Here is a 144,179-nt window from a genome sequence, read left to right on the forward strand (position 1 = left end):
AGTAAAAAGCAAACAATCCTTAATTTAGGGTGGAATGGGCTATTACTTACTCTTGTCATTATTCTTTCATACATGAAGATAAAAATTTTAAGTGACAAGCGTGTGTGCTCATAAAAGACTTGTGAGTAACACTGAGGATTTGCTCAAGAGTTATAAGTGTAAGCAGAGCTCGGAGTAGAATTGAGGATCGACATGGGAGTTATTCCTCTCCATATATAGTTAAATGTCAGTCCAAATGAGCAGTGGGTAATGGTCCACCTTTTGGACAAGCGGTTTACTTGCAAAACTTGTGGTCCGGTGTGTATTATAATATATATGGATACTCATGATGGTGGATGCGATAGGTTTTTATCCCCCTTTTCTGTTTTTATGGCCGAGGTATATTTCCCAAAATAGAATTGAGTCTCTCGTGACAATTTCTTATCATACAATAATTTGATTGTGTGAATAAAATATAAATTTCAATGAAAATAAACTAGAGTATCAAATTGCTTGCAATGAAATAGTATCATAATTAAATTCTTAATGATCAAATTGCTTAGTGTAGTATCACCAACGGGATGTAATATGGATGATAATGTAAATGATAGTTGTTATTGTATATATATATATATTTATTAGATTTAAGCTATCATGAGTTATTGTTATTTGATATTATGTATGATAATGTAAATGATAGTTGTTGATAGGCCAATAGTTATCCCATTGATCACAGCGGTGTTCTCTTTTGACTCCCAATAAATTGTATCCTGAGAAGGAATGATTATCAAATATTGATCTTATATTAATCCAAACTAAAAAATATAATTAAACTTTGTTGTAGCCTTTTCCACGATTGCTAGAAAAGGACACTACATTAGCAATGAATTGTTTAATAAAAAAATTACCCACAATCACTTCATCTGACAATGTAAATGAAGTTAAAATGACCATTGACCACTCTATTGGAAATTTTATTGCGTGCCCATTTTGTACATCTACATCTAAAAAAACATGAAAGCTGGCAAAACGGAGTGAGATTTGTGTTTATTTACTTCCTTTCACAGCTGCTTACACCTGATCAGATAAAATGTCATGGCATTTAAGCTGCTCTTCTCAAAATAATTCTTCAAACTAACAGGATTACTATGTTAATTTTGGTTTTTTTATTTCTAGGTACACACAGGTCATATTTTAGACAAGTCTAGACATGCATAATGACTGGAGCCATTTTTTATTTTTTTTGGCCTGCGAGTTTGTCTTCATTTGGTCTTTTTTTAATTATTTATAACTCTTGAAACATTTTATACATTCTTAGAATTCATTAATTCAATGCAATTCTCACTGATTTTGATATGATATAAATATTATGATATTGTTGTTAATGTTTTGGTGGATGAGATATATATTATTTGACATTGGAGAAGGATTTTCTTACCATGGTCATTGTTTATATTAATTATTTTCTATCCAAGTTGGTTTCAATTTCTGTCATGGGATTTTGAAAAAAAATAAATATTGTCATGTCAATAATATCTCATGACATTGATAAAAATCTTATTAATAGAGAATAATAATACTTGAAAAATTCAAAGTCAAGAAACTATTTATATGATATATAATATAAAATCATGGTTTACCATCTTTTTTGTCATTACAATAATAAAAAAAAAAAAAAAATAATAATACATAAGTTTTGAAACAAACTGGGAACTTTTTTGATGATGTATATTATTATTTACTTTTTATTATATTTATTATTTTATTATAAATCGTTAATCAAATGTTAATCAAAATGCTAACTTTTTTATCTTTAACGGCTGAGAACTCAGAGTTGGAGATACATAATTTCATTTATGAGCTTGTCTACTGTAAACAATACCACATAGTATGTAGATAAAAGTATAATGAGTTTCAGAACAAACTTCTCTGACACTCATCTCATGCTCTAAACATTCGGAAAAAAATTATGGCACGAGCCAACCGATATGTCAAGATCCTCAGCAACTTCTCTGATAGTCATTCGATTATTTTCAAAAAAAAATTATTCATTACTTTCACGTTTTCAACGTCCATGGGCGTCAAGAGTGAGCCTCGTCATTGACATTTTCCCGGCCATCTTGGAAGAGTTTGAACCACTTATAAACTTTTTTTTTACTCAGAACAATTTTGTCACTGTACAAAATTCCAGTGTTATGGAGCACTTAATTTGATTTTGTAAACAAAATTTCGTGCAAATTCTTTGATTCATGTTTTTAGAATAGCAAAAAATCGCCCATCACACAAAGTACTTCTCACCATTATACCACCCACAAACAAAATAAACCTATTATATAGCTTTAAACAACAAATATATGTTCTTTTTCGAATGTACTAACATAAAAAATCTAACATAACAAATATTTGTTGCCTGCGAAATTTGAAAAGTCACCTTACTCTTTGAACACACATATCATACGCTCAGGCTTAAATTTTTTTTAGTAATGTTTCCTATATTGTCTCATGATAAAACATACTGTTCTGAAATGTCTGGCAAGAGACTGATGGATAAAATTTTACTAAATAAGTGGTAAAATCCCAATTTGTTCCGCGCAGCTGTGGAGTTCTGATGGAAAAAATTGAATATCTTGCTGCTGCAAAGATCATTATTTCTCGAATATAGTATGGCTCAATAAGTTTTTCCTCTGTTAATTTTTGTGCCACAAAAGCTTTGACGCTACTGATGGCAACCTTCAATGACTTTTCTTCTTCATGACGATTGATTTGACTAGCTGTGAGTAGCTATTGGAGGAAGGGAATTAACACTAACACAACTCTGTATCTAGCAAGAAAATAGTAACAATTATTCGGATTTCAACCTTCAATTCTACTCTGAGTCTTACAAGGACTTACATAAATATCTCCTGAATGAATCGCCATTGCAAAAACTGTTATTTTTGTCTACAATTTGCCCATCACTTCATAAATCCCCAATCAATATCCAGTATTAATCTCCATTATCCATAAGGTCACGCACACATTTTCTACCTATATGTTGTTCGTTCGAAGATTGAAAGATTAATGCAACTTTAGAAAATAAAAAACAATGTTCAGGTTTCAACTACTAAAAGTATCGCGCTCGTTTAAGCTCATACTTTTTTACAATATAGCTGTTATTATTGGAATGGCAAATTCTCTTTCTCAACTGAGAGCCTCGTTTTTTGAATCGAAATGCACCCCTTTTTTTGGGAACATTCAGCAATCTCAAATATTTTAAATACTTCAAAATTAAAAATAACTTCTCAATACTAAATATGTACAAAATAATTGAAAACTAGTGATATAATGTTACTAAGGGAGTTCGGGAACAGTTACAAACAGGGCTGTGGATTCGCTTAAATTTCAGGTCGAGTCTGAGTCTGACTAGAACTTTAAGACTTTAAAATATATCAGATGCCCATTATTTTTGTATATATATTTGAAAATTTATGTTCGACCTATTTTTCATTCAAAACTACTTTTAGTTTATTTATTTTTAAGTAATCGGAGTACCGTAATCGTCAGAGGGTAAAAATACAATTTGTTTTATCGAATTTCTTCCTAAATTGGCTCCTCTGTGACGTCATCAAAATTACCAGTAAGCAAAAGCAAAGGAATCTCTTATCGACACACCTAATATATAATCATCTTGGATGGGATAATATAGTTTCAGTGGCCTACACAGCTAATTAATTTGAAAATAAAAAAATTAATGGTTAAAAGTACACCCATGCAACTAGCTATTAGTTTCCAAATATAAATAAATAGTAAATAAAAACAGAATATTCTGCGCCAGACTGAAAGAATTGTTATTAAACTTTTATCCATTTATCATTAAATATTTTTAATTAATAATAGAAGAAAAAAGGGAACAACTCCGAACTCGCACTAATTTTAAACGAGTTCGAGTCCTAAGAAAACAAAGCAAATCTGAGAGTACATGTGTCCGAGTACAACAGCCTAGTTGAGAGGAAGGAACTACGCAAACATAGCAAGAACATAAAGATTGGAACTACTCCGATGTCGATCCATCCTCAATTCTACTATAAGTCCAATAAGGAATTATACTTATAAATATTGTTGTAAATCGTGTGTATTCTTTAGATAGTTTTTTTTTTTTTTTGGAGTTGGTAATCTGAAGAATAAATTTTCTTTTCTTTAGCTATTGTCATTTTAATTTAACTCCAGCACGGTGTTGCCTCGCTTAAACAAAAATACCCTATTTATTTTGTTTTCAGCAGTTGATTCAAAGTAATAAGTTATTATGTACTTATGCTCCGTTTCCAAAAGAACAGGAATACAGTTTCTTGCTGATCCCTCGTCGTGTATATAATATATATACTGGCCATTTTATTATTGATATGAATAAATTTTTTTTATTTCTTGATAGAAATAGTATAATAACTTACATACCTACTCTTTTAATAAAATATTACTAAGCAATATTATAATACAATATCGAATAAAATACTATGTAGAGTTTAATAATATGGTAATTAATTTTAAATATTATAAATAAATCATAAGACAATGATAGTCTATGAGGACTTTAGAAATAAATAGCAGTTTGTATGATTGACTTATTTGGCTTACTACCATATGATTTCGGACCTTTTTTTCTCTGTTTCTTTTTGGAGTAAAGGTTGCGCGATACAATTATGGTAATTATGTGCCAGAGTTGTGAACTTTTCATTTTTACTACATTCAATTATATTCCAAACCTGATAAACATTTTTGTGCAGAGTTGAGCAAGTTAATGCAACTTAACTTAGATAAGTTAACAAGTTCAGTTAATTAATTATTAACTTAAATAGCTTATTATGTAAACAGCGCTATTTTAAATTCAACTTAACTAGTTAATTTTTAGTTTATCAAAATTAACTTTTAACTTAACTTGTTAATTTTTTAAACTGCATTATCTTAATTTTAACTTAATTAAGTTAATTAGTTAAAGTTAAACTTTTTTTGGTATTCTAAGTTGAAATATTAAAAACTGTCTTAAGTTACCCCTTTAGTTCTCCGATGATTGAGTTAAAGACTGCGTCGACAATATCTGTTTTATTAAACTTTTCAACTGGGTCATTCCACATCAAATCGATAAAAAAGGATATTTTCTGAGTATCGCAAAAGATTTTGTTTGTACATTATCTTCAATATTTATATAATTTTACATATATTTGAAATTAGATATAAAACTCTCCAATAATTTTTATAATAAAACCTTCATAAATCTCTCAATGGACTAACTTAAATAGTTAGTTTTTTTATAACGAAATTAATTTTAACTAACCCGAGGTTGGGTGAGTTAATTTAACTTGAATTACTCTAAAGTTAATTAACTGAAACTTAACTTGTCATGAAAAAAAATAACTTTAACTTAACTAGTTAAAAAAATAAGATAGTTTGCCTATTTCTGTTCCTGTGTGCTCATAAAAGACGTAGAGTAATCTTGAAGATAACTTGTTGGACAGATATAATTATAAGTCCTGGTTGGACTCAGTGTAGAATGGAGGATCAACATAAGAGTAATTCTTGCCAATGTCCCCGTTTATTTCATCGCCCCCCTCCTCCTCCCTTGGGTTCCAGGGTTACCATATTGATTTTCGCTATCTTCTTTTTAACATGCACAAATTACAAAGGATTTTCATCACTTAGGATGAGTATTCACATTGAAAGCTGACCAAAAAATACTTGTTGATGTTTTAGTTCTATACATATTTCAATATGGAAATATTTCATTTTTTTTTGAAAATATTCAAACTTATAGGGTATCCGTGACAAGTCATAATTTATAATTATGACTCGACCTAGGCAGTAATATACTGACCTTATAATAAATAAACAAAATAGTGTAATAAACACTCATAAACATTAAGGTACATATTTCTTATCGCTTAATGATCTCAGTCTCTATGTATAATAAACATTAAAATAGTCTTGTTTAAAAGTAAATATTTATATTGTCTAGGGTAGCCCTTCAAAACTAATGTTTTACATTGACTTGTATCTATTGTTGTGTCAGAACTTATTTAGAACAGAAGACCTCTGTCCCGACCAGTTCCAATTACATGTTCTCAAAGAATGTAAAATTGATCCTTCGTGACTTCATCGTGGGTGTTTTTCCTTTTTAAATTATTCTGTTATATGGTAGAACTAAGGGTATTAATCGGAATTGCTCGGAGTAATTATGCGTTGGCTAAAATTCATATTTTTCTCTAATAATATAGAAGATAACTACTCAAGTAATCCTCAGTGTTAGTCTCCATTTTTCATGAGCACACTCACACGTAACTACTCAATACAATAAAACTTATATGAATTCATAATATGTGGTCTCTCCTCAAGAATGAAAAAATAGTTAGAACAGTTTGAAATAATTTTTTTAAGGATAACTCATGAGTATTTAAGTCTTAAGAGCGCTCGCTAATAAAAACATACTAAATTCATTTTAACATACCAGCATTGAAGGTTAATAGAAATACAAGGTTATATCATAACGCGTGTACAACTGATGTCTGACTTCCACCACGCTTTTAATTTTGACGTCATAGGATATGAGAGGTTGCGTGTTTTGTGACAATCTGTTTTCGTTGCCCAGCAGTGGGTACGATACATTAAATTGAAATTTCTACCAATAGTGACGTCATAGACTATGTGTTGTAACGTTTTATATCAAAATCAGCCTGTCTTGCCTAGTAGTAGGTACAATACATCAGATTGAAAATTTCTAAAAAGCTAATTACATGATGGTCTAACCTTTAATTTCTATAAACCTTCACCAGCATTTATATATAATTCGAATCTTAAATACTTTATTGAAATGATTTATGGTATACATAAGAGACTAAATATAAAAACAATTATAAACAGTGCTTTTTTATATCAAAATTATTTATATTATGAGTACTTATAGAGTTTTACAAAAATGATGTTTTATTATGAAGGTTTACACAAGTAGTGTTGTATCGATCCTTATTTATTCAGTCCAGTCCAGTTTTAGGACCGGTCATTATAGAGTGCCTTTATTGAAAAATTAGACTAAAATAAATACCATAGCTCCAATAAAGTTGATTACAATACCAAATTTGTATTTAAGCATAAATAGATTTGATGCCCATACCTTTGCTGCTTTAGATGTTTTCGTAGTTTGAATATTAATCCTTTTTAACATCTATTAGGGTATTTGATATGTATTGAAGGTAGAACCATGTACTTTATCTATAAAATGAATCATTATTTGGTGCACTTTGCCCTTCTTGGTAATGGTCAAATATACTTTTATTCGGATACATGTACGGAGCGGGTCGTCAGAAAGTCTTGGAACATAATGAACATTGAATAATTAATTACATCTAGCAGTTTTAAATAAAATTCTAGATATTTTTTTTAATTGGAACTTGTGTAACACTCATTACATAACATTATTTATGAATTTGAGCGCCTACAGCCTCAATCACAGACTCCACACGATCCCGGAGCGCTTTGCACACATTGACAACGTAGTGCTTCGACATTGATCACCACTCTTTCTCAATCGATTGCTTAAGGGACTCAATACTGCTGTGACGTTGTCTGCAGGCCTTGCTTTCAATTTGCCACCAGATGCATTAATCAAGGGAACACATGTCGGGGGTCTACAGTGGCCAAAAGTCATTTTTACTAATCCTGCACGATTTTTGCCGTATGTGCAGGAGTCCCACTCTATTGAAACCCCTAATCGGCTATCTTTGATTGCTTTGTGATCTTGCGAACCTAGGGAAATACAATTGTCTGAAAAATCATCTAGTAATCCTTGTTAATCAATCTGTATCCAACGGGGAACCAAATTGGTTTCATTTTGTAACATTCATATAAAACGGTACCGAGCATCCTTACTCAGGCTGGATGTTTGGTGGTGGACACTTCACAGAGGTTGCTGTTGACTTCTCCAAAACATACAATCAGATCATTTTGCCTATTCCACTGTAAATACTTTCTCGTCTGATAAGAACAAATTCGGTTTCTGTTAAACCTCAGGTTATTGTAAAGCTTTTGGCAGCGATCCAATTGTAGTTGCTGTTGTTATTGAGTGAGCAAAGGTCACTCAATATGCATGCAAGACTTGCCACCAGCTTTTTTTTTTACATCATTGGAGACCGTGGAACGGATCACCGACCGCTTCTTCGCCAAGTCCGTCATCGTCATCTTTGGGTTTATTAAAACAAACATTTTGCCGTTCCAGGCTTTAATTGGATCGGCTTTCCACTTCTATGACAATCACTGATGTCTTCACCATTATTGGCCTTAACCCTGAACCTCCAAATGGCAGTTTTACAGACATTAAGGGTATTTACAATATTATAATTGCTAAATCCGGCGCAGAATAGAAGAGCCACTTGGTGCCTTTTGGGCTCCATTTTGGTTTATATTTATCCTAAAGACTTGGAATAAGGCATTCCAATGGTAAAGAATCAGTTGCTATTTTTTGTTTACGCATAAATTTCTGCATAAAATTAACCAAAATCTCTCCAAAAGCAATTAAAGTCATGTACAAAAACTTTTGGACGCCCCGGTAGTTTGGGAGCCAGGCACGGAAGATTTTACCCAAAGTTTTAATTCCCTCAAATTACTTATGTCACCTATAATCGTTTTTTTTTGTCAGTCTCACCCTCCGCGTTGCTATGCCTGGACTTCAGATCCCCCTGAAAATTGCCTCCGGACGACTGACAAAAAAAATTTGTATAGTACCAACCCAGGGCATCATAAAACGAGTGGTACTTTTTTGGGGGGTCTGAAAAAATTTTCCCGGGCGAAATTTTTTTTAAGATGCCCTGATATTCTATTATTTGATTTGTTTTGTGATTTGTTAGATCCAAATATATTTACATATACTATGTTTCATTTATATTAATATAAAAACGTACGCAAATGTTGAGAAATTTACAAATTTCATGAAAAGTTAAATAGTTAAAGGCGGTCACCTCTGAATGTTGCTCAAATGTACAACTTTTGGCAGGAATATATTTTCTCACTTAGAAGCGATTATGAGGGATAGAGAATGAAAATAGAATCATTGATTTTTTAAGCTCACACTAAGTTAGAGCCACCTTATTATACACTCTATTTATCTTACCTAATACAATGGACAACATCCCATTCCCCTCATCATCGAATGCTTGAGCAGAACTTACGAAAAGAAAAATAAAGCAAGTTAGAAGATAAATCACATTACAGTTTTAAAATGCTTGAAATAACTTATTTTTTGTTTGTAAATTACGTACAGTTATTTTTGTTTTTATCTTTCCCTCAATTCCATTTCTTTCTTTCTTCATAAATACGAGAAATAAATAAAATTATATATTTTCAACAACATAGGCAATTATTCAATGTAGGCGGTGTTGGGTAGTAATGCGTAAGTTAGTAATATTAAATATATTACTCTATGTAGTAATATTAATTTTACAGTAACTAATAGAATAAAGGTAGATTATACACGGGGCTCTGGACTCATTGAAATTTCAGAACGAGTCCAAGTCCGAATTGAACTTCAAGACAGAGTCCAAGACCCGAGTCTGACTTGAAATTCAAAATCAATTACCAAATTTCAACTCCGAGTCTTGAATCTGACAAGTCACAAACTTGGATGGATATACGAGACTGGTCTGAAAAGTATCCGACTTTAACGTGAAGATGGCAGTACACGTTCATAAAAGTTAGTCACATCCATTTAACATCTGTTGATAGTTACTCACCAAAGTTTCAGCCATTTTGTACGCGCAGTTGTTATGTAACAGTCGTTTGAGGGAGTCGATGTGAGTGTTATTGTGAAAATACACAAAATCGAGTATCGAGCTGTCATTAAATATGTGTTGTCCAAAATGGCTGAAACAGTTAGCCACATCTATTTAGCATCTGTTGACAGTTATTCACCAAACCTTAATCCATTTTAGGCAACAAATATTTTAAATCTAACTAGAGGATGGGTTACTCACCCTACGATTGATTAATTATTTATTTTTAAAAATCAATTGAACTTAACTAGTGAGTAATGCATGTAGGGGCTCATAAGCTCCCTAAAGGATTAATTCTTTACAATGTAAAGATAATAAATAGCAAAAGTAGCTAAATAATCGATTTCGTTCATTTTTACAATTCAGTTTCAACACATGTAACCACATATATTATACATACCACGTAAACGTGTACACGTATACTTGTATAGACAATTTATTTCTAAAAACTTTGCATATTATAAACTTCAAACCACAATCCCTCTTTCATTCAAAATTAAGAGGTTTAAATGGGTCTTGTTTGAAAGAATAATCATGATCAATTAAATTTAGGACACGTCGTTACCTCTATTGTATCACACAACCTTTCCTATGGAAATTAACAGTAAAAAGGTCCAAAATGAACTGTAAGTTACACAATTCAATCCAATTATGGAATTATTATGTAATAAATGTTGTTCACAGCTTAACAATAACTCATTCTAATTCAAGCAATCAACCAACAGAACACTGATTAGAGAAAAAGAAGAAGAAAGATCGACAGTTGACTGTATATTTTTGTACTGGTGAACTAACCCTGTGGGGAAGCACAAAATAACTAACGTGGCAATGAATGAAGGAATTTAATGAAATTACTTTTTAATCGGTTAGCATATAATTACTTATTATTATTACTTCACTGAATCTGTCATTACTCATAGATTACTTAACATCTGGATAGATCCAAGTCACGCAACCACGTTATTAGAACTTTTAAAATAAATAATTATTCTGTTAAATAGTAGATATTAACTAAGTCTACTGTATTAATGACATATTTTATTAAAAGCGTAGTTATACATTTGTAATTCTGTTCTACCCTAGCTATTTCAGAAACAGACACCAAAACTTTACAATAAGAATCTGGCCACCCTAAATCTCACACCTGCTAAGACATAAAATAACAATTATAGAAGAGATAATTAATTATTTTTAAAAAGTTATTAATCATAAATGTAGAAATAGGTACTTATCGAATCATCCATTGAAAAATCCTAATTTGCGATATAAGATATTAATGATGGATTTGTGGATCGTCTGGTGAAAGATTTTGTTGGAAAATTTCATTTTTTGTTGGTAAAACTCGAAAAAGTCCTCCAAAAGCAATGATCATGTTAAATAATCCATGCATTACTTAAGTTATTAATAAAAAAAATTCCGACCAGAAGAAGAGGAACTAAAAAGTAAAAGAAACTCGTCATTTGATTGTAAGTATGCAAGCTATATTTTCAGAAAAGAAACCATTTTTAGTTTTTTTAACCATTATTTTCACCTTAAAGTTGAAAAATTAAAGATATATTTTATTGTATGTACAAACGCTAAATTATAAAGGGTCTGTGAACCAGAGAATAAATAGTTTTGGAAATAATAGTGAAGAATAAGTTAAGATTGTAAATGGGGTATGAGCATTATTTACTTATATTAGTTTGTAAACGATACAACAGAGAGTGACACCGTCTTGCAGTAAATTAATACAATTCCCTGAATAATGATATTATCTGTATATACATATATTACGGGCAATTTTGCAAAATGTCCGTAAGACCGGGCGATATGGGAAAAGTCCGAGCAATCTATAAAATGTCCAAAAGGGTGGTCAATGGTCATTTTAACTTCATTTACATTGTCAGGTACAATGGTTTTGAATAATTTGATTTTTTTTTTTTTTTTAAAACTTTATTTTACTTAACACTGAAATTGTTGCAAAAGTAGATAATAATTGTTACTAATGACTACATAGAGCCTGGTAGAGTGAAGTTTAAATACATAATACAAGTTATCAATGAAAAATTGTAACGTAACTTCTTTATTTTTTTGGGGTGTGTAAAATATAATTCTCACTCCAGTACTGATGTACTCACTGCATTAATAATGATTAATGATGCATTTTATTTTTTTTCTATTTTCTTAATTTCTCCCCTACATTGTATTTTCTGTTCTACCCTTCTTTTATGACTAATGACCCAACTTTTCTACCAGTGGTTCACTTGCACAAACCAAGGCCTGAGGTTGTGATCCACCTGCATAACCCATTGACCGAATTTTGCAAATTAAAATGGATTCCCTATTGACAATTTCTTATCTTAATAGAGTTTATAGAATTAAGATTTCAATAAAAATGTACTAGATCAGGGATGTTTACCTGTTTAATATAATGGGCTGCATTGCCACTTGAAATATTTTAATGGGCCGCAGAACCTATTAAGTTAAATTTCTTGAAAAATCGCAATGTAAAACAAAACCATTAAATTTAAATTTATTTCAATTTTAGACCAAATATAAATATAGACCAATAAAATTTGTCAATGCCAAACTTCTTAGAAAAGATAAACTGGCAACCCTGTTAGAGTCTCAGAAAATAAGAGATACCGTCAAATATTTTTCAAAGTTTGTATTTATTATGCGCATTCTATGCGTTTTGATGATATTGCGACAAAATACTACATTCAATGGCCAGTGGACCAGACGTAAACATTCGGCGGGCTGCAATGTTGCCCGTGATGCACAGGTTGAACATCCCTGCACCAGATTATCAAATTGTTTACCATTGAAAATGTCCGATTTGTCACATTGCCCGTAACATAAATATAATACAGTTTGTGTGTGTGGGTCTGTTATGGGTGCCCAAACCGTTAGACTGAGGAGGCTGAAACTTTGCATGGGTGTTTCTTTTGAACTTGGTTAAGCTAAAACCGTGGTTCCGATTTTCAGGTGGGTCATATGGGGGCCTTATTTTATACCCAAAACACGAAAATTGTTTTTTTAGATCAAGAAGACTAGATAAGGGGATGAATTATATATCAATAGTAACCATCGTCTCAATAAATATCACAAATAACGACATTTTCTAAATTGAATAAGAATCATAAAAGTTAGGGGGCAAAAAAAAAAAAAAAAGAAATCGGTGATAATTGCTGTTTCGTTTTTTTTCTTCTTTTTTTTTTCATGTGTAAAACAAATACAATTTCAGGAACATTTTATAAGATAATTTTGTATTATTTTCAAAAATGAACCAGTTGTCGAAAATTATTTTTTTGAGGACATAGTACGAAAAATATCTTGGTAGGTTTGTGGGTACCTCTTAACACTGCCAATAACTACTACTAACTAATTTTTTGTATAAATAATGCAAACTTGTTTTTTGCAATTTTCTTCGCAATTTTCGACTTGGTAAAAATAAAAGATAAACTTCTCATCTATAATTTTTTTTATTTATGTAAATATTGATAATACATTTCATATAATATACAGGGGATATATTATAATGCTCACCCGCACAAAAGGGGTCTAAACATTAAGAAGAAATATTAAATCGTTACACAATCTTACTTCCATATTGTGGATTAACTATTACGATGGAAAGAATGATATATTTTTTTCTAATCATCTTATTTTTCTCGTTCAAATAACAAACAAAAATTCTACAAATCTACCAATTTTGAGGGATTTTTAGTACATATTACTTTAATTCAAATATCTGTGTTTTTCACTTGCATTTATAATGTAGATGTGAAGTCTTTTTTCTTTAATTCTGATATCCATTTGATGAAGTTTCATCAAGATTTATTTGGAATTTGTCCATTTTATGCAATAAAAATACCAACTTTGAGTCCTCAAGATGACGTCTCCTTCTATTTATGTACAACTTATTATGTCAGGGAAAATGCTTATTATTAATTTACAGCTAATAATTAAATAATCTTGGTTATAGTACATTAAACCGGTTTGTTTTCCAACTTTCTTTCGAATTAGGATCACGGTTAGTTCAGAAAAGTTGGGATTGGGTAAGGAAATAATCAATGCGAAATTTCATTTTTCTACCATGTCATCTTTAAGTAGGAAATCTAGTTCAAAGTTTGAACGGAGACAAAAGTTCTTTACTTCCTCAATAAAAATTAAAATACAGCATTAATCCTTATTATAAAATTAATTATTGATGATAGACATTATTCTAAGGGAGATTTTGAGTAATATAAAGTAAAGTATAATTATTACTCTGCATTCTCAGTAATATAACTCAATTACTTTTACACGGAGTAATATGTAATAAGTAATGTACCACACTGAATATTTGTAACAACTTTGTCATTTTTCAAATAATTCTATTTATGGAGTTGAGATTCATGGGGATAAGGTAGTTGACCGTAACTAGAAGAAATGAATGACACAGTTAATATAGGTAATTGTAATATCCATGAACAATACATTTTTCACCAGGGCATTTGAGAAAATGTTGTCATGAAGCAATGTAAGGCTATTAATAATTTGGGACTAAACGTTTCATTAAACATATTTATGCACCAAATACTATATATTCATGAAATAGGTCAAATTTAGACTCAATAGTTATCAAACACCTGATTTGAATGAATGAATATACTTGCATAGATTTTCAAAGACATTCATTTTCCCATGAAGGTGATATGTTGACATAGGATTTTTCACCAATCCTCAAAAATTGATCCCTTTGACAATTTCCTTGGACTGCTCATTTACCCCTTCTTTGTTCAAAAATGGCACATTTTACCCTATTTTGTATAAAAATGGCTCATTTTTCTAAGCTAGTATGAAAGAATTACAGATAATTTAGATTCTAGTTCGATTACACAACAGGTTTGGATGATTATTTGATCATATATTTCGATGAAAAATATACCTGCTAAAACTCACCTTCATTAGGTTCTCTTTTTGGAAGTAAAAATATGTATATGATGCAATCAGGGTTATGATTACATGATGGGATATGTGAGGGACCCAGATTTCAACAACAACCAATTAGAGGACGGATATATTTAGTGCAAAATTGAGTATTGAATAATTTCCCTGATAACAAATACGGATCTTCCATTTAAGCAAAAGGTTGGATGTAATATCAGCAGTCGTGATGATGAGATGTCTCCATCTAATAAGACTCCTGAAAGTCTTACCATACTTAAATTTCCTTGAACTACTAATGTCTACGTCTTTTAATATATTTAAACTACCGATACTGATCGAAGTCAACCTTATGGAACAGTGTTTTTTTTTTAAATACAAATTGCTCAATTTTGATATTTTGGATGCTCATTTTTCAAAAATTTAGTGCTCCTTTTTTGCTTATTTTTTCCAAAAAAAAATTGCTCAAAAGTCCTAAGACTCGTGATGTGTCTCTGTATTAGAAATGTGGTACGTCAACATTAAACCATTTGGAACAAAAATCAATAAAAAGTAAATACATTTTTTTACTTCATAATAAATACATACAACGCAATATTTACTATAGACATGTTTGAGTCCATTGTAAAAACTGTAATCAAATTTATGGGATTAGCACTTGTTCAACAGTGTTCTTAAGTCCTAAAATGTGGTACATATATTCATGAAACATGAGTACAGCAGATGTGTCCGCAAGGGGTAAAAAAAAATAATAAAGGAATTTAAGCTTTTAACTCGAAAATTTAATATTTGAAATTTGTTTCAGAAAATTTAATTTAATTTTCAAATTTGTTTCCAAAAAATTTAATTTATTTTTCAAATTTGTTTCCAAAAAATTTAATTTTCTGAGAAAAGCTACGGATTTTTGAAATATTTTTTTCTAAAAATTAAATTTATGTGAACAGCTGGAGATTTTTGCATTTTTTTTTCCAAAAAATTTAATTTTTGTGAATAGCTATGGATTATTGAAATTCTTTATATATAGCTATGGATTTTTGAAATTTTTTGTTAATAACTATGGATTTTTGATTTTTTTTTTTTAAAGTAATGTTTGAAACAATACTACTTATGAATACTTAAATACTCAAGCATTTTGATAGAAAGAGATTTTACTTATTTATTTTACAAATGTTTTAAAAACAGTAAATATTTCCATCAATTGTAATATATATACTTGTAAGCAGTGGTTCCGAAAATAGGAGTAGCAAGATGATTTCCAGAAAAGAAGAATAGAATTTAGATTGATATTAACTGAAATGGCATCAAAACATAAATAAAGATGAATGTACAAATTTTTTTTAAGTGTCGTCAGGGGCATTTTAAAAGGTATTTCCGAGATGATAGTACTCCATAAAGAATTAACTGGATCCGTTCATTTTACTGCCACAGATATTCATCTGTTGTTTGATATGGAAGATGCAATTATCGAACTTTCATTTGACCAAACTCTAAAAACAAATTCTAAAAAACAATACAAATTCTGGATAACTTTGATGAATGAGTACCAACTGCTACCTAAAGTAGCTTTAGGTTTACTTATACCATTTGGATCATCTTATTTATGTGACAATTTTATACAACACTAGCACTAAGCGGGAAAATATTGAGCAAATTGACTGGTATTAATATGGAAAATTTCGATTACAATTAGAGACTTTCTTCAGGCCCAACAAAAAGAAATTTCATATTTGAGAGTCTTATTAATTCGGTCATAGAATTAGTAATAGCAGCGAAATTAGGAAAGAGATCCCTATTAAAATCAGGCAGCCAAGAAATCTTCTTCAGTTTCAGGATCAATAGGCAACTTAAATTCATGGATCTCAAATACTTTTTTATCGACTTGACGAATACCATTAGCGGTGAAAGACACACCTAAAAATTCGATAGATGGGACCAAAAATTCACATTTCTTTGGAATAATTCGAAGTTTTAATTCATATAGAATTTATATTACTTTGGATAAATGTTCTTTGTGTTTTGTTTTTTTTAATCACAGAAAATCAATATATCATCCAAATAAATGAAAACGAAGCTTAGATGACTTAATATTTTGTTCATAAAATGTTGAAATGATGCACCAACATTACGAAGACCAAATGGCATAAAATTATACTCAAAAAGGTCAAATGGGCTTATAATTACAGTTTTAAACTGATGCTCTTCTTTTACTGCGATATTATAATAAGCACTTCATAAGTCAATTTTACTAAAAATAACTACACCATAAAGCTGGACAGATAAATCGTGCTTATGTGATGAGGGATATTTATCAGGGATCGTCTTAAAATTCAATGCTCAATTGATTTTCGCGCTTAGATAATACGCTTGAACCCGATCTAAGCTTTAACATTTCGTATAATTGATCAGTCAATTTACCCAGAACTTCCAAAGAGTCTTGACTACGAGATGCTAGTGCGGGTACGATTTCAGAAGGACAGGCACTGATCAACTTATGACGAATGATGTCTTCAGAAACTTCGATTCGTTGTGATGTATCTCTAAGATCCTTTAAGTATAAAGATGGACGACCAACAAGTCTTTTAGAAGCGATAAGTTCATCGAAAAGTTGCGATTTTGATTTTTCAAACGCGGAAATCACAGCTTCTTTTAATTTATTATACGCATAGGAATCTCTTATTGACTTACTAACTTCAGAAATCGCACTGAAGGTAATCTTGTTAGAGTGTAGTAAAAATTAGTAGTATATGACACTACTTTTACTAAATGGAATTATCATTCCAAAATTTTGAAGAATATACACGGATCATTTGAATTAAATTCGGGAGCTTTGACTGCAACTATCATATTAATTTCTTGTGATGGGAGAGTATATGAAGTTTCTTGATTGTCCATAATAGAAGGGATCTCTATTTTGTTACTTTGTAATTTTTATTAATTTGCACACTACGACTCCCGTGCATAGTATTCCTGATATTCATTCTACTGTCAAGATGATAGTAGATATAAGAGAAAGTCGTAGTAATGCCTAAGATATTTAGATATGATCTCCTCCAGCCTCCTCTCTCAGTCAACGAATGGACTCCGAGAGAACTTACCCCCACCCCACTCAGAGTACTTACATATTCGACAAAATATTTTTTGTCTTCTGGTAGGTAGCTCTAAATTTCATGGCTTCCATTAATTTCAATCCAGGCGTTGTGAGACATTTTTTTCGGCATTTCACTAATTTTATTGTACAAACTCAAAGGTACTCAGCATACAATAGATTCTTTAAGGAGATGTTAACACAACAATAATTCGAGAAAGAATGAATAAATAAGAAAAAAAGGGAAATTCTACAAACTGTTTTCTTTTTCTAATCTCAAAACAGTCATTTATTTGACCAAACAGCCCAGCTTTAGTGATACCATATGCCTCACTACTCGCCTTCTCCTCGCGCTTTATTTTCCTTACAAAACTGTTAACAATAGAAATAACCATGTAGCACAAAAAAGAAGAAGAAGAGAAGAACGATGGGATGATAAAATTGGATTATAAAAATAAATATTCTTCTTCAGCAAAAGTTCTAGAGAAGGAATTAGCTATTTTTGCTCAGAGCTACAAAAAATAAAATGGTTGCAAGTTAGTTTCATTTTTGCAGTAAGGAATAAACAAGTTGATAAAAGCCATGAAGATCTTTTCACTAAAATACTTCTACTTTAACTATTTTTTTTTAAATTTCGAGTAAATACTAGTACCGTATTTACTGCTGAGCAGGACCGACAGATATGACGTCATAGAGTATAACAGCAATACTTTAACAGCTGTTAGTCAAGGAAGGCGATATATAGCTACTCTTGGTAAGAGTTATACTCTTTGACGTCACTATTAAAAACGTGGGGAAAGTCAAACATTTGTAGGAAAAGCGTTATGGTATAACCTTGTATTTATATTAATCTTGTCCTGTTTGAAAAATCATTTATTTTTGTTCTTGATGAATACAGTCAAATAACTTATATTCATAGCCTCTGTGTTGAACTTTATAGGGTTGATATGGCCTTTAAGCCGTTTATTTACATAAAATGTACTTCAAATTTAAATTCACTTCTAAATTAGAGGTATAGGGGTCACACATTGTCTAGCCACATATCTTAAGAGTCGAACTCAAAAAAGTTTAGGAACCACTGTTGCACCGTACTTGATCTAAGAGAATAAACGACCAAAGTCCTAAATATTAATATTGTTGAATTAGGTTATTATTATTATTATTATTTGTACATCTATTAAAAATGTTTCTATTTTTTTTTTGTTCAGACATGAAAAAACAATTTACAGAATAGTAATATTTTTTTTAATAAATTAATTCACGGGTATATTATATGTATAAGAATATACATACAATACCATTTTTATAAAGAAGAATGGCCGTCCCTCTGTACAAGGGGTTGATATGTCAGTAAGGTCCAAAAAAAATTGAGGTGCTCCTTCTCAGACATAGATGAAAATGTTTTAGTTATGGCTGCTGAACGTTCCGTTAGAAGTAGACTTCTAAAAAAGATTTGCCCTTCATAATGCAGCAGTTTATTGCATTTCTAACAAGATCAACAAAAATGAGATGTTTTGTACTTTAATGTATTAAATAGATTAAACTTATTTTTTTGTTTATTTGTATAAACAAATATTTACATTTAAATTACTTTAATAAATATGAAAATCAATGCACTAAAAATCATATGAAATCCGTCGAAGCTAATATATATTTGACAAATAAGTTATATAAGCCATACCATTTATTACTGGAATGGTACAAATCAATAAATATAGTTGTGGCCCCTTTTTTGGAAAAATAAAGCACTGTCTGACGTAGGGAATGACATTTGTTTTTTATACGATATCATTTAAATTTTTTGGTCAGGTTGTTTTTTTAACTGATTAAGTCTTTTGTAGAGATTTAGGTAACTTTTTTTAAAAGAAAAATAAGTAATTAAGATATGCTTATTTAATTTTAAGGGAGGGATATTTCCCTATTGCCTTAATTTTCAAGTGGGTATGTGTATATACGCAATGTAAATTATGATATAACACACTTTAACTCTTTACATTTCATTACTCCTTCTTCTTCCTCTTTGTCCTTGTAATTCCAAGTTAGAATTGTATTTTTTCACCTTCAAACGAAAGCTCAAAACTCTTTTAATTAAGGAGAGAAAACAAATCTTTATTTGTCTCTCTCAAATAGCATATAATATGCACAGAATGATCTGTTACAAAACAAGAATCAAGGACTATCATATGTTATATAAATATATAATATTTGTTAATATTTATACAATGTTCCAAACATAAAAAAAGACAAATATAACTTTACACAGAAGGAAATTCTTTTTTCATCATCTTGACACTTGTAAACATATAACTATAAGAAGGCTAATGAGTCAAGTGTTTCTGTACATGCTTTGACATGTATTTATTAGTGCTGAGACTTGCTCAAGGACTCGGTTCGATCTTAAATTAGTTCTTTATATACCGTGATTTAAGACCGTTGAACGAAATTTAATCGTTTTCAAATCGTAACCGGTTGCGACACTGAAATATGACACTAGGTTATTAGCAAATTGAGTGGCTCGCGTGAGTTTTTCAGTGACGGACATACATAAAGTTAGGGATATTGAAATTTTTATATCACTGTAGAGAAACGTCATTTGTTTATCATTTTTTAAATTATGAAGAAAATGGAGTCTGAACGTGACTCTCGCGTGAAGATCCATGCGTTTCTTAATGTAGGGAATAAAATTTTGAAGCTCACTTCCTCTTGTGGGTTCAGGCATACTTTCTGGATGATAATGTATTCCTACAAAAAGACGGCACTCCTGCATAGACTGTTCAAAGATGGTTGAGCAATAACATCAAAATAAATCTAGCCCTTGTATTTACCCTACGCTTTTTGTTAGCGTGTAGAATCTAGACCATTTACCATTAGGCACGAAATCATCATGGGTATGAAGGCAACTGTAAACGAATATCATGCCGATATGTCCAAAGAATACATAAGAAATACATACTACCAAACCTTCTAGAGGGTTCTTAAGACTATCGTGGATGCAGAAGAGAGCTATATTGAAGATTAGAGGAGACAATATAGCTTGGGAGCCCGTCTCCAAATATTTTTTCTACATGTCTAGTGCCTACAAAAATGTATCTAGTTAATGTTAAAAGTATTGATTTTTAAGATTTTCAATGTCGCACGCAGTATCACCTCGTTACTTGTATTGTATCAACAAACCTTTATACAAAAAGAAACCAAAAAAAAGTCCCAAAATATATGGATAATTTTGGATTAATACATCCCCGCTACAAAATTATTATTCATAAATTGTTGAGCATTGTTCACAAATTAACAAGAACTAACTATATTTCAGTTGATCAACATTCAGAATATTGATTAGTAAAATAGAAGCATAAATATCGATAGCTGACAACAAAATGAAGTGTAATTTTTTGAGTTGGTGAGGTAACGAGTAACGTCGTGATATAGACCCATTTTCTATCCATTCCCTGATTTATGAGTTGTACAAATATGATTTATGCAACACATTTAACTTCATATGACATTATTGTAGGTCACAATTTGAAGCACAAATGACGTCACCAACAATTCATCTATATATAATAAGACCGGTCTAGAATTTTCAGACCGAACCACATCACTATATATTTGTACATATATTCTGTCCTATTTTGTATATGATTTTTTGTTGTTAATTTAAAGATGTAAATGATCCAAGCTTTCAGATCTTTTGTTCTAAATATTATATAGGATATACAGGGTGGTTCAGATAAATTGGGAAAATCTTTAAAAGCTTATATTGAACGAACCAGATGTGGTAGAACTATAAATTTTTTATTAATTGAAAGCTGCATTTAATGACATTCAATTTGTTATATTATAATCAGCTTTTTTTATGACCTCCTTGCCACGGCACCGGAAGCTTTGGCAGGCCCGGACGACCTCGTGTGAATCCAGCATTGCCATTGTACAGGCTTTAGTTTTGTAGTTTTAATTTGCATTCCCTGGATCGATGGAGTAGCCCAAGGAAGAAATTAATCCTTCCAACAAGACAGTGTACAGGCACAAAAGGTACAAAAAAAACTTAAACCATGCGATTTTTATCTGTGGGGGAGGGTGGAAAATAAGGCCTGTGTCAAGTATCGTTCGTCTGTGGAGGACTTGAAGAAGTTCATTACCTGTTTAATGGCAAAATTGGATCTGTACGAGTCGCCCAGGACTGACAAAGCTTCCAACGCCGTGTGAATAAAAGAAAGACGGATTTCATTATATTATTGAATGTGATTAAATGTAACATTCAAATTATTTAAAAAATATCGTTCTACTTCTTCTAGTTCGATCATTATAAGCTTTTAAAGATTTTCCCAATTTAATCGAAGACGCTGTACAAACGTTGAAAGTATATTATTCTCCAATAAAATATCATAATCAAACCAATACCTTCCAAGGATAAATAAATTTGATCATTTTTACTTAATAACCTTCGAAAGAAAAATAATTACTTACAAAAAAATGTCAAACAGTTTTATGAAAGATATTGAACATAATTTTAAGCTGATCTTTTTTGCTCAGAATTGATATTGATTAGACTTTTTCATTTTACAATATATTCCCTGTTTTGTGAAGTTGTTCACAAATGCTCCCTGCTAATGCTGAAAGATAGCAGCGCCCCTGACTGCTCCTAATATTTAGAGTTGAGAAGTTTGTAATGAAAAATTAGCGTGAGGAGAAGGCGAGACCAATACATATGGTACTCCTGAATTAAGACCTAGGTTAATATCCGATGTATATAATTTTGGAGGGAGAGCTCTGTAAGTAAAGTTACGTCACCAGGCTATCCGCTTTGACAATAGCTGACTTCCTCATGTGTTTGAGTCACGGCCAAAAACATACAAAATGTAATACTATAATTTAGGTGAAGAACACTACAAAGGCGATATATTTTGTTAAAATACTCAAAGTATGCTCTCTTGTAGTGATGTGGGTTGTAGGAATCTCTCTGAAGCTGAGCGTATGACACTTTTTTTCATTTCCAAGGGACTAATTCCTTGGAAGGCAATGGGTCTTAAAAATGAAAAGAAATCTTTGGAAACCTTCAGATAATTCTCGATTGTGCTCACACATTTTGAAGAAAATCAATTCATAGGGAATTCCAAGGGAAATAAATTTTTTTTAAACATCTTAAACCTAAAGTTCCAAGCCTCTCCAAAAACTCTAACTAACCCATTTTTATTCTGGAGAACAATGGTTATGTAAAGTAAATTTAATCATTAAGGAAATCTCAAGCAACTTTTTTTGATCAAATTTCTCGTAAAAAAAAAGATCTCCAAAATTTTAGAATCATACATACTTTACTACTTATTTGGAACCTCTTACTTTCGCAAATGGAGAAATAGACTAAGTGGACATGAATCTAATTTCATCAACAATAGAACATGAAACTTCTTATAATGATAATTTTGTTTATGTATTAGTTAATTTATCTTTAAAAAATAATCATTGCTTTATATGTATTAAAAAATTTTCTACTAAGGTAAAACATACAAAGGATATTAATACCAACAACAAATCCAACTTGGAGTATATGAAACAGAAATAAAAGAATTAAAGAAGAAGTTGAAGGACAAATATGTCGAAATTCGGGCTGCAGAATTATATGGTCATCTTCGGTATTTAATTCAAGCCATATAAAATTTTTAAGATGCAAGTCTTCACATTCCAAAATCCGCTTTTGGTCTAATAAATCTATCAAAAATTCACTTTATTTAAGATTTACTAGTTGTACTTGTGACTATCAAATGCTTCTAAATCAAGGAAATCCTCTTCCTAGTAACCAAACACTACAAAGAAATCTTAAGCTTTCAACATTTAAAATAGCATTTGTTCAAGAAAAATATTGTATTACATTTAATTCATATTTAGTTATTTTATACTGTATTTTTAAAACAATTAATCTCAAGGAGTACGGTAAAAGTTAAAAATCAATTGGGATCAAACTTGGTACGAAGATGATATTCCATCATAGTAAGTGGGCATTACATTTTGAGAGGTCAAGGTCAAAGGTAACACAAAACGTCAAAAAATTGCACAATCGACCATAACTTTGCAGGAAATTGAGATATATCACTCATTTTGATTTCAGGCGAAGGTTTTGTGCTCTACAGAGTACGCATTATAGTTAATAAAATGTCTTAATCTGGTCGGAAGACGAGCAGCTAAAAAAAGTCAAAGCAATTCATCTTCTGATAGTAGGTATGCAGGTATCATAGAGAACATAGGTATATGTAGTATAAATTAGATTTTGAAGAGAAACCTTATGTACATTCCCAATCAATATAGCCGCATTTTGCCTTAATAGCCAGTTCCACCCTGGTGTGGAACTCTGCACACCAGTTCTTAATAAAGCTCTGTTCTAGGTTGGCTCAAGCAGTGGTTATGGCGGCTTTTAGTTGATCCTTTGTTTTTATGAGACTTCCAAAAACTTCCCCTTGAGTTGCCCCAAAAATACCAAAGTCTGGAGGGGGGAATTTGGTCTATGTAGAGGCCAAAAACCTTTGTCAAAAAAAAAAAAAAAAGGAGTCTCAGCACGGAGGAAATCCTAGGTCTGCTTAGAATTGTGACAGCTGACGCCATCCTTCTGCCATCAATAAGAATTTCCTTAAGAATGAAAAATCGTTTGAAAAAACTCCAACCCATTTCTTTACAATCAAATTGAATTAGAGAAAAGTAAGGAGACGGATTTGTGATCTTTTTCCTCCTGTTATGGGGGCTTGCAGCTGATCTAATAAAAATTCATGCCAGCTAAGTTGCTCTCCTCTCAAACATTTTTCAAATTGACAGGATTACCACGTACATTTTTGGATTATTTTAATTTTACATACTGGCAGGACATATTATACACCACTAGTTATTATTAGAAAGAATTCCTGGAGATATACAATTGCAAATTGTTATTATTCTAAAGTTACATAAATAAATAATGAGGTAATTTTTAAGAAATATTTTTCTATAAAATTTCAAGCATTTAAAATGTTTACTTTATTTAGGAATTTTTTTAGAAAATAGTCCTTTGACCCACATAGATATTTTTCTAAACCCTACATAATAGTGAGTAATAACCCATTCATTGTCAATTAAAACTCAAGTATAAGTACACTTATTTCTTTTTCTACTATTGGGAATAAAAGCTTAATTGTTCATACATACCATAATATCTATTGTTGTAAAAAATATCACATTGAACGAGCGCGTGACTTTTTATAGTTGCAATGTGAAGAGTGATTGTTTATTTTTACCTCTGCCAACAAAGTTGAAAGGAGGTTACTTTTTTGTGAATGTTTGTCTGTCTGTTGGTCACCAGGATTACGGTTAAAGTTATAGATCGATTTTGATATAACTTGCTGCGAAAATTATACTGGACCAACCATTATTATTTACTCATTTCTATTATAAAAATTTTGAGAGATTAAGAGTCACTTTTTTTTTAAACTTTCCTATAAGCAATGTTGTAGAAAAGATAATTAGCTGTCGATTGCTAAGAAAAACATTGTCCTAGTTGCCACCATGATCACACAGTACGAGAAGAAGATTGAGATAGCAGCGCTCCTCTGAGCAGGATTGTCACATAAAGCCATCGGGGAGCAGACTGGGGCTTCAAAAAAGATGATTTACAATGTCTCCCATGCCACTGTGTACTCATAGTGGTAACTAGTGCAATTTTTCTTAGCAATCTAGACAAAGTTTTATCCCCGGTCTAAATTCTCGTAGTGGTAATTCAAAAAGAATAAAATAATAATGATAACAACTTTGGAATATATAAACATCTATTCAGGTAGAAACTACAAAAAACCGTTCCATTTTCTATTATCATATTATTTTCATCCATGCATATAAAGCAATTACAAGAGTTGAATAGTTTTTAATGAAAAAACTACTTTTAAAAATTAGAAAAGAAAAAACGATTGTTCCTGTGCTATTTTTTTTAATAGGTCATCGTAGTGCTAATTTATTCCTCTGAAGTAAGCATGATTTCCTATATTATTGCCTCATATTGTTTTTAAAATGCATAATAAAATAAATATAATTGAACTAGAATTATAAAGAAGCTTCTCCTCTTTATATCAGTAATTCATCCCCCCCTCCCTTCCTTATTTATCAGATTATGTGACAGTAAAAGACAAACAGGCAATGGTGGATAAAATATTTCCATACAAAAATCTAATGTACCCAAAAAAAGGTTTTGTAGAACAAAGTTTTGATCGACCCAAGGAATATTTCGTTGAGACGAGTTTATCTAACTTTATCGGCAAGATTTTGGGTTCTATTTTTTCAGTATTTGGGAAAAAAAATAAATGAATTTCTTCAAATGCTTGTTCCGAATGGAACAAAAAAATCCTAAGAGGGAATGAAGTACCTCTTATCTCATGCAAATCCTTCTATAATAACTCTTCAATAATCAGAAAATGCTGTTATTTAATCATTTCTAAAGAGAATGTTAATTAACATGTATTTATCGAGGGGTCCATTAAAATCTGAACACTTTGAATTTTAAACTTCAAATAGATGTAATTTATTAATTCACAATAGAATTAGAACAAAATAAATAGTATAAATAGATGTGTGTCTAAGCCATCTTAGTCATTAGTGTAGCCGCTCTTAACGGAAAAGATGCCTTCCAGGCAGAAGATCTGGCGCCCATTGGGGATGTACTCCTCTGTAATGGCGTCCCAGCACTGGCTGACAGTGGCTTTGAGAGCCTCTGCATTTGAATGACGGGCACTGCAGTTTTTCCCCTCGACGTGCGCCCCAAAGGTGTAGTTGAGGGGGTTGGCATCAGGGCAATACCAACCAAATTGAGGAGGCCACAGGTAATGGACAAGCTAGCAGAAAATGAGATGCTACCTGAGCTTGACAAGCTAGCAGAGAAGGAGAGATCAGTAGAGCTTGAGATGCAGGCGCAGCAGGAGAAGTCAGTCGAGGTAAAGAGCAGACAAGCATCCCCGTCTTAAAATACGTCTATATTCGGCAGAAGTGGAGACCTCCGTGGCAATATCCATCACCAGTCTGACCACCAAGGATCCAAAATATTGAGAACAATTTATCCCGTATGCATTTACACTTTTCATGATCAAAGAATGACAACATCCCCAATGCACTGTAGTACTGGCACATGAGAGCCTCAAGCTGGCAAAAATGCCCCGACACTTGAAAACCAAACATCCATCACTGACTGATAAGCCATCAGATTTTTTCTGCAGAAAGGAGCGAGAAGTAAGACGTCAAAAGCAATTCCTTACCGACCAAACAAGAGTCCCAGCCAAACCTCAAAGGGCATCATATGAGGTGGCATATTTAATTGCGCAGGCTAAAAAGCCACACAAACTTGGCGAAATCTTAATCAAACCCTCTGCTATAGCTATGAGTCGGGTCATGCATGTCAAACGGGACTATTGTCTTGCGTATCACACACTTGGCCCACGACATAATGTGCCAGCTGGTGGACAGATTAAACGGAAGAAAAAATACGCTTTTCAACTAGATGAATCGACAGAAATATCCAACTCTGCCCAGCTACTTGTTTTTGTCAGATACAGTTTTGGCGGACAACTAAATTAGGACATGCTGTTTTGCTCCCTGCTGGAAGGACGTACACAGGTGAGGCTTTTTTTTTTTGAAAAGCTTGACAGCAAACTAAGAGAAGAGAAAAATTTATTTGGAAAATCGCATCGGTGTGTGTACGAACGAAGCTTGAGTGATAGGGGAAAAAAAAGGACTGAAAGCAAGAGTATTACAACTGGCACCGCACATCAATTTCACACACACTGCGTGGTTTACAGGGAATCGCTTATCAGCAAACCGCTCGCGCCATACCTTAAACAGGTTCACGACACTGCAATTAAAATTGTAAACTATATTTAAAAAAAAAGTCACCTTAATATTTGACTGATTGCCTCTCTGTGTAATGAACTGGGATCAAAGCATACCAAAGTCATCAAATTTCCTAAGGAAATATGGTCTGCCACCATTATAAACTCTGGGACAAGGTGCAGAACTAAATGATCTCTGATCTCACTGTGTGTATCGGTCGAGTGAGCAGGCCCCTTGTCCTGTGTGCGCTGTTTGGGAGAACAGACAACCATGCTCGCACGCATAGTGCAGGTGCGTGGCGTGCACAGCATTATAAGCCACGATCTCTGATCTGTGGCACCGTTATTTTGGGGGTCACAGGCTGAAAAGTTTGGAAACCCCTGCTATAAATGACGACGATTTATTAAAGGTTATTTAAAGATTATCGAACATTATAGTCTTTCCACTTCAAAAACATGATTATTCAGAAAAAAACATGATTAAAATAGCAGATTTAGTTACTAATCTATTGCTAAAATCATAGTAAAAGAAACAAAAATTTCTTTATTGGCATAATTTTTTTCAACAATAACAACAATCCAACAAATTTAAAGATTCTTACATACTATTAAAATACTTATTCACTAGAAAAGACCTCACCTTTAGTCAAATATCTATAATGGTGAGGATAACTATCACAATATAAACCCTTAGAGGAAAACCTCTGAAAATTATTACATTTATCAAAATCGTCCATTGAAAATGTTTTTCTGAGCTGTTTTTTGAGCAAATTTGTTCTTTCAGAATCATAATTATGATTCTGAAAGAATTTACTCGGACCTTTTGATTTAAAACAATGATAAGGAAAATGCTCTTTTTTAGAAGCGTTTTGCTTTTGACAACAATTTGCGATCGAAGGATCCATGGGATGAGCTTCCGTATTAAAAATTGTTCCTCCCACATCGATGATACATTCATGGTCTGTACCTTTGTGGACGATTTGAGCTTTTGTCAAAGTACCATGAACAGGATTTGTAGGATCAAATAATAGATACAGATATTTGGTCGTTTCAGCTAGGAAAAATGATTCCATACGATCCTCTATGAGATGATCTCGAACATCTTTCACAGTCGCATATCCGCAGGTAGTCTTTGCCGAATGCTATATATAACGTATAAAACAGAAAATGACTTATGACACAAAAAACAAAAGATCTTACTTTGATTGTACTTAAAACCATCTCTCCCATTTCGAGTAAGTACGGGTCCTTTGTAGTTTGATATAAATATACTAAAGACTCAATAAGCTCAGGCCTTAATGGATAGCCTTCTTTGTTTTTAACTGGTTTACCTGCATAAACATCATAAAATTCAGGTAAAAATCCATATTGTTTTAAAATAGTCCTATAGTTATGAATAGATTTTAAACCAATTTCATCTTCTCCAATCATAGAAAGAACACCTGGCCAGAACGCTTCTAGTGATTGAAACACAGGAAGAGTCACATTGCCATTAAACATTGATACCCAAAAGTACCAGTCACTATTCATCATTTTCTTTTTAATTGCCTCATGATATGTTCTAAACATAAACAACAGGTTTTCATCATTATTTAGTACGGAACCTTTCACGAGATATTCAAAGTAGGAATCAACTCCAGCACCTATACCAGCATCTACGGCCGTCCATTTCCCAGTTTGAACATTAACATGATTCCCTACTAGATCTAATTTAGATCGATGTTTCCAAAGGCCATTCAATGCTCCTTTAGCTTTTTCTTCATATATTGGATCCCCTGTTAATTGCGATAAAACTGAAAATTCGACGATGAATGTCCCTACACCAGCAACGCAAGACACTGGAGTTTCTTCAAATGGCACACCATGTCTTAAGTTAACCTATTTATTATTGGAAAAGGGTATCTTATTTGAATTAATATATGTATGATCTGAGAAGCATACAGTTCCATAAGGCATTCCCGTGTCAGTATCAAAGGCTGGTAGAAGTCTAGTCGCAACTTTAGCAGCTAAGTGCAGAAGAGGTCCATCACAAGGCCAACTGTCTGCAACATCAATACCAGCACTTTAACAAAATCAATTTAACAAACATAAAGTCAGTATTTATATGGTATACCTCTTTGCATACAAATGGGCACTTAATAAACCTCCAACTATTCTGATATTTGTTTCAAATACAGACACATTAGCATTTATATCCATATCCTTGACCTTTGATACGAAACTATATATTCGTCTGAACTCAGTAAAGTTACCCATGATGGCCAATGTATCAAGAGAATCGATCAAGGTAAGGGAGTATCCACCTAATGTATCACTACCCGAACAGCTTATCGGCATTAATTCGTCATACGGATAAGCATGGTTCAAGTAATGATCGTAGGAGGTTTGAAACATTTCCTTAACTGAAGACCTGTAAGTAAAAAATTAAATTGTCAATTAAATATAAAATTCTCATTATAATCATTTACCTGAGTTGACGGATTTTTTCATCTGAGTAGTACTCCGAGCATTGGCCTAGGCGGAGTAGCCATCCAACCATCAAGATAAAAGTCCTCATTTTCATTTGATGATTGTCTTGGAATAGTTAAAAATATTAATTCAATAAAGTCATCAGATATTCTCTCATAGAGTTATTTGTATCAAGTAACTAATAATACTTTAGGAAAGGTCCTCATGATAACAATACGTTCCACTGCAACACTCAAAAAAGAAATCTCACTCAGAAATGTCGTTACCCACTATCAATTAAGAAAATCGTAAATTAAAATCATATCAGGAACATTTACAAAAGTGAATTTGCCTTTCCAATGAGTCTTCATACTACCTGGAGGAGCACAATCACAATCACCCAACCTACTGGGGTGAAAACTCTCATTTTTTATGAGAAATTCCATAAATAATAAGTTCAATAATTTTTTGAACATTTACGTTTTAATACAACCATATATCATACATCTTATTTGATTTCGAGATTTAAGTATGACACAAATTTATTACTTTTTACTTAATAACCATTTTGGGGATTTTAAATATTAACCTTAAATGGAAGAATTGCTTAAAATACTCCGTGAAGTTGATATAAAAATTACATTTATGACAAACATTATAGTCTAATTATTGTAAAATGTTCATATGAGTTACCAACCGGAGTTTATCATCAAAAATTATATTTTTCACAAACCCAGTTTGCGTGATTGAAGCTTGTGCTCCTCCAGATAGTGCTTGAACTGATTGACACATCTCTGGGAAGTAAAACGTCATTTAATTTATGGAGTGAATAAAATATTCACAAAACTTTACATATTCTGATCTTCAAACCTCAACTATTATTCTCGCTTTCAAAATGAAGAGGTTTTGTGAACACAAAGATTCATTGTTTGTGCTAAAGAAATTCAAGAATGTTTAGGTTATTTACTCTCCCTCCCAAACAAAAAATATTTACATCGCAGAAGCTCTAATATGGATTAATTGGAAAACTTTTTTCTAATCTACGGATTTATACTTCACATGCAACTGAAATAAATGATGTAGGAGGGATGAAAGTTGTCAAAACAATGATTTGGCGATTTTCAAACATTATTATGAGATATAGTAAGGATTCGATAATAAACAAAATTATCTTCTTTGCTGAATAACTTTGTATTGATCTAATACTTAAAACTCTTATGAAACATAAAATACATAAGAATTTTAAATTTGCCATATTTAACGGCATATATGGCCTTAAATATGTAAAGCTGAAGAATTGATGTTTACAATTCCTTGATTTCTTTAGCCATTGAGAAAATTATATTTTTTCTAAACATTTATGATAACTAGTTAAATAGAATAAATACTTCATATAAACTAATTTTCAGGACTATTTTATTAAAGTTTAATTTATTTTAAAGACTTATTGGCAAATGCAATAATTAATCTGTTTTAAAAACATTTTTTTAAATAATAAATTTATGATGAAGTTATATTATATGCGCCCTCTACCATTCCCCAATGAATTGTGGAGCTCTAAAAAATAAGTAAATCTTGAGATGAAAATGCGAATCCCTTTTGAAAAAAATCAAATAACTCTGGTGATATCGGAGAAATATTGGAGATATTGGTGTCGCTGAAAGTCAAGGGTAAATCTACATCTAATTAAGCTGATTATCGCCTACAATTCTAAAAAAATTAAGGACTTCTCACATACCTATTGGCTATTAATTAGCTAATTATTCCCAACTGTGGAATCATTATTCAATAATTATTGCAGATTAAAAATAGCTAATTTGAATTCAACCAATGAATGTTCAGAACATTGATTAGGAGAAAGGAAAAAGAAATAACAGCAGTACAGTAGAGAACAAAATACAAGGCAGGGCATGTTTTTAGTTGTGTCATATACTCAAGATATTTGTATAATAATATTATGGATTTTAACAAAATTCGACCGGGTCATCACTAATAAATTCTTTTTCCACCAACTAGCTTCCACGTTGCTATTATATATTCGACGAGAATTAGTATATTGAATACTTGCTGGGACGGAGGAGCTTAGGACAAACCCCAATAGAAAATCAAATAGGTAATTGTTTTATATTCATATTATTTTAGCATTAGATCAAATTTGCCTGTATTACGTTGAATCAGCGGGTTTAATAAAAGTCTATACCGCAATATGGTGGTGTAAGATTCTGTAATAGAAGCGTCTATCGTTTATGAAATCGTCAACGATTTCGAAGGAGATACATGCAATAAATGCAATATTACGCTCAAACGATGCAAGATTAAATTTTGGGGGATATAGGCATAAGAACTTAATCCTCCCATCCTCTGCGGACCTGCAAATAGATCGGTTAACCTAATTGAAATAGCAATTACTGCAGTGGACATGACCAAGGTTTTCTATCCCCACGCCATTGATTTGTACATCCATAAATCAGTTACTGCACGATCTTTTTTTTTTCTTTTCTAGGTTAATCATTACTTCACTTTCACATCCACTCATCACAATGCATTGTAATCGCGGCGGTACCTTTGGTAATAATTGAATAATAATTTTCATGTGTGTATTATCAAATTAGTACATAAATATTTGATAAATTTTTATTGAAATATTTGTTTTATTGTAGCTGTAAATCTAATGAAATATATTCCATATTAACAGTTCAGTTATTAGATCATTTAGTTATGTTTAAGGATATAAAAAAATAGATTTGAAGGAGAAGAACTTAACTTGATTTAGCTTTTCCTTCTGATTTCAGTGACAATAAAAAATACTGTCATATTTGGAAATTACCATCTAAAAAATTCGTTAAAATCCAAATGAAAACTAGGCTAACAGTTATATCTATGTAATGGCATCACGTACGATCCTCTATTTTATCCCTATGAATGCTTTATGGAAGTGTGAAACTGCGATATTGGGAATAATCATTATACATTTAATACGTTTTAAGCGTATATAAATTGAAATTTTAATATAATATGTGTGATTACAAGAATTCTAGGTCAGATCCATTTAACCAACTATACAGCAGAAAAATAACTATGACTTCAAAACCTTCATACAAATCTCGAATTACTCTACTCAACTACTCCCAAATCCTCATCAAAATAATACTGCCTGGGCTGGTTTAGAAACGGCATGGGCAACAAATTATGAACAGGGTTAATCTTGAATTGAAAATCGTTGCATCGTTAAAGACGATGCAACGATTTTCAATTCAAGATTAACCCTGTTCCATAATAGAACGAGAATTAAGGGAGCAACATCCCACCTCGAAGGAGCCACAACTCTCTTTCATAGAATAGGAAAAATAATATTTCTCAATTACTACAGTTATTCAGCTATCTTCGATGAAAATAACTTCCATCGATATTACTATTATATTATATATTTTTAGTGGCCCATTTTCTTACATTCACGGCCAAATGATGTGCCTCGGCTCCATGATTAAAAATTATTGAGCTGGTGAAGTTCATATGTTCGGGTTAAGGTAGAGTACTAGAAACATTCTGTCAAATTTCTATCATAAATTCATTTTAAGAGGATCTATCAAATACAAGAAGGTTTTGAATCGGTAAGGGATAATTGGATATTTAATACAATCATGTGCATCAAAACAACACCCATTTGATCACTAAAAAAATTATATATGCTATCTATCTTTGACAAAGCAAAATTAGGGACTTGTGACAATTCCATGGGTTATCTGTGATGAGATTTTTCCACTAGATGTCTTGAACCCCCAAAAAAATATCAACTAAACTAAACTCCAGAGTTTGAATTTTTCCCATGAAATGATTTTATTTATGTATGTACCCTAATGTAAATCCTCTTAAGAAACTTTTTTGATTTTGTCCTCATGAATTTATATTTGATGTATATCATTTAAAAATTACGCATTTTTTAAAGATGCATAAGCAGAAAATAACGATCGAAATCATAAATATTATAATATATATTTTATTCATAAAACGACATTTTAAGGGCATTTGAAAAATGATTATTGTATTTAAGATCACCTGAAATGGACTAATACCCAGGTTTCACTTTTAAATAATTGTGGTAAAAAGGTTGCAGACAAAAACGTAAGGGTAATATCGTTTGTGTACATTATAATTGTGAGACAAAAACGTTGTGGGCAATATGATTGTGAGTCATTTCATTGCAAGATAATAATATCGTATGTAATACAGTAGCCAAAGCTTTCACCATTCATAGCCAAAGTAAAGAAGCAAGAGCCAAGGAAAGCGCAGTATGTAGATATAATCAACAATTGGTTAGATGTAGTAAATAGCAGGCAAATTTATGACAAGGTCAAGCTCAGATGTGCACTGGGTATCCATTTTGAAGATTATTTTATTGTCTTGGATAAAATGGAATTGTTTTTGGATACATTTAAGGTCATTGGAAGGGGAAATAAGAGTGAATTGCCATGGCAGAGAGGTATGGGAGTTTCAATCAAATCATTTCGAGCCTTGTACCATGATTTGATTTCTAATGGTCCTGTTTCTTTCAATTTGATGTCAAGAACTAATCAAGATTGCCTTGAATTTTTTTTTAACCGTTTGAGAAGTGCTGGTGGTGATGATGATCACCCTGAAGCCATTGGAGCAATGAAAAGGATGATAATTCTGGAAATTGGAAAAAATTGTGAAACTTTGGTGAGCAATCCGGCTGTTCAGATTGAAAAAGAATATGACATTTATAGAATTGAGGATGAAGAGGAATAAGAATCCGTAACAAAGCAAATCACTGGAGACTTATTAGATATCACAATTGGTGAAGAAACCTGTTCAGAATTTGAATTTACGTTTGATATCCCTCATGAAGTTCATAGGGATTTTGCAATAAATCATTCACTTGATCAGTTCAAAAAATGGGATCTCAACTTTCAGGGCTCAGTTATGTATCGGGTTTTATTATCCACAAGATGAAACTTCTATATCCGTATTTGGAGAAGAAGACAATAGACATATATTTAAATGATCATGGACTGACACCATGGATATATCATTTGTCTAGAGGAGGACTGATGGTGCCATCTGATTATTTTTTAAAAGATTGTGAAGTTTTTGACCAGAAGTTCAAGGAATTCCATTTACCTCTATTAAATAGTCATCCAAAAGTAATGGAACGTTTTTGTCAAGTTTTGGAAGACTCCTTTGGAGGCAAATATGACAAGGCTGTTCTGAATCTCTTCGCCAAGACAAGGACAATGATACGAATAAGATACCTCAATGCACAATTAGAATTTAATACTGGAGGGAGTGAAAAAATAAGAAGATAAAATCAAATCGGCCAATTTCAAGTTTAATTATATGTAATTTTACCAAATATTCAATATATAATATTAATTATCACCAAATATATTATTTTATTCAAGTATAGTATATAACTTATCTACGGCAAAAACCAATTCTCATTATTTTCTATGTTCTGCATTATAAATTTATCCTTCAATAAAAAGTGAAGCAAATCTGCTGTTCATTATGTAATCCTTAGTATAACACGAAAGCCTCTAAATTTCATATTAGTGATATACTGATATATTGTTTATAGTTGATGGCACTGGGGAGCCGAGGGGGCCCAGGCCCTCCCAAGAATTTTATAGTAATATTTATACCCCCTTGTAACTATTAAGAAGCCAATAAAGGTGACACAGGAAATTTGAAATCCTTAAAATGGCTAGCAACCCCTCCCCAAGGAAAATCTTTCCACCTTCTTCAGATTTGTTACTTCGTCTCCCTAATATTTTTTAACTTATTGCACCTTTGTCATAATAGGATCTTGTTTGAAAAGTAGAAAAATGTTGAAGAAATAGAACAATAATTTATATACTTTGTACGTTTAAACAATAATTTAATTATCCCTTCCGTCACGTCACCATTTATTTATTTATTTTTGTTTGCATAGAAATACCTTGACCTTATATATAGTCACCTTGGTATAGCTACGCTTCTAATACAATATGGCATTAATACAGTAGACCTAGTTAAGTCAAGGTTAATAGAAATACTTAAGTATTTCTATTAACCTTGGTTAATGTCTACTATTTTATGTCATCGTGTAGCTATACATTTGTAATCCTACAAAGTTGTTTTACTCCAAACCAATTGTAATGAAGGAACACAAATTAAAATAAAATTATTATATACTTAACTAAATATCCATTTGCGATACTTTGTAAGCTTCGAATTTTAATACCGTCTAGTAACTAATAAAATAATATTTTATCAATTATAAATTAACTATTTTCTTATAGGAATATTATAAAACCGATGAAAAGCTCGTGGAAGTCAAACATCAGTCGTACATGCGTAATGGTATAACCTTGTATTTGTATTCACCTTGCATTTCATGTCTCTTCATTTATGACTAACTCAATCCTTGGTAGTTCCATTTTTGGGAGGCTACAATCACACTTGCTTAGGGTATTAAGTTTTACATTGTGACTTAACAAAGACATATTATACTTCAGAACTTGAATGGGTCATACAACCTATTGAAAGTGCGCTGATTTCTTCAGTTACATTCATTTTCAATACATAGAAGTAAAGTGAAGAAAATATTATTTAGTTTACTTGGTCATCAATTAATTATAATTATAACTCATAAATCAGAGTTCGAGACTCGGGCATGGGTTGTAGTTAGCTCTTATTAAATTAGGACTTCGTACTCCAGGACGACTCGATTTGGACTAGCAAATCGAATTTCATGGCATTTTGTGACTTATATAGACCTTGCTATATACATCTTGATATGTAAAATACGACTCCCTTACATCTTGAAATATTTATCAGTGTCGATGATGTCAATATTGGGCAGCGCTTGATTCACTATTTTTACAAATTCATAAGAATCTTTTTAAATACAATACTACATTATCAGAGATTAGAAAATGGTCAAATGATATTATAACAATAAAAAAATAATTACTAAATAAACAAAGTCTTTATCAAGAACATCGAATACCTAAACTCCAAAAATGAAGAAATAAATTTGTCCTAGATGAAGATATTAGTCGTTGGAGAAAATAATTAATATATGGTATTATAATATTTTAGTAATAGATTTATTATGTGCAACTCTGGATAGATACAATAAATATTATTAAGTAATAATCATAAATATACTAATTTATTAATGAGTTTCGATGTAACTTATACTACAAGTATTATACTTGGTGCTTAATTTCTTGGAATTGCTCTTTTCTATTCATTAATCATTATTTGTCCACGAGAACGAGAATCCATAAAAACATAATTATCATATTAATGTAATATCGTTTGCTTAATTCTAAGCAATAGTATCAGCATATTTTTTACATAGTAACTAATAATTTTACAACAATAAAATTAATATTCAATAAATCCGAGCAAAATTGTGGTGTATGGACCGTGAGTAGATAATGACGATAATTAAGGAAAAAAATAGGTATACATTAAGCATTAAGTAATATAGATATAAATTGTATTAGTAACTACTAATAACTTATTATTCGTAATAAGAAAAGGCTTTTGTTTTTAGCGTTCATGTCCTATTGTAAAGGGTGTCTTTGGTTACTTAAGAACTAATGCTAATGAGATATTGTCTTGTTACACCGTAATACTTAACATTGGATTTCCACTACCATTAAAATCACAGATTTATCAAAAACAAGCACATTTTCCTTTACAGGGAGCTATTAGAATTTCGTGAACTATGTACAGTCTGTTTGCTGCAATAGAAGAAGTTTATTTATCGTACTTCTTGTTTAGTTATTTTCCGTTGAGAAAATGGCTCTGAAAGTTATAGTACGGAACTATACTACAAACCTAGGAATGAATAAAAATTCAGTTTCGTATTCTGCACTCAAAAATAGTACTATCCTTGTCTTGATTAAATGTTAAAAATTTGGTACCCTGACATTGTTCCCAGGAACGATTTTGAATATTTATTCCATTCATTTTATATGTTTGGTCAGATGTAGTGGCACCCATTAAGTAAAAGTATATAGTATAGTATTACTCTATCGGACCTACGAATTGTGTCTGAAGGGAAAATAAAATCCTGAATATTTCCTTTCCTAGGATCGACCGAGTATCGAACTTACGCAAATTAAATGCAAGTGAATAATTTCTAGCTACATTGCACTGTTCATTTTTAACTTTAGTATGAGATCAGTTAAATAAATAAAAAAGATATAACCTTTTTCATTTCCCCAAAAATAATAGTGGGCTTTCTTAATCAATAATTACACTCATTTTGTTTATTACATTTTTCGACAAAGGTAAAACTTTTTTGGTCCCTTTTCCGAAACTGTTTCAATATTTAGTTTAATGACGTTAATTTGTAAATAATTTAAAAAAATGGCTGATATCCCTTATTTCTAACTCAAATACTCTATGGAGATGTCAACCCCACCCATAGTAAATTTACCTACCATAAATTTAGCTAATATATATTTAACATTCCTATGAGGCTCATTGTGTCATAGTAATTGATGAATGGACATTTGGCCAAATGACCACTTACCCAATGGACACTTTCCTGAAAAAATATTTTTTTCTGATGATTCACTCTGCATTTTTATGTAATTATGATTTTCAGTCATGTTACTACAATTTGAAAATATAAATTTTTTAATTATTTGCCACAAATAGCAATCAATAAGTGTTAATTAATTAACCATTAATTGAGTCATTTTATCATAAAGATGTTTCAACAGTTGTCTCAAACCCCTATTAGAGCCGCTGAAAAAACTTTGATGACAATTGCCTAATAAATCATGACGTTACTATACTAACTCATAAAAATAGAATGCATTTTGCTGACTGTTGTCAATGTTTGGATATCTTGGGTGAATATTTTTTCTATTTCTTCGCAGGTAATTGTGCTCCTTATCTAGTATAACTTTCTCGTCCAATCATATAACTGCTTTGAAAACTATAGAGTCAGAGACGATTATTTATTAATAAACACATAATCATGCAATTCGTGGTAAATTATTAAACATTTTATCTTTTCAAATTGGAATAACATGAATGGAAATCATAATTATATCGTATCATAAAATATATATATTATTTTTTTCCGGCAAAGTGTTCTAAAACCGATTTCACTGACGTAATAAATTGCATTTATTTACATCAAATTTTTACTATGTATAAAATGAACAAATTTTCAATAAATAAATCCATATGAAACTTCATCAAATGTATTTAATAATAATAAAAGACTTAACATCTCCATGTAATACTACTAGATGTTAATGATAAATACTGATATTGGAATTAGATCAAAGCAATATGCACTGTAAATATCCAAAAAGAGCTGGATGTGCCTACTACCTTTTTTTTATTATTATTAAGGACGGGAAAAGTAGGTTAATTAGATAATTCTTTCCATTGTAATAATTAATATTAGTTAGAAGGGAAAGTAACTTCGTATTTCCTGCCCCCTTTTTAACTAAGTAAATCTCTTTCATTATTGGTCACATATGTCATAAAATATGCGTTTTAAAGGTGTGAGTGTATACTGCAAAGGCTTGTGGTACAGTATTGCGATTTACCAGTTCATTCGTGAATTATCATGCGTCTATTAAGGAGGTCTTAAAGGAAGAAATTCCCCATATTTTAAATTTTTACTATCTTAAAGGGAAAAACGTGTCGAAAAAGACCAAGAACTTTGGAATGTATACGCGGTCGAACTTTTTTTTCTTTTGTGTTGCACTAAAGGGGTTCGAGCGATTTTTACTCCTGCTCAATTTTGCTCTCAACTCAAACATTTGAAGCTACTAATTTAACAGAAGCAGTTAGCATTGGTGAATAGGAGACAACAAGACATAATCAAGACAACGCTAGGCCGCAAAAATTATTGATGACGCGCCATTAGCTTCGGGAGCGCGAATAACAGTATTTATGCCTCCAACGTACAGCCCAGACTATTCCTGTTTATGGCCAACGTGCTTGGGCTTACAAATTTGCCTCCAATAGAAGCCTGTCAAAATTTTGATGTTCAAGTTTTTCCGATAGGGATAAGGGCTTTGACGAGAAGGACATTATTACGGTGGATTCTTGTTGACAATAAGTCTTAAAATTTTTTTTTTTTTTACATCAACGACTTTTTTTAAAGAAAAATTCGAATTTTTCTTCTTAATGACCTTTTTTTTAAACAAATCCTTAAATTGATTTTGGGGCTATTTTTTTTTTCATATAAGTAATTATTTTAAATTTCTCCATTTCTTTTTTTTTTTTTTTTTTGGGGGGGCTACAGCCCCTCCAAACTCCCTGAGGATGTCCCTGGTACTTGGCGGCTTAAATCAGATGATTATAACACTTCTTAGAAACCATTGAAATAACTCAAAAATACGAATCTACTTTTCCCTAACCTATTATATTACAACTAGGCATTAGAGGCAAAGATTTTTGAGAAACTGCATGGTTTATATCTTTTTATTTGTTGGTCCCATTTTGACATTCAATTATTCAAAATGGTCGTTAATATTAATGAAAAAAAAAAGGGTTTTTATAGCCATAAAATTTTGTTTTTTAGCGCTTCAAAAGGTCGACATCAACAATGCTGATTTTTACATGAAAAAGCTCTATAATTGAAAAGCAGAGGTTATTGGTTACCAAACTAAATATTTATAGAATATCTGTTGGAGGAGAGCAGCTTAAGCGTCATGACTAGTACTGTGTTGGTCCTTATTTATGGTGTCTAGTACAATCTTAGTACCAGTCCTGTCGAATTTTCATAAGAATGTCGATAGTTTATTAAGCCAAATAAGATATATGAGTACTTAATAAGATCATTGCACATATCTTGCAAAAAATATTCCTATTTTCATTTTCATACAATAATAATATCGCTAACATATTATAGGTATGTTACAAAAAATTTGAAATTTGAAATTTTTCTTTTAAATGTGTTTTGTCTAATAAATAATGGTAAAAAAAAGACTTTTTGATAATAAAATCATGTCTTTAGCTTCAATATTAAGGAAGTTATGAACAATTTATCATCGGAAATTGATCCCTTTATTCCCACTGTTTATGTTATAATCCAGGGATTTTCAAACTTTTTTCAGTGATGTACCAATTGTAAAATATTTTTTCAACCAAGTACCCCCTAAACACCACAAAGTATATTTATTAAAAAATCGTATAACACTGTGTCAATACTGTCTGTTTTTTTCAAACTTTCTGAATATAAATGGAATTTTTTAGTGAGAAACTTGTGATTTTGCTTCACTAAGGATCTTGTTCAGTCTTGGTGGTAGGGAGGTAACTGTTGTAATCAGGAACTACTCCAAAATCAGTCTGTTTTTCTGCGTTGTCTTTATCACAGTCATTAAAGAAAAGGAGGCCTCACATAAATATCTGGAGGCAAAGGGTAGTTAGTAGCTGATCTAAAGCTTTCTGCCCAAAGTCAGAGTACTCCTACTTTACATTCGCCCAAAACTGTGTGAGTGTGGATTTGGAAAACTTCAACTAGAGACCACGATCAGATGACACTTCCAAGTGTTCTTCCTGATCAGTGACAGGTGGCCTGCTTCTGTTTGCCTCAGACAAGAGGAATAGGTCTCCGACCCATTCTAGCTGTACATATTTCTTCTCCAAGTCAGGAAGGTAAGAATGAAAATCTTGAATTAAATGCCTCCCTATGATTGACTAGACTGGAGTTCTGTTCAAATCTGCACTAGAGAGAAAATTATCCACATGAGAAAAGCAGGTTACATTTCCTCTGCACAAAAACCCCTCTTTACAGCTCTGCTTTCCCCTTGTCAAACATGTTTCAAATGCTGGTGTCCTTACCCTGTAGAGAGGTATTCAGTTAGTTCAGTTTTTAAATACATCTTTCAGGTAGTACAGCATTGCCAGTCACCCTATGTCCTGGAATAAGGTGCCATGGGAGGATTTGTGCTCGGTCAAAAAGTGGTTAATTTGGGTCGTAATTCCAACAACCGAGTAAATATTTTTGTTCGAGTGAGTCAGTACACTTCTGTAGCAGCTGTGTGTATTCAGTTCCCATATTTTCAAAAAGGTGTGCATTAACTGGCTTCAACTTTTTTCAAGTTTATTACTTGGATGGCGTCTTTTAAGAGGCTCAGGGGTCATTTTCTTAGACGTGCCAATGCCTCCATGTGTATCACACAGTGAGTCCCCTTCACATCTGGATTTTCCTCTATAATGCACGCTATAAGTAATCTCGTGCAGCCCATCATTGACGCTTCTACGTCCCTACAAATGCTGCAGCTGGATTTCCGGCTGAGATCGTTTCCCCAGAAAAAGTTATTATAAACATTGAAAATATTTTATGGTATTGTTTCCCCATCGAGAGTTTTGTAGAAAATTATGTGCTCATAAATGTCATCAGTATCGATGTATCTGACAAAAAGCAACAAGTTGTGCGTTTCTATTGACATCTGTGGAGTCATCCATCTGGTGGTGAAAAGAGTTGTTTAGTTTTGCTACATCTTGATTGACAATATCTGTTCCCATCTTTTCTACTCAGCCACAAACGGACTGATTTGACAGAGGGACAGTCTGGAATTTTCCCCCTGCGGGTTTGTCCAGCATTGTCTCAGCCAGTACAACAGCAGCTGTAATTAGCAGGTCTTCCCCGATAGTAAACTGTTTTTTCGCTTTAGCAATTAGTAAAGACATGGCATAAGAAGCATCCAGGACTCTGTCTGATATTGTGGAGTCTTTTGGCATTGTGTCTTGAGATCACCTAAATTTTGACAGTTTTCTTTTGAAAAACTTAGGTTCCCTATCAACATGAGATTGATGTTTTATCGTGAGATAACGTTGGATTTGCTCAACTGTTAGCACACTTCTAAAAACAAAAAAACTAAAACACAACACCATGGTCCTCCCATGGACGTGAATACCATTAGGATATATATTCTTGCGAATACTGAATATTAGGTTTGTTAACTAATTTTTGAGAAAGTCTTCACTATAATTTGGTAGCAATGAAACTTATTTTCTTTTGTTGACAAGATTTTTACCCATATCTCTATTTCTGTACATCTTTGCTTCCTTGTCTCTCTCTATACATCATCATCATTCTCTCATAATAAAGCAATGTTTCCTTCAGCCTTGCAACGGGTTCACCCTCCACTAGTAATAAATATAATTAAACTACAAAAAAGTACTGAATGATTTTTTTAGTGGCGCTCTCTGATTTGCTTACATACAATTTTATTTAAATATTTATTAATGGAATTTTATAGTGACTTTTGAATTGATGTGTATATATCTATATATTTTTTAAATATCAAGTACCCCCTGGAGTGCATCCAAGTACCTCAAGAGGTACACGTACCCCCATTTCAGAACCACTGTTATAACCTACACCAAAATCTGTTATCTAATATGATACTTCAATAAAACAATACAACTTTCTTAAACATCAAGAGAATTGAATGAAATTTTCAGGAATTATAGAATATAATATTTTAAAAATGATGTTACTCTTAAATAACTGCAAGTGAAAAAAAAAAAATTAAGTACTTTCAAATTGCGCAATAATAAAGACTGAAGGTGCTAATGTCGGGTCAAAATTTATGTACTATGCATAAACAAATTAGTCAAAAAATTTACAAAACACTAGATTCATGAATGTTTAAATGTCCATTATACCTTTTATGTGATCCATTACACTTTGTGATTTTGAAAGCTATCTTGAGATAATTTTTTTTCCAACAAAAGCGGCGATTAAACGAAGCAACCTATTAAAACTTTTTTTAGACTGAGTGAAAGATTAAGAATTTATCTACATTAAATATAAAAAACGTCAAATTGATAAGTAATAAAAATCCAGCATTTCTATGGAAATTCCCAATACACTTATACACTTCAGCACTAGCCTCTTGCAAGTTTTTTTCGCATCGTAAATCGGCATTTTGTAAAATACTTACATATTATATTATTACTTAGTTATATAATATAATTTATTATATAAGAAATAATTTAAAAAGGAAAAAATAGCCACAATTATGTAACCAGATATCGATTGACGTTCTTCAAGGATCCACAAGTGGGTCTGGACTAGACCTCGGTCCTAATTAAGTATCGAGCAAATACTAGTCAACGCGTCACTACAAGCAGCCATAAATAAACAGAAATCCCACTTCTTATATAAGCTGTAATTCACCGGTCCCGAAATGTATTGCAAGTGGAGGGAATTATTTAATCGTAATATTATCAGGGGAGCCTGCATGATTTTTTTTGGGGAAGAAGCTTTTTTTGACCTTCTCCACTAGATGTTTTTTTTTTTTACAAATGACAAATTTAATTTCTATTCGAAAACCCAATTTTTTTTAGAGTTTTTTTGGAAGGAGACCAAATTTGAATGATTTTTTATGGTAAATGATAATTTTGTTTTCCTCCAAATTTATGACACTTATGTCCGTCTACTATAATAACTCCAATGTCGATCTTCAATTATACTCAAAGTCCAACAAGGACTTACATTTATGTTACTTCTCCGTCTTTTATAAACACAGTCACTCGTGATTACTTTATACGAAGCAACTAAAAAAAGTATTGCACTCGTTTTATGTCATAATTTATATAACTCAGCTGATACCATTAAAATCTTCTTTTCTATGAATGTATTACTAGGTAATTATTTTATAAGTCTATTTTTCTCAAAATCCTCATGATATCAATTATGCAGAGGGAGAGAAGGACGCCGACTCCTCTATATGACGTTAGATATTTATTAGTTGTGGCATTGGAGAAAGGGAAAATGACAAAGGAGGGAATTTTTACTTTGCACAGTTCTGTAAAACACTGTATCCTGTATGTACAAGGTACAAGATATCATGGAAAAGCTGGAAGAAACTCAAAATGATGAGGGTCTACAAGAGGAGTCATTGCCAGTTGCTCCAGAAGACGAATTTTTTGATAAATTCAATGTAGATTTTAATGCTTTAAACGGAAAAAGTTTTAATCAACCCATTCAGTATGGTCTCACGTTAATTGTAAGTGAATGGTTTTTTTTTCTACTTTCCTAAATTATATGTGTTTTAATTATATGTAACTTAATTAATTAATACGGATATAAAATATTTTTGAGGTGCGTCAATATAAAACATTCTGGAACAAAAATCATAAAATTCCAATTGACTCTCTTTAAAATTCATATACGGTCGAATATTTTTATACGTTTTATATTCAAATTTGTGGGATGAGCAAAGATACATAAGAATGTTAACTATAATTTAAAACCTTTATTTGATTAAAGATACTTATAGTAGCCCCAATATAGTCTTTCTAATCAAATCTGTCAATTTATCATTATTTTATTGTGACGATCTATTTTTTGGACTTTAATTGCTTTTGAGGCGTAGCCAATGGGGCATACGAATAATTTATTCATGGAAGTTGACGATAAAAATGTAGCAAATTGATAAAAATCATTCTAGCTTATTTCTGTGTTGACGGCCCAAGTATCAATTTAAGTAGATAATTTTTCTTGAACGTGTTGTCCATTGAGTTACGTCTCTCCATCCAGTTCTAGAGACTAATTCGTGACCCTTCAAAATCTTGATCTCCTTTTCAAAAACCAAGACGGAAGCAATGATGATATCAAACGGGAAGAACAATTAGTTTCATTTTGTTTTCTGTCAACAGTTCTCAATGCTCATGATTTTGAATCTGTACAGATTATTCAACATCTGCTATTGACTTGAATAATCAATACTTTAGTCAGGTATGGAGGTGTTCCATAAACAAAACATATATATATATATATAAGGCATCATAGGTAAATAGTTCCATCTATTAAAAAATCCTACCGATATCCTTAAGTTATGGTATTGGCTGATATTTAATTAAATATATTTTACGCCAAAAATGTTGGCTTAGCCATAACTATTTATTTAGTGTTCACCCTAACAATTAAGATAATGTTTTGAAGAGAGCAGCTACGTTTCATTAGATTAGCTGTGAGCAGCTGAGAGATGAATAAAATAAACACAAGCCACACTCCATATCTAGAAATGATACAGGCAGGAACTACAAAGATGTGGATCCTCAATTCTACTCCGAGTTCAACAGTGAGTTACACTTATAACTCTGCAATAAATCCTCAGAATTTCTCATCGTTTTTCACGCAACTAGTGACTATTTTATACTACATACTCTTCATGAATAAAATAATAATGATGACACCAATAAAAACACAAGGTAACAGCTAAAAAAAAAACCACTCCCTATTCCACTAGCATTATTTTTTCATCAACATACAGGGTGGTGTACACGATAAATTGGAACTATCTGAAAATTCAAACTGCTTGATAAAAATGGAATTTGGAGTGTATTTGTTAATATGAAAAAGTTAGACATGATATTAAACAATAAATCTATTCAACATGTCCTCCCTCAGCAGCCACCATCTTCTCCATCCTGTCCCTAAAGGATTTGCATGCCCTGATGACTTCCGCGGAATCGACAGCATTCCACTCCCTCGTAATGGAGCCCTTCAGGGCCACGATGCTCTTGTGGCTGACCTTGCACACCTCCCTCTCCAACTTCCCTACCAGTAGTAATCACACGGATTGAGGTCAGGTGAGTTGGAGGACCAGGTGTTGCGATCCCAGAAAGTGATGTCGTGGGAGTTGAAGAGGTTAGTGGTCCTCAAGGCGATGTGTGCGGGCGCTGAGTCTTGTTGGAATATGACCTCCCTCCCAGCAGACATATCCTTCATCCAGGGGATTACAAACTCCTCCATGACTTCGCAGTACCTTATCGCGTTAACCCTTTCCTTGGAATTGAAGAAGAAAGGAGGCATCACCTCACCGGTACTGCAGATGACACTCATGGTAATCACAGAGGCCGGGAACTTTGTGGTGAAGACGGCAGGGACCTCTTCTCTCTCCTTGGAAAGCTACCTGTCATTCTGGACGTTGTAGCTTCTATCGACAGTCCAGTTCTTCTCGTTGGAGAAGAAGATAATTCTTCCTCCATGGCTCTTCAAGTCATTAAATTAGGAAAGACATTTCAATTATTTTCCAGTTATTCCATAAATTCCTAATTTTCCGACCTACATAAAATTTCTTTCGACTAAAAACAGTCCATTGGGGTATCACTCCTTTCCCCTGTGGTGTCGCCCCAGCATGTCGGTTAACTCATTCATTATAACATTTGGCTTCCCAAACTACAAAGCAGGGACGTCCAAATGATGATATTTTTGTGAGGCTTGTTTTTTTGATTTTTTTGAAAAAAATTTCAAAAATTAAAATTTTGACTCTGTTGCATAGTTTGATCGAATTATATTTGTTTTCAAGAAAAAATTTCTTTATTGGGGGGGGCTACAGCCTCTCCAGCTCATTCCCTGCGGACGCCCCTGCAAAGAGTTTTCTCATATTCACAACTTAATTATCAAATTTTTTGTTTATTTTGATCTGTATTCCCAAAGTAAGGCCACACTAGACCTATTTTCCCTCAAAATTTTCTCATGTGAAGACACTGACAGGGGAAAACACAAATGTATTTCTGTAAAAGTGCACCGTTTTTACAGAAATACTGCCTAGCCAGTAATCCCGTGTTTCAAATTCTTGATCTCGGGCAAGGCGGTATTTATCACAAAGCATATACATTTGTAGTTACTTCAAAATTCAAATCATGACAATAGTAAGTCATTATTAATATTAATATTTCATATAACCAATTCCAAAAAACTGTCCACCTAAAAAAATACACACGATTTACATTACTGGTTATTTTTTAGATCAAGTTGTCCTCCAGCTATAAGATATTAAGGACACACTCAAAAAGGATTCTTGCGTAGATTTTTATGTATTTATTTATAGATATTGATTTTGAATACAACTTGATACAAATTTCTATATAAAGCCTATAACTGACTCAAATATGTCTATGAAATATTGACATGTATGCATATAGCTTGTCCTGGGGAATTGTAAATGAAACTTTGATAAGATTTCATTGACTTATTAAATAATTTACCAATTTTTAACTTAATATCAACTAATATAAAAATAAAAAAAACAATTTTTGTGAAACAAATTTCTTAATCAGACCAAGGACAATTGAGATGGAGGCTAAAAAAATGTCTGTCAGCGCTTCTTGAGGGGGGAAATGAGCTATGAAAGGATCTACCTCATCTTTTCTTGCACCTAAGGTATCAGTGCCAATATTAAAAAGCTGAAGGTATGAGCTTTGAGAGGAATCCTAGAAGACACAAGGCCAAAAAACTCAAAAGGTGTGTTAAGATAACTTGGGCCTGGTCAATGTGGCGTCCGTCCTTGCCAGACTGTAACCCTCTTATCTATGGGTTCTGAGATTCCATCGAGCAGAAGGTCTGATGCCCTCAAACCTGTCTTAGAGAAGGAGTATGTTGATACATCGGAGGAATACGTGAAGAAGACATGCAAAGCCTTCAAGCTTAGGATTGAAGTAGTGTTGTGACTTGTGTCAGCTCTTATTTAGGACCAAGGATCGCAGTCCAGTGCTTTTTTTTTTAATCATATATCTTATTCGGTTTAATAAACCATTGACATTTTTATGAAAAATTCCAAGGACCGAAAGTTAAGGAGTGGTCCCAAGGACTGCCAGTCCTAAGGAATTATAGAACCTGTCCTAAGACGGGACTTGAGAGAATAAACAAGTAGCGACACAACACTAGATGGAAGGTATGTTGAAGATCAAGGGTGGCCACTTCGAGAGTTAGTTGTTTATATAAAGTAAAATAAATATGGAAAACATCATTGTCTTCCTACTTATACTTTTTGAGAATTTTCATAAACTGTGACTCGGGAAAACTCGTTCACGATTCGCATGGACACACTGTACTAGGTGTTCCATTAAAATCTGAGCCTCTACTAATTCAATGATTAATGAAGATTGATAAATTGAAATTAATTCATACTTTGATATATTAAAACATAAAGAGTTAGTTAGAAACAAAATGAGCATGAGTTCTTTAGCTTACGTACAAGTCGAGGAAAATACACTTGCACATGATCGACGAATTTTCATTTGGATATTCCAAGCAGTTGGGCGTCTTGAGGACCACCGTCTACGGTTTCAGCAAGTCCGAAATTTTGAAGAGGAAGAAGGGCTCTGTCAAAAAGGCCAAACTGGACCCAGAGTAGTTAAAAAACACACACACACATCCCAGGAAATCCCCTCAAGTCGATGAAGGCCCTTGAATGAGATCTCGGAATTTCACACTAAACTGTCCACAGAGCTATAAAAAAGTGAGTGAAAAGACCTTTATGAGAGTACACAGGCCACTTGGCACCAACAATGAAATATACCCATCTCCTCCGTTGCAAGACTACCTTGAACTCTTTTGTGACACTTTTGGCCCCCTTCAGCCCTGATGCCAACCCCTTCGACCGCACCTTTTGGTTGGATGTCGAAGGAAGTCCTACATTGTCATTCATCCAAACACTGAGGCCCTCAATGCCACTATCAGCCAACACTGGGATGCCATGACAGAGGAATACATCTTCAGAGGGTGTCAGGCCGTCTGCCCCCGCCTGGAAGCCATTATTGTCGCTAAGGCAGGCTACATTAATGATTAAGAGAGCTCAGTCACAAATCTATTTATAGTATTCATTTTGTTGAAATTCTATTGTAAATTAATAAATCATATCTTGTTGAAGTTTAAAATTCAAAGTGTTTAAATTTTAATGGACCACTCGAAATATGAATTGAAAAAAACTAAATTAGGAATTTCTCATTGTTCTTCAAGATTTTGATATGTTTGTTCCTCGTATATATGGTTAATTGGGAGCTCATAGTCAACGTATACTTAATACAGTCATACATACGTTTACTTCATATCATGTGTTTATGTATAATTAAAAAGACACATGTTTAATTATGTATTTGCTAAACGTTATTAATTCAGAATAGCATGACAATTTACCTCAATGCTCAACAAGGAAAATAAATATCGTTGTTAACCGTAATATTTTCAAGAGAGAAACCAGTTCTGTATCTATTTTAAGAATGAAAGAGAAGGTTATAAGAGAAAGATAAAAACCCTGTTTCTGCCATAGAAGTTAAAAATAATTATTTTGCACTTACTTTATAAATATTAGATAAGTATGTGTCCTTTTAGTAACGTTACCGAGTATACTAACTTGACATTCGAAAGGATCTTGAAACAAAACCTTGTACGAAGTATAATAAATCTTTAGCATTCTAATAACGTACCAGTTTTGTTGTTGTTGTTATTGACAATATGGGGAGTGATTTTACTTTCAAAAGCTTGTATCGTTATTCTTTCATTCTTAAAGGAAGAATATCTAAGTATACAGTCATTTTCGAAAGTTTAAGAACACCTATTATATTATACAGGGTGCCCAAGAAAAACATCCACAAGATTTATCACCCAGATGAAGTCAACTGTTTCAAGATTTACCACTAGTTCCTTAAAAAAATAGTGCTGATACTTACTTTGTGCCCTTTTCAAATCAAACTGAAGTTTTCTGCAGGAACTCTTGGGAGATTTTGAAACCGTCAACTTCATCATGGCGTTTTTTCTCATGGACGTTTTCCTTGGGCACTCTGTTCTTGAAAAATTGCTGATGTCAGTGGAAACAGCTGTCTTGCATCACTGGTTATAAACAGTCATCAGAATCCTGAGTATAATAGACATTTATAAAAAAAAGCGAAAATCAATATGGTAACCCTGCCCATTTGAGGAATGTGTTGGAGGAAATCAGCCTCAACCATCTGTGACAAGGAGGCGAGAAGGAAATAAACAAGATCATCGACAAGAATGATTCTGATATTGATCCCAATTCTAGTCTGAGTCCAACAGGAACTACGCAAAAAAATCCTCAGGTTACGTTCTGTCTTTTATGAGCACACACGAATGTTTAATCATGTTTTGAAGATAATTGAATATATTTAAAAATGATTTTCACAACTCAGGAATGAAACATGTAGAATGACAACTGCTAAGGAAAAGAAAATTCATTCTTCAGATAACCAATTCCAAAAAAATATTCACAGGATTTACATCACTAGTTTTAAGTACGAGGGTATTTTAAAAAGTATGTGCAAAGTCTGAGAGATGGCACTACTGGTGCGTATCTAGGTTATTTTTAGTTAGTAGCATCTCTTGGTAGAACACACACCAACTTTCAGCCAGATCGGTCTATTTTTTTCTGTTTGGTATTCATCTCAGACTGTGCACGGACTTTTCAAACGATCCTCGTATAACTCCATGTTGGACTCAGAGTAGAATTAAGATTCGAAAACTAAGATTAAGATTTCTACCTATGTGATTGACACAGATTGTGACTTTATAAATTTCCTTCATTTTACAGCTTCTAGCAGTTAATTTAATGAACAATATGGCAGCCAAGCTGTTTTTCTCTCAAAGATTCTACAAAATAGTTTAAATTTTTTTTTTTTTTTTTTGTTTGTTTTCATAGCGAAAATGCTTACAATTTACAATCTTATGTATGACACATATTTTCAGATGGTACTTATATTTCTACTTCAAAACATTCATATATAGATACCAAACCATTAATGAATCAATCTTTTTTTTGAAAGGACTAATTAAGGATACCTTCATGCATGGAATACATTTAATCAACAGAAAAACAGATGTCTATGTCCATTGTACTAATTATATCTATGTATAAAAATGGATTTAATGTGTTTTAGAAAGCGGGAGGGATTTTTTCTAGATTGTTGATCCGAATTATTATTTTCCAAAGCTGTTTTTTTTAAAGACAAAATATCTCAGTAACAATTAGTGGGTGTCTTCTTGAAAGATGTTTGCTTTGTAGTTCTAAGTCTTTGTTGGACTCGGAGTAAAATCAAGTATCGATATCGGAGTAATTCCGGGCTATATGACCTTACTATATATATAGTTGAATTTGTGTTCACTTCCTCCTAATATGGCTACTTGCAGCTGATGTAATAATACGACAAGACAGGACAATTAAAAAATTGTGTTGGTTATCATGTTAATTTTCAGATTCTTCAATTTTTACATTCCTGCCTTCTCATTGTACTTTTTTCCTTAAAAATTTTTAACTCTGGATATAAGAAATAACTAAACTTGAGTAGTTTGTAATGAAAAAACTACCTTTAAAATTAGAAAAGAAAAAAAACCAATTCTGGCGTGTGCTCTTTTTTCATTATTTAATTATCTTGGTGTTGAAGTCGCCCTCTGAAGTAAGCTTTATAGCTTATCTTTAGCATAAATTAATTTTGAAATGCATAATAAAATAAATATATATGAATTTATATTATTATTTAAATATTTTCCCTGCACAAATAATATTTTAAATGTGAAAGGTTCTTCTCTCTAATGAAGTAATTCCTTTTCTCCCCACAAATGTTATAACAACAAGCTTCCTTTCCTAAATAGAAACTATAAAATTTAAAAACCTGATTTAACATTCGCATATGCTCATAAAGGACGGAGCCTAACTCTGACGAATTATTGTGGAGTTATAATTGTTAAGTCTTACTTGGACTCAAAGTAGAATTGGGATCGATATAGGAAAATTCTTACCAATGTCCTTCTCTCCCTCCTCCATTGCCACAGCTGATTGTAGCTGATCTCCTCCAAAACATTTCTGAATTTTGTAGGGTTACAATGTAGATTTTTAGTTAGTTTTTGTTAACATGCCCATTTTACACACGATTTTCATCACAACTTAAATGTATCTTAAGGTAAAAAAAATTGAGAATATATTTCCCTGTTTTTGCTATTTCAGGATATTTTTTATTAATTAATAACCAAACCAGACAGGGGGGAGGGGAGAGATAATACCGTGTTAAGTCATGTGTTATAATATCTAGAAAGACATGTACCATAAATTATTAACTAAAAGGCTTAGATAGTTGTTAATTTCCTTTATACAAAATAAGGGTGAAAGGCAATTCAAATAAACAAACACTCATTCTGTGGTTTTCCCTACTTTTAAAAAAGTCAATGGCTTAGTAAAGCTTAATATAAATAAATGATATATATATACAGTCTGCCTATGTCCCCGTGTTTGTCCACTCTCTCTCTCTCTCTTGGACAAACACGGGTACATAGGAAGGTTTTTTTATTTGTTAGATATAATTTTTAAACTTGCACCAGTTGGGAAAAAATCAATTAACGAATTCAGGATGGAATTTGAGGTCTCTAAATAACTCGGCTCCCTACCACATCTAAATAAAAAAAGTATCGAATAGCTCCACGACAATTTTTGACGACTTCATCTCCCCGGACTTTTGGCCTCCAAACTCGGCAGATCTGAATCCGATGGATTTTATTTTATGTGGGGCGTAATCGAACTAAAAACCAACCAAACCCCCTGAAACATCAAAGACGAACTTATCTTGAATGATTATTTCATTAGTTTGCTAAGTTCACTGATAGTGACGTCACGATCATAGCGACGAAACACTCGGCCAGCATGATGATACTCGGCATCGTAGCTTTTTCCCTCATTTGATTGCTCAAGGTTTATGGTGTTCTGCGAATAGTAACATCGTTCATCTAGCCATCAGTCTCATCCCTTGGGCCGAGAACTCCTTTTTCGAGCGTACAGTTGTTTTCTTGTATGATGGTGCTCCTGCCGATACGGCAACTGCCACATATAAGTTGTTCTGTGAAAGCAGCAACCAACTGGACTTCATGTCCCTCTCCAGCCCTCTCGTGAACCCGCTTGACTTCATATTATTGATGGACGTGGAGACAAAGGCCTGTACCATCCGCCATTCGAATATCTCCACGTTGAACCACTGGGAGTGCATGAGCAAGGAGACTAACTGGAACAGGGGTTAGACGCTGTTTGAAGGGCATCTTTTCCACCTAGGGCGACTGCATTGAGAGGTAATTGTTTTCAAGGAGTATGTGAATAAAATTGTCGACAATAGAGCTGTAGCGAGGCTCTACCGAAATGTCGTATTATTAAAGTTATAATTGAAAAGTGTCCTTATTTCCTTGCATATAAAATATATCGCATATAAAATGTATATTGGTCACAATGTTTCATTGTAATTATTGCAATGGATGTGTATTATTGTTTTGTGGTAGTAATGGAGCTTTAGCTACATAAAGTATGTTTAAATTTCATACTGAATAAATGATAAATTGTTATTGTAATGCTCAAACATAATAATGAGTAGACAATGTTACAAAAAAAGTATTAAATGTATATTTGTACTTGACAGAGTACTCGGCGTTGCTTGCAATTACATATTTGTTGAACTATAATACATAGGTTTTCAACGTCTTTGTTACCGCCATTCATCGATGGTTTCAAAATGAAAAATGTAACTTTTTTATATAATTATTTCCCTTTAGGTATTGTCAGATACGACTACCTTTCTTATCTTCTCTCAACCTAGACTGTCAAAAGGGAAATTTTGAAGAAAAAAAACATATGGTAGAAAGGGCATCCGCAGGGGGTGGGCTGGAGAGGCTGGATCCCCCCCGCCCCACCCACACACAAATTAGGAAATTTTTGCTTTTTAATTGATTTTTTTTCTTCATTCAGGGCAATTATGCAGCAGAGCGAAAAATGTTAAATTTGAATTTTTTTCGACAAGATATAATTTTTTTTGAGGAGCTGTGGATTTTTGAAACTTTTTCGAAAAATTTAATATTGGAAATTTTTTTCCCAATTAATTTTCTGTGAGTAGCTAGGATTTTTTGAAATTTTTTTCAAGGTAGCCAAAAAAATTGTGCTGTTTATTGACCCAATGCAGTATAGAATGCAACAGCAAAGCGGTATTTCCAACGATTCCATTCTGGTAATATGGACGTCAAAAAAGTCAATAAAATAATGAAAATCTTCGGGTGGAACCGGTATGTGAGCACTTATTCTAGAGCAAAGGAACTGAAACAAGCCGGAAACCCGTTTGAAAGCATCTAAATCGGATAATCGTAACAATGTTAGCTTTATTGTCAAAATGAAGGGAAAAAACACAAAGAACTTTTTAGTTCATCTATTATATTGAATTGATCATCTTATCAATGACAGTATGAAATAATAAGATCCTTTATTTATATATAAATTAATGTAAAAAACAAAATCTAAACAACAACATTTTTGAGGTCATTGTACGTAAAGTCAGCTGCTTTAAATAATACGAGAGTGAATTAATTCAATTAATTAATTAATTGATAGAATTAAATACTGACAAAGGAATTTACATTAATAAAATTGCTTTGTAAATTAATGAAGTTGTAGCCAGATTGTCGTTCTCAATTAGATTGAATAAATATATTGATTTTTAAGATTCATATTATTTGATAAATAAAACTTAAGACAATTATGAACCACTAAGTTACATATTCAATGGTGTAAGAGCGTTGTAAATAAAGAGAGTGTGTCTTGTGACAAAATAAAACAACTCCCTATATATTAATATTATTTAATAAGAAAATAAGATGTACGTATACTTCTCATATAGAAGATGCTGTCAAAATTCTTTGGAGATTGCGTCATTTTTTAAACAAAAAGCTACAGACTGTCACAACACCTTGCGGATTAGGTATATTTTTTTAGTTTGCTCATGTTCTATTATTAAGTTTCCATATAATTATACATAATTGTAAATTTTCTAACAAAATAGTTCGGTGAATATTAGCGTTCAAATGAGCTACAATTGATTAAATCGGTTCATTAATTGTCGTGATGGAGGACGAAAGCATAGGTATAGCCGATTTGATTTGCACCCAGTATATCAATAAGGCAAGAAAAACTGTACCGTGTACTAGTCGATAAACTCAAGGAATAACCATTACCTCCCCTACGTGGCGCATGAGGTTCCGCTGTTCAAACAGACTAAGTTCCCACCCTCAGTAATGATACTGGGAATTGTGACACAAGACAGGAAGAGGATACCCCCGTATTGGTTCCCGAAACGCCTGAAAATCTGATTTTTCGTGCTTAACGTTCGCTGTTCAAGAAAAAGAAAAAAAATCTTTCCGTTCAGTGTTCCGTTCTTTTCCATGAAACACCATTCAATTTTGCGTTCAGTTAACAAGTCTAGTTTTTTATAGCGATTTGGACCAATATTTCGATCTAGACCCTCGATTTCAGACCGTATACTGAAGTTTAATCGTTATCAAAATATGAAACCGTTTTTCTGGTCTCAATCGATTAACCGATTCTCTTCTCTATCCCGATTTATGAGTTTGAATTATGCAACACCTTTCAAATTTATATAATATTATCGTAAGCTAATATTCACAATTTTAAAACACAACTGACCACATTAGCAATTAATATATATCAGGGATTTTTCATCTTTTTTCAGCAATGTAATATTTTTTTTGCTAAGTTTTTCTAATCAGAGAAAAACATTCTTAGTTAAAAAAGACGTAAAACACTGTGTCTGTTTAATTCAACATTGGAAACGTATATATGAGTCATACTTATTCTTCTGCTTTCTTTTAACTCTCTTTTCCCCCAATAGATGGCAGGGTAGTCAGATCCTAGATATGTGGCCAGAAGACATTTTGAGTTGATGCAATTTTATAAATATATATATTTTCAAAATGTCAAGAACCTGCTAGAGTGCCTTCAATTACTTTAAGATGTACGCGTACCTCCATTTGAGAACTATTGATATACAGAGAGGACTCAAAAATTATAAAAGCCGTTTTCACTTCTACATATGTTTCTTTTTTGGCATTTTTATGGCAAACTATAGAAGAAAACGTTGGTAATTCAACAATTTTCTACGCTTTATATTCAAGATAGAAGGGGGTTCATGTCGGGTGAGGACGAAGGCAAGAAGTCTACCGGCCAGAAGGTACATATTTGTCCTGATGAACGTACTCTTTACCTTTTAAGACATGCTACCCGAGGGCCTTGCAGTAGACGTCCGTGTTGACGTTGACCTTGAAGAGGTAGGGAGGCATCTTGCTCTGTCGGACGCTACGTCGCCTAGGACCATTACCTCAGCAAAATGTTCGGTACTGAAGGTTCCCTTGACCTGAGCTCTTGATTCAGCCAAGAAGCGATCATTTCTCCTCTTCAGAGCAGCGTCAACTGTGAAGATCTTCTTGTCGGAGATTGACTGTTGCACGGAGGAGGTCGCACACCCTCTACCGTTTTGCTTGTTGCTCGGACGTTTAAAAAAAAAATCAAAAACAGAGCAAACATTAAATTGTAGCTTTTTGTCAGTTCTTTCGAATGGCATCAATGAATTTTTTTTTCTCAAAGGCAAGGTCTTTATTTATAAATATTTAGATCTACGAAAATAAAAAAAATATACACATAAAAGTAAATTTGCGTTTGTATAAAAAACATAAATTTAACTTTTTAGTTAAAATTAATTTCCTTCTAAATTTGATGGAAAATATCTAGTTAATTCGGCGACAGAATTCCACGATGAGTTTTGCAATTGAGAAATCCTCAGAGATAAAGTGATCTATCTAGCTGCAGCCGATATTAGGATAGTCCTTAGATTTTTTCGGTCAATCACCCTATCTTCTGTGAGCTGTTGAGAAATAAAAGCATTGCAATAACTGACAGTCACACTAATTGATTTTTCCTCATCTGAACTATGCTTCATGTTAGAAGGAATACCAAATAGCACAAATGCTTCCCAATATCTTGCCTGAAAAATATAAAATATACTTGGAGTTAAGTAATATAAAATCCTATATAATTTTCAAGAGTGACTCAGGAAACAAAAGCGAGTTTGATATTTTTTATATATTCTTTCACAGACTTTACAATATAAAGAAAAACAAATCAATCTATTCCATATCTGAAATTGTGATGTGAATTTTCAACCGTCAATGATACCTTTCAGAAAATGCATAATCCTCCTCTCCAATGTTTGAAGAAGATCTAAGCTCTTTATATATTCTTTAGTTAAAAGACACGCAACAGGAAATTTCAAAAACTTCAGAATTAAATTTCAAACTAAATGTCATTTTGCCAATCTCTGCAGAGGCTAGTAGAATCTTCCAGTGTTCAGGATCGATTTGTGATCCATATCATGAAATGTAAGATCGTCCTCGTTAATGGCAATTGTTTCTAGCTCTCTCGGTTGTTTTTGGAGGTTCTTAAAGCAAGGCTTCTTGTTTGCATTTTGGTGGATCATATCAATTGTACTATTGGAATGCAATACAGGTGATTTACAATATAATTTTATAGCAGCTGCCCATCCCATGGAATGCAATACAATGCTGTACCCAGCATCAATAACTTATAGACGAATGACCATGTGATTAATCCCCTCCATTCCAACTGAAGTTTGGACGTGATGTCTGTCAAAAATCTTCATATAAATTTTTGAAAATATTTGAGAGTAGTACTAGTCCTCCTCGTCGATGATATCAAGTACTCGTATTTTATCAAATAATATGTTAACCCCCCTTCTTCTTGCTTTAAGAGCCTCTAGCGTACCGATGCTAGAGCTGTGGCCACATCAATCATTTGCGCAATTAATTTGTAGTTGTATAGGTCTACTCTCTTTTGCAACTTAGATCCTCTCCAGGCCCGACACCATTTGTGGGCTTGAGAGTTTAGCTTCACAAAGTTAGATAAACAATGCCCATTTGTCTCCCATTCTATTCCCAAAATCTTTACGCTTTCAACTACTTTACATCCTGTAATCATGCGCACCATCTATCAATAGGAAGTATTTTCTTCATTGATTTTCATCCCCGAAAATGGGGAAAATTTATCAAAATAGGAGAGTAAAATCTCAATTCTTTTCATTACTTTTCTATCCGAATTTCCCTCTGCCATCATTGTAAGTTTATCTGCATAAAGATCAATGAAATTATTTTTACTTCTTATACAAACACCAAAACCTCCATATTTCCGCATAAGTTTATAACTTAATTGTTCCATTATAGCCACAAACAGTAACAGAGATACGGGAAAACCTTGTCTACAGCTTTTTCCTGAGACTATATGGTTACTCTGTAATCCATTAATCACTATAGTTGCAGTTGAAGTTCCATTGAATAGGAGAGAACGGATTCGATTAAAAACCTTCTTGGAGGGTATTTCTTTAAAGCACGTAGGATAAAATTATGCCTTATAGAGTCAAAAGCTTTGCTGAAGTCAATCGCTATAATTGCTTCAAATTTTTTTGTCATAGTTGTCTCAATATTTCGTGAAATAGCGGCAATATAAAGTTTTTTTAGAAAACTTTTTTGTTCTGAACCAACTTTGTGTTAAGTATAGGCTCGATTTCTTTTGCTAAAACAGCTGCTAAAATTATATATGATTAATTAAGTAGCCTTCAATGACTCATTGATGTCTCAAAACCTTTTTTTTTGGGGGGGATGAGGGAAATTTTACCTCAAGTTAGAGCTGAGGGGAGCATACTCCTCTTTTTCATCTCAAATCCAAATCTAAGTAAATAATGAACAATATATACTCATTACTTATATTTTTCACTGGGAGGCCTTATTTATAAACGGGGAAAAATACTTATTTGAAATTAAATTTTTTAGAGTAAATTGTTTTTGGCCGAGCCACAAGGCGTGGTAAAGATAAAAGTTCGTCGAGGGGGGTTGCTAAAGTTAGTTCTCCACATCCTTTGACCCATTTAGCCAGTTTACACTAACAATCCATTGTAAAAATTTCCTATCAACAATTCCCTGGGGTGTATGACCCTATCACTAGTCTACAGGATCGTTCAGGTAAATCCAAATCATGGTTATTTCGATTTTAAAGTGAGAGGCTGAGACTTAGCTTTAAGTTAGTTGGGCAACTTTTAAATAACAAAAATAAAAAAATACGATGAAAGAGACCTGGAGGAACAATATCATCGAATTTGTTTGCGTGGTACACAGCCCAACGTATATCATGGATATGCTCAGATATCCAAAAAGAAAAGTCCACGACGTCTATAACTACTAAGGAGAAGGGCGCATACAAGAGAAATGCCCACAAGTCCCAGAGTGATAAAAACGCACTCCCATATTCCTCGTAGGCCTGAAACGTTCCTTGAAGTCATCTCCTAGGACTCAAATTAACGCACTTGCCAAAAAGTACCAAGTAAGCCGTGAAACAGTCTCTAGGGACATAAACACTGACCTGAGGATGAAATCATACCACTTCTACAAAAAACATATCCTAACAGACAAAATGAAGGCCTCTCAGGCTGCCCACGCCAAGAAAAATTTGAACGATTTCAAGTCCCATGATTACCAAATCATGTTTTTTTGGATTATACTTCGATCACAACAAAATGAAGGCCTCTCAGACGCCAAGAAAAATTTGAACGATTTCAAGTCCCATGATTACCGAATCATGTTTTTTTTGGATGAGAAACAATATACTGTCGACAGATCCTACAACATCTAGAATGACAGATGGTTGCCAAAGAGAGAGCTAATATCCTGCATGTCTTTTTTTTTTTATCAACATAACTTTATTTATAAATATCACTTTACATGTATTTGAATTAAAACTAAATTTTCTAAAAAAAAAATATTAATATTATATACGTAAGTACAGAAAAATATGTTTGACATTCTTCTTCTTTTTTTCCATAACAATCAATCTTCACAAATTTTTAGGGATGACATAAAACTCATATATAAATAATTTAAAAGAACGAGCTATGATTCATAGTTGATTATGACTAATGAGTGACTCGTAATAATGTAATATGCCTATTTCTCTCCCCTTTCCTCTCCCCCCCCTCCCAAAGCAATCAGTAACATTAAAAATAAAAACATAACAATAATAAACCCATAAAATCCAGGTCCTTGTTCCTACTCGCTAAATACAACTAAGAATACAAGCGTGCGCGTACGTACATATGTAGTAGTTAACTATTGTATTGAATATCCTGCATGTCTTTAAAATCAAGCTTCTGGCCATCATCATGATCCTTGGTGTCATTGGGACAACGGCAGTGTCATGCCCCTCCCCCCTCCCATCTTCTTTAAGCAAAAGGAGAGTGTGTGTGCTGACAAGTATTGTAAACTCCTGTCTGAGCAAGAGCTACCTAGGATGAAAGGTGTTGAGTTTCTTTTTCAACAAGACTCGGCCACCGCTCACATGGCCCCCAAGACCAACAACTTGTTGAAAGAAAAGAAGGTGTGATTGTGACACCCCCACACCTGGCCCGGTAACTCCCCCTATATGAATCCCATGGATTGCTTCTTTCAAATGGGAGTTAGAGGGGAAGGTCTCTTCCAAGTATCCCCGCGGACGTGATCAAGGACTGCAAATTGTATCAAGCGAATGATTGGGGAAAATGCCAAACCCATTTATAGATTTTTTTTTCTTTTTTATTATTAGAACTTGTGAATAAAATATCAAACCTTTACTTGGATTTTACATATCATCTTGGTTTTTTGGGTTTTAGTTTGGAAAATGGATATCATCTTGGGGTTGTCTTGCATAAAGAACAAATACTATGTTATTTTATTTACTTATTTGATTCAAGCTTATATCCTAGTGGATATAGTATGTTACTTTATATTTAGTGATGGGATTTGTGTAGGAGCGCGAGGAGAAGGTGGGGGCGAGACATATGGTATTACTGAATTAAGACCCATGTTAATATCAGCTGCCTGTTTACTGATTTTGGAGGGATAAAATGAATTAATCCTCTAAAGAAGAGAACCTACCTACTTCATTTAAAATTACACTAAATAAAGGCGAGAATTCTTTTTTTAGAATTTAAAGGGAGAAGGTAACACACCCACGAATTATTAAATAATGAACAAAAAAGAAAAAAGAAGAAAAAGCACACGCATCAACCGTTTCTCCATTTTTATTTATCAGAAAGCCCCTCTTTATTTATATTACATACACGTTTGAACCTGTTTTTAAAATGTATGTTTAACCCATTACGGTGCAAGCGGAATTTTCAAAACTTTAAGGGATTGTAGAACCAAACCTCTTTCACAATTTCTGCAATATGTGCCCCAAAAGGTAAACAAGGTTAATATTAAAAGCTATAATGGTGAAAGCTCATTGAAGAAATAAAATATACCTTTTTGTATAAAAATGAATTTTAAGAAATCGATAAAAATATTAAGATAACGTTTCTTGAATGTTAAAATATAATTGCAGGCTTGGTTTTTTTTCTTTTAAAAAAAAATATATCTAAATCTTGACACAGTCTGGGGAAAAGGATCCAAAGAAGGTTTGATCTTTTTCAAGAAATGACCACTAAAAAAATTCGTTTCTATATAGAAAAGTACAAAAAGTTTTAAAAAAGAACAAAATTATTTATTTCTGAAAAGTATTTAACTATTATTTTTAGGAAAAATGAAAAGCCATATATCTTTTTTGACCTCATATTCGAGTAGGAAAATTTAGAAAAAAAATGAGTAACTCCCGAAAGAAAAATCCTACCAATACTCAAAAATGTTTCTATAAATGGAAAAAATAACATGTAAACAATCGCAAATCCAAGAATACGGTTTATAACCCCTAGCCCAGGGAAAGTAATAATTAACGTTTCACGTAATTGACAAATGAATTTTTTATCAGCCTTTCTATGGTGTTAATGATCTCATAATTAATTAATTCTGAATTATTTATTGATTATATTCGACCATTAATATATTTGGCATTCACAGATAGTAAATTATTTGTATTGTATAACTAGGTCCAATTAGAGATACTCTAAGACAAAGCTGTTGAAAACACAAAACATATACAGGGCGATAAGACCAAATCGGTGCTTGCGTGCACCAGTCATTTTTTTAATAATTATTATGATTTGAATGCATCGTTTTCTAGCATTTCTTCTTAATGATTGAAAATTCATGTTCGATGAAAAAAAAAAAACATTGAAAAACTATTGAGAAAATGACGTATATTTCAGTTAAACATGAATTTTTATGTGTCATATTTATGTGCAATGAATTTCCAAACAAATTTCTAGAAACTTTATTTAATCTCGAATCCAATATTAAACTGCAATTTTTTCCGATTTCTTTTTTGCCAATAACTTTTTTGATTTTGAATAGATTTAGAAAACGTTTTCATTCGTAGAGTTGGTTTTTGAGACGCAAGTCACTTTTTGATTGATAACTCAACCCTTTTCTAATCTCTTTGAGCTCTAAAAAACATTTTTTGCGAAAAGAATAAGGTCCTTTATATGACCCCCTCCCCCAAAAAAAAAATCGGCACCCCTTTCTTACCCTCACCAGGTACAAAAGAGGCACACTTATAAAGTTTTAACCCCTTAGGCCCAACGGTGTAGCCCATCCATAAAAGGAAACACATACAAACTGTATTTCATATACGAATATATACAGATGAGAAGAGTTGCTCTCATGGAAACTTCCTTTAAGCAAATAACAAGAGTTAATATATATATTTATTTACGGCGGAGTATCGTTAACCTTTTTTAAGGTGGGCTTAAGCCCCGTCTCCCTCTTCCCCAAAAAAATGTTTATCATCTTCATAAATATATATAAAACAAACCCATTTATATAAGTATGACGGTGTTCATAATTTTTGGGGATAATTCCCAGAAATGATGAAAGCTAGCAACGCCTCTGTATACAATTATACATGACCACACACTATATATTTGTAAAATTTGTTGAGTTTTAACATCTGATTCTAAATATACCCTTAGATTTTCTTTATTAACGGCAAATTATTTGGAAAAAATATTTAAAATTATTTGTGGATGTAGTTTGATTATTTTTATTTATAAGGGTCTATTATTTTGTAAAATACGATTTTATTGGAGAAGTTTAACTTTGGGACTTATAGAAAATAATTTATTATCCGATAAATTGGTAGTTTATGAAAATTGTTAGTTTTTTAATTTAAAAAAAAAAAAGAGAAATCTTTCAATCTGAAAAGCTTAAGTTAATAAAAACTATTCTAATTATATGATATATTTTACTATTTGGAGATTCAAAGCTTTTTCTGGGCTTAAAGTTGAATACAAAGCAAAATGGCATGAACATATTTCAAAGCCTAATGTATTTTAATATTTAATATACAGGGGTGGTGGTTTTTTTAATGATCCCATAGTAATTTTAGAATTAGCTGACTGAGCCAATTGACAAAATCTTCGATTTGTAAATAATGCAAAAATTATTCAAATGGCCTCCCTTGAACAAACACTTCATTATCGCACATGGTCAAAAGTAAAAAAAAAAAATATTGTATTTCTCAATAATTGAATGGTTAATTCAGAGCTAGATAGATGAATCAGTTCCACAAATGCTTAAGCATGTAAAAATAACATTTAAAATATTAGATTAATAAAAGTTCTGAGCGTTTTCCTTTAGATGTATTTCGTGAGCTATATCTCACGATTAATACATTGTATCAAAAAAAAGCTTAAAGTATAGGGTGAGGACTCAAAAATTAGAAAACTTTAAAAGCCTTTTTCACTTCTATATATTTTTATTTTTTTGAAATTTAGGGAACAAAAGTTGGTAATTCAACAATTTTCTACACTTTTTATTCTATATGTCACCCTCCATTCTAAATGATGGCTTCAATACGGGGACGAACAGAATCACAGCTGGTCATGATGGAGTCTGAGGACAAGTAGATCAACTCCTCTGTGATAAAACCTTCAGGGTATCGACATTTGGGTGACAACTCTTGTTCGTCTTGCCCTCCAAGGCGAACCAAACAGCAAAGTCCAGGAGTTCACGCCGGGTGAAGATGAGGGCAAGGAGCCTGCTTGCATGGCGACAGCCATGTTCTCTCAACAGAAATACTGCACCTTCTTGGACGTTTGTTCCAGGGCACCATCTTGGGTAAACAAGCAGGTAACCCTGGGGAACGAGCTCTTCAACCAAGGTAAGACATGGTATCTGAGGACCTTGTAGTAGACGTCCGGATTGACTTTCTCGTTGGCCTTGAAGAAGTAGGGAAACATCTTGTAGCCGTCAGACCCCACATCGAGGACCATGACCTGAGATGGATGTTTGGTCCTGAAGGTTCCATAGACCTTCATTCTTGTTTGAGCCAAGAATAGATCATTTCTCCTGTTCTTCACAGCGTCCACTTGGAAGATCTTCTTGTCGGAGATCGACTTTTGGACGGAGGAGATCGCACACCCTATACCGTTTTGCTTGTTGCTCGGACATTTTTGATCGTACCAAAACAAAACAAACATCAAATTGTAGCTTTTTGTCAGTTCTTTTGAAGGGCGCCAATTACAAAATTGTGAAACATTTGAAACTGAGGCTAGGCGGCCTCAAAAAGGATACTAATTTTTAAGTCCTCACCCTTTATGCTTAAAGGTTAAGTGCACACTTTAAAAAAGAAGCCAGTTGTGTGTTACGACATTCCAAAACGGAAGTAAAAAATGAGAAAAAAATGATACATTCTTCAAAATCACTACAACCAAGGTAAAAAAAAACAAAGCAGTCGGCCCAAAAAAGTTGTGCTATTTATGGACCCAATACTTTATCAAATCGGTGTTTCCAACGATTCCGTTCTTTTAATATGGACGTCGAAAATGTCAAAAAAATAATGGAAATCATTGAGCTGGACCGGCATGTAAGCACTTATTCCATTGCTCAAGATCTGAACATTAGCCAGAAAACCGGTTGGAACCATCTAAATGGGATAATCCTACCTATTTGGATATTATTATCAAAATAAAGTAAAAATAATACAACCTCTCAGAACTTTTTATTTAATGGTAGTACCCTTAAGAGAAATATAAGGCACATGAAATACTTGAAGACTTGAAACTTTCCTATAGAGTTATTTCTAACCACTTGTATCAGAATTAACCAAATTAGATTATTATATGAAGTGTCGAATAATTTTTTTAAAGCCGTTTCTGTAGTCATTAAATATGTATTTACCTAAATCTAAATACATTTTTAATGACTACAGAAACTGTTCTAAAAAAATTAATTAATTTATTCAATAAATAAATTTATTTATTTATTTAGTAAATTAATTAATTCATGGAATTAAACATTTACAAAGGAATTTATATAAATAATTCTTTTGTAAATTAATGAAATTGTAGCTAGATTGTCGTTCCTTGCAAAATTATCGGGGACCTAAAAAGACACTTGGAAATTCATTACAAGAGCCTATACAATTATCATTTATAAATATAATTAATATAAAAAGTTTTTTGTTTTTTTTCTACAAATGAACACTAATTAATTTACATATATAACATATAGCCTATGAATAATACTTATTTTTCACACTATCATTATAAACTGAATTACAATATACAATTGCAAATATCAATTTATTAAACATTCATTTTTGGCCAATATCCCAAATTGTCCTTAGACGGAATATACCTCCAGAAAATTTTCTTCCTGCAAATATGATTTGAAGTTATAGTTTTAAAAAAATATGAAAATGGAAGTTCACGCACTTTTTGTAATTGCAACCTGAATATATGTTGTTTTTTTTTTTCCAATACCTCTATCATTTTTCTCGTAGAGCAAACACATACGTATCAAATAATAACTAGTGATGTTAAAATAATGCATAAAATGCCGCTAAATATGCAAATAAAAAACTCATAAATGCAAATAAATCTGGTGAAAAACAAATATATCATTCAAATTTCTCAATCCAGCAGGTCCTTGTTCCATTGAATTATCATCTTGTTAGAGTACTTCTCCAATAAGGTCTTTCAACTCCCGGATTCTAGATCTTGGCGTGGGTGATATTAGCAGAGACCAAGGTATTCACTAGGTCAGTATTGAAGAAGATGGGATGACGTTGATCACCTTCTTCGTCGCTCTGTCCCTTTGTTATCTAAATTCTTATTTTGTCTGGCGCACTGTACATGCTACTCTAGGGCACACTTCCTGTTGGCTTTAGTCCTTAAGTTGCAAAACTACTTCATTCATGCTCAATTTAAAAAGATGGTCTTTCACTTCAAACGAATGCAAATATATTGAAAAAAATTCAAATGGATCCCTCTTAATATTTATAGAAAAAAAAAGATTGTAAAAAATCTAAATAGCTTTGGTGGCTAGATGGATATAATATATGTAGCGAGGCAATCCTACCAGATAGACTCAGCGTGTTTATATAATGTATATATGATCTAAATTTAATAAACAGTCTTTTAAACTTTGATAGAGAACACCTCAGCTTCATTGGTGACCCCGACGTAATTCAATGACAAAACACGTAATAGTTCCGCAACAGTTTCAAACTCAGTGGTAATTAATTATCGCCCTTCGCCATTTATAATGTCCAATCCTGAATGCTGGTTTCGTCGACTAGAAATCAAATTTGAGCACAGAGATAATACGTCTAGGAGGACAAAGTTTGCACTTTTGGCCACAGCAATTCCTCTTGAAGCATTTGATATTATTGCAGATCCTGAGAGCAAGAACGATTACGCTGGAGCAAAAAGTTTACTCCTCAAAAAGTTCAGATGGTCGAAAAAAGAAAGAATTCAAAGGCTCGGAGATTCGTTTTCAGGAGAAGCTCCCAGCCTCTCTGCCATACATGTAGCGTCATTGGCGTGTTCATTTTTGGATAATAAAGTCATCAAGAATTCAATTGGATAGATAATTCGTGAAATTACGGTCTATATTATTCATCCTTCTAAAAGAGCTCTAGCTAGGGCGAGTCATACTCAAGATAATATTGAGTTTGCAAATTTTTGTCACAACCTCTCTTCATCTTCCTTAAATCTTTCTATCACATCAGTGGAGGACACTTTCAAAGACCCAGAAGTCAATGGAATGGCCAAAACATCTAATGATCACCATCCTAAAAAGAAAAAAAACTTTTATTTCTAAAAATAATCTGACGTGTATGGATCAAGGGCGAAAAATTGTATCTCCACCTGCACTTTCTTTAGCACGATGCCAAAAAACTCATAATTCCTCAGCTTTTTACAGCTGAGGTAAATTTATTAGAAAACAAACTGCTTTATGTGAAAGACTATTTGAGTGGCATTAATTTCTTGGTTGATTCAGGAGCTCAAGTGTCAGCGCTACCTATAAGCCAAATTAAGACTCCCAATTATAGTGAATTACCCCAAGCTCCTTCATTGATAGGTTTTGGAGGAAACAAAGTGAAAAACTATGGGAAAATAAATCAGACAATTGATATATTTGGTAACAATAAAACTGTTTGATCATTTTATGTAGCAAACACACAAAAAGCCATTCTTGGCTCTGATTTTTTGGCGCATTTTGGATATTCCATCAACATGAAGAAGAAAAATCTAATGGTCAACCATCTAAACCTTTCGGGAAACGACAGAACCCATGTTTCATTTTTCAAAAGAAATTCCCAAGTGTTTTCATCGAAAAAAATGACTTTAAGTCATTGGGTGAGGTAAAACATAAAGTCTTACACTCTACTGTTACCACAGGAATGACATGCTTAGGAAGAACAAGACGAGTTAATTGCAAAAAGTCAATATTTTTAAAGGATGAAGTGATGAAACTTCAAAGTTTCGGAAGAATTCGGCCCCCAAACTCAACATTTTCCTCACCCATCCACATAGTTCAAAAATCCAATGGAGGGTTTAAGCTATGTGGAGACCCTTGTGCTCTGAACAACATGTCAAAACTGTATCGTTGTCATCTTCCTAACTTGAGTGATTTTTCCTCCGATTTGTCTCCTGCCAAAATTTTCTCTAAGCTAGGTATTTCTAGAGCATATCACCAAATCACCATGGTGCACGATTCCATTTACAAAACTGCAATAATTACACCAGTATACGAATACGTACGAATCCCTTTTGGTCTTAAAAACTCCGCCCAGATATTTCAACGATTCATTGACAGTGTACTAGGCAATATTGCAGGAGCATTTGTCTTTTTAGATTATATCCTTGTAACTATAAAGGTATTGAAACACATCACCAACGTTTGGATATCCAATTCCGTAAATTATAAGACAATAACCTGGTCCTCTCCACGGAGAAGTGTGAGTTTTTTATTAAGGAAATTGAAGTTTTAGGCCATGTTATTTCAGAAAAAGGCCTTCTACCTAACCCGGATCGTATTAAGACACTTCAAAATAGTTTGGTCCCTACAACTGTAAGTCTTTATAAAAGTTCTTAGGATTAGTACAATATTACTCTAGATTCAGTAGAAATCTTGCAACGTATATTCGGCTGTATGAATTACTAAAAAAGACATCGATTTCAAATGGACTGAAATTCATACAGAAGCTTTCAATAAGGTAAAATCATCACTCTCCGAAAAATCACTCCTATTTTTAGAGATCCCAAATGAAATCTTGCTCTCACTATGGACGGTTCTAATATTGGCATGGGGGCCGTATTGGAGCAGTTCAAACCAGAAAAAGGCTAGGACCCCATAGCATTTTGGTCAAAAGCTTTTTCATAGACTCAATGTAAATACTCTACATTTGATAAAGAGCTCACTGCAGTTCAAAAAGCAATTAAACATTTTCAGTGGGTGGTTGAAGGATATCCTTTCACAGTTTATACTAACCATAAACCGCTAACAACAGCCCTATTTGTCAAGATTCCATGATGGACTCCAGGACGAGCACGAGCATTTTCATTTATCTCTAAATTTACCTCTGACATGCGACACAATGAAGGGAAATGTAACGTCTCTGAAGACTTCCTATCCAGAAAAGTATTTAGCATTTACGTAGAATATCATCTCTGCAAAAGAATAGTAGAGCATCAATCTATACGTCATTTCCTTTCCCATTTTACAAATCAGTCAAGTCAAATCTTTTGGGAAATATGAAATTTTAGACTTTGTCCGTTGGAATAGATTTAAAATTGCATTAGGGAATGATTTTGCTCTCAAAAAAGAAATTTTTGTCAAACCTTCAAACCCCCACAATCATCCTTAAGACCAGACGCTGAATTTTCCCTTCCGATGGTCGCTTCACCAATGTTCTTGTCGATATTGTTGCCCCATTTCAAGGTGTGAATGACTATTTACACATCCTCACAGTCATGGAGATATATACCAGATGGTCAGAGGCATACCCCATAAAAGGTACCACGGAGAATGAGATCTCGAAGGTTTTCAGGGTAGGCTGGATCACTCGAAACGGCGTTCCCACAACGATAGTCTCAGATCAAGGCACCCAGTTTACGGGGAATGTCAGAGATAAAAACATTAGAGGTATTAGGAACCAAATATAAATTAACAACTTCCTATAATTCCCAATGAAACGGTTTCATCTAAAGTTTCTGTGGATCTCTTAAGACTACCCTTTGTGCCAGATTGCTCAACGATTCAGACAATTGGGTATAGGCTCTTCCTCTAATCATGCTGGATCTACGGAACACCACCTTCGAAGGATCACATTTCTCCCCAGCAATGTCCGTCTTTGGTCAAGCCACTCGACTCCCTGAAAGAATTTTCGAAGAAACTCAAAAGGAATACACTGAATCCTTCTTCAGAGCAATGGACACCATCTCCCAGCGTATGCCTCATAAATAAATAGAAGAGAATTGGATCCGACTGGATTGTCTGAAGCGGAATATGTCTATTTGAAAGACAAACCAATAAGAGCACCTTCATCCACCTACTTACCTGTGGCCCGATAGGCTGATGAAACGCTTCACGACTACTTCTTAGATTTTTGATCCAACATAGATAACGTGTCAAAAGATCGTTTGAAGCCAGCATTTCAATGGGAGAGTTTTCTTCCGAGAGGAACGAGGTCTATTAACTATACATCGTAGTTCCTTCTTCCAAAATTATAATTATAAACTGCTTGTTGTTTGTTTCTAACGATGCCGCTCTGTTTTGTTATATGTTTCTTCTAGGAGTAAAATTAGAAACGAGAGATGGGCGTTAGTTGCTGATTTTTTGTAATGACGCCTCTCTGTTTTATTTTGTTTCTAGTTAGAGGATGTTCCGATCAAATATTAATCTGATTACTACCTTAAACATTTGTGGTCTGGTACAATGATGAAATATGATTGTTATAACTTATGATAAAATGTTATGTAGATTTTTTGTTTGAATTACGGTAAGCATCCTCTTGGGAGGGAGAGGGGCTATGTAGCGAGTCAATCCTACAAGATAGACTCAATAGGTTTATATAACGTATATATGATGGGATTAGAATAAACAAAATTTTAGTATAAACTGAGATAGAGAACATCTGGCCTTCATATTCATCCTTTCCTCTTCTTCTTCTCTTGCTCCTCCAGTACTCGCCCTTAATCATTCCTTTTTTTTAATAAATGAATGGGAGGAGAAATACAAATTAAGGTCAAAAATGCAAATAAAGGTCGAAAATGCAAATAAATCTTATTTTCATAATTTAGACATAAGTTGTAATATCTAACGCGTGAAAGACGGAAAGGAACGATGGATTTGTTGCAGAGTTATAAGTGTAGGTCCTTGTGGGACTCGGAGTAGAATTGAGGATCGACATTTGAGTAATCCTTGCTTATATCATTTTTAGCAGATCGTTACTTTTATTGTTCCACGTAACCTTTCATATAAAAATAGATAAAAAAGAGGCCCAAAATCAGTTGGTAGTTAGCCAATTCTTCTCAAATATGAAACTATTATTCAAGGATTGTTAATAAATGTTCCTTAACAAAAGCTAAATCAGTCCATCAACGTTCAGAGCACTGATTAGAAGAAAAGAAGAAGAAATATCAAAACTTGCCAACCAAATACAATGGATATTTTTGTGAAAGGAAGGTCATAGATACAATCAAGGGACATCAATCACTATAGCCACCTTTTGCAAGATTGTGCCCGTTTCAGGTTAAGTAGTTATATCGGTCCTGGTTCTTTCATTTCAACAGTTTCGGTCTCAGTCTCCGCTCAGATTTATCGGTCTCAGTTCCGCTCTTAAGTCTCGGTTCCTTTGAATAAAGGCTCAGTTTGGTAACAAGCACTTAAAACAAGGGATGTCGCTAGAAAATTCGGGACCTGGGAATGATGGTTGATACTTTATATGCATAGTTCGCAGTGCCCCAGAGGTGCCCAAAATTAGAGGTTGCGTAAGACAATGGTTTTCAAAGTGAGGCTAGTGTGGGGATGGGGGGAAATTGAAGATTACTTTCAATATATACATACATAGTACAAATGTTTTGTATAAGGGGACCTCAGCTAAAAATTTATTAGTGTATGTGTGTGGGTGGGGGGCTTGGTATAGTAAAGTTTGGGAAACCCTGGCTTAAGAAATATTATACGTATAGAGGCCCGACAAGCATAGTAGCAGATCTGGATCCATAATTTACCCCACCCCTTCCATCTTTTATTTACAGCGTCTGGTGCCTACAACCACTTTTACAGATCCATAAGAAGCCCTTAGCTATTTGGAACTCAAATACAACTGTATCATCCTGGCAGCGTAAAAAAATTATTAAAAAACGCTGCAATTACACAAAAGAAAACACAGAAAATAGACTGAATGATTTAAGCTAATTTATTCGATCCAAAGGCTTCCAACCCCGAGGAGGAGTTTTCTTTTTGGTATTTAGGTTTAAAACTTGTTTCACAAAGTGGCACATAGTGGTATGACTACTGTCAAATTAACGAGCCAGGTCATTGACGGTCACCTTGACTTTTCTGCCTTGAATGGTGTATTTAACTGCTTCAAACAATTCTTTTGGGCTTGATCTGGACCTTGTAGAAGCTTTTGGTGTGCCTCTTGAAGTCACCCGGTACAGAGTAAAGCGGTTATAGCCCAGTACTTTCGATATCACTGATGTTAATTTTCCACGTGCGGATATCTCCAGAATTGCAGCTTTACTTTGCTTCATGTTTTGGTTATGTCGCTCTTATTTACCGGTTGACATTGGTTATTTTTTGTTTGTTTTTAATTTTTTAACATGTGATTAAAATAAAATTAGGATTCAACATCGAAATATAACAAACAGGACAAAAGCTAAACATTTAAAATGTTGCATTTTAGACGGAGGTGTCTGTACCATATCTACAAAACTATGATATACCATCAAACCATAGAACTTCAGATTAAGTATCTAGCATTGCATATATTACTCAATCATATAAAACTGTACTCTGTTTTCAATTCTGACATAATAATGAACTTATTTTAATTTAATTTCTGAATTTATGCATCATTTGATTTAGAACAAACAACTCGAGAATACTGAAAAAGATCCAGATATATTTTTCGAGGATGGGAATCGACAGATAGATCTTATGATCGCCTTTGAGGACAACGTAGAAATGAATAATGCACGCCTAAGTTTTGAAAGGAACGTTAGAAAAATTGGACTTCAGATGGAAATTGTGCATAAAACTGTAAGTGACCATCGTATTTATATATAAATATATACATTGATATAAGATATAATTATGGATAGGTAAAATATAGAGAACAATAACATTTTTGAGACCAGAAAAGTGAAAACGGTTGGTGTTATTCTCCTTTTTTTGTTCATTCTTTTAAAGATTGTTGTAGGGTAAACCTCTTTCTCTCTCTTTCTGAATGATGAATTCCCCTACTTATGATGTGTTTTTTTTAAATGCAATAAATTTGTAATATATAGAGTATTTTCACTCATGAAAATTGAAGGAGACAAATTATGGAATATTGGTAATAAAATGTCTTTGAATTTTATTTATGTTGTAGATAAAAAAATAAAATCTCTGAATTAAATTTAGTGATGATATTTTTACCACACAAAATGTACAAATTTTCAATAAACCTTCCTAAAAGTCCATCAAATGGCTTATGAATACAAAAAGACTCAACACTTGCATTGAATACTACCTGATGCTCGTAATAAACAGTGATATTTTAAATAAAAAGAATTTTTAAGAAAATCTTTTTGTTGATCAATTAAGGACAGGAAAAGTAGGATAATTAGAAAAAAAAAATATTTTTTCGATTGTAATAGTAAATTTATTGTGTACACAATGGAAATGAGATTGTGTAACGATATAATAACAAATTTTAATACATATTAGGCTCTGATATATAATAAAACTAGGCATTAAAGGCATAGATTTTTGTTAGAAGGTAATGTTTAAGTCTTTTTATTTGTTGGTCCCATTTTGTCATCCAATACCTCCCTTAATATTAATGAAAATAGGTTCGTCATTGTTATAAAGCTTACTTATTTAGGCCCCCAAAATAGACGACTTCAAAATTTGGACATCCCGTGAAAATGCCCTATATGCTTAAATACAATCTTAAAATATTTTTCCTGCAATAATAATACTCTAAATGTTGAAAGTTCCTCTCTCATTAGGAGTAATAAATTTTCTTTACTCTTATATATACAATATACAAGGTCTTATCAAAAAGTAACCGTTATTTTCTCATTCCTAATTCAATTCGTATTCGATTCTCAAATTTATTTTTTATTATGCTGTTACAATGCCAAGTGATGTGTCGATGATTATTTAGGACAGAAGACTCCCGTCCCTCGCTAGTTCAGTCACTGTCTGGTCCAGTTCAGTCCTGCATATCAGTCCTAAAATTTACCAAGTTCGGTCATTGATGACGTCACCCAACTATATTCTTTATTTTTTTAATCAGTTCTAGAGCTGACAGTCTGAAGGACTGGCAGTTTGAATGACCAGCAATCTTAAGGGCCGGTCCTTAGACTAGAGTGGACCGATTAAATAATGACTGACATAATGTATATCCGTTATTTTGAATTGTTAGTTTGTTTTAGCAAATAAAAAGGTTAAGACGCCTTTTGTTGTATTCTACGATTTTTTTAATAAGGTCTTTATTTATATTGCTCAATATGTGCATAAAGAATTAAAACAATATAAAGGGTAAAGAAGGATTAAGTTACTAAAAAATGTAAATAAGTATTGTGGCTTAAAATTAGACTACCAAACCAATACCTAAGAGCAATAAAAGTATTGTTTAACTAATTAATAATAATAAAGATAAAAAAATGTCAAACTGGTGAAAATATTATCAATTTAAAATGTTGACCTCTTCATAAAATGTTCTTACAGACCGACGATCTTCTTTAACGTCGAATAGTATCAGAGGGAATCAGAAATACGATACCAAATCAACTCAAGTACGTAGACCCAGGAACTACCATCCGTGTTTAGGATTTTGAGATAACAAGCAGAGTATCTGGCAGAGGCAGATATAATTATTGCCTTTGAATCTTGCCTACAAACATTTTCAAACTTGGTTAGCTTTAATGCAATGAGAACCTTAGCACTTAACAAAGCAAAATGCATGGCTTGACATTCGTGTTACGATTTTCTGGAAAAAAGACCGAATAAAGTTAAAGCTTTAATTTCCCATATTATGTGGTTTGTCATTTCTATGTTCAATGATAAAAACTCTTTAATTAATTCCCACAATAGGACTATCAACAAAAAATGCTGAATACTATGAAAGAGCTTCCCACAGTCCTTTCAGGGACTATTGAAAAAGATGCAATTTGTGGATATCTAGAATTGTGAAAAAAAAAAAATTCCTTCAACAAACTCCACACAGGGATTCCCTAATTCTTATCAGCCAAGTGTCTGGTACTTTTAAAGATTTTCTACTATTGAAAAAAATGTGGAAAAATCAATTTAGGCGATAATTCTTTTAAAACTTTTGAAGAATTGTTTATTTTTTATAATTTGGCATTTTGTAAAAATAATAGTTATAGAATAATATTGTCTTCCAAAAGATTTAAATAATTTTGTCCTAATTTTTTCCTCTAGAAATGACACAGCACATCAAAATATGTCTAAGCTTTTTATCGGTCAAAAATAAACTAACAAGTTAAAATAGCGTTCATTTTAAACATACGCTGTGGACAGGTGTAGTGGTGTGTCGGTGCTTGTTTATTTGGCTCGGTCCAGTCTTAGGACCGGTTGTATCAGTCATCGGTTCTTATCCTTAAGACTGTCGGTCCTTCAAATTGTCAGTAATAGAACTAATTAAAAAAGAAAAAAATTAAGTTGAGTGACGTCATCAAGGACTGAACTATATGGGTTTTAGGATTGAACTTAACGGGACTGCAGTATTCAGTCCTAAATAAGGACTAACACAACACTAAACATGTGTACCAAGATAATAAAATAGTTAATTTGATAATCGAATTAGGGGTTCCGCAGGGGGAGGTCTGAGGGGCTGTATCCCCCCCTCAACCAAATTAATACATTTTTGCTTCTTACGTTAAAATTTTAATATTTGAAATTTTTTTCCAAAAACTTAATTTTATGTAAAGAGCCGTAGATTTTTGATATTTTTTTTAAATAGAAATAAAAAAAATTTAAAAAAAAATTATTTTAATAGCATTGAATTTTTCGAATTTTTTTCCCAAAGATTTTATTTTTGAAATATAATTTTTGAAAAAAATTATTGGTTTGTGAATAGCTGTGGATTTTTTTTTTTTTTTTAATTCAATATTTTAAATTTAATTTGTTGTCAATAACTGTGGATTTTTGAAATGTTTTTAAAAAAAATTAAATATTTGAAATCAAAAAAAATAAATAATATAAAAAGCATGTCTCCCTCCCCAGTATAAAAATATATATTTAATCCTACGGATGCCCTACAAATACAGGATTAGAAAATAACGGTTTCTTTTTTATCAAAGTATTTATACATATTTATTTACTCATAATCTAACTCTTAGGACTCTCTGGATGAAAAGACTCATTTCCTCAAAATTCATGCTCCAAATCATGTATTGGAGCGGAATGCCGAGTTTCTACGCATTAAACCTCCTATTAATAGCTATGTTTTAAATTATTATGCTATGGGTGATACCTCGAAAAGCATTGTAAGTAATATTATAGTTTATTGTTCCGAAACACCTCATTTATAACTCTAAAAATTAATGAGAGTTAATAATGCATGTATTTGTGAATGAGTTAAGGTGCAAAATAATCGGATGGGATGAAGTAATTACAGGGGCGTCCGCACGGGCTAGGGTGAAGGGCTAAAATCCCGCCCCCCAAAAAAAAAAAAAAAAAAAAATATTAAGGATTTTTTGCTTTCTACTACAAAATGTATTAATTGAAATTTAATTTCATTTTTTATAATGTTTTTTTATTTTATTTTTTATGAAGAGCTTTGGATTTTTGAAATTTTTCTCCGAAAATGTAATATTTGAATTTTTTTTTCAAAAAATTTTATATTTGAAATTTCATGTTTGAAGTTTTTTTCCAAAAAGAATTGGGTTTCTGTGAATAACTGTGAATTTTTGAAATTTTTTCCTGAAAAATTTAGTTTTTGTGAATAGCTTCGGATTTTGTATGTTTTTCCAGAAAATTTAATATATGAAATTTAATTTATGAATTTTTTTTTCAAAAATTTAATTTTTTACTGAACAGCTATGAATTTTTGAAATTTTTTCCACAAAATTCAATATTTGAAATTTAATTTTTCTAATTTTTTTGCAAAAAAAAATTGTTTTGCCATTTCAAAAAAAAAAAAATACAAGAACCTAGCCATCCCAAAATATAATACTGCGGATGTCCACTGAATTATCAGATTCCTTGCTAAGATTTTTCTTTGGCAGTAGTACAGGGTCTGATAATTTTCTTCATTTATGTACAATGTACACTTTACTTGTTATATCATTTTCTAATCAAAGAGCCTTAATTCATTCTAGATGGAAACAGGATCAGAAATGCATAGTTTCTCAGGATCTCTTCGTGATAGTAAATACATACAACCCGAGCCAAGAATCTTCAAACCAGGTTTTACACCAAACATTATCGATAAGTATGAGTTAATGTACCATGATATGCAGGTATTTAAGCTTGCAATCTACTTTTAAGTTACTAATGCACATACCCAGGGCCGCTGTCTGTCGCAATCAATTCATAAGTGGGGAGTTTACTTATATAAAAATGTACTCACGTAGTGAACACTAAACTTTTATAAAATATGACATTCCGCATGTAAAATAAAAGAAAATTAAAATTAAAATGGTAACCCTGACAATTTGAAGTATGTTTCCGAGTAGGGCAGCTTTGTTTTATTATGTTGCATTGAGTAGTTATAAGAGAAACGAAATAAACGCAAATCCTACTCTGTATGGAGCAAGTACACATAGGCTTGAATTACTCCGATGTCAATTTTTAATCAAGCTATTAGTCTAACAATGACTTTCACTAATAAATCTCAGAACAATCATCAGTATGACTCTCCGTCTGTCATGAGCACACTCACTAGTGATTACTTTATATTTTGATTTTCTCTCTTCAAGGATCAAAGAATAAGGATAACAGCTTTGGAAAATAAAATCAACATTCTTTAGATTGCCAACTACGAAAAATCTGGGACGCATTAAAACACATGCGTTATATTTTATGCAACTCTAGTGATGATATAAGAAATGGCGTACTCAATTTATCTCATTCATCAGTTCTTTCAGGAAAATAATTTCATAAAACTCCAATAATTATGCAATTCAAGATATGTGACAAATTAAGATCTCAATTTGTCTTGTTTTTCGTTGATTATTTAATGTGTTTTACATAGCATACACTTACGATTCTTTAAATATTACTGGTTTCTGATGTATCCTTGGAGTTTTTTTAAAGATAAATATCCTACTTAATATCTACATAATGATGTATATTCGTAATTATAAAAAAAAATATTGAAAAATACTTATAAATTTCTTAGATACAGCTTTCAAAGTTACAAAGTACCTATTTAATTATGATACGAGTATTTGCATGTGCAGGTTACAGTCGCTTTAGTAACCTCAGTTTTGTGAAAGGCTTTCACCAGCTCCTCTCCACTCATCTGACAACCTAGATTTATGTTTTATCCATTGTTACATAACGACGCAAGAAATCATTTTTATTTCGCTTAAACAGCAAGAAATAACGCTGTTAATCATCCATGTGGTGTTGCTTCTTCACTGTTGTGAGCAAGCATGCCACCGAAAACAATTTTGTAAATTAATTTACTTGTTTCATGAACTAATATGTATGTGAGAAATTATACTTTTCACTTAGAATATTTATGTATCGATTCTTCGACATTGAAAATTTCCAGTTTAATACTGTTTTTACTCGAAAATTCCTATTAATTCCCCAAAGTTCCCCTGTTTCCATCTTTGAAAATTCCCTAAATTTTCCAACCCTAAGTAATTATGACGTAATTCACCTCCGAACATTATGTTTCTTTACTTGTAAATTATTGTCTATGACAATAATGATACTAATTTTTGGATTAATCATTTAATTAGTTCAGATGTGTTGTGTCTTGACGAGGTTGAGGAAACACAAACTATTTAAAGGTGGAGAGATCCAGGACGACCGAGAGACAAATGAGGAGAAGGAAAGGCGTGGAGGAATAAGACAATACTTATTTATAAGAACATCTGTATTCTTATTAACACAAAAACCTACTCTAATACATACATAAAATACAAGACTATTTATACTTAAAACGAGGTAAAAAACTGTACTTTAAACACATATGTATATACATACAAGAAAATAAGAGAAGAGCACAAGGGGGAAGAAACCACTAATAAATTACAAGATGCATGCTTGTTGGCACTATATATTGAGATGTCTTATTAGACTTATATACATGTAATTAGCAGGGCTATGGAGTTGGCATATCAAATGTCCAAATACGACTCCAGTATTTTGAACGGCTACACTCTTCGTAACAAATTAATTTAGACTTTAGATATGTTGGAGAATTGTGATTGTATAGACTTTAGAGTAAGTATAGAACACGTTTGAAATTTGTGAAGTAAACTTATAATTTTTTTTTCAACTTTCATAAATTAATAGTACTTAATACCAATAATCTATAAACATTTAGAAAAAAAAAACAACTCTACGAACACTCACTGTAAACTTCAAATTATAAATAAGTTTTATTTACATAAATTATAATAATTTTCATAGTCGGAGTTGGTATAAATTTTCCAACTCTACCAAAAAAGGGCTCTGACTCCAACTCCGCAGCCAGTAATTGGATTGAAATTGAAGTATTTATTGTTTTTTTATCACACCATATGGATGTGGACCTACTGTCATTGATAGAAAATATAGAGTACAAAGTTATAAGTTGCCTGCTGTTCTCATCCCTAGCTATTCCAGATTAACGAAATCCCTTATACTAATTCTCCAAATGTATATAGTTTTAATATATCTTAAACTATGAAGACATAATAGATTCACTAACTTTTATATGTGTATTTCCTTCAATTAACCAATGCGTGGCTACAACAGTAATGTTAACATACAGTAGGATCAATAAAAATCAAAGCCAATTTTGAGTTAAGATCACTTACAACAATTTCCTTCCAAATTCTTAGACGAATATTTTGTAATAAGTGAAATAGTACAGATTTATACAGTAACATTGCTTAAAACGTTGCTTTAGTATCAGTTCACTTGAAACTACATTTACCACGTTTTGGTTCTGATCACACGATATATTATATCCCCAGTGTCTTGGAGAAAAATGTATAATAAAAATTTGAATTCTCTCCGAGCTGTTATTATGACGGCGTGGTATACCATGGACACAGCTTTCATCGTCAAGAGTTATTTTTGAGAGTAACCAATCCTCTCATGCATGTATATTTAAAGAAATATCAAACTTTATTTGATTTTTCATGTTTAACTTTGTATTATATTAACTTCAAAAATTCATATTAAACGCTTTTAAAATCATAATTGATCAATTAATACTTTATTATTTTCATAGATTCGTTGTTAAAGAGAGAGCAAAAGACTTTACAGCATTACAACGAACACAGATAGTTTATCAAATTCTCTCTAGAATAAAATATTTAGATAATGGTGTTGAAAAGGTGGGCAGAGTTATTTATTTTTAAATAAAGTAAATCCAATTAAACTAAATTTTGATATTGCTGAAAAACATAGTGTGGTATCCAAAGACTTGTTACGAAAGGCTACTACAATGCCGTATTTCCATTACACTCTGGAGACTACAATTACAAAGACAAAGAACTTAATAAAAAATATATGAATGAAAGACGAGTAAGTAAATATTACCCATTTGTAAATTGATACATACTCATTAAGCCTAGATATTATTATAGCTCCTTTTTATGGAATGGGCAAAGCTTAAAAATTTTTACAAACATCAGCCTCTCTGGCTAATTAAGCAATATTTTGGAGTCAAAGTAGGACTTTACTTTGCCTGGCTAGGTCTTTATACTGAGATTCTCCTTATCCCTGCGATTGTGGGAGTTGCTTGTTTCCTCTACGGAGCTGCCACAGTGAATAGTCCTCTGAACATTGCCAGGTTTGTCACGCCATATAAAAATCATTCATTAACTAAAAACAATAATAATGAATAATTCATGTTTAGCAAAGAAATATGTGATCCAAAGATTATGGGTAACGTGACTATGTGCAAACAATGTGAGGAAAATTGTCATCCTTGGCGTTTGAAAGACGCATGTCTTTTATCCAAATTTACTTATCTCTTTGATAATGCTGCTACGATATTTTTTTCAATTTTCATGTCATTTTGGGGTAAGACAAATTTTTAGATTCTTGGAATGTTAGAATATTATCATTTAATTATTAGCAAAGTTTAAACAATAAAAGCTCATTCTTTAGAGCCAAATCAATATTTAATTATTTACAAAAGCCAACTACTACATGAATTGTGCTTACATAAGACATACAAATATATATTTACTGACTGAAACTATAATTATATTTCAGCTACGACTTTTTTGGAAATGTGGAAAAGAAAGCAGGAAATTCTGAAATGGGAATGGGATTTACATGATGAAGATGACTCAGAAATGGAAATTAGACCAGAGTTTGTGAATTCTGTAAAAAAAACAAGGTAGAATTACTTCTTTTAAAAGGATTAATTGTTCCTTATATATGTTATTTTAAGAATTGATCCATTATCGCAGAAAGATGAAGTTTACTTACCCAACTCCGATAAGATTCTTCGAATTTTTTTAACCTCAAGTATAGTGTTGGTTTTAGTAAGTATTCCTTTGTTTTGCTTGAGTACAACGCTTTCATCATTGAAATTTTAGTTAGTAGCTATTTTAGGAGTTGTATTTTCGATCTTGGTATTTAGAATGTTTTTAATCGTGGTTATGTATAAAAAAACATATTCAAAGTTTTCGAAGATCTTATCAACCGTCATTGCTGCCAGTTTGAATGCCATAGCAATAGAGTCCGGGGGAATTATGTTTCAATACATAGCACGAAAGTTAACAAATTTGGAGCATCCAAGGACTCAAAGCCAATATGAAAGCTCCTACACCGTCAAAATGTTTTTGTTTCAATTCATTAATTATTACTCAAGTCTGATTTATACTGCATTTTTCAAAGTGAGAGCTGTTTTTTGTCTCTAATGTATGTAATTGAGTACTTTTACCCTTGTTCCTAATAGGGAAGATTTTTCACTTATCCCGGAGACACCAAGACACGAACAAATGTTTTATCCAAATTAAGTGGAGAGCAATGTGATCCACCAGGCTGCGTCTATGAGGTCTGCATACTTCTTTCCGTATATATGATCTTTAGACAAGTCTTTATGAACGTGGTTGAGCTATATTTACCGTGAGATTATTGGCTTCCCTCATATCCATGTCAGTAATAATTATTATTTTATTAGTCAAATTAAAAATTGGTGGAGAAAGTACATCTACAAATATACGACGAAAGAAATTAAGAATTCTACTCGAAAACTCAAAAGATGGGAGGCGGATTATCAATTGGAAGAAATGGACCGATTACATTTATTTGACGAATATGTTGAAATGAGTACTTACAATATTCTATGTCATTCTTTAATATGATTTTGCTAATAACCTTCCCAAATAAATATATAGTTATTCAATACGGATTCGTAACACTTTTTGTTGCTGTCCTTCCCTTGGCACCTTTATTAGCACTGGTGAATAATATTTTTGAAATACGATTGGATGCCTACAAATACACAACTTTAATGCGAAGACCTTTAGAAAATAGAGTTCACAGTATTGGAATTTGGTATGGGATCCTTGAGGGAATTACTTATATGTCTGTTGTGTTTAATGTTAGAAGATCTAATTAAGCCTCAATATATATTTATTAGTTGTTTTTTTTTCAGGCTCTTGTTATATCCATGACAACGGATTTCATTCCTAGAATGGTATTCTTATTTGGTTACTCTACAAATGGATCCATGGATGGTTATACCAACTTTACACTGTCACGTATTATTTTTATGATTTTATTCCTAGTTTAACAGAAATAGATTTATATAAAATAAACAATTTAATCAACCTTAAATTACGTAACCATAAACTAAGTTCCCTTTTATAATTTCAGAATTTAGAGATGACAACGAAAAAGAGCTTAGCTCATCAAATCAGACGTGTTACTATAGAGCATTCCGAAATCCACCCGACTTTGATACACCGTATGAAACATCAAGAACATGGCTCCACATATTTACAGCAAGACTTGCGTTCATAATCATATTCGAGGTTTTAATTATAATTATCCCATCTTCTTTACATAATAAAACATTTTCCCCGTAGCACTTGGTCTATATTTCGACCAGTTTCCTATCTTACATCATATCAGATGTTCCTTACAATTTACGGACTCAAATCAATAGAGAAAAACATATTCTTAGGGAGGCTCAATACGAATTCGAAAATTATCGTCAAAGGAGAACGTCTTCAGTTTCTACATTAGGAGTTTATAGAAGACCATCAACAGTAGCTCAAACGTTGATAAAAATGGATTTGGAGGGGTTTCAAATAGAGGAGATGTGTCATGAATGAGAGAATCACTAATTATACCCATGGAAGATGAATAAATTTTTAGATTTGTATTATAATTTCGTGAATGCTGTGATAATATTAAAAAAAGAAAATTTATTCAAGCCTTTTATACATGAAAAAAACGAAAAAAAAAAAAATAATAATCACAGAATCCGAGGATCTTTTTCTTACTAATCTAAATTTAATAATGATAAATTTGTATATATTTGCAAATAGTGCTTCAAATTACCATTCATTCTGAAGAAAAAATAGTGTGACGCTGAATTAAGCAAGGATGGATATTTGAAGTCATTTATATTTCAATCCTGAAATTATTCAGCAGATGTTAGCGCAAGCACAGAGAAATTGATGTTTCCAGGATCACGTTCCATATATTTTTTACATACTAAAGCAGCATCCTATATAAAAAATAAATAAATATATTCACATTTGAAGGACACAATTATAATTCGATAGAATTAATCAACTATTATCAGTTAGGACATTGCTCTCAAGTCTAGAATGTTCTAGATTTTATAGCAGCTCAAAATTAATTCTTTGTATCAACCCTCCTATTTTAATACAATTACAGAGCTCAAAAGTCGTTAAAATTAGCTACTAGCCAACAGGGCGCGATTTTTTTTTTACTAGCCTTCTGAAAAATTAACTAGATCAGAATACCACAAACATTGGATCATTTTTAGAATAGTACAGGTCTAGTATAGATGTACTTTTTTTTTTAAATAGGGCAAGTTTTGGAAGTACAAAAAGAAAGTTTAATATTTTCTGTGAAACACAATTCATACTTATTACATACTAGAAATTGAATTCGTAATATAACCATTATTATTCATGCTCCATAGAAAGTAAGTCTTTCTTCAAACAAGCATAAGATCTAAGTTTTTCATTTCGAAGGAAGTAAACTGCTCTGTTTGCATAGTCTTCATTAGAATAGTAAGCTGAATTGACACAAGGTAATACTTATGATTTGAACCCAAAATTGTCTCTGTTTATGCAGTATTTAAGCTACAATATTACGTAGCCAAACCGGCTATCCTGCACAAGCCCATTGATTTATCAACTAGAAAACTAAAATAGGTTTAAGACATTCATGATTAGCCAGACTGATTTTACTAGCCAAGGTCTAGCGCGGTCCAACTATAAGGCATGCCTCAATTCCAAGTTATTTCCCAACCAAACAGAAAATGAAAAGGATACTTACTACTACAAAAGAATCTTCGCTCGTAGTACCACGATTGATGGGTCCAGACTTTCGTCCATCAAGCTCGTATAATACACCATCCTTTTGAATTAAAGCAACAAAGTGATAGTCAACGGCATCTTGTCGATCAGGAACAGCACTCTGTCCCTCTCGCGCAACTTCATCATGCGATTGACACACATTTTCATCATGCTCCAAGATTAAAGCTCTTTCCTCAGCGTTTTTATTCATACTTTGATCCAAAAAGGATTTGAGAAATCCACCCTCCACCTTAATAGTGTCCAAATTGTTGGCAATACAATGAATCATGGCTACTGTACCACAGGCGTTGCTAATGGTTTGCTTCATAAAGTACACATTGGGATTATCTTCATATTTGCCATCACTTTCTTGGATCTATGTACATGTTCGCTATATATTGAGAAGGTATACTCTAATAAGAAACATGAACTCACCGCTTCATCACTTCTAAGGGGATATAATAGCATAATGCCCAAAACTGGCGTGGAAAGCATAGCCAGAAGAGTCTCATCTAATCCCAAAACGTCCGTGACACACCATTTCTTGGGCATACCGCATTGATACAAGAACTAAGGGGTTGATTAATAAATAAAGTATTCAATGGAAAAGTAATTTACATCAGGTCATGCATAAAATTAACAAAGAAATCATTTTATTTATTATTATTAATAAAAGGAATTCCCGCCCTGGATCCAACAATTATTTTATTTAGTAGAAAATTGTCAACTCTTAAAAATCGCAATTCAATAGATTTGTGTGGAAATACGAAAGTGACTCCGTACCTTATTCATTGTCTGAAAATACAAAAGAATAAAACAAATGTAACTCAACATACAATCCTACATCAATAACGATTAATGACTCATTTCACTTACATCGGGGTTGCATTCGATGGGTAACCATCGCTGTTGGTTTTTGGTATCTTTATTTGACATAATTAATTCAAACTTGAAAAGCCGTCGAATAAGAACTGAAGCGTCTCCCGTGAACTATATTTGAATAATGAATAGAGTATATATATTATAATATTAATATAGTTATATTACCACTGCCGAGTATTATATTGTAAACGATGACCGGACTTTTTAGTTCAGTTTCCTTCTCTTTTTAAGCTTCAGTTTATGTGTGTCTGTGTCTACAGCAGCTACTGAGTATAAGTTTATTTGATTTTTTTAACTTGCATAGATGGCGTTCTTTAATTCATACTAGCTGTTGAGAATGCAACTCTTATTTCTTTGTTAAGGTTAGGATATATACTTGATGTAATATGTCAGTATTGGCAATAGTACTCTTCTATTAATTCGTTTTCTTAGATTTTAACTCTAAAGTAAATGAAATTACTCTCAATTATAATAATTATTAATATCTAGGTCTTCTTTTACGGAAAAAGAAGCCATTGCACGTAGTTAATACCTTAAGCAAATTGGATAAATGCATATATATAGTTGTAACTGTTATAAGTAAAAGGCTCGTTAGACGAATTTCTAAATCAATTTAGTATGTACGACAATTAATCTTTGACATCTTTATTCACATTTAACTTTATAGAGCCTTATTTATTATATATTTAATTATTATGAAACATTGTGGCAATATTTTGTAAAATAATGAAATGTTAGGCATCTAATTGATAGTGATATCAACCATTAAAAATTCGGCAATCTAAATGTCATAACGAAAATTTCAATCATCTTTACTATTCATACAAACTCGTACTATAAATCAGACTCTTATATGTATAACAATATCTTGGTGCATTATTATATAACCTCATTTTTAAAGTCAGTTGACAATAAATTGAAAATTACAATGGAAGAAATAAGATATTTTCTGTAATTTTCCTACTTCTTTTGTTTCTTATTTGATCCAGAAAAAACTAGATTATTTTTGTGAATTTTTAGTACAGATTACTTAGATTATATTAAAATATCACTGTTTATCATCAGCATCGAGTAGTATTCCACGCAGGTATTAAGTCTTTTCTTTATCATCTTAAAGCCTTTTGATGAAGTTAAATCAAGATTTATATGACTTTTTTTTCATTTTATATAGTAAAAATATCCGTTTTGAGTATAATTGTGTATGAATAAACATGAATAAACTTCTCTAGATAGGAATTGTGTACATTTCTCGTATAAATATAAACGTAGATTTTTTCTGAACTATCCATTCTGCTTCCACCTTTTATTGTGCAAGGATGTCCAAGAAAAAAATATCCATTGAAGACATTATCTTGAGTGCACATCGTACTCCGATTCAGAAGGTGAGGTTTTCGAATTGGAAAAAGATGAATAATATGCTCATATACCTCAATCAAGTTCTTCTGATTCTGATGACTATTTTGATGTTTTTGACAAGCCTGTTGGTAAGTAATTTTCTTGAATACCATTATTAGTTTTGCTATATACTAGATGTATTTATTAACATCTATATGTATATTTAGCATTTCAAGAAATGCCAGGATGCAATCAAGTGACTCAATTCCCGTCTTCTAAGAAACATAAATCAACCGACTTATTAGAAGAGTCAATGTATGTTGGCAAGGATAACACAATCTGGCACAAACAAATAGGAAATTGAGAAATTTCAGCCCGTTTTAGCCAAGAAAACATTTTGAAGGAAGAAGGTTGTGATTGAAATAATTGATTATTTTCTTCTATATTAACCTTTGATTCATCATCTTCACCAATAAGTTCGGTAATCAAATTATTCAAAAACTGGCGACGAGTTATTTTCTTACCAGTCACTTCTCTGTACAAGATAACAGCATTTATACCAGCAAAATCCAAAATATTATAAAGAACTTGTAAAGGCTATCGGCGAGAGGATATTTTGGTGGAATAAAGTATTGCCATTTGATCTAGAATATCAACTCCATACTTAGTTTCATTATAATACTGGATTGATTCTGGTAACCTTTTTCGTACATCTAAAACTTCAACACTTTTGTGCACGGAACTCAAAATTAAAACATTTTTTTCCCCCTTGATAAGAAGTCAATGTTTTGCCACTATTTACAAAGATTAAGCTTGAAAATAGTGCTTGTCGGTAGCTTTTAGTTCAGGACGTATTTCTTTGCGAGCACGATTCATAGTTCCTAAAATAGTCGTCCTATTTTTCTGAAGTTCATTTGCAAGAGACAATGACGTAAAGAAATTATCTGTTGTAACATTCCTCCCTTTACCCAAATATGGTTCCATTAGCTTCATTACGATAAATCAAACTGTTCAACTAAAAATAGAAGCTGGTGTACAGTCAATTGTAGAAGAAAATCAAGGCACTTAGCAAGCAAAACCTGTTGTAAATGTAAGAGATTCATATGCAAGCCTTGTATTGGTACTGAAAAAACAATTGTAACTTGTAAAAAATGCTAATTTCTTTATATGTGTTATTATAAAAGTTATGTTTATTTTTTTAAGTAAATAATAAATCTTCGGAGAAAATAAAAATTAACACATTACTTTTAATTTTATCAACTACTAACAGTTTCAAATATTAAAAAATAAATGGGTATCATTTTTGATATCCACCATCGTTTAAGGGGGGGTCGTTACTATCCGTCGTTCTAGTGTTAACCCACCGGCCTTTGATTCTTAATGAATCATTTGATAGAAAATGTTTGAATTTTTAATATCGACGATATTTCAATTTTTATGCATTTTATGGAATGGTTTTAATAACTTTTTTTGGTAGAGGGGTAGTAAAGGTTAAAAACAAATTGGCAATATTACAGCTATTAGCGGGACAATATAACATGTTATATTGACGAAACCTTTGTACGCATGTACAAATGAATTTCTCAGTAGAAGTAAAATGAGGGAAGAGAAGAGTTGGAAAACCGTAGTCATAGTGATTTGGATGGATCTTTCGTACAAAGAGTTCATATTTATCGATCTACATCTACCTATCCCAGGAATTTATATTTTCCCATTTGATAATCCAATGGACATTCCACACATCTTCTGATCCTCTCTTTATTTTCTGTTCAAGGGATCTTGCCTCTTTGTACATCATTCGGTGGATCTTATATACTTTAATGGAAAGATCGTTCATTCTGGAAAAGTCCCTTTACATTAACTTGTCAATAATTGTTTCTATGCTCAAAAATTCATACATTAATCCAGATCTTCTACAGAATCATTGTATACTTCTATAAGAATTAAGGAGTTCCACATATAAAATTACTGAAAGACCATGTGAGGAACAGAGATATTTGTTATCCTCCATGTACAGCTCCTTCATTGAAATTCTGGAGTCCTTTCCTCCTTCAGTGTCCTTGATGTAGTTAATGCTAAAATCCCTCATCTCAATCACATTGATATCAATTCCATTTGTAAGGTAAAGGTCGTGATGTAAGGTCTACATGTATAATTATATAACCTGGACACTTAAAACTCACGTTTGATTTCTTTATTATTTATGTGATTACTCTTTTGTGATCGGAAAACAAGTAAAAGATTATTCTAGACTCGTAAAAATAATGTGCCTCTCTTTTCTCGATAGTTTTGTCTGCAAAGCATCCTATTCTATTCTGGTATTACATATAAGTTATACACATTTTTAAATCTTGTATGAAATAATCCTATACTTATATTAAAGAAGTGAAGAGTTTCAGTAAAAATATTATGGAATACTAGCCCAAACCCCCCTATCTTAAGGATATCCAATGAAAAATTAAAAAAGATTTTATTTATTTTTAGCTTATTTATGTTAAATTATAACCTCAAACGATTTACTATAAACTATAATTATATAATAGGTAAATTTCTATTGAAAAACCTCCTTGTATACAACATTTTTGTTGTTTCTATCCATTTGATATAAATATAATCAAATCTGCACTCCTTTTGACACTGTTGAAAATACAACATATAATTGACAATGTGAAAATACTGATTTTGGTAAATATAAATCAATTCTTTCAAATGTTTGACCTTGTTATTTATTTATTGTCATTGCCATTGCTAAATTGTCATGTTCCTTCTTCACCCATACCGGAAAAACGACTATGAGACACGGGGAATCGATCTTGTTTCATGAAGAAAATCAACTTATTAGCGTAAAATCAGACCTGCCCTCCAGATACAAGGAATCTGGTCTGATCAGAATTAAACATAGCTTTGCGTACGTAACTCAAAATTCTGAACAACTTTTATCTGTCTCCGTTTTTGAAATAAATGCGATTTTATCATTGTCTAAGTGGGACATACATCACACACACGTAAATTATTTTAGTACTATCTAGGATACATGGAAGAATAAAGAAAACTCTCATCCTCCACACACAGCTCCTTTATTGAAACTCTTGAATTTAATCTTCTTAAACTTAACTCCTAATTTAAGAAAACTTTTTCTTTGATAATAGTAATTTAGCGTCCTTAATGTATATAACTCATTAATCACTACCGAATAGTCTCTATGACATTTATGTCAATTTTATTTATAAGTTTGAATTCGTACTGTACTGTCAATACGGACAATTATGCATTCTGAACACTTTAAGCCTTACTCCCAATTTCTTTAGTATTCTTAATACTAATTTACCTCTTGAAAACAAGTGAATTTTTATCTTAAACTCTTGAAGATAATGTGCCCCTCTTTTCTCGTTATCTTGGTGTGCAATGAATTATTATATAAGGTACTTTTTAACTTTTGTATACTTCAATTGTAATACCTGAATGTCGTTAAAAATTACAAACTTATTGAGCTGGGAATTCTCTTATGAACAAAATTGTTTTTCACCATATTGAAATATTACTCTAGTGAAGATCTAGGATCTCCACACAAATAAATTAATTACAGATATTTACTTAATGTTTATCATAAAAGCTAATAATATTTTATTGAAATAGAAAAAAATTAACAAAATAATAATACAATTGTTTTAGGATTGATTGCGCAAATAAAAAAGAATTAGAACATCAATGATATTCTTCTTAATTTAAATTTCCTATTTATGTGTTTTCCGTAATTTTATTGATTCATTAAGCTTTTTTTCTTTTTTTTGACATGCAAATGCTATTTCATTATTGTGATTGTTGTAAGGCAAGTAGAGGTTTCAAGATACTTCCTGCTATCAGTTGTATTTACTACTATTGATCTGTATTACAAAATTACAAACTGTTCAAGCAATACAAAAGTAAAAATGCTTTAGAAAATTTCCCCGGAGTATCATTTATATTTTTTTTTAAATATATATCTGAAAAGAGGCTTATTCAAGGTATCATATTAGTCTTTGTTCGCAAGATATTTACATTGAACTCTATATTTATTTTATTTCCCTGATAAGTGAAAAATTAAGATCTTATTGCTGGATTATGTTTTCCACATGATCATTTCAGGTTTAATGCATTATATCCACCTATTCGTTATATCAATTGATTTCTCCGCTATACTGATGGATTTTTTATTAGAAAATATATTGAAAACTACTCATAAATGACTTAGTTCCAAGTAACTTATTAATAAACGTAGCTATACATTTGTAAATAGAAGTTGCCCATTTTTTGTCTTCTATACCTACACGCATAAAATATGAAAATAAGATGCAAGTTCTCCTTAAAGTAGTCATTCAACTGGTGTCAGGAAAAAATGGCAGGATAAAAAAAAAAGGAAAAGTGTCTAAATGAAAAAAATGGCAAGATTCTTTTGAACTGATATAATAAAAAATAAGAGAAAAGAAAAATAAATAAACAAACAAACACGACAGTGGTTCCAATGGAAGGAGAGCTAATCACTTAATTCTCCGTTGTTAATTACAGTATCATTAGATATGATTGTCTATTCATATTGGACAAGTCTCTAAGATTGGCGGACAAACATTTGCAAAATATTAGGCAGGAGCAGCGATTTCCACTTTGTTAAGATCCAGGATGTGTCAAAAGAAGAGGTAGTTGGCTGGGGAGCGACAACCCACTGAGAGGATTCGGACAGGTAATCAAATGTGTTGCCTAGTATTTGGCAAAAGCTTGTCCGTCAATCTAAGAGTCTTGTGCTATCCACCGTGAAGATCTTCTCATCATTTGGACACATTCAAACTTGCGTACAATAATTGCAGAAGTTCAGAAGATCTTTCGCCTAGGACAGGCTCTTGGGCATTTTGGCCTTGTTGAGAAGCTGCCGCTTTTTTAGACAATACGGCTTCATCCTCAGGTCCTCCCTTACCACCATTCGCATGGTTTCTCGAGACACAACAATCTCATGAGCCATCTTTCTCACCAAGCGCTTCTTTTTTTTATTGATCTTCCACCTCGTTGCCTTGATCAACATTGGTGTACTCATGGACCTCAGGCGACTAGTCCTGGGTCTGTCATCGATACCGCTTGATCGTGTAGTGGAATGATGACTTGGACACATTGAGGTCTTTCATTGCTTGGTCATGGCCGTACAGTTCATCTCTTCATCATGGTATGGATGCAGCAATTTCTGATGTGATGTGATCCCAATACAAGATCCTAAAAATATGGCCAGATGGCTGAGGACCATGCAAAGAGATACAATACAATTCACTACACACCAACTTAACAGTGAGTTCAATACTGTTCTACTACATTTTAGAACAAATGACTTTATCACTGCATTAGTGGATAAATCCCATGATTCAAGGAATACTATTCAGCTTGGCTAAGCAATACCCTGTAATCCTTTGAATATTGTTTGTTTTGTTTTTGAAATATGCTTTCTACTTTATGTAGAAAGTTTTCTACTTTATAGTAGTAATTCATTTTCTCCCTTCCTTGAAAAAAGAGCACAAGGAGAAGGTGAGATAAAGATATAGGCAGCCTGATATTAACCCCTGGTAATATCAGCTGCCTGTTATAAAGGGTGATTCAAAACTAGCGGTTTTTTCCAGTATGAATTTTTTGACAGGAGTGCGCGAGTTCTGTCAAATTCATACGTCATTTTAACTCAGTATAGTTTTACAATTCTTCATGGAAAGATATACGCCACAACAACGTGTACAAATTGTTCAATTGTACTATGAAAATCAGCGTTCTGTGAAAGGAGTTTTTCGCAAATTACGCCCAACTTATGGTCCACATAATCGACCTTCAGAATCCTTCAGAATATTGCGGCCATAGCCGCATATCCTGTTGAAGAATTAAATAAATTCGCAGGATTGAAGCTGGCTGGACCTTCGTTTGCGTCGTGTGTTCAGTGAATGGGCTCTTGAATGTATCCAAGAAAATCCATTTTTTCCGCGCCAAATTTTGTTCAGTGATGAGGCCCATTTCTGGCTCAATGTCTACGTAAATAAGCAAAATTGCTGTATTTGGGATGAAGAGCAACCCGAATTGTATCAAGAGCATCCATTGAAAACAACAGTTTGGTATGCTTTGTGAGCTGGTGGAATCATCGGTCCATATTTTTTCAAAAACACTGCCGGCGAACGTTATTGCACCATGGTAACATACTTTTTGGTACCTAAAATTGAAGCACATGGCCTCCACGATATTTGGTTCTATCAAGACGGTGCCACTGGCCACACAGAGTGCGGAACAATGGACTTATTGGGACATCATTTTGGTGAGCAATTAATTTCACGTTTTGGTCCGGTGAATTGGCCACCAAGATCGTTTGATATCACACCTTTGGTCTTTTTTCTTTGGGGCTACGTAAAAGCAATATTCTATGTGGATAAACTAGCGACGATTAAAGCATTGGAAGCAAATATTGAGTGAGTTATTTGTGAGATTCCGGTCAAAATGCTCGAACGTGTCATCAAAAATTGGCGCGAAAGAATGGACCATTTAAAGGCCTGTTGCGCCAACATATGAAGGGTATTATTTTTTAGAAATAATTGTGAAGGCTTGTTTTTTTGTTTCATAATAAAATTTTGACCATAATATAATATTTTATGTGTTTTATTTCTACAATCCAAAAACCGCTCGTTTTTAATCACCCTTTATGATTTTAAGCTGAGAAAATGAATGACTGCTATAAAGAGGAGAACCTTGTACAAAGACAACACGGGACAATCTTGATGTGTGAGCTCTTTCTTCTTTTTTCTTCATTATTTAATAAACTTTGTATTTACAAAAATATTAAATTAAATTAAAAGGAATTAAGAGAGTAATTTATTGCCTTATTGAGTCCCTGAAGTTGAACATTTCTATGATAAATCAATTCGCATTTTGAAAAGGAAAGTCCACAGATTCGGAGTTAAGAAAAGTGGTAGATAAGGCTGAAAGCGTGGTACTTTGTAAAAAAATATGCCATAATAGTGTTTTTTGACATAGAAGGAGCTTTTGATAATCTTCCATCTAAAACTATAGAAGAAGCATTTGTTAAGTTTGGCATTGATGATTGTACAAACCAATGGTACAAGTACTTTTTAAAAAAATAGAACGACTGAATGTTCTCAACAAGGATGTAAAGTCTCATTTACTCCAACAAAAGATGTCTGCAAGGAGGAATTTTATCCCCATTTGTGTGGAACTGTGCTATTCAGTAGATAATTCTACCCAACCCTGGACCAATATTGACTTTTGGATTTGCGGATGATGTAGCTGTGATAATGACTGGAATAAATATGTCAACTATGGGTTCTATCATACAAAAACGGGTGAACGAAATGAGCAGATCTGTGGAAGAAATTGGTCTTAGTTTAGTGAAAATAAAACAAAAGCAATGTTATGTACTTGGTGTCATAAATTGAATACACCGATATTACATATGAACGGAGGAATTATAGAATGGGTATGCCAGTAGAAGTATCTCGGTTTAGATATCGATAGAAGATTGAATTGGAAATTGTATTTGGATTACATTATCAAAAAGGCTAAAAGGGCTTTATTCTCTGCCCGTAAAATGATTGGGACGCAGTGAGGTTTAAAGCCACTAGATGACTTTTGACTTACGGAGCAGGAATATGGACACTGCGTATATAACGAGGAGTTCCAGATTGAGAGGTTGAGAAGAAAAAATAGATTAGCAATCCTAATGTTTTGTAGTGTGATGAGATCTACACCAACTAGAGCTTTAGAAATCTTGCTCAATGTTGAACTTTACACCTACGTATAAAACGACGAGCACTAGCAATCCGTAGGAGAATAGAAGAAGACATTAGTATAACCTGGATCCCTACTAATAAAGGCAAAGGAGGGGCTTGGCTGATCCAAGAAGAGTTGAAATCAGTATTAAATATCTTTAAAGCACCATTAGAGGTTACTGAGAAAAAAAATTGCCATAATATTTCTATTGAAATAAAAAAGCAAGGAGGAACGATTAGTTCAAAATTTTTCGACGTTTATACAGATGGTTCAAAATCGATGGCAAAGTTGGATATGGCTGGTGTATCACTTATCAAGATATCTGTGTCATTGAAGGATGTGGCAACTTAAACGGGTACAATACTGTTTTCAAGCAGAACTGGAGGGTATTTTAAAGGCATTACTTGCTCTCAATAGTATGGAAAGTTCGTTCCATTGCCTATTAAAATTTTGCTAGATAGTTCAGCTGCTATTAGTTATTTTGCAAAAAATGAAGGCTTCTTCACTGGTCATCAAGTTAGGGCGATAGAAGAAATAAAGTGTTTGAAAAGTAATGTGACAATAACATGGATAAAGGTCATTGGGATTATAGAGGAAATGAATATACAGATGCGCTTGTCAAGAATAATGGAACTATTCAAGAAGAATCGAAAGTGGAGGTTCCCAAAAGTGCAGTTTTCTCCGAGATAAATAAGTACATAAGGAAAACATGGAAACAGGAAGACACAACGTGTCGACAATCAAAATTCTTTTTGGAGGGGCCTACTGCGGAATGGAAACTTTTTAAAAGCAGGAGAGCATCTATAAACATTACTGTTGGTTTCATTAAGGGACCTATTCCTTTAAGGAAGCATCTAAAGGTAATGGGAATGGTGGAAGATGTATCATACAGATTGTGTGGAGAGACAACTGAGACTCCAATTCCTTTATGGGTAGAGTGTGATGTCTTGGAGAGTATAAAAAGGGAAAATGGAAAACACGGACTAATAAAAAAGAAATTTTACACGCCATCGAAGCCATTAAGAAGACTGGCTATTTTAATGACGTTTTTTAAATGGCGTTGTTATTTTTATAGACAGTTTTAGGGCCTTGTTTTGGTCTTATAATTTTTTGTTGTAAAAGATGTGATTTTAGTATATGAAAATGTCCGTCTGTGTTCACAGAAACACTGCTGTCGTCTTTTAATCAGAACTCAATAGTTTGTGTTGTCAAGGCGTCATTTGCAAAATCATTTTTCAATGATTTATATACTGTTTTTTCTAACGAGTATGCACATATATATATGTAGATGAGATTTGTGGAAGAGAATGCTGCCTGTTATATAATTTTGGGAGGAGAAAATGAAATACTGCTATAAAGAGGAGAACCTTCTACACTTCTACATTAGTGTAGGGAAAATATTATAATTTTATTATGCATTTAAAAAACAATTGGCACGAAAGATATGAGAGAATTCTTCGTTAAGAAGGAGATTTTAACACCCCCATAATTTATTAAATAATAAACAAAAAGAGCTGATGAATAAAACGTTTTTTCTTTTATAATCTCTAAACTTAGTTTTTTCTTTACACAGATCCTTCTCTACATATATTATAGTGATACTCAGTAAGGGCTATGCGTGCCCCTATTTGAGAACTTTATTCTAAATGATAAAAAATATGTTTGGGTTGTTAATAAATTTGATTTTATACTTACCTATACGAAAAAATGAAATATTATCGAGTTGAAATGGGAGTGTTATTAAACCTTGATATTTGAATAAAGACGCTCTACTAAATAAATATTCTCCATCAATTGTGATGAAAGTGACGGAAGGCCTTAAGCAGTTTAATTATATTTGTTAAAAAACAAATCAACTCCACCTCAGACAAGGTTAAAATAGTTATCATTTTGGTATAATCTTGATTCATCCTCAGTATTGATATGACATATTGATATTGATATGCAGAGAGAAGGGGAGGGGTCACTGATTGTGGTATCCTTGTTCGAAATGATAAAGTTATGTAAAATATGAGGCACATATATGAGAACAATTTTTAGATAAGACAGAATAAATGTGCCTTTTTTTTCTAAATTATTATTCCCCATGCCCCCTTTATACATTAAATAATTTATACATAAAGCATAATTACAGTAGGTTGTCTGACCCAGTGATCTATCTTTAAGTTAATTCTCTCAATACAAATTAACTTATTACTTATATAGATTATCTTAGAAATATGTTGTATATGAACGGAGTGCGACAGAGAAATTTTCCGCGTCCTTAAAATTATTTTTTTTTCCTGCTGATTAAAGTTTCAGATGGCATCTCAAGTAATTTTCCAATGCATGTGTTACTTTTCTTGCGCATTGTTTTAGTTTGATCAGAATCGGACAAAAAATGAGTGAACAAGAATAAAAAGGCAAAGGGTTTCGATCTTTTTGACGCGGATGTTAATACAAAAATAATTTCAGAGATTGTCGGTGTGACCGTGAGGACAGCCTGCAACATCAGGGATACCAAGGAGAATGGAAAAGGAGTCAAAAGGAAGGCATGAAGTGGAAGAAATGACTTGAAGTGAGATGAAACATTTCTCAAGTCACTGGAGCATAGATCAAGGAAGATCCAACAGCATAAATGCACAGCTTGGCTAACGAGTTCAACGTGGATGAGATCGCCATCACGAGGGTAGTTCATGATGACATTGGCCTTAAGAGCTTTTTTCAGAACTCCAACACATCTTCTCACCGACAGGATGAAGGCTTTGAGGCTGGGGAGATGCGAAAAAGTCCTTAATTACTGGAGGAGACATCGGTCGACTGTATAGATCTTCTCAGATAAGAAGATTTTCACAGTTGACGTCGTTTTGAACCGCTGAAACGACAGATTTACAGCAGCATTACTTGAGGAAGTCCAGGGCGCCTTCAGGACAAAACATCCAGCCCAAACAATAGCTTTGGGAGTCTGGGCCTCTGATGGGAAGAAAATGGAACCCTTCTTCTTCAAGCCCAATAAGAAAATCGGGGATGAGGCCTACTATGAGGTGCTGATGGAGAATATTTTGCCCTGGCTGAAGGCTAGCTATCCTGAGAACAACTATGTGTTGACCCAAGACTGTGCCCTCAGCCGTACGGTCTTGAAGACACAGAACTTTTGCAAGGATCACTTTGCTGACTTCTGGGAGAAGAACTTCTGGCCCTCTTACAGGCTCAATACCCTCGACTTCAGTGTCTAGAGCGTCTTAGAGAGCAAGGTGGGGAAGACATCACACAGAAATGTGCAAGAGCTCAAAGCCAGCTTAAAAAAGCAATGGGCTAACATATCTGCCGATTATATTGTGGCAACCGGCGCCAGTTTGGAGGCTGTGATAGAGGCTGGAGGCAGCCATGTTGAATAATTCTTGCCAAAATTGATATGTTAAAAGTTTTTTCAATAATATTTTTCATTTTACTTTTCAAATAAAAGATTATTAAGGTTTTGCTTCTTGATCGCGTAAAATTCCCCTGTCACACTCTGTAGGGTTGTAAATCATAAACATTTTGGTTATGTAAAAAAAAAGGTAAGATGGTAGCATTAACAATTTTAATACTGTTTTGGGGTAGAGCAGTTAAGCTGTCATAACGTTTCATTAGATTAGCTGCAAGTAACTATAAGCAGTAGGAAGTACATACAGGTCCCACTCTATCAAGCAAGGATATAGGTGGAAATTACATTGTCGTCGATCCTCAATTGTACTCAAAGTTCAACAGATACTTACACTGATAACCAATGCTGCGCATCGATTTTATTTTTTAGGTCGCCTGTTATAATGAATGTTCTTTTCAACATGCTGCTGATTGTGGCTGATCATGACAACTTTTTCCCCTCCAAAATATTCTTCAAATTACAAATTTTGTGCTACTTTTTTTAAAATATGCCAACTTCACTGTTAATTACTCTCCGTTATAATGAATGTTCATCTTAGATTTTATAGCCTAACCTTGTCAATAGTAACAAAACTCACGTGCTTCTCCCCTACCTCCATAATTTTCCGTTTCTATCATTGCAGATATACACAGCTGATTGATTAATTAATTCAGTAAAAGGCTGTTAAAAGTAATAATAGTACGCCACTAGTATCTGGCCAAAAACTGGTCCATTCCTCAGGTTAGATTCACATGACAACATGAACAAGTCTGCATAGGAGAAGCTAGAAGTCAAGCTATTAGAAATAGAGATATCTGAGGGTTACGGAATGGGCGAGCCAGTGTTTCTGGTCTTCAACGCAGCTATGGTTATCACAAACCTTATAAGTTTTTGTTTGATGCTCTCGGTGGGAAATGTGACCGGTTTACTGGTCTTGCTGATACCTGGGATGATAATGAGAGTAAAAAGGAAAACAAAAGTTTGTAAGGTCAGTAAAAGTGACCAATGATCTGGCTGAGAGTGGTGTGAAACTGATAAGTGACTTTGCAACTCAAATCACAACTACTCCAGAGAGGAAGAGTTCCTTACTAAAATTGTAGAGTACCATCGGGACAAATTTGACAGTTTCAAGAAAGCTGCATGGAACAAGTGACAATAGATATATTAGTGACATCCATTCTGACAAGTTAATTTTTTGTATGTTTTTTTATCAAATTTTTTGTATATTTGTTTAATATAAATAGTTATAATTTTCACAAGTATTTATTTGTTTACCTTCATACTCAAGAAAATTTTACCAGCTTTCATTTGGTACCACTTTTAGTGCAATAGTATAAACTTCAGTGTAGCTCAAATGACAAAATATCTTGAATTTTGCAGCATTTTAAAAAAAACTTAAACAATAAAGCTAAATGGCTTTTGCGGCAGAATATTCAAGGTTCAAAATCAAAGTCATTTGTATATTTAGTTAGTTTATACCTTGAAAAAATAAGAATAATATCAGTCGGTATATGTTTGATGAAAAAAAAGTCTAATTTGAAGCGAACTTGTTCTAATTTTTATTATTTATTTAGTTAAATAAATAAAACGCTTTTTTAAATAATTTCCCTTACATTCATAGTTTTTAAAGTTATCTTATCCAAAGCAATGGATGAAAAGTTAAGGAATACATTTATCCCAGATGGATTACAGATTTATGCTTTAAAGTTAACTTCTATTTTATTTATTTATTCCAAGGAAAACTTTAATAATAATTTGAAATACCAGTTATAATCAATTAAGTAATTATCGAAGGATGTGAAAATGCTCTTGAAAATTATTTAATTTAATCAACAACAAGTTTTTTTTTTGATAAGTAAGACAAAGGATATTATTGTCAGTGATGCATAAAATATGTCCTGTTGATATGCTAAAAGAAAAAGAACCGAAAATGGACATGGCAATCCTGACAATTTGAAGAATGTTTGGGGAGGAAACCAGCATAGTTGTCATAGCGTTTTATGAAATAAGGGATAAACAGATATGAAATCCTACTCAATGTATACCAATGACATATACAGGGGCGGTAGGGGATGGGATGAAGGAGTTGTGACCGCCCTCAAATTAAAGAATTTTTTCTAATTACTAGTTTTTATTGTGGTCAGGATGAAAACATTTAATGCACAAATAGGGGCAATTTTTTTTAAATATATCTTTTCTTAAAAAAAGCTAATTATTCAGCAAATATGAAAATGTAATATTTGAAATTTTTTTGTGAATAAACCAAATGAACGTATTTTTGATTTAAGACATAACAATCTAGTCAATGTAGATCTTGCGGTCATTTAAAAGGTAGCATCGATCTTGTATCGATCGATAGTGCTCCCTTATTTATATCATATACATATTTTTGATCTAAGAAATAACAATGTATGTTTGGACCCGTTCACCCTTTTTTGTTCATGTTATGAAATGTTTCCTTTGGTCGTTCACTTTTTTTGTTTTCATTCGTTCATTTTTGAACTGTGAAAAAAAAAAACATGGAACAATAAAATTTTGTGGGAACGATAAAAACTAATGTTCCTACTACATGCCAACAAATCCAGTAAATAAGATTTTTTCAATATAAATGTACTAGACGGAGTTATCAGAATTTGTCGAAGTTATTAAGCGTCGATAAACTTAGCTTTAGAAATGTATATAATATGTTGTCCTAGTTTTGATTATATTAATATGATGTGCTGTGATGTGCCTTATCTACACACTCGCTTTTTGCCAAATCTCACATAAAGCCACATCCATTATTTTTATTTTTTTATTTTATGTATCTGGCTCGCCAAAACAAAAGCAAGCAAAATGAATTTTCTCAAAATATATCATACTTGAATGTGGATAACATTTATATTCATCGACAAATTATCGTTAATTGCTATGCACAAATTAACTCCTAAAGCTATGCAAAAATTGTAAAAAGTAGTCCAAATTGATAAATTTTATTTGAAAGAAAATATCAGGGCCAATATAAGTATTAAATCAAATACTGGATCTACTATAGTTGGGTATTTTAACTTATTCCACACAAGTTCTTCAAAATTCCCTCCGCAGACAGAGAGACGCTCAAATGTTGCATAAAATATACATATTTGTTTTCTGGGGCCTCTTCATAATGAGTAAGACTTGAGAGTTTATATTTATAGGATATGTTTGCTGAATAATAACATAATACTATTTATGACAAATGTCTATACATATTTGTTTGTTCCATCCCCCAAGGGAGTACCTTTAAGTGTGAGTAAAATTATTGCAATACAATTTACCTGCAATTTTTGAATTCAATCCAATCTTCTAAGAAATGGATCGAGAGGATTGGTAAGGAGTGGGGAAATAAAACACTTAGGCCTCTTAAAATATGGTTGAATACCCTCTGCCCTCGGATTGAAGCGGGAATAGCGCACACTTAGAAGAACACACACAAACTTTCAGCCAGATCAGTCTATTTCTTTCTATTTGGCATTCGTTTGAATCGAAGAATCGGATGGAAAGATTATGGTGACTGTATTTAGAATTTGCATGGAATAATCCTCATTGACTCTCTGGAAATGGGTAAAACTATTACAGGTGCATATTGTTCATCGTTATTGGACTGTTTGAAAACCGATCTGCAAGAAAAACACCCATAATTTGCCAACAAAAAAGTCCTTTTTCATCGCGACAATGCACCAGCTCACACCTCAGCAGTTCTGGTCGCAAAATCAATGGCAATAAGGTTCCAAATCGAGATGCCCACAGCACTAGCAATCTCACACATCTCCACCCTTCTGTCATCCATCACCATATCATGGATTTTATCAATGATTTCTGGAGTAATAACCTCAACAGGGCGTCCAGAACGTTCAGTGTCACTTGTGCCCATATTACCATTCCGAAAATTAAAAACCCCTTTTAACTGTTCTAATCGAAGGTGAGAAGTCTCCATAATGTTATCAACCTTCTCTTTCGTCTCCTGAGGCGTTTTGCCTTCATAAAATCATGTTTAATCAACACACGACATTCTTTTAATTGAAAATTACCCCACTTCTTCTATTCAAACGAATGCCATACAGAAAGAAATAGATCAATCTGGCTGAGATTTGGTGTGTGTTCTTTCAAGAGATGCTACTAACTAAACATTACCATGATACGGGCTAGTAGTGCCTGTCTTCTCCTGATAATAATTCCGAAATTGGGACCAACTACCAATTGATTTATGGTCTTATTTTCTCTGTTTCTTTTCGGGAAGGGGAAGTAGCAGGATAATATAAACCAACATCAAGTTAGCAAGAGTAAAACGTCTTAAAAATGATTTCATAGGAACTCATTTATATATTATAAATTGTGATAATATAATATTATAATAATTATATCCATATATAACAACGCCGGCCGGAAGCAATCTTCTTTAGAGCCTTAAAACATTTCACGAATTGAGAATTATCTATTGTTGATGCATCCATGACTCCTGCCTTTTCCCTCAGACCACCATTTCATTTTCAAGCGCGCACTTTAAATTGTTTTTGTTTCTTCATTTAGGTTTTCAAACCAGGGAGTCACATCATCATTCGCCTTTAGTCTATAACAAAACCATGTCCAGTTAACGACAACTATAAAAATCAATTTCACTTCTACTTCGTATTTTTCCCTTGTCTATCCAATGCGTTTAAAAAATAAGTGAAAATATCAAGTTACATCATTTTAATTCAAATCCGTGATTTTCTTTTTGACTTTTTGTTACTAAATAACATTTAATTAACATGTCTGATATACAATACGATTCCTTTGACTATGATAGTCTTATGGAGTTGCCTGGTTCACCCTGTGGAGATAGCGGAATTAATAGTGATGACCTAGAGGAGAGATCTAAGAGTGATTCCCCCTATTCTTCTGATGACAATTTAGGGTATGTGAATCATTTGTTTAATGCGTGTGAATGGGAACGTATAACATTTATTTATTTCTATTCTTAAGTACATAGGTATACAAGCATATTTATACGCTTATGTCTTAGTCTAAATTAAACATCTGTTCTTTTGCCAAAATAATATTTACAAATGAAAAAAATAATAAATATAACGAATAATAAGGATATTACAAATCTTGTTTGATAATGTGATTCCTATCATTTACAATTAATTTTACCGCAAGGTGCCCTTTTTTTCGGGTATAGGGGAGGGCCCATAAATAACAAGGGTGTAGGCAGGTGGTAGACTGGAGGGGCTGTACCTCCCCCCCTAATATCCAAATTTCCAAAAAAATAATTCTACAAAAAAAAATCCAAAAAATTTAATTGTCAAATTTTTTCCCCAATTTTTTATTTGAAAGTTTAATTTTATGTGAACAGCTAGGGACTTCTGAATTTTTTTCCAATAAGATAAATTTTTTGTAGATACCTATGAATTTTTGAAATTGTTTTCTAAAAATTTGATTTTTTGTGACTAACTGTGGATTTTTGAAATCTTTTTACAAGAGTTTAAAATTTGAATTCTTTTTCCAAAAATTAATTTTTTTGTGAACAGCTGTAGACTTTTGAAATTTTTCCAAAAATGTTTAGTTTTTCAATTCTTTTTCCCCCAATATTCCAAAAACCAATTTTTATATGAACGAAAATATTCTTGAAATAAAAACCTTACTGGTGAGGTAAAAAAAAAAACCAAGCCCCAAGGGGGAAGGGGCAGTGTCCTGAAAGTATTTGATTTGGTACCCACACTTTAAATTTTTAGTTATTACTACTTATGGGACGATAAAATAAAATCCCGATGCCAATTCTGAATATTTTAACTAATAGTTAAAAAATACCATTTTGCTATAAATTTCTAAGTATAACCATAGATAAAATAAATATTTTTTATCATAAATTATTTTATTACAATATTTATAAAATTATAAGACTCAAGTAACAACTTCACATGGTCGTTTTTATATCTCGACGTATATATTTAATATATATATATATTTTCATAACTTAGAAAAGTAATAAATAGTGAAATACTTGTAGTAAATAATAATACATAAGAATCGTAATCGTTAATTAAACATTATTTACCCGATGTTGATTCCGATTCCAGAAAAAAAAAAACGATTCTCCGATTCCAATTAATCACCCCCATTACTAGTTTTACTTATTAAATATAGGTTCTTGAAATTAAAAAGGTTGTTGAATAAAAATTGGTTCAGTTATAATTAAAATTTTTGTGTGTTTTAATGTCCAGAATCAAAATCAATAAAATATCCCATAAAGATTAAATTTTACAAGTATCTTGTTGGGGATACATTATTTTGAATAATTTAATATGCATAACATGTTTTTATTGTCCTAGCCAAACTAAAAAAAATTGGAAAAATACTGAAAAGTGGACTTTGAACATTAATTTCTCCCGTTTTAGTATTAAATTTTTTTTTTTTTGTTTCTTGTTTCCAAAAACCAGAATTGTGCTTATAAAAGAAGGAGTAAACCGGACACTGCGTAAAATTGAGGATTGACATTGGAGCGATTCTAGCCAATGCCCTGTTTAATTCCTTCCCCCCCCCCTCCCTTATCACAGCTGCTTGTATTTGGTCTGATAAAACGTCATGACAGCTAAGCTACTCTCCTTTGAAACATTTTTCAAATTGTCAGGGTCACTATGTTGATTTTTGCTTTCTTTTTTTAAATATGCCCAAAATAAACGAGAATTTCACAACCATATATAGTGGTATACAAAATATTACCTGTCAATAAGTAAAAATAAAAAATATGGAAAATAAATGTGGTAATTGTAACAATTTGAAAACTGTTTTGGTGGGGAGCAGCTTGTCTAAAAGGAAATTTATATATGATCAGCTGCAAGCAAACGGAATAGGAAGGAAATCATCTCAAATCTAATTATTTATTATATAGAAGAAAAAAAACATATGCTGGAATAACTCCGATGTCATTTTTCGACATCACCGGCAGGTCATATTTTAAACAACTCTATGAAGAACGTGATAAATGAAAAAAAAAAAAAAACATGAAAATAGTATCCTAACCTAATCAAGTCTAAATAGGTAATATACATAGTTTCTGAATCATATATCTTACAATAATTGAAGAGTCTTGCCCAATTCTTAAACTTTTTTTAACTATAACATATTAATAAACAGCGGTGAATAAAAAAATGTTCTGTCAATATGTAAAAATAAAAGATACCGAAAATGGAGGTGGTAATCTTGATAATCCGAAGAATATTTGGGGGGAGAGCAACTTAGATATGGAACACGTACACAGGGTGCACTGTATATAGTGCTCTCTGATGAATATCATAAACATATTTATGTTTATAATAAATAATAATGAAGTTCTATTAGTTAAATATTGCATGCTTGTGCATAAATAACAAGAGCATTGTTTCTGTTTTTTATTGGTATCTTATGTATATCTACAGATGTGAAGTATTTAAAGGATTAAAAAAGGAAAAACGGTTGATGAGTGTGCTCTTTTTTCTTTATCGTTCATTGTTTAATCAGTCGTGGGTGTGTTATCATCTTGCTATATAAGAAGAATTATTGTCTATCTTTGTTGTATATTGTTGTTCAAATGAGTAACAAAATAAATATATATGTTTTTAAATATAATTATGATATGTTCCCGGCATTAATACTATTTTAAATGTAGAAGGTTCTCTTATCCAGAGCAACAATTCATTCCCCCCCGAGAAAAAAAAAATCATGTTACAGGAAGTGGATATTAAAAAGGGTCTTAAATTCAGTAATACCATAAGTCTCTCTCCCGCCTTCTCCTCGTGCTCTCACAAATCCCATTCCCATGTATATCATAATTCATATACGTTTATTTCAGGTATATGTTAAGATTTGAATAAATATAAATGCTGGTATGTTCAAAATGAATGTTGTTTGTTATTCTTAGTGAACGCTCAAAAGATTAAAGTACTCATCAGTCATCCCAACATATTTTTTCCCTCAACCACTTATAATCAGCCATGAAAATCCAGTGTAGAATGGGCATGTTAAAAAAAAAAAAAAAAAAAAAATAGGAGAAGAAAGAATAATTCTCATGACGTCTCATAAATAAGGATATACTCTGAAATGACTCCTATGTCGATCCTCAATTTTACTTCGAGTCCAACAAAGACTTACACTTATAACTCTCGAACAAACCCTCATTGTTACTATCCATCCTTCATGAGCACTAGTTATAACTTTACACTAAAATAAAGTTACCTTCTCTAGGATTTAAGAATTTTACACCTCTATACATATAAACTAGAAAATTAAGAAGAAAAAAAGCTAAAGAAAGAATATATATAAATATATAACATAACAATAGATTACTACTATAAAAAAAGAGAATCTTTGGTATTTAAAATAGTAATAGTACTGGAAAAATATTATCATTATATTTAAAGCCAAATATATTTATTTTACTATGCATTTCTAAATGAATTTTATTAAATAGTGAAAAAAAAAAAGAATAAATAGCACACGCAACAACACATTTTTCCTTTTTTTAATTTCTAAACTTACCTTTTTCATTACAAAATCCTATCCCTTGTAACTTGTTTCTTGTAACTTTTGACATTTATTGTAATGCTTTGGAAACTTTTGAATGCATAATTAATTAATGAATAACAGCTAATTCCAACATATATAAGCTCCGTTTTTCTAGAACATTGATCAAGTTTAATAATGCAATATTGGTTTTACAATTTCTTCTCATAAATATTGGTCATATTATTTGGTAATTTTGAAAGCAACATACCTATGATCATTAAATCCATCAATGCTCTCCCCTCCCTAAATTTAAGTGTTTTCTAAGCAAATAACTTCCTTAGCAGAGAGGAAAATCAAACGTGATAACCTTAACTGGAGAGCAGAAGTAATCCATTAATAATAAACAAAAACTATTTATCATTGAAAAGATTTCGAATCCATAATATTTTGAACACCATTAGAGACAAATTTAGTTATTAATATTGGTGTTTGGTCTAGACCGATTAAGAAAAATAAAACGATCTGGATCTGTCTTACAAAGAAATCAATATGGATGGGTCTCATATAAAACTCAGTCAAGACAAATTCTATAAATAAAGTTTTGATGACGCTATGTGTTTTCTAATTGTGAACATCGACCTGCAATGACATCATATGAAGTTAAATCTGTTGCATAAACTATATATGTACAACTGAAAAATCAGACGAATAGAAGAAAAAATATGTCTATAAAGTCTGATTTAAAATTCTGTCTAGACTGGTTCTATAAATAAATTGTTCATGACTTCATATTGGTGTCAAAATTGTGAGCATCGACCTAAAATGACGTCCTATGAAGTTATATGTGTAGCATATTTGTACAGCTCATAAATCAGTATAGGAAAAATTGGTCTACAGATGGAACGATATAGCTCAATAGAAACCACACTCAGGAGAAATTATTCTCTTGAACCCAATGTGCATAGAGAACCAAACATATATTATGTATAAGGACTTCAAAGAAGATCCGATTGAGTAATTGTAATACTCTTTACTATGACGGAATCAGTGCAGCTTCATCTGAAAAATTAAAGGATCATTAAAAAAAACATCTGTCCATAGATTAAGACCTAAGAAAATCCGTTTTGATTGGTCTCATTTAAAATTCTTCAGTCTCGACTGATTCTATAAATAAATTGTTCATGGCGTCATATAGGTTTCAAAATTGTGAACTTCGACCCAGAATGACGTCATATAAAGTTGAATGTGTTGCATAAATCATATTAGTACAACTTGTAAGTCAGGGATAAGGGAGAAAATCGGTCCATAGATTGAGACCTTACACATCGGTCCACAATTTAAAAACAATTAGATTTCAGTCTAAGGTCTGGACTGATATATATAAGTATCGATCCAAATCTGTCTAGAAAAAATCATTTAAGATCGAACCAGAAAAATATTTGTCTCGGACCGAGTCTCAACCCTAGTAGTTGCTATTTTTAATTTCTTAGAAAAAAGTATTTTACGATTTTTTTTATGTATCATATGTTTTAAATGTTTAAAAGTTGTAATTATTCATAAGCTGAAGAAAATATTTTTCCATTACTTTCTTATACTTATATCTAAAACCAATGCTACATTGTGTGTATGTTAACAACCCTGAGGAGGTTAATGAAACAATCCATTGTTTTAATATGATGCAATATCCAGTAGTTGACCAGTAATTAACTGGTTTAGTTTTCATAAGTTATAGTAAACAACCTTTTTTTTTTAAAGGGGCTTCAATTAATATTATTATATGTATATAATCTGCAGGATCGGTAAATAAAATGCCCAACTCACCGACTCCGACCCCAACTCGCAATTTTTTAATATATATTTTATAGCCTATAAAAGCACTATTGAGTCATTTGAGTCTAGAGACTATAAATATAGATCTAATTTTTAGCTATAGGTAGTTATTAGTCATATATATTAAATAGTTATGCTATTTATAAAGAAAATATTAGGAATATAAGATATTTGACAAGAAACAATTTATTATATTCATTTATTTTATTTAACAACAAATTAAATGAATCAAAATCTATCTATTACTAATACATTCATAAGTTTCTGAACGTAACTCAGGAACAAAATTACAAACAACCTCTCACTGCAACGTTACTATTTCCTCACATGACATTCACTGTTCACAAGACTTAGTAATGAACTAGTTTGGCTTGTAGCTGTGATATATCCAGCATGATAATTTAGACTTTAAAGATGTTCGGGAATGTCGATTGTATAGACTATAGATACATTTGTGAAGTAAACTTGTAAATAAATTAGCTTTCAAGTTTCATAAATTAATAGTACTTATTACCTATAAATTATAAACATTTAGAAAAAAAACTATGCGAACACTTAATGTAAGCCTTAGATTAGAAATATGTTTTACTTACATAAGTTATAACAATTTTTGTATCCGGAGTCAGAGTCCGCACAAATTTCCTGTTGGGTTTAATTAATATTTTCTTGCCCAATTTGGACAGATATTTCGATCCAGACCGTAGACCGCAATTTAATCGTTTTCAAATCGGTCTTCATATATATCTATATAGATTTTCTCCCTCATCCTGGTTTATGAGTTATCACGTTGTTACATTTATAGGATCACTCATCCCTTTCTCATAGAAAACACAGAAAAAAATGCCCAAAATCAGTTGATAGTTCACTAGTTCTGTGATACTTATAAAAGTTCATTCATATTACAATCGTTATAATATTGGTTCGAGCTAAATGTTAAACCCTTCTCATAATGAAATGAATCAATTATATTAATTAATTAATGCTTAATCATTGCAATTCGTGGCAAATAATTAAGTATTCCATTTTTTAAATTGGAGTAACATGAATTTACTCATCATAAAATATTTTATAATTTTTTTGGCTATGTGTCCCTTGGGCTACATCACCGATGAACTTTTTTGGATGAAGGATTCATTTAGATGAATCAGACTGTTAAGTTTATTGTAATGAACACAAGGTATTCATTAATTCTTATTTTCTGTGATAAATATGTTTGTATCAATGTCACTAGTTGACTGGCAAAAGTAGAAATTGTGGAGACAGGGGCCTCTGCAGGATTATATTGGTGGGGAGGGGTTGAATTTTTTCAAAAATAAATCAAAAAAATTCAGAAATCCACATGTTTTGGCAAAAATATTTCAAATATTAAATTTTTAGTAGAAAAATGTTAAAAATCCAAATCCATTCAATGAAATTTCAAAAATTAAACTAAATTTCAAATATTAAATTTTCCTTTAAAAAAGAAAATTTCCTTATATAGTCTCCCCAACCCACCCCGCAGACGGTCAATATAGATAGTGTATATACACAATGAGGTCTAATTGGGTTTCAATCAACTTTATTGAGAGTAATACATCATTTATGTATGCAGATACCTTTTGAATTTCAGGAAAACTAGTTTTTTGGGTATATACTTTTACTCAATTGCATTTATAAAAAACAAACGTCCCCATTGGCCATACAGCTTAGCTGTCATGACCTTTCATTGGATGAGCTTCAATCAGTTATAAGAGGAAGGAAATCAACACAATGATATAGGCGGGAATTACTACGATGCCGATCCTCAAATCTACTCCGAGTCCAACAAGGACTTTTTTATAACTCCGCTACAAATCCTTAATGCTACTCTTTTTCTGGGTACACTGTATACGTTTGTCCGCACGTCATACTATCTATCTCAAAATTGGAGACAGTAACAGCAGAAAGTTGAAATTCAATTATCGAAACCGTTTAATAATAAAGAAATAACTTTGCTAAATGAAGCGATCCGGAAACTATATTATCCGAGTAGGAGGAAAAGACTAGGAGTCGACCCACGGATTGAGGATGAGGCTGAAGGGGATCACATCTCATTATGTAAAGTACTACAACTATTTCTACGATGGGATCTCCTCCGGCCTTTGTTCTCAGTTCATGGATCGCCTCCGAGTCCTCTTTTCCCTCCCTCTCCCTGTTTACTCCATATGAGAGAAACTCATAACCTTTTCCACATAATGAGACCTTCCATGTACTTTCATGGTGCTCCAATGTACTAATTGTCCAAATAATTTGAAAAAGTCGAGGTCCCTCTCCTCTTACTCCAATGTCAATAATATATTCCTCGCTTCCCAAAGTTATTTCTGTAGTATTTAAAGGTTGCCATAATTGAATTTCAACATTCCGCTGTCGCTATCTCTTATTTCGAGATAGAAAGATAAATTATGACGTGTGGGCAAACTTATAAAGTGCACCCCCTTTTTTATACTTATATGAGATCTATTCAAGAAAATAAAAAAAATATTGCCACTACGAAAGCTTGCCCCCTCTCCGTTGATCATATTATTCTCAACTATGTTTACTACATATCAGAAGAAAGAAATAATCCACTACATTTAAAAAAAACATTGCTTTTCTGCCTTGTCTGTTTATTTGTTTTCTGTATCGGATGAGGACTCATTTATCAACGAGTTCAAATTTAAAAAAAAAAGAAAAGGGATGAATATTTATAAGATAAAAAAATATGAAATGGGACCATAGAACGCGCCTAGAAAGGAGCGTGTGTAGGTATAGCATAGCCAGTGAGCCCTCTAGAGACTAAAGTACTTCCTGCTTCATCACATCACATTTAAAAAAAAATTCAATCTGGTATCATTATTCTTTCATTCTGGAGGAGAAAACATATAAGTATTGAGGAGCTACGTATGAGTGTGCACATGAAAAACGGAGAATAACACTAATGATTTGTTGGGGAGTTATCTTCTATATTATTAAAGTAACGTTTGTCTTTTTATCGACCCCTAACTAGTCGGGGCAATACTATTTACTAACGCCTGTATGGAATATAAAATATGCATATATTTAAAGAACAAATATGAAGGATCCAGTGGCTTCATTTCAGCAAAAGTCAAGGTCGTTGGAAGCTTTTAAACAATGGCGAGGCCCAACCGATTTTTACTGTTTTTCAAAACAAAAAGAAAAACCATTATAATTTACAGATTATTAACAAGTAAACATGGGGGTGGGGGGTAATTATATAATTGTGACATCATCGTCACACACCTTTACAATTATAACTAACCTTGTCTAAAAAAGTGGGGATACTGGCCAGCTGGTTCTGGTGCCACTGATTTGTTTACTTGATCAATAAATAAGTTTTTAGTAATTATTATCATTTTATCACTATAGATCCGAATCCCTTCGACACACAGAGTTTTATGTGAATGAATCCCATCCTTCCAAGGTTCCAGAGCACTTTGATGAGGTTGAAGAACTATTTGCTGGACTCAAATTAAACAGTATGGACTCGGGTACTATTCGAAGTCATAAAGGCACAGTGCGAGGAGTGAAGAACCGAGTTCGTGCAGGGATAGCCACATTTTTGCAAGAGAAAAAGGTTAAGGTAAGAATCAAGAAATGGGAACATTAATCGTGATACAGTTTCATCTTTAACTTTCGTAACTCTATCCCTGTAATATATTTTTTTACTTTTATACAAGTCATGGAATTTTATAATTAAAAAGTTGTTTATTTTTTTTGTTTTGAATAGTAGAACATGATTTAAAGATTGAATTCTTTCATGGAAAATTAAAGTAATGCCAGTACCTTTGTGTAGAACAGACTTTAAACTATACGTATGTACATAAAAACAAATGAATTGTGACTGAATGATTTTTTTAAAACTAACAGTCATAACTTGTCTACTCACAACTGAGGAATGTTACTTTATTCGTGATATTTGACTGAGGTCACAATATTTTACAAACATAATGAATTATTACAATTAATTATCCAGTCATTTCCATTTTATGTTTTATTATTTTAATTATATATCCAGTTCCGAAATTGAGAGCTAACAGACCATATGCCTTTTTTGTATTTGTGCGTGCATATGTCCAACAAATTCATATAATATACAATTTATGACCTACACTTTAAATGAAGAGCCTCTTTTTGATATGTTACTTTAGTACTCTGCATTTGAATAAATAATCATAATTTGATTCATAAGATACAGATTTGGATAAATAGATTGTAAATAACATGGATCCATGTATTTGTTATCAAGAAGTCATCGGAGTCATTCTCACCAATGTCCTTGTTTACTTCATCCTTCCCTCCTCTTTTGCTCCGGTCTGATTGTACCTGATCTAATGAAACGTCATAGCAGCTAAGCTGCTTTATTTCAAACCATTCTTCAAATTGTCAGGTTACCATGTTGATTTTCGTTTCTTGTTTTTTAACATGCCTAAAATACACTCTTTTTTCATCACTGCTTAAATTTGTATATTTAAGTAAGTAATGTAGGGATGCTGTGCTCTAATCCATTGACATAACTATGGAGTTGTATAGAACTTAATAAGAGGAGCATTATAAAGAATGAATGGCGAATCCTCTAACTCTCCTTCTTCTGTCATGCTTGCTCCTTTGAATGTATTACACAGGGGCTCCTCTTACTTCGAACCGTAGGTTCTCAGCACTATTATATCTTTTATTATGGCAGATAGCAGGAAAATCGCTGAAAAATTTAAAATTAAGGTCAAAAGACTTTTAAGGGCAAAGCTACTGCCATTGAAAATTTGAGTGGTCATTTTCGTGTTCTTTGGCTTAAATCATAATAATAATAAATGTGGGTTTTAGTTTGGTGGGTGAAAATGCTTTTGCATAGTGTAATATGTGTAGGGTTGGGATTTGTGTAAGTTGGCAAGGAGAAGGTGGGAGAGAGAGTTATGGTATTACTTAATTAAGATCCTAGTTAATATCAGCTTCCTAACATATGATTTTAGAAGGAGAAAATAAATTACAACTATAAAAAAGAGAATCTTTAATACTTAAAATAGCATTAGTACAGGGAAAATATTATGATTATATTTAAATTCATATATATTTATTTTACTATGCATTTTTAATCAATTTACTCCAAAGATGGCCGAGAATTCCTCTTTTAAAGAGATATTGATACATAAACGATTTATTAAATAATGGTCATAAGAGAAGAAATAGCTCACGCATCAACCATTTTTCCTTTTCTAACCCATATTCTTAATTTTTTCTTTACACTGATCCCTTCTTTAAATATTTGCCATGTATACATAGCTTATTTCAAGAGGAGTAAATCTAATCAACGGCAAGGACGTTATTATTACGAAACGAACAACTTTATTTCAAGTCCTTGAACACTGTCAATTTTGACGTAAAGATAATTCTTCCTTAAATATTATTCATCCAAGATGTAAAGGAATACTCAATATTTTACGACATTTTTATTTGTCTCTTTGTGTAAAGAATATCTTTATACAAAGACAAACTTAATCATTGTTCTAATAAGTGTTTCTAGCATGTATACATACAAACCACAAAAAATCATGATCAACAAAAATGTTTTAATCTTCTATTTTTGATGGATGAGTTTTTAATATTTATTGACCACGAGGCATCATTTCCAACCATGAGACATAATATATACACAAAGGACATTAAAAAAATATTAAACAATTTGAGATTTTTTTTTAAATTGATAATTTCTTCCTGGTTGAGTCTTTGTATATTTAAGTTCAATGCTTTTGACTTTCAGTTAATGATGCATGCATTTGTATAGACCTCGCTAATTAACAGTAGAACAACGGTAGTGGGTTTAGTCAAATGTAAAGTAATGAAAATCCAGTGTATTTTTTAGTTTTCCCGTTTTTTCAGAGTTGGAAAAGGAGTGAACTCTTCCTATTCTACTACATTGAATTATATTTAAAGGCGGATTGAACATTTGCATGTGCTCATAATAGACGGAGGAGAGTAACTTTGAGGATTGTATGCAGTTATAATTCTAAGATATAGTTGGAGTATAATTGAGGATCGAAATCGGAGTCATTTTTTATATTTCCTTCTCCTCCCCCTTCTTCACAGCTGATTATAGCCGAATTAATGAGACGACATGAGGGCTAAGCTACAATCCTCTAAGACGTTCTTCAAATTGTCAGGGTTACCATATTGATTTTTGGATTTTTTTTTTTTAACATGCCCAAAATACACATGATTTTCATCACTACAAATAGGGGTTTATTTTATTTTTGGTTCATATCTCTTCAGTTTCAAATATTATACTTTTTTTTAAATGATGTCCATAGAATGGACCATCAACCCTATAACTTTGATCAAATTGATTGTATGTTTTTTGTGGTAAAATATGTTTTAGCGAATATCAACAGGAAAAATCACCCAAATTAAAGTTCCTGAAACTAAAAAAAAATAAGGTAAAAACTTTTTTTGGGCTGAGCACCTAACCCCAATTATTAAAGCTGGCAACGCCCTGTATGGTTGCTAATTATTTTAAAAAGCATTTAACAATGCTGTTTGAGTATGTTCTAACTAAGAAAATAGATACATTGATTGTGAACAACCAAATGCGGAGTAAATTTTACTATTAGTGACGTAATTTCACATGTAAAATCAAAGGGGGAAGAAAAAACCAAGTTTGAAATAACATTAATATCCTTTAATGGTAGATTTCTCTTGTTGTTGTTTTTTTCCGATTAGTTTCTCTCGAATGACGTGACTTTTGATTCTTCGTTAATAACTAATTATTGTTGTTATTTATCATTCAACAATTATGTTCATCTAATTTTAACCAACCTTCTATGATTTGAAAATACACATTTACATTAATTGAATATTCTTTTTGTGGTTAGAATCCATGGTTATTTTTCTACAAATCATGGCGTTTATAGGTCCTTGTAAACATACTTACTTGCCTATAGAGAAATCCATGCATATATTGTTCATGTAACTATGAATTATACTATCATATTATTTGTAAACATACCAAGATATTTATTATTGAATGTTTTATTTTTCAATTTAATTTCACTATGATAATAAAATAATAAAAGAAGCGTAATATATTATAAAAATAATATCTAATTATTGTGACCCAATCAAGGATACCATTCGGCGAAAGTTATCCTTTTAAAATTATGTTGTTATTATTATTATCATTAGTGATGGATTATTGTTCCAACTGGCAAACAGTGCTAGGTCTGATTACTTACTAGCGGTAGTACTCGGCTTTGCATGGGAGTAATTAGGATTTCGACTATCATATACATTTTGATTAATAATATAGAAAATAACTCCCCAGAGCAATGAAATTATACTTTTCATTTTTCATGAGCACACTCAATACTTATATCAATTCATAATAGGTTGGGGCAAAAAGTAATTTCGTATTTTTCGCTATATTTCAATGCCTTATAAGAAGTGTTACAATCATCCGATTTAAACGAAGAATGCCCCGTTCTGTTCCATAACTTGTTTCCAACGAGAATCCAACTTCATGATACCCTTTTCTTAGAAGCACTTATCCCTAACTAAAAACCTCGGACAACCAATTTTCACAGGCTTCTATTGAGGCCAAATTTGTAACCTCGAGCGTGTTGGCCATAGACAAAAACTGGTGGTAGTAAATTGGTGCCAGGGGTATCTTGCGTACCAAATTTATGCATTGCCTTTTTATTAAAAGGTTGCGAGAGTTGCATTTCAACTATTCTCTGTCGCTGTCTCCAATTTCGAGATAGAAAGAGAAAGTATTATGTGTGGGCCAACTTATACAGGATACCCAGTGCCCTTTCCAGACTATTGGGTTGATCCATTTCAACTCCCCATCTAAGGCCCTGGAGCTTCTGGTGCATCATCAAAAGATATATGCACCCTGGCGTTGTCTTGATGAATCACGATTCCTCTCCTATTCGAGTTTTTTTTTATCTAGCCTTCTCTAAATAATCAGAAGGGTTTTATGATCAATTTTCACCTCGGGAGGGGGGAGGAATGCTACGTCTGCTGACAATTTTAATCCACTGGCCTACGAGTGCATTGGGCATAATTCAGAACCACTGTTGTGCAACACTAACTGAAAGAGTATCAAGCCCTTACACATACCAAATTTTCTAGGTCTTTTTCGATAAGTTTATCTCTTGCAGATAGTAAAAATGTAAAATATATCGAATTTCTTCCTTTGAGACCTCCATACTCAACGCACAATAATTCATGACTGAACTGGACTAGCAAAATACTGTCAACAAAGAGTTTGTAATATACACTCACACCTTTACAACACTTTATTGTATGATCCAATGTGACCAATAATGAACAAGATATACTTATTTTTAAAAAAGGTGGTAAATACAAAATTACTTTTTCCCAATCTAATATCTAGTCTTTCCTCAAGAATGAATGAAAAAATAATAATCAGAGTTTGAAAAAAAAAAAAATAATAATAATATGATAGGATGACTGATGAGTACTTTAGTCTCTAGAGTGTTCAGTAACAAAAACAAACAAAAAAATTGTTCCCTGTATGTTAAATACAAAACACCTGTGAGAGTTAATTCATTGTTACATACCTGCGTTTATATTTTTTTCAAATCTTAACATATACAGCTAATGCGTATGAATTATGATGATATACATAAGAGAGCAATAACGAAAACAAATCTCCTTGTATACATGCACACGCCTGCAATATTTCATTACTACAACATTGTTTGCATTGTTATTTCTTAGGTCAAAAATATTTACGAGGGTAATCTGAAAAGTTTTCAACCTTAACATGAAGATGGGGCACTCTTAAAAAAAACATTTTTTAAATCATTGCTTAGTTTTGGTGATGGATCCTCTAAATAAAAATAGAAAATATAGTTTTTTATTAAGTAAAAAGGAAGCAGTAGTTTCTAGCATTGCATTGTTAAATTAAAAACCTAAACTTATTCTTCACTAATACCTTTAAAATTATTTATTATGTGGTTCACAGACACTTAATAATATAGTTTTTGCAACTTTAAAGTTTTTTTAATTTAAAAAGTAATTTACAACTTTCCCATTATATCAAACATAAACTTATGGGCCCTAAAAATAACATGGAGACAGTGCTTGACTTTTTGTTTGGTCGTCTTCTGATCGAACTAAGACATTTTTTTAATAATTGAAATAATGACAGATTCAATAAATTGGGGTGTAAGACAATTTGCGGAAAATATTTTTGCCAAAGGACTATTTTCTTAACGAACATTCCGTGGAAGGGCTATTTGGGACATTTGGACGAAAAATATACTTATATGGTATATGTGATTGTATATTTTAATTCAATTTAAAATGATAATGCAATAAATAGATACTGTTCATATGCTATATATGTCATAAGGTAAATAAATGAGTATTCTTTTGCAGAAAAATATTTATTTTATTAATTATATTAATTAATGATCATTATATAAACACACCAGAGTAGTATATGCTTCGAATGGAGTTCAAATGGTAATTAATTGATAGCAGAGAAGTAATACACACTTGTTCCAAATGAATCACTGTTGTGTTTGTTTATTATTTAATTTAGGGGAGATTGAGGAGACATGTTACACTGCCAATAACTTTAAAAAGGTAAAGTTTTAACTACCACCCTGTTCTTATACAATTGAGTGACTTCTTTTGTTTATCAAATGAACATAAAACCTGGGTTGCCTAATACTTACAGTTATAGAGAATTCGAACATTAATTATTGCACTAGATCAAAAATATTTTGGAATTATTTGTTTTAGGTAACTACCTATGTCATGTTACCTGGGCGTTGAATTATCTATAAAATTGTGAAACTTATGACAATTTAAAAAAAATAAATGATTTTTTGTGATATGATTCCTCACTCTTTCCCATTGAGAGTACTACAACGGTAAAGATTTGAACTACATTCGAACCACATACTTCTGTGTTGTGCTTATATAATGATAATTAATTAATATAATTATTTAAAAAAATATTTTTCTCTAAAAGAACACTAATTAATTTACCTAATTTACCTTTAACAAGACTTATTTATCGTAACATCATATAAAATAGAAATAAAATATACAATCATTTACATCAATATATCAAATATCCTTTTTCGGGTAAAAGTTCCAAATTACCCTTTTGTGAAATGTCCGTTCGACAAAAAATCTGCTTATTGACCAATCACGAATGAAGAAATATATATACTCAATTAAAAAGTAATTTCGTTACATTTCTTATTATTTCTTTGGCAAAGTAATATTGTCATACTGTTAGTTACTAGAAAAATTCAAATAAAATTTACAATCATTTACATCAGTGGTTCCCAAACTTTTTTGAGCTCGACCCTTAAAATATGATGCTAGTCAATGTGTGAACCCTACACCCTCATTAAGAAATGAATATAAAATTGGGAGTTTATTCTATGGAAAAAGATGACTTAAATGGCATATTAAATATGTAAAGTTCAACACTGAGCCAAAGAATATAAGTTATTTATAACCTTCAGTTAAACATTAAAAAAAAGTAAATCATTTTGTTATTTGTTAATATAATTTTTTTATTTATTATTGGTACATCCCTAATATATATTTATCCAAGGTTGTGCCCTGTTCAGATTCAGGGTTTCTATCGGTCCCTGTCTCAGTTCTTTCATTTCAACGGTGTCGGTTCAGCTTTATCGGCCTCGGTTCTTTTTTTTTACAGGCTCAGTTTAGTAGCATGCACTTAAAATAAGGGGTGTCGCTAAAAAATTGGGCCCAGGAGTTAATATATGATACAAACAGGACTGCAAAAACCTTATACGCAGAGAACCCCATATTCCATTAGGGGGCCCGAAAACTAAAGTTACTTCAGACAACGGGTTTCAAAGTGGGAGTCTAGAGGGGAGGGGGCAAGAATAATAATAATTGAGGATTGCATTCTGTCTACACCTACATAATACACATGTTTTGTATACAGGGGCCTCTGCTAAAAATGCATTAGTATAGGGGGGCCTTGGCATAGTACCATTTGGAAAATCCTGCCTTAAGAAATATTAAAGTTATCATACTATGGGGCCCCAAGAAGCTTAGTAACGGACCTGTGTCTATAATCTACCCCAGCCCTTGCTTCTTTTATTTACATCGTCTGGTGTGTAAAACCACTTTTGTGATTCATAAGGAACCTTAGCCATTTGAAACTCAGATACAACTGTATCACCCTGGCACTGTAAAACGATCGTTGGAAACCGCTGCACAAAAAAATTAGAAAATTGACTTATTGATTAAAATTAATTTATTTTTTATAATGTATATTATATTTTCTTTATAGGAACAAAAGCACAAGACAGCAATACATTGCGGTATCAGTTTGACTTTATCGGTTCCAGTTCTAGCAGTTCAAGAACCGGAACCGCTAAACCCAATAGGGGCAAAACTTGGTACATATATTTTATTTAAATAATATACGAGCGTTTTAATTATGTGCAGGTTGAAATGATGTAATGACCACTGAGATGTAAAATATGCCTTTTATTTGATAAAAAATTGTTAGAGTATATAACGAGAAATGCTATGTTTTAGATTGCTTTGCTCAACTAACTTTTTTATCTCGTCTTCTGTCGTGATGTCTAAGAATATCCCTTGCTATTGCTCAGTATCATAATTCTATGTATTTTATCTCTATGATTTTGTCTATAAGGTGTTACTTATTTATTTATTACTAAATTAAATATTGTCACGACACCTTGTAGATAATATTTTGTTTAAAGTTTGCTCAAGGCTTATTATTTAAGAGGTTTAATTGTATAAAAAGTATGTTCGTCTATACTATGTATCTACCAATGACCTTGGATATGTGGTTTCAAAGGTCATAATATTAATAATAATCCGTTTCATTTCTATAAAAAAATCATATTCTCTTACAGAATTATGTGGATCGAGAAGCTGGACGCGTCGTTGTGTACTTGTCAACTCTTGGAGTAATTCGCGAGACTTGGGCACGATGTTTTGAGGTGCGAAAGATACTTCGAACGCTCATGGTGAAAGCAGAGGAAAAGGATGTTTTTATGTCAAGGGACAATCAAATTGAATTGATGGAACGTATGAGAACCTCAGAGGTTCGATTACCTCAAGTTTTTGTTGAAGGGCAATACCTTGGGGTGAGTTTGTTAAACGGATTTGATTCATGAACTTAACTATGCAGACTCTCTACTTGTTTGAAAGTGGAAAAAGATCTTTATGAGATTACCAATAGATGTTCAAATTAATTTTATCTACCTAGTACGCATATGCATGAGTATAATTATGCAAATCGTCTTTGTTTGAAGGAGTTCTCCGAGACAGGTTTCATGCCTTCATGGAAATTAAATTTTAATCTTTTCAGTACATTGCGATGATGATGATGATTTTCTCTTTTAAAGTATAATCTTTATCAACTTGAATTGTTATTTTACTTCCGTGTCCCTAAAGGATACATTTAACGTTTTGTAACTTTTGCCTCGGGTATAATTCTTTAATGCAAAATTAGTTTTATAGATATGTTGTTCTCAATTATCACTAAGGGTTATTTTGCAAATTTTTGTAATGATACGACAAGAATATAATTCAAGACTTTTTCATCTTACACTTTCTTTATTTTGTTTCATGTATTTAGTATCAAATGAAAATTCAAGTTTCACTTTTGTTTTTAAAGAAATTACTTTAATTGTCTTTTCCAGTTTATGACTCTGATATCATCTTTTATATTTCATAAATAATACATATTTTACTTTGCAAAAAGTAAACATGTAAATAAACACAACGAATTATTCTATGAGAACTGTAGACCAAAATTTGGTGTGGATAGCTCCTTTAGTGTAAATATATGTACAAGTGGAAGCAGATATTTTGAATGGGTTGTTAGATAATCAAAAATTATGTTTAAGGGAAAGGGGGGGGGATGTTGACAATTACTCAAGTTCTAGTGCAGTATCCCTGGAACCATAGGGGCCATTGTCCCCAACTTTTGTGGAATATTTATAGTGATCGAAAGAAAAAAAAAAAAGAATGTCTAAAAAAGTTAAAGGGGAATCAATTCAGGATTTTTTTTAAATGTTTCTTTAATTGGTTAGATGGAGCTGCACTAATTAAGTATAAATAAACATTTTAGTATTACAATTACTCCATCTAATCCTAGGAATCTTGTGTGAAGTCTATATAGACGAAGTATATTTATTTTTCTAGCAATCACCTGGGTGCGAACCTACGCACAATTATTTCAGAGAATAATTTTTCCCAAGCGCGTTGTTATGTCGATTCCATTTTCTTTTTACAATTAATCATTTAAAAATCACATTATTCGTTCAAATTTTAACCCTTCCAAAAAAATTTAATTCTAAAGTTATTTTTACATTAGTAGTCCATCGTCAATGCACCCTTTAAAAAACCACACACACACACACTTGGGAAGCCCCCTGATGCAGTCATCATTGTAAATATTTCCCCAACTCCCTCATTTGCAATAAATTTCAGCGCTGGTGAGTTAGGGTCATATTTATAGAGGGGACAAAAATTGTGGCGTGGATTTTTAAAATATTGCTATTTGTATTAGATATTATTATATCCACAAATCAAGATTGTATAAATATTTTGTTGCGTTAACTTTTGCCTTCGATCAGTGTTGGTAGTTTTAAAGATACATGCAGAATTGTTATAGTAATGATAATAAAATTCTTATTATCTTAAAAATTTTAAATATCATAATTTTTGTGAAAAAAAAAAATATTTCCCCTGTATTTCATAAACTATTATTTACTCAAATTTAGTCTCTTTCCAGTTAAAAATAGTAACTCAAATTTAAAATTAAGTATCTTGCTTAAAATGAAAAAAAATATTTGTCAAATTTGAGATAAAAAAAAATCAGTCAAAAAATATAACAGCTTTTTGTCAGATTTGTCTAAAAGAAAAAATAATTTGGCCAAATTTGTCGAAAATAAAAAGTATTTTCTCAATTATTTAGTTCAATATATTTGAATTCAAAAACGTGTATTTCTATTTAAAAAAATTGTCAACCGATAAAAAAATTATTGTCTTTGTTAATTTTTTTTTTGTCTTTTATAAAATAAAAAAAGTTCAATGTCAAAAAAAAAAAAAACCAACACCCACAAAAATCAATCCTAATCACGGCCCGGGTGGGTACATATATCCTCGTGATCATTATCAATCATGACTATGAAGCAAAAAAAGAAATAAATCATTGTTTATTTCGTTAGGGAAGTTGATAACATGTGTTAAACTTTGTGGAAGGAAGACAATGATCGATATAAATAAATTAATAATCATTATTTTTATAATTGCATATGTATGTATGTGCTTATATTATGTTTGTTAATCTTACTTACAAGGACAGTAATTAAGTGTTCATACATATTTTTTAGCAATATTACTCATCTCTTTCTTATTCCTTAAGAAACCAGTGCAATTCAAATTTTGTGGTTACAATTTACAAAGCTAGTTTTTAAAGATCAAGTTAAAACTATTAACTACCTATTAATGGAGGGAAAATGTGATGCATCAATTTTTGAAATGTACATTAATATTTTGCAATATTTGCAAATATAATAACATCCCTCGACTAATATTGATGCATGCTGGTAGCGTAGATCAGTTCTTATTTATGACTAAAGACTGCAGTGCCTTCCAGTTCAATCTCTGCCCAGTTCAATGCTCCATATTAGTCCTAAAAACTTAAAAATTTTGGTCTTTAATGACGTGAGTCAACTTTATTTCTTCCTTTTTTAATCCGTTCTGCTACTAACAGTCATAAAGACCAGTTCCAAGGATTGACGACAGGTCCTAAAACTGTACTGGACCAAATAAATAAGGTCTGAAACAACACAACATACTGATGTTGAGTTTCAGTTTGAAAATTCAAGATTTTTCTGAGACCATTAGGATTTTTGGGTCATTCCAAGCCAAATCAATCACTCAGGACAGCACCATCTTGGATTTTTTTTTTTTTCAAATTTGACACATATTATAAAGACTCAAAAATCCAAGATTTCAGTAGCCTCGACGCCACCTACCCCATTTTAAAATCGATGTATTCTGAATTATTTTGAAGATATCGATCTACTCTAAAAACCATTTCATAGATAATTGCTTTACTATATTGATGTATTTTATTGTATAAGCCAACAAAATGAGCTTAAATCATAAGGTCAATATTTTGACCTAAAAAAATCAAACATGACCATTTTCAATTTCACTAAATTTTTTTTTATGTTAATTTGTAACATATACAATATTTTTTTATAGATGCATTCGGTTTTACTAAAATACTACAGGTAAAAATGTGTGTACGTAGAGCAAATTTCTGAATATATTAAATATTATATTCGAGTTTTTCCAATATATGTGCTTGGATTGTAGCATGTTATAACTAAGTGGAATCGAATGCATCTCTAAAAACTTATTGTATGTGTTTATGATATATTACACATTAATATAGGTGAATTGTTGATGACGTCATGTTTGTTTCAAAATTGTGAAGATTAATCTACAATAACGGCATATGAAGTTAAATGAGTTGCATAAATCCTATTTGGACAACTCATAAATCAGGACAGAGAAGAAAATTGGTGTATATATTGAGGCCAAAAAAATGGATCTATATTTAGACCAAATAAATTAGTCCACGATTTGGAAACAATTGAATTTCGGTTTGAGATTGCAATCTACACCAAAATATCGGTAAACATCGGGTCTTGAATAAATCACTTAAAACCCAACCGTAAGAAAATATTCGGTTTGAACCAACACTAAGACATACAATACTTCGCTAACACAAAAATATACAGGTTATTTTGTTGTCAGCTGACGATGTTCAGGAATGTTTCTTATAATCAGTGTTCTGAACGTTGATTGGTTGATAGAATATCAGCTATTGTGAAGCTGTGAACAATTCCAAACAATCATTGAACTTTAGCTGCATGGCTTACTACCAATTGATTTAGGGACCTCCCCCTTTTTAAAAAGAAGGGTTGCGTTATACAATAAAGTTAACGACGTGACATACATGGATGAATAGAATGCAATCTCAGCACATTCTTATTCTTATTTCAAACCTTATTTCCACATAATATATGATCAAACGTGATCTAATATTTTTGATTTTTTTTTATATTGTAGCAAGGATTGAAGTTCATAGAGTAATGACTTTTTAACCTCTTTTTTCTAAATTGATTTACTCTGATACCAATGAAAGACATTTTACTACAAAATGACACGGATTGCATATACCTTATTAATTTTCTTAAAAGGTCATCGATATGAATATCTCAATAAAATATTAACGTAATAATTTAGGAAGTAGTTTTTCAATATTTTTTGGGATCATTAAAAAATATTTATTTTTTAATTAGTTATTTTGATTTAAAAAAATATTGCTTTGGACGGGTATAGGTAGACCATGATTCCTACGCATGCTTAATGTTTATATTTTAATTTTTATAAACATTATTACTAAAGATAAAAATAATGTATTTTGGGCATGTTAAAAAAAGAAACCGGAAATCAACATGATAACCCTGATAATTTGAAGAATGTTTGGAGGAGAGCTGCTTAGCTGTAATTACGTTTCATTAGATCAGCTACAATCAGCTGTAACAAGGGAGGATAGGGAGAAGGAAATGAATAAGGACATTGACACGAATATATCCGATGTCGATCCTCAATTCTACTCTGAGTCTAACAAGGACTTACACTTATAACTCAGCAACAAATCCTCAAAGTTAATCTCCGATGAGCACATAGGAGAGTTCAATCAGGGATTGAATATAATTGAAAAGGAAGTTCCCTACTTAGGAATTAAATAATAATGCCAACCACCGAAGAATAGAAAATTCATTCTTCAGATTATCAATTCCAAAAAAGAAAAAAACAGGGAAAAAAAAATAAACACGATTGACGCTTAACCTTTCAGCATACCTTAAGCTTTTTTTGATGCAATTTATTAATCGTGAGATATAGCTCAATAAAAACATCTAGCGAAAAACACGAAGAACTTTTTACATGACCTAATATAATAAATGTACAAAAAATACTATAACAATGAAGTTATAATTTTTATAGATCACATTAAATCAATAAATCGCTAATAAATATTCATCCTCATTAAGGTCTCAAAACTCAAAGCTGGGTTGATTTACAGATCCAACATTTCTTTCCAGAGTTGGTCTACTGTTAATAATACACATAGAAAATTTTAGTTAAATCCTTTTCCTCTTGAAAATTTATCATGGAATATAATCCGTATAAACTTATAAACAAACTTAATATCAGTTTATGCGTGACGTTTTTTGCTCAAATTACTTTTTAATTTAATTTTTACTCAAATTCTACTTAAATTATACTCCCAAATAATAAAAGTATAAGATTGTAAAAAAATAATTATCCTAATGTATATACCTTTATTTTACAGAAACGACACGCAAGTTACAACGATTTGGACCGATATTTTGGTCCAGACCGTGATCTCAGAGAGTATATCCAGATTGTAGACTTTTTTTTCTAGATCTCAATCTATGGACAGATTTTCTCCCTTGTTTTGATTTAAGCGTTGCTCAAAGCTGATTTATGCAACATATTTTACTTAATATAATGTTATTGTAGATAGATGTACCGTAGAATCGGTCTATATCACAAACAGTGGCACCGAAATGTATTTGCAAGTAAAGGCAAGTAAATTATTTTCATGTGACGTCAGCATAACTGATGTGGTAATTTTAGGGTCCTAAGCAACGAAGTTGTATACCAATGAAACATATCAATATAGGTAAAGCAAATATGAAAATGGAAGGATTTTGCTCTTTTTGTAATTACAACCCCTAAAGAGTGTTCTTCATTTTCCTAAGCTATTATCCTGATTTGTTTATTCTTAAAGAGAGAACATACTCGTGTAATTATGAAATTAATCACTAAGGATTTCTTGCATAGTTTTAAGTGTAAGGCTTTGTTGGACTCGGTTTAAAACTGAAGATCACATCGTTGTAATTCCTGCCTATATAATTGCCAGATATCGAGCAATTATGCGTTTATTTCCTTCACCTCATAGTTTCTCGCAGCTAATCTAATGAATAGTTAAAACAGCTAAGCTGCTCTCCTCCCAAACATTCTTCTAATTGTCAGGATTACCATATTCATTCATACTGGCAGATCATATTATCTTAAACTATAACTCTAATTATATATATATATATACATATGTTTCGTATTTCAAAGTTCACATATTTAATTTAAACGAATGATTTTCTCCATCCATAATAGAAATCTTTGTACACTTTGATAATTAAAAAAAATCCTGAGATACGCTTCGGTTGTATCTAATTTACCATGGTAGAAACGTGATGTTCACTCTCATTGGAATGATTTTCCTTCTAAAGTGTTGACAATAGATTAATCAATAGGACATATGAAATTATCAAAACATTCAAAGTTTGTAATCTATTTGAGTCGTTGGTTTGGGCAATATATTAATTATAACAAAAAGTGTATGATTTATGATGGATAAATATAAATATGAAAGATATGTAAATATATCAGCAGTCTCATGTAGTAAATATTATATTTATTTGCAGAATATTATTTTAATAGCAATTGCCTTTTGTTCATAAATTCAGAAAAAATATATTTGAATCGAGAATTTCAATTTTATTTGTGTTAATTTATATTAAAGTTTGTTGAAATGCTACAAAATTGAGGATTTTTTCGAAGAAAGATGTCATTAAAAGTATCTATTATATATATAGTTAAGAGTGTGATTTTTGTAGTGTGTGAGGAGAAGGCAGGTGCTAGACTTATTGTATTACTAAAGAAGGGATCTGTCTAAAGAAAAATCTAAGTTTAGCGATTAGAAAAGGAAAAATGGTTGATGAGTGTGCTTTTTCTTATCTTTTGGTTATTATTTAATTTTGTCATGGGGTGTTCACATCTACCTCCAATTGAAGAACTTTCGCATATCTTTGTTTTAAATTGATTTAAAAATGCATAATATAATTTTCTCCTCCAAAATCATATAACAGACTGGCGATATTAACAAAGGGTCTTTATTCAATAATGCTATATGTCTCGCTCCCGCCTTCTCCTTGCACTCTTAGACAAATCCCCTATATAGTTATTACTTAATTAAGGAGGAGGGAGCGACAAGTCCACTTATTAGTAGAGTTGACATAAAATAAAAAAAAGAGCGCGAGAATAGTGAGGGAGCGAGACATATCTTACTACTCTTTAACCCTTGTTAATATCAGCTGCATGTTATATGGTTTTGGGGGTAACAAAGTTAATTACTACCATAACCAGGATAAACATTTAAAATAGCATTAGTACGTAAAAAATATTGGGTGAAGTCAAAAGTTATGAGTGTTATTCGCTTTATTTTGACAATAAAACTAAAATTAACATTTAAAAAGGATTAGTTGACATAATGTGCCGGTCCAACTCGACGATTTCCATCATTTTATCGACATATCCGATGATTGGCCCCAGATCGTACCTCATCTGTGACGTCCATATTACCAGAAAGAAATCGTTGGAACCACCGCTGTGCTGTTGTAATCGATGCAGTATTGGATCGAGAAACAGCACCAATTTTTTTTGTCCACATGCACCGCCTTTTCATTTTGGTCGTTTTAATATTGAAGAAAGTATCGAATTTTCTCTTTTTTTGCTTCCATTTTTGAACTTTGTAACATCCAACCGGCTTCACCAAACAAAAAACTGTAAATAACTTTTTTTAGATGTACGCTTAATCATCAATCATACTTTAAGTTATTTTTTATGACATTTAATAACTTATGAGATATAGCTCACTGAACACATCTAGCGAAAAAACGCTCAGAACTTTTTTCTTTACCTAATATAGAATATTTATTATCATTTTCAAAAAAATACACCTATAGTAAGCTGAATTTCTTTACTTAGAAATATCTATTAAAGAATTTTAAAAAAAAAGAGAAAATGCAACAAACTGTTTTCCTTTTCTAATCTACAAAATGTACATCTATGCAACAAAATCTTGTACTTAAAGTATAAGTATAATCCTTAGATTTGGATGAAATATGACTTTAATGTGTGCATATTTTTTAGTAATTGGTATCCTTGTTTTTCTTTTCTTTACAAAGCTATCATTATTATTTAATTTTGAACGTGATAACATCTCGTTATTAAGTAATATCTATTGTGTGTACCCATAAAAGGTGGAGATTAATACTGAGTATTGGTTGGGGGTAATAACTAAGTTTGAAGGCTTTTAAGGCTCAGACCAGAATTAAAGATAGACATCGGAATAATTATTGCCTTTGTCCTTCATAGATATGGAATGGAATTTGTGTTTATTTCCTTGGTCTCATAGCTACTCGCAGCTACTCTAATGAAAAGACACACATTAATATATTTAAAGAAGTGATATTCATTCTCCCGTTTACAGTTTATTTACAATGTACACAGAATGTAGTTATGTCATAGTATCTTTTTCAGAGAAAGTTTGACCATTACCACTCGTTTAGACACTTATCTGTGTCTTTATATACGTAGAAAGACTCGCATGTTTAATCTTTTTAATGGGTCTTTAAGAGAGTTGCTTCACAATATGATGAAATCTTAATAATAACAATTATTTTTGCATGTAAATAACAAGCATTAATTCATCAGAGTTAGTGCAGGGAAAAAGTTATGTAAGGTCAAGCAAGTATTTCTATATTGAAAGAAACTTGCAAATCTATCAAATGAATCACGTAGTATAACTGATTGAAATGACATGAACAAGCTTCTTTCTACAATCCATGGATTTTCTTTTCTTTCTAGGAAAAATCATAATAATAGTAAGGGAGGAAAATCCTAAGCATTTTAAAAGTGTTATTTCTTCGTGTTGATGGCATATGAAGAGTTTTTTTTTTAAATTTCTTAAACTGTTACAAGGGAGTTTGCAAGGAGTTGTCTGAAGTTGTTGTACCCCCTCCCCCCCAAAAAAAAAAAATAGGAATCTTTACTTTTTACTAGAAAATAAAATATTTGATTTTTTTTTGTTTGAATTTTTTGTTTACAGCTGTGAATTTTCATAATTTTTTTTCCAAAAAATTTAATATCTGAAATCTATTTTTTGGTTTTTTTGTGAATAACTGAATTTTTTTTTGTAAAAATTCCAAAAACTTTTGATACTTAAAATTGAATTTTTTGATTTTTTTTTTCAAAAATTTAATATTTCAAATTTTTTTCACTCCTACAGTCCTAGTTATCTTTTTATTTTCCTTACTTCCAGCTAAGATTGAAGAATATAAAAATTAAAAAAATAATGCATTTCTTTTTTTTAGCATACCGGCAAATCATATTTTCTACTACTCAGGATTGTCTGTAAATGATTAAATCATTATGTTATTATTTTTATATATGTATTAAATTTTCAAGTTGACAATTTGGATTATAAATCTATTTATCATATTTTTAAAGTGAAAAAGCACATGATCAAGAAAAAAACATTTCATTAACTAAATTAAAGGCTTTTTGTAATTTTCTTTCAAAATATGATATGTTTTACAACTCTCCAATCATTACAGTCTCTTTTTTTCAGCATGGATATTTATTTTTATTTTTCTAAAATTTCAGGATGCAGACATAATTATGCGCATGAATGAGACTGGTAAATTACGACATACTCTTAGATCTTTTAAGGTAATAAATCTACAAATTATAAGGATAATTATTTAGCCATTTTTGTTATTTATTTCTGTTAATTTGAAAAGTAATCTTCATCAGATCCTTGACGAGGATTATTCTAAGGGGGAACATGGATTTGACTAAAGATTAGATAAAGTAATGAATATTAATACGGGTATATGTAATTTTGCCGCGATCATTTCTGTTTCTTGGAGATTTTGCGAGATTAAAAATTCTCCGCCATTTTATGTTGTTATACCGAGTGGTCCATTACAATCTGAACACTTTGAATTTTAAAATTTAACCAGATTAATTAACAATAGAATTTCAACCAAATTAGTTCTATCGATGTATGTGTGTCTGAGCTCTCTTAATCATTAATGTAGCCGCCCTTAGTGGCAATGATGGCTTCCAGGGGCGAAGGAAGACCCGGCTCCTGCTACAGATGTATTCCTCTGTCATGTTGCCCCAGTGCTGGCTGAAAGTGGCATTGATGGCCTCGGTGTTTAGATCCCAGACACTGCAGGCATTACCCTCGACATGCACAAAAAGGTGTAGTTGAGGAGGTTAGCATCAAGGCTGTAAGGGGCATTTGTGGAACATTTGTCCTATTTTTATCGAAACAAAAGTATTTAATAGATCTAAAATTTCTTACATATACCTATATTAAACAATCAGGCCTATGATATTTATAAATCACACAGTTTTATGACATTATTAAATTCAATTATCAAGCTTATTCTTATGTATTTTATTTGTAGTATTCAGTAGGCTTACTTTAGGCTTATATATTGAAAAAAAGCACCGTATTTCAATAGTAGAGTGTGTGTGCATCTCTTTTAACTAGACGTATAATTAATAAATAGAAAATGACGACAAGTCTGAGATATTAATTGGTTTTTTACTCATAGGTAATTATACACAACACTTATCACACGCCTTCTTTTTTAGGTATAGGTATACATTCGACTATTTGAATCTAATAAATGGTTTGTCTGTTTTTTTCATAAATATATGACAATTGTTTGACAAATGGCCTTATGAACTTATGTTATGTCATTGTAGTCATTTTTCAGTTATTCTACACTATTTGTAGAGGACGCGCTTGAGCCTTCACTTACAGGTTTCTAGTATTATATGCCATGACTATGAACAAATTGCCTCTAGTGTTGGATCGGTCCTAGCATTGCCTTCCTCATCAGTGTTTTTTCCATCGTCTTTCAGTCTTTTTTTTATCGGTCAGTGCTTTGGACTATCAGTAATATAACTGATTAAAAAATAAGTAAGGTTGATTGACGTCATCAACGACCGGAATTTATCAGTTTTAGGACTGATACGCAGAATTTTTTTTTTTTTTTGCATTTCTTAAATAAATAAAAAATATGTACATGAATAAAAAAGTATTCTATAAAACAATGTAACTGTTTAAATTTTGAAAAATAAATTTAGTTCCAATTTTTCCCCTCTACAAAAAAAGTAATTAGCTCATAATTTGTCTCTTCCAAGCAATTCTGGCTTTAAAATTTTCAAATAAGTTTTGTCCTTCGAAATATTAAAGTTCTTTGTCAAATTTTGTCCATTGTCACTTATATAAAATTTTATTTGTCAAATTTGGTGCTTATCATAAAAATATACAAGTATTTGGTCAAAATTGTCAAAAGCCCCCCCCCCCTAAAAAAACCTGGTCAAGGCCCTGGGTATTATTATCTATTATAGTCACATGCCTTCTTATCAAACTATCTATTAAATTATTCGCAAAAAGCCAATTCCAACATCTGTCAAAATTTTAAAAATGTATTATCAGCTGCAATTAGGTTACCAACTCACTGAAAAATAAATAAGGAACACCTCACTGGCAGGACTTTTTTTTATAATACGGGAATATTCTGTTTATCAAAGAACAGTTGGCAACTAAATTTTAAAGTTTTTCCTTTTTTAAAGTATTTTACCCTGAATTGAATAAGATGCATATTTTTGAGTGGCGTGAACACATGGAAAACTAATTATTAGTAAGCAAGTCACTTTAATAATAAACAAAACCAACTGAATAAAATAGGAATCTTTCTTAAACAGAAACCTGTCTTGCTTTCTTAAAACTTTATAAACTAATATAAAACAATAAATAGAAAGTAGAACTTACATCCTTAAATAGTACATCTATAGAACATCTGTAGAAAAATAGTATACATGTTTGTGCCTCACATTCATTTTCCAGTGGCATTTTACTAACTATTTTTTAAAGCTCACAGTATTACGGAACAAAGTGGATTTTTTGGGACGATTTTGTTTCTCAAGGGACGGTTGGCAACTCTAGCTGCAATCCAACTTCATATAATTACTAGTGTTGTGTGAGTCCTTATTTATTCGGTTTAGTCCAGTCTTAGGACGGGTCATATCAGTCCTTGAGACCATTCTTTCTGACTGTCAGTACTAGAACTGATTTAACAATTAAGACTTTTGTTGATATCCGCTGCCTCTTTTATTATTTTGGTAGTAGAAAATGAATTACTACAATAGAGAAGATAATCTTCTACATTTAAAATAGCATTACTGCAGGAAAAAATATTTTAACTATATTTAATTTATTTATATTTATTTTACTTTCCATTTTTAAATCAATTAGAAGATAGGGGATAATTCTTCTTTTAGAGTCAGATGTTAACAACCCCACAACCTATTAAATACTGAACAAAAAAGAAAAAAAGAGCACACTCATCTATGATTTTTCCTTTTCTAATCACTATACTATTTTTTTTCTTTAAACATATCCCCTCTTAGTAATAACAAATGATTTTTATCTTACAATTATTATAAATAGAAAATAAGACTAATAAATATTATTGATTTCAGTCGAGTACATTAAGTGACATTTGCCAAAGATGTGGAGGATTTGGAATGTATCCTTGTACGTCCTGCAATGGGAGTAAAAAATCTCTTCACCGAAACAACTTTACGGAAAAATTTATTGCTCTCCGATGTACACTGTGTGATGACTCTGCCCTTTTAAAATGTGACGTTTGTTTGTCTTGAGAAAATTCAAAAGACTTTTGAAATATTTATATTGTAATCATCACATAATTCAGTTACCTTTCCTCCAATTTATTAAATATTCATTCCTTATTATAAATAACTAGCTATTGATTATAACATGTTTTCCTGTATTCTCTCATACACAAGCCAAAGTTGCTGGTTTTTACTATTTTTGTTATTACAATTTACATTTACATACATGGGTTAAAATGCATTTATTTAAAAAAAGAAAATATTCGATAATTATACATTTCGAAACACTGAATTTTGCTATTTGTTTATTCATTTGTACTTCCTAAAATGTCTACCCTTCGGATATATGAAATATTCATTAATATTGTTAACACATATATTGGTAGCATTACATATATTGTCATCGACATAACTTGGAGCTGATATTAACAAGGGTCTTAATTCAGTAGTAATAGTTGCATCACTCCCGCTTTATCCTCGCGCTCTTTTTTTTCTTACGAAAATGTCAACTCTACTAATAAGTGGTATTACTCGTGGTATGAGTCCAATAACAAACTATCTATATCTATTTCAGAGTACTATCAGCAGAGATTTAAATAATAACAGGGGAAGTCAAAAGTTCTGAGTGTTTTTTCGCTTTATTTCGATAATAAATTAACATAATTAGGATTATCTGATTGAGATCAGATAGGCGTCGTGTTTTTTTTTGTTTTTTTTTGGATAACTTTTGTCCATTTTGAAGGCAATTTCATAATTCCGCAATTGAAGAAATCTTCGTCACTATTGGTAAAAAAACTTGACCAGCTCATTTTCAAAGGCCTCCTTTAAGCCCAGTTTAGTGGCATCAAGAAAATTTCGCAAATGCTTGAAAAGGTAATAATCGCTTGGTGCCAGGTCTGGACTATGCGTTGGGTGCAATTGAATCTCCTATCCACGCTCTTAGAGCTTCTGGCGCGTCGTGTAAGATGAGTGTGGCCTGGTGTTGTTTTGATGGAATAAAAGTCCCTTTTATTGGCCAATTCTGGCCGCTCCAGGTAGATCCCCTACTTCAATCTACACAGTTGCAAACAATAAATGTCCAAATTGAGTGTTTTGCCCGATGTGATTCCTTTCCAATGCCACCAAACACAAAACCTAACCTTCTTGGCCGTTAATCCGGGATTTGCGATCGTTTAAGCTGCTTCACCATGCTTTGACCACGATTTTCTTCGACTGTTCCCGAATGTGATCTATTTTTCATCAGCACTTACCATAGGCTTCAATAATGGATCGATTTGGTTACGTTTGAGCAAATAATCACAAACATCAATTCGATCCAAAAGGTTCGTTTGCGTCAATTAGTATGGCACTCATACATCGAGATTCTTCTTAAACCCAGTTTTTGGCTAATGGTTCCAAATAGTTTTCTGGCTATCTTCAGTTACTTGGCAATTGAATAAGTCCTCACATGCCGCTCCAACTTGACGATTTCCATTATTTTATATTTTTTAAGTGTATGATTAATCTTTTAGCATTCTTTATGGTTTTTTTATGTAATGTATTAATCGTGAGATATAGCTTACGAAAAACCCTCAGAACTTTTTACTAAACTTAATATTAAATGGTATGTTAAAAAAACGAAAATAATAGTGGTTACACTGAAAATTTTAAAAAGGTTTTTGTGGAGATCAGCTACAATCAGCTGTGGTAAGAGAGGAGAAGGACAAGGAAATAAACAAGAACATTGTTAAGAGTAACTCCGATGTCGATCCTCAATTCTACTCTCAGTCCAACAAGTACTTACAATTATAACTCTGGAACAAGTCATTAAGGTTAATCTCAGTCTTTTATGAATACATACGAATGTTCAATCTGATTTTCAATATAATATAATATATTTATGTCTCTTGAAGACGATAAGACCTAAAAACATTTACTAAGTTTAGCTAGGATAGTTTATTTATCTTAAACAAATTATTTTGCTGTAATATAGGTACCTAACCTTAGGTATAACAGCACGAAAGGTCTTAAGAGTAATTTTTTAAATTATATTAGTGATGATGTTCAATCAAGTAATTTATAGATGCAAAAAGTTTTAATTTGAAGTTTGTTTTTCTTAATGTAATTACAGGATTTGAGTCAAGCTCGATGCAAGTCAGATTGTGTTCTATCTCGAGAACTTAATTTAATCATTACTACGAAAGGAAAATAATTAATTTTAACGATATATTTAAATTAACTACTATTAATTACGACTCAGGAATTAAATAATAATTACAACTACTAAGGAAAATAAAATACATTCTTCAGATTACAAATTCCAAAAAACGGGCTAGCTACAAAATTTACACAATTAACATCACAACTCATCAGCATCTCTTCAAGTGCAGCTATAAATACAGGTTACAATACAAGATTGATGAGAATCGTATATATTTTGGGCAATGGCATGTTATAAAAATGAAACCTGAAATCAACATTGTAACTGTGACAATTTGAAGAATGTTTTGGGAGGATAGCAGCTCAGCTGTCATGACGTTTCATTAGATCAGCTACAATCAACTGTGACAGGGGAGTAGGAAATAGAGAAGGACATTAGGAAGAACCACTCCGATGTTGATCATCAATTCTATTCTGAGTCCTAAAAAGTCTGACAATTATAAGTCTGCAACAAATCCTCAAAGTTACTCTCCTTCTTTTATGAGCACACACGAATGTTCCATCAGGTTTTGAGTATAATTGAACGTTTTTGAAAATAAGTTTACAACACAGGAGTTAAATAATAATGACAACAGCTAAGGCAAAGAAAATTATTCTTCAGATTAACAATTAAAAAAAACAGGCCAGATAAAAAATACAAAGGATTCACATGACTTTTAATAATGCTCAAAAATACTTTTTTTGTAACATCACAATCAATTTTTTATGAAACATACAATACAGGTACAACTGTGAGGAACAGACAATCACTTGATCTAACAAGTCAACTTGTATGGAATTCATTCAAAAACAAATGCACCTGTTGATGATTTCTATTTTCATCTCTTAAAATGGTCACATTTTATAAGCACAAGATACTTTCTTGATTTTTTTAAAACCTAATCCTATCCATTAAACCTATAATTCCAAGGACACTTAAATCTGATTATAATTCGTAATAGTTTTCTATGGAGAGAGACGTCACCCCTTTAAAAATGTTTACGAATTAAATATCATTTACATTAATAGGAGTGAAACAAATCAGATTCATGCAATTTTGTTTCCAATCAACAATGCAAATGTACGAGACTTTCCAAACGCTTGTCTGTTAACAGTAAATAATAAAACAATAATTTTGCATTTTTTAAAGTTTGATAATTATTCATGACTAACTCAACATCAATTATATGTTCAATGATATGATTACTAATATCCGTCAATAACAAAAACCGAAATTATGCTAACATTAGTCATAAAGTAAAAAAGAGCTGGCAATAAATACGCTCAAAAAAGGAAAAATGAGACGACTATGCTATGGGTTCTATAAAAAAAATATCAGAATGAATAATTTCCTTCTTCTATGTATGCGTGAGTTGAGGGCACGTGATTTAGCATCGGATAGCTGTACCAATCGACATAAAAGTTCCAAAGGTTCCTCCCCCTTGAACCATAATTTTACCAACTTGTCCTATTAACTCCTTCCCTCTTAGACCGTAACGAAAAGCATTGAATCCACCAAAGAGTCCCCCAGATGCCATCCCTATGCACATACCCATCATAAATCCAATCTTGATTCTATCAAAGCAGGATGCACCTCCAGTTTGAGCCATGTTTATACCCTAAATAATTGAAACAGTTAAACATCAGTACGTGAATAAATTATGTTTGAATATGAGTATATCTACTTTTATTTACACAGACTAAAATTGTTATTAACAGAAATAGAAAAATATGTTTAAACTTTATTTCCAGCCATGATTATTCGGAGAATCAACAAAGTGTGCTTAAAATGAGGTGTATATGATGGCAAAACAAGGCTAGTTTCATCATTTATCAACAAAACAATGTAAGATGCTAGATTATAGAGCGTTTTCGCGTGACGACGGCATTGTTGATGTCGAGCATTTTGGAGGACTAAATAACCAAGTTTTATGATAAGGAAAACACTTTTTTATTAAGGGGAACTATTGGATGTCAAGATGGGAAGTGAACAAGTACAAGGACTGAAACTTAACTGCCTATTTATATATTTTGCCTTATCTTATTACAAATCAGACCATATAATATTTATTAAAAATATTCCATACAATCTTATTTCTTTAGTGTAGAATTTTGATATTTTTCTCTAATTATCCTTCTTTTCTCGTCCTTAATCGTTCAACAAAAAAATTGTACTTACCTAGGCATTTTTCAGTAAATATTACTTTGATTATATTCAAATATCAGTATTTATCTTGGAAATCAAATAGTATTCAGTCAGGTTTTAAGAATTTTTTATTCTTAAAGATATTGAATGAAGTTTCATCAATATTTATTCGAAATTATCCCTTTTAGGTAGTAAAAATATCAAGTTTGAGCCCCCATCAATTATGATGCAATTACGGACGTGAGTGAAAACGCTCTCTACAAGAAGGACGATCGAAACTGTATGTAACTAGAAGTTGAATTAGTTTTATTTTAAGATTGAAGTTTAATGATATCCATGACATTGAGGATCTATCTTTGATCTTGGATTCCTCCAGGGACATCAATAATGATTCCTTCCATTTTGGGAGTCACCTCAACTTGGCAACCAAGCCTTGAGGTGTCTGTGAGTCCATAGGCTAAATCCAGCATGTCTAACTCCTCATCTGATGGTTTTTCTGCCATTTCGTCAAAATCTTTTTGAGAGAAAATGAGATGACACGTGGAGCAGGCCAGAGTGCCCTCACAAGCTCCAAACCCATCAATGTCCACATCTTTATCGATCACAATATCAAGTAAATTGTCCCCTACTTTGCCCATTACTTTCTGGGTAGCTCCATCTTCATAGCGAAAAGTTAGCGACACTTTCTTTGTCTCGTTTCTTAAGGCAGCTGAAGAAGAAAAGAGCCTTTTGGCAAGAAAGCCCCTTAGCAAAACTCTCGAGAACATAATAGGTTGTCGTATCGAAAGAAGTGATGATAATAATAATATCTTAGAATAATCTCTTACCGAAGTATTCCTTGAAAGTTGAATAACACCACACGCTCCAATTTATAGCTATAAACGTCGTGACAATGAGTTTTCCCCAATACCTGGAGTAGAACAAGGCTCAATCACTTAACCTCATCAGGGGAAAAATGTATTTTTATGGTTAAAGATGAAATAGCAAAACCTAATTGACTTTGTACAATATTACTCCCTTTTTATTTCATTAGCATCAGAAAATCTATGTGAAATCACGTGCTACAATTAATATCTCTTCCAGGAAGATAACATTTTTGAACTGAAATAAAAACGTTATTGATTAAAAAAAATTGCGAAGAGTAAGTACTTCAACCAGGGATTGCTACATTTATTCTTTAACATTTTTCTGCAAGTCAATTACAAAAAAATGATTAATATTATAATAGATAGTACTTTTTTCAGAATATAAAACAACATTAGTGAAAATAGCATATTGTCTACATACCCATTATTATTGCTTATCAATTAATTATCGTTCGATCATCCCATATTCATCCCTATGATCGATCCTCTCTCTTTCTTAATTATATATTAATAATTCAAGTTAGATATATTGTTCAATCTACATCCTTTACCAAAAAGATGATTCTTAACTTTAACGGATAAAATATCCAGTCTAAACTTGATTTTTGGTATTTTTTTTTTTTTTTTTAATTGACTTGTAAAAAAATGTTGAAGATAAAATCTGTAGCATTTCAAGGTTGAAACACATAATCTAAGCAAGTTTTTTTAAACAAAAACATTTTTATTTCAATTCAAAAATATTGTCTCCGTGGAAGATAAATTAATTGTAGCACGTGACTTTACAACGAATTTTTGACACTGATAAAATAATAAGGGAGCGATATTGTACAAACTCAATTAGATTTTGCTATTTGATTGTTAACCATAAAAATTTCACTTCCCCCAGCTTCCACTATAATATTGTGGCAAGTAAATGTGCATTTTATTTCTTCATTCAGGGTGAAATATTATTTATACTGCACTAAAAAAAATTATGTGAGGTCATTTTAAAAATCCGACGCATATTTTTATTTAAACTGGAGTCTTGAATGTATCATTATTGGTTTTCATTTGTTTATATAATGTTAATAAATTAATTTCTACATTATAGATGTTGTTTTATTGAAGTCCTATACTTGTTCTAAGAACATTATCTCCATGTATATCAAGTAATTCACTTTGTTCCTGGGGTTGTCTCCAAATCATGCCAAATAACGATTTAACAAAGGTATCCCTCTGCAAAAACGAGGCTGTGTGATTTCAATATCCGTGCTTCATCCCTCTTTATTATATCCCAGTATTATGTAATAATATCTTCTAGTAGACCAAAGACAACAGCTGTATTATATTTCTCAAGATCAGAATATTTATAAACTTCCTGCTTAACTAAGCCAAGTGGCTCAGTAAAAATCTTTGCCACCTTAAGATATCCTGAAATACAGTTACCTTGTTCACCTCCAAGGTTAATAGAAATACATGTATTTATTATTAACCTTGTGTCACCTCTATATTTTTCTTTCTGTATATTCGATCAAGAAAACACAGGCAAGAACAGAGAAATAATGTAAAAAAAAAAAAAAAAAAAGAGTCTCTTGCTAGCCACAAAATTTATAAATGTCGAATCCATTTGATAAATCAAAATGATAATTAATTAATAATATTAATATTTCAAATAAAACTAAATAGTTACTATTATTATACGATTTTAGGCTTTGATATTTACATATAAATAATGATTGATTAATGATTACACTTATTTTTTAAACTTAAATGTCATATTTTGGATAATTATTAATTTATGCAAGCTAAAATTAATATTCTCAAACATTTGTTTTCTTTGACGAATTTATATCAACAAATTATTCTTATTAACTTTTTGGTGCGTCGTAAATTCCATATAAAGTTGACAAAATGGATCATTACAATAGAATTGAAATTAATAAACTTTATTTGGAAGGACATATCGGGGCCAGAATAGGTATATTAAATCAAACAAAGGTTTTAATCTATAGTTAACATTCTTTGGTATCATAATTCATTCCACAAAATTTGGATGCAAAGCCTATAATTGCCTGAAATATGTCTATGAAATATTGGGTTGTATATATAAAGTTTACTAATTTTTGTTTCAGATTTATTTAATGTTGACGCATCATATAGTTCTATATTTTTTATTTTGACAAATTGATATTTCGACAGGCAATATCCAAAAGTTGATAAAAATAATTCTTTTTTAAAACTCGTTCAATGAAAAAAAAAATTAGATTCCCTGAGTAATTCGCAATAATAGAAGAGAATTATACAGATATGTCACGGTTGAGTTTGAAATCCAGTAGAATTGTTGATTTTCCTTGTAGAGATCATGATGGAAATCTGTCGTAAGACAGATTACGACCATGATTTCTAATAGGAAAATCCATAATTCTTCTAGTAGAGGTTACAATCCTATTCTCTTCTAGGACAAATTACAATTTTACTGAGGGAGATAGTAGAATTGAATATTTGAAGAAGTTGTGTGTTTTCGAATATATGACGCCAAGTCATAACCTCTCTATAACCTATTATATAAATATATATGTTATTGCACAAATATCTTTTATAATTAAGGAATGCTATAATTTATAGCATTTCTTTACAATACACTGTTTCTCTTGTTGCAACACTATTATGCCGAACATTGAAGACATCACAAGGTCTCATCAAGCTCATGTTTCATATAAACAGGAATAAATAAACTTCAGTGACACATGTTCAATATATTTTTATTTAATGCGTTATTTTTTCTATATTCACCATGCAAAAACATGGTGAACCTGTTGCACTTGTAATCGATAATGCGTCTTGTCATTCGAAACTGAAATATATTCTAACGGGGGAATTCGCTTCATGTAAAATAATTAAAATGGGTCTCTATATTTATATGTTCAATCCAATTGAAAATATCTGGTTAATTATTAAGAGTCGCAAGAAAAAAGAACTTGCCAAGAAGCTATCAAATATTCTAAACTCCCAAACCCAAAATCTAACCATTCACAAGAGTAGGCTATGATAATTGGAGCTGCTTGTCCAAAAAGCATAACAACAAATTATTCCAGAAACCTGTGCAAGATGTATCGCTAGTATACAAAGTAAAGTTAGCTCTGATTTAAATCTTGAGGATATGACTTTTTAAAAGAATATACAAGACCATTTATTGTTATTATGTATATATTATAATGATTCTGTATATTCTAATACTAATTTATATAAATATATTATATTATATTCAAGAATAAATATACCTTTAAAGACTCTGATTTTAAACTCTGATATATATAAATACCCTTACTTTCAACAATATACATATTTGAGTATATAACATGGTTTGATATTTAAGCCCGGTTTTACTACCAAAATTTGGAAAATATCAAGTTTCGAATTCTTATTAGTAATACATGTTTTCTAAGTCAAAATTTTACGTATAAATATGCAATGGTTTTTAGATATACTCATTTTTCTAAATGTATGTCTAATTTGACAGAAATAAAAATATGGCTTCAGCATTTTCAAGTTCTGCAAATAAATTTATTAGTAAAATACCTATGGATTTGAGAACCTGTAGTTGTTCTGTGACAAATTGGACCTTCATTTAGTCAATATCAAGTAACTGCTGGTCATATCATTGTGCAATACCGAAATATGGATACTTTGCTCAAAATTCGAGTTTCTGTTGCTTCGTAAAAAAAATAATTCCAGAAGCACTACATAGTTCGACTCAAATGGTATCATTTTCATAAAAAAGTATATCCTGAGCTTAATCGATTAAGTTTTCACGAATATCGCTCATTCCGTATTTTGGTTGAAGCCTCGTGTAATACAAAATTTTGCATTATAATTTTAAATGCTTAAATCTTAAGAAAAAACAATCGGAAATATCACAACTGATAGGAGAAAAATAAATATATTAGGCTAAAATATACTATTTCAGGTACAAACGAACAAATTTTCAAGTATCTAGCTCAAACATTTTTAAGTACCATCCAGTTTAATGACTGAAGGTATTTCTTTCACACGACAATAAAATTAGGGAGTAGGGGTAATATTTTTATTTTTTTAAATGTTCTTGTACAAGAAATAGTATAAATTAGTTATCAATTTAAAGCTTATTCAATTTCCAATAAAATTATGTGTAAATCAAGCATGTAGTCCTTTCCTATCAGTAGCCAGGAATTTATCTAAAAGTGTGAATTTTCGATTCCGTTTGTCACTCGAAACATATTTTTTAAACGGTTTTAAAAAGTTATGGAAGAAACAACTGAACGAACATTTTTAATTAAATTCCTGGCCGTTAAATATCATTTGAACATAAATACTGATTTTTTTAAATTGTAGATTCTATATGTCTACATAATTGGGATTTAAAATTTTAGTCACTCAAAAACCGTCATTTTTGGCAAAAATTGGTCACAAATTCAATTTTATTAGCTAAACAACACAAAATACTGGACTAAATCTTAAAAAAATCATAATCTACAGACATTTTAACCATAGAAAAGACTTATTAAACAATTCTGAATGTTTATATTCTACACTAAATATTTTTTTCACACTTTTGGCAGTGAAACCGGAGTCAAATCTTCAACCATGTCATATACAACTATTTTTTGATTACCCTTAATAAGTTTGAATATTCTTATTATGAATTTGACATGTCTTATTTTGAATTGGACAATACCCATTTTGAATTTTACTATTCTCAATTTGAATTGGAAATGATATAGATGACGGTAATACTAATAAAATAAGTAATCATTGACTGACAAATGAGTTCAGGAGTAGAGCAAGACTAAATCACTCAGTCTCATGCAGGGGTTAGTGTATTTTTTAGGTTCAAAAATCAAATGATAAAGTAGTTCACAATATTACTATCTTGATAATTAATCAGCATCAAAGAATCTATGTAAAGTCACGTCCTACATGTAATATGAAATATCTCTTCTACACAAAGACAACAAATATAAAAGGTTTCGATTAAAAAAACTTACTTAGAGTAAGTGTATCAACCTGGGTTTACTACACGTATTACATTTTTATACAAGTCCATGATAAAAAAAATACCAAAAATGGTGTTGAAATTGAACATTTTAACCGTTAAAGTTAGGATTTTTTTTTTTGGCTAAGGAAGTTTAATATTTAGGATAATGTAAATCTTAAACATAGAAAAAAGAGAGCTCGAGGATCGAATGATGTTAATTGATTAACAACACTAATATTATTTATTGTAGGCATATTTTGTACGTCATTCCTTCACTGAATCTTATTAATTAATTTTGTTTCATATAATAATAGCATAATTAATTTGTTTCTATTGCATTTAAATTTTTTGTCTCCGTGGAAGATAAATTAATTGTATAACGTGACTTCACAGCTATTCTTTGACGGTGATGAAATACAAAGATAGCAGTATTGTACAAAGTCAATTATGTTTTGCCATTTGATTTTCAAGCCTAAAAACTACACTACAGGCCCTCTACCTGTCTTTTTGAGGTTGAGTGATTTAGTCTTGTTCCACTCCAGATATTAATAAAACTCATTGGCGTAACTTAATATTTGTTTATTTACGCATAGCTTGATCAGCTACGCTTCATAGTATAAGTATAACTCCTATTCGCCAGATTATATTAGCTAATAAATAATAATATGTACTAGTATATAGTCAGGTCAAGCAATAGATTCATTATCTGGAAAGAATATGAATCGTTTCTATCCTGGAAGTGATAATCCCCACCCTGGGGAGTTTCTCTTAGGAGAACAAG

The 144,179-nt window shown here is 31.9% G+C and overlaps 6 protein-coding genes and 1 long non-coding RNA gene across 11 annotated transcripts in view; 4 read left to right on the forward strand and 3 right to left on the reverse strand.

Annotated features, from left to right (window-relative positions):
* Positions 1-28,108: 28,108 nt before the first annotated feature.
* On the reverse strand, positions 28,109-31,933 carry LOC121117439 (ER degradation-enhancing alpha-mannosidase-like protein 2). 3 transcript variants are annotated; one of them, XM_071888801.1, is made up of 6 exons: positions 31,777-31,933; positions 30,059-30,164; positions 29,704-30,000; positions 29,532-29,652; positions 28,791-29,468; positions 28,109-28,732 (listed from the first exon to the last, which is right to left on the reverse strand). In XM_071888801.1, the coding sequence occupies exons 2-6, from the start codon at positions 30,151-30,153 to the stop codon at positions 28,208-28,210; spliced, it is 1,716 nt and encodes a 571-aa protein (XP_071744902.1). In that variant the 5' UTR covers positions 30,154-30,164; positions 31,777-31,933; the 3' UTR covers positions 28,109-28,207. The 3 variants fall into 3 exon arrangements, with proteins under 3 accessions (XP_071744902.1, XP_040567807.1, XP_040567806.1); XM_040711873.2 differs by lacking the exon at positions 31,777-31,933 and adding an exon at positions 30,248-30,404; XM_040711872.2 differs by lacking the exon at positions 31,777-31,933 and having other exon boundaries at positions 30,059-30,433.
* LOC121117440 (uncharacterized) lies at positions 31,099-32,737 on the forward strand. 2 transcript variants are annotated; one of them, XR_005864176.2, is made up of 3 exons: positions 31,099-31,117; positions 32,055-32,151; positions 32,542-32,737. It is a non-coding gene; the product is annotated as an uncharacterized lncRNA (long non-coding RNA). The 2 variants fall into 2 exon arrangements; XR_005864174.2 differs by lacking the exon at positions 31,099-31,117 and having other exon boundaries at positions 31,998-32,151.
* Positions 32,738-44,790: 12,053 nt separating this feature from the next.
* LOC121117405 (anoctamin-4) lies at positions 44,791-83,791 on the forward strand. The gene is made up of 17 exons (XM_040711823.2): positions 44,791-45,049; positions 73,012-73,185; positions 76,497-76,643; positions 77,478-77,590; positions 80,555-80,660; positions 80,734-80,850; positions 80,913-81,118; positions 81,185-81,351; positions 81,547-81,673; positions 81,728-81,821; positions 81,876-82,175; positions 82,238-82,407; positions 82,463-82,611; positions 82,680-82,885; positions 82,940-83,045; positions 83,161-83,318; positions 83,373-83,791. The coding sequence occupies exons 1-17, from the start codon at positions 44,870-44,872 to the stop codon at positions 83,619-83,621; spliced, it is 2,769 nt and encodes a 922-aa protein (XP_040567757.1). The 5' UTR covers positions 44,791-44,869; the 3' UTR covers positions 83,622-83,791.
* On the reverse strand, positions 83,695-86,031 carry Uch (Ubiquitin carboxyl-terminal hydrolase). 2 transcript variants are annotated; one of them, XM_040711826.2, is made up of 6 exons: positions 85,890-86,031; positions 85,719-85,832; positions 85,626-85,637; positions 85,278-85,412; positions 84,823-85,218; positions 83,695-84,019 (listed from the first exon to the last, which is right to left on the reverse strand). In XM_040711826.2, exons 2-6 carry the CDS (start codon positions 85,776-85,778, stop codon positions 83,933-83,935), a joined length of 690 nt encoding a protein of 229 aa, XP_040567760.1. In that variant the 5' UTR covers positions 85,779-85,832; positions 85,890-86,031; the 3' UTR covers positions 83,695-83,932. The 2 variants fall into 2 exon arrangements, 1 of the variants encoding a protein (XP_040567760.1); XR_011780295.1 differs by lacking the exons at positions 85,626-85,637; positions 85,719-85,832; positions 85,890-86,031 and having other exon boundaries at positions 83,695-83,796; positions 83,851-84,019; positions 85,278-85,451.
* Positions 86,032-102,805: 16,774 nt separating this feature from the next.
* LOC121118902 (glutaredoxin domain-containing cysteine-rich protein CG31559) lies at positions 102,806-133,507 on the forward strand. The gene is made up of 5 exons (XM_040713498.2): positions 102,806-103,135; positions 111,919-112,132; positions 120,450-120,683; positions 130,162-130,227; positions 133,063-133,507. The coding sequence occupies exons 1-5, from the start codon at positions 102,990-102,992 to the stop codon at positions 133,240-133,242; spliced, it is 840 nt and encodes a 279-aa protein (XP_040569432.1). The 5' UTR covers positions 102,806-102,989; the 3' UTR covers positions 133,243-133,507.
* A 4,382-nt stretch (positions 133,508-137,889) lies between these two features.
* Positions 137,890-138,306, reverse strand: Fdx2 (Ferredoxin 2). Its single transcript, XM_071888109.1, has one exon. It carries the CDS (start codon positions 138,304-138,306, stop codon positions 137,890-137,892), a length of 417 nt encoding a protein of 138 aa, XP_071744210.1.
* Positions 138,307-143,983: 5,677 nt separating this feature from the next.
* Vps36 (vacuolar protein sorting 36) overlaps positions 143,984-144,179 on the forward strand; it is a 1,624-nt gene continuing 1,428 nt past the window's right edge. The window contains exon 1 of the mRNA XM_040712870.2: positions 143,984-144,179. This exon is cut by the window's right edge and continues 198 nt beyond it. Coding sequence (XP_040568804.1) covers positions 144,116-144,179 — 64 coding nt within the window. The 5' untranslated portion in view covers positions 143,984-144,115.

The sequence above is a fragment of the Lepeophtheirus salmonis genome, chromosome 5 (assembly GCF_016086655.4).
Source record: "Lepeophtheirus salmonis chromosome 5, UVic_Lsal_1.4, whole genome shotgun sequence".
Classification (NCBI taxonomy): domain Eukaryota; kingdom Metazoa; phylum Arthropoda; class Copepoda; order Siphonostomatoida; family Caligidae; genus Lepeophtheirus; species Lepeophtheirus salmonis.

Coding starts and splice junctions, on each gene's coding strand:
- LOC121117439 (XM_071888801.1), bottom strand. CDS start 30,153: ATGAAAATGAGGACTTTTATCTTGATGGTTGGATGGCTACTCCGCCTA. Junction 29,469..29,531: donor CGGGAATGCCTTATGGAACT/GTATGCTTCTCA, acceptor AATAATAAATAG/GTTAACTTAAGACATGGTGT. Junction 28,733..28,790: donor TGGTTTTAAGTACAATCAAA/GTAAGATCTTTT, acceptor CGTTATATATAG/CATTCGGCAAAGACTACCTG.
- LOC121117405 (XM_040711823.2), top strand. CDS start 44,870: ATGTACAAGGTACAAGATATCATGGAAAAGCTGGAAGAAACTCAAAAT. Junction 82,176..82,237: donor TTTATACTGCATTTTTCAAA/GTGAGAGCTGTT, acceptor TGTTCCTAATAG/GGAAGATTTTTCACTTATCC. Junction 82,408..82,462: donor GTGGTTGAGCTATATTTACC/GTGAGATTATTG, acceptor TTATTTTATTAG/TCAAATTAAAAATTGGTGGA.
- Uch (XM_040711826.2), bottom strand. CDS start 85,778: ATGTCAAATAAAGATACCAAAAACCAACAGCGATGGTTACCCATCGAA. Junction 85,219..85,277: donor CCCTTAGAAGTGATGAAGCG/GTGAGTTCATGT, acceptor ACATGTACATAG/ATCCAAGAAAGTGATGGCAA. Junction 84,020..84,822: donor GCGAAGATTCTTTTGTAGTA/GTAAGTATCCTT, acceptor TTTTTTATATAG/GATGCTGCTTTAGTATGTAA.
- LOC121118902 (XM_040713498.2), top strand. CDS start 102,990: ATGTCTGATATACAATACGATTCCTTTGACTATGATAGTCTTATGGAG. Junction 112,133..120,449: donor TGCAAGAGAAAAAGGTTAAG/GTAAGAATCAAG, acceptor ATTCTCTTACAG/AATTATGTGGATCGAGAAGC. Junction 130,228..133,062: donor ATACTCTTAGATCTTTTAAG/GTAATAAATCTA, acceptor TATTGATTTCAG/TCGAGTACATTAAGTGACAT.
- Fdx2 (XM_071888109.1), bottom strand. CDS start 138,306: ATGTTCTCGAGAGTTTTGCTAAGGGGCTTTCTTGCCAAAAGGCTCTTT.